General features: G+C 44.6%; 5 protein-coding genes across 7 annotated transcripts in view; 1 reads left to right on the forward strand and 4 right to left on the reverse strand.

Moving 5' to 3' along the window:
- Positions 1–1163: 1163 nt before the first annotated feature.
- parvg (parvin, gamma) lies at positions 1164–23941 on the reverse strand. 2 transcript variants are annotated; one of them, XM_055650208.1, is made up of 13 exons: positions 23618–23941; positions 21354–21447; positions 20785–20849; positions 18713–18815; positions 16168–16311; positions 14210–14325; positions 13345–13400; positions 12355–12380; positions 10948–11009; positions 10772–10840; positions 9925–10026; positions 7504–7576; positions 1164–1359 (listed from the first exon to the last, which is right to left on the reverse strand). In XM_055650208.1, the coding sequence occupies exons 2-13, from the start codon at positions 21430–21432 to the stop codon at positions 1286–1288; spliced, it is 969 nt and encodes a 322-aa protein (XP_055506183.1). In that variant the 5' UTR covers positions 21433–21447; positions 23618–23941; the 3' UTR covers positions 1164–1285. The 2 variants fall into 2 exon arrangements, with proteins under 2 accessions (XP_055506183.1, XP_055506184.1); XM_055650209.1 differs by having other exon boundaries at positions 21354–21494.
- A 5182-nt stretch (positions 23942–29123) lies between these two features.
- parvb (parvin, beta) lies at positions 29124–71082 on the reverse strand. 2 transcript variants are annotated; one of them, XM_055650210.1, is made up of 13 exons: positions 70933–71082; positions 56962–57054; positions 56441–56511; positions 54570–54672; positions 53824–53964; positions 52221–52336; positions 49202–49260; positions 47360–47379; positions 45261–45322; positions 42548–42616; positions 40761–40862; positions 37818–37890; positions 29124–36132 (listed from the first exon to the last, which is right to left on the reverse strand). In XM_055650210.1, the coding sequence occupies exons 1-13, from the start codon at positions 71048–71050 to the stop codon at positions 36056–36058; spliced, it is 1104 nt and encodes a 367-aa protein (XP_055506185.1). In that variant the 5' UTR covers positions 71051–71082; the 3' UTR covers positions 29124–36055. The 2 variants fall into 2 exon arrangements, with proteins under 2 accessions (XP_055506185.1, XP_055506186.1); XM_055650211.1 differs by lacking the exon at positions 70933–71082 and adding an exon at positions 60006–60529.
- Positions 71083–72410: 1328 nt separating this feature from the next.
- Positions 72411–86897, reverse strand: LOC129706169 (sorting and assembly machinery component 50 homolog B). The gene is made up of 15 exons (XM_055650212.1): positions 86718–86897; positions 84994–85104; positions 84389–84490; positions 83181–83268; positions 82161–82267; positions 81938–82068; positions 81491–81578; positions 79680–79808; positions 78629–78700; positions 77729–77815; positions 76861–76931; positions 76708–76775; positions 74955–75101; positions 73780–73921; positions 72411–72537 (listed from the first exon to the last, which is right to left on the reverse strand). Exons 1-15 carry the CDS (start codon positions 86736–86738, stop codon positions 72492–72494), a joined length of 1410 nt encoding a protein of 469 aa, XP_055506187.1. The 5' UTR covers positions 86739–86897; the 3' UTR covers positions 72411–72491.
- A 2506-nt stretch (positions 86898–89403) lies between these two features.
- pnpla3 (patatin-like phospholipase domain containing 3) lies at positions 89404–111722 on the reverse strand. The gene is made up of 9 exons (XM_055650213.1): positions 111189–111722; positions 103923–104155; positions 102693–102758; positions 100636–100845; positions 99986–100046; positions 97542–97796; positions 95176–95308; positions 90532–90654; positions 89404–90132 (listed from the first exon to the last, which is right to left on the reverse strand). The coding sequence occupies exons 1-9, from the start codon at positions 111373–111375 to the stop codon at positions 89886–89888; spliced, it is 1515 nt and encodes a 504-aa protein (XP_055506188.1). The 5' UTR covers positions 111376–111722; the 3' UTR covers positions 89404–89885.
- An 8164-nt stretch (positions 111723–119886) lies between these two features.
- The window catches only part of sult4a1 (sulfotransferase family 4A, member 1), a 32652-nt gene continuing 8359 nt past the window's right edge, over positions 119887–144179 (forward strand). Inside the window, exons 1-4 of the mRNA XM_055650214.1 lie at positions 119887–120191; positions 136555–136685; positions 138749–138829; positions 140777–140903. Coding sequence (XP_055506189.1) covers positions 120005–120191; positions 136555–136685; positions 138749–138829; positions 140777–140903 — 526 coding nt within the window. The 5' untranslated portion in view covers positions 119887–120004. The remainder of the gene's footprint in view (positions 120192–136554; positions 136686–138748; positions 138830–140776; positions 140904–144179) is intronic.

Below are 144179 nucleotides of genomic sequence, written 5' to 3' on the forward strand. Positions count from 1 at the left end.
CGACCTGCTGAGTTACTCCGGCTTTATGAGTCCATCTTCAGCCTACGAACCCGTCTTCGGTTTAAACCAGCATCTGCAGTTCCTTCCTACATAGGTTGGGAGGCTAATCAGCTTCTTGTCTCTTGTCCTCATAGCAACAAAATGGGAATTAAATAAAAAACATATCCAATTTAACAATATTAGTCCTGCACAATTAAACACAGATCTCTGCCTCAGAGGGCGGTGGGGTCAGGTTATCTGGATGCTTTCAGGAGAGAGCTAGATAGGGCTCTTAAAAATAGTGGAGTCAGGGGATATGGGGAGAAGGCAGGAACGGGGTACTGATTGGGGATGATCAGCCATGATCGCATTGAATGGCGGTGCTGGCTCGAAGGGCCGAATGGCATCCTCCTCCACCAATTGTCTATTATCTCCGTCTTGCTTGTTCCTTTTGGACTTCACACAGAGGGAATAATCTGCCAGGCAGGATGAGAGATTAATTACAAAGCAGCAATGTGAAGCTTGTGTAATGAATGTTGATCAGCACACTAGATACCAACAAAGACAAGATAACAATGCAGGAAACATGAATGTTCAGCACTCCTTCACAAGGCTACATATTTCTGTACAAGATCTCAGAACAGGATTTCCACGCTGCCATTGTATGCCATCCCAGGGAGGATATTAACACCGACAATTTATTAACCATCACAAGTTACTGCAGTACTTGGTTGCAATGGTTTGCCATTTGGAATATTGACTCATTACAGGGTCAACTTCAACTGCGCCGAAAGCCACCTTAAAACAACTGATTGTGCCCCTCAAAACGCATCGTCATTTATCCCTGGTTTCGGTGGTCACCAAACCAGTTGCAAGCAGTGTCATGGTGTCATAGAGTTTTACAGCGTGGAAACAGGCCCTTCGGCCCAACTTGCCCACACCGGCCAACATGTCCCAGCTACACTCGTCCCACCTGCCTGCATTTGGTCCACATGTTTCTTAAACAGTTTCTTAAACACTGCCTCAACTACCTCCTCTGGCAGCTTGCTCCATAAGGTCGGCGTGGACTCAGTGGGCTGAAGGGCCAGTTTCCGCGCTGTATCTCTAAACTAAACTAAAGCAAAAGATATGCTGCTGTTAATGTCAGCAAATTGTGCAAAGATAGGTAGACACTTGTTTGAATATTTGATGCAGAGCCACAAAGATGTTTATAGTATGTTACAAGAGAATTCCCTTTGGTTTCTGCCTCAGTCTGGTGACCTGGCTGCAGTTTTCATCGGTGCTGTCTGCAATCCTCTGCTGTCCGTCATTGGTCCTTGTACTTCGTAAACAAGCAATGCAAGATGCGGACGGTGGCTTTGAGGTCGACATTAACCACGTCTGTGGGGAGAAGGGACAACAGAGATCAGAGGCACAAACACAGACTCTGACCAATCCCATCCTCGGTTATCAGATCAATGAGAATCCCCCACTCAACAAACCAGCCCACATGGCTGAGAGACACACAAAATGCTGGAGATAAGACACAAAATGGAGGAAGAGCACCTCATATTTCGCTTGGGCAGCTTCCACGCCAGCGGTATGAACATTGACTTCTCTAACTTCAAGTAACCCTGCATCTCCATCCCTCCGCCCCTTCCCAGTTCTCGGACCAGTCCGACTGTCCTCGATGACATTCTAACTGTCTGCTTTGTTGTCACCTTCTCAAGATTCAAGATTCAAGAGAGTTCATTGTCATGTGTCCCAGATAGGACAATGACATTATCTATGGAGTGAAGGAAATAGGCAACGTTTCTGGACGAAACGTTGCCTATTTCCACTCCATAGATGCTGCTGCACCTGCTGAGTTTCTCCAGCATTTTTGTGTACCTTCGATTTTCCAGCATCTGCAGTTCCTTCTTAAACACAAAGGACAATAACATTCTTGCTTTGCTTCAGCACAACAGAATATTGCAGGGATAAATAAATAAAGAACAGATCAGTGTGTCCATCTACCATTGAATATATATATACACACACACACACATAAATAAGCATATAAAGTGCAATAGGCTTAAAGTTCAGATTTTTGTTCGAGTTGAGTTTAATAGCCTGATGGCTGTGGGGAAGCAGCTATTTCCTGAACCTGGATATTGCAGATTTCATGCTCCTGTACCTTCTACCTGAAGGCAGCGGGGAGATGAGTGTGTGGCCAGGATGGTGTGGGTCCTTGATGATGTTGGCAGCCTTTTTGAAGCTCCGAGCTAACAATGACCTATTCTACATTTTTGTTCTTACTATCTAACTTATCCAGGCCTTCCTAATTTTGTGTGCATAGAAACATAGATGCAGGAGGCGGCCATTCGGCCCTTCGAGCCAGCACCGCCATTTATTGTGATCATGGCTGATCGTCCCCAATCAATAACCCGTGCCTGCCTTCTCCCCATATCCCTTGATTCCACTAGCCCCTAGAGCTCTATCTACCTCTCTCTTAAATCCATCCAGTGACTTGGTCTCCACTGCCCTCTGTGGCAGGGAATTCCACAAATTCACAACTCTCTGGGTGAAAAAGTTTGTTCTCACCTCAGTCTTAAATGGCCTCCCCTTTATTCTAAGTCTGTGGCCCTATCGGGTCTTCCCTCATCCTTCAATGTTCCAAAGAAAACTACCCACGTTTGTCCTCCTCTTTATAGCGAATACACTCCGATCCAGGCCATCTACTCACAAGGTCGGAGTAATGGGCAAGTTGAGCCGAAGGGCCTGTTGCCACACGGCATTACTCTATGACTCTTAATTCCTCTGATATACATCTAACTAATGTCCTCCTATACATGCCACAGCCTGGTGACTGTCCTCTCCACCCTCTGACATCCATCCCATACCCTGGTGGCCACAACGTCACACAACACGTTGTTTAATAAAGAACTGCAGATGCTGGAACAATCGAAGGTAGATGGAAAATGCTGGTGAAAGTCAGCGGGTGGGGCTTCAGACTGAAGAAGGGTCTCGACCCGAAACTTTGCCTTTTCAGCGGGTGAGGCAGCATCTATCTTCCACTAAATATTATTCCCTTCATCCTGTACCTGCTCACTGCGGACAGCTTGATTGTAATCATGTGAAGTCTTTTCACCGACTTGATTGCACCCAACAAAAAGGCTTCTCACTGTACATCAGTACACGTGACAATAAAACAAAACTGTTTTGAGATGAAGGGAATACTGAGGAAACTGCCTGGAAACTGCAAAGTCCCGATGATGATGTTCCTCAAAGGAGACAAGATGATGCAATGATGCAGACAACTGCAAGGTAACTCTGAACAGAACTGTTCATGATGAACAGCACATCTGTTTGCTCGTGGAACTAGCAAATGCGCAATAATTTTTAAGAAGCTGAAACTGGCTCAAGTCAAGATATAATCAGAGATACCGGGTCATTCACACACAGGCCACATAAGTTCATAAGTGATATGGGCAGGATTAGGCCATTCGGCCCATCAAGTCGACTCCACCATTCAATCATGGCTGATCTATCTCTGTCTCTCCTAACCCCATTCTCCTGCCTTCTCCCCATAACCTCTGCCACCCGTACTAATCAAGAATCTACCCATCTCTGCCTTAAAAGTATCAGATTCAGATTCAAATTTATTGTCATTGTGCAGTGTACAGTACAGAGACAATGAAATGCAGTTAGCATCTCCCTAGAAGAGTGACATAGAATATGAGCAATAACTTGGCCTCCACAGCCTTCTGTGGCAATGAATTCCACAGATTCACCAACCCTCTGACTAAAGAAATTCCTCCCCATCTCCTTCCTAAAGGAAAGTCCTTTAATTCTGAGGCTGTGAACCTCTAGTCCTCGACTCTCCCACTAGTGGAAACATCCTCTCCACATCCACTCTACCCAAGCCTTGGCATGGCATCTTCTCCAGGCCTTTCACTATTCGGTAAATTTCAATGCGGGGTCCCCTCATCCTTCTAAACTCCAGCGAGTAGAGGTCACACGTCACCCGAATTATCATCTGGGTGACTTTAACCTTGAGGTACTTTGTTGTTCCATCTGACTGACTCCCTTGAAGAGTGCTCATTGAAGTGGAACTATGGATAGGTTGCCATGGCTGTCACTAATCCCTCCAGAATATGTCAATGCTGTAGACACAAATTGCTGGAGTAACTCAGTGTGACAGGGAGCATTTCTGGAGAGAAGGAATGGGCGACGTTTCGAGTCGGGACCCTCATATTAATTCTGCGCTGATTTGTGTCACGTACCGACCGAGCGCATATCTTGAAGCTACGGAGAGGGAATTACTAAATCAGTAAACAGGGCCAGGAATTGGTCAACATAGCCAACCCGAGGTGACATTGCAAGGTCGTTAGATTAATAGTTCACTCAAAATCTCTACGTTTGTAATGAATTGGTTGCATAGATCTGACATTGTCATCACAGTCCATCAGTGGCCATTAAAAAACACTGAAAGAGGATTAAAATGAACTGTATTTTATAAAATAAACCTTCCCCTGTCCGATATTCCATATTTAGTTGTTTAGTTTATGGATGCAGCGCGGAAACAGGCCCTTTGGCCCACCAAGTCCGCGCCGACCAGCACATTAACACTATCCTACACATCAGGGACAATTTACAATCTTTACCCAAGCCAATTAACCTACAAACCTGCACATCTTTGGAGTGTGGGAGGAAACTGGAGCACCCGGAGAAAACCCACGCGGTCACGGGGAAAGTGTGCAAACTCCATAGAGCCAGAGGCAGGTTCGGACTCGGGTCTCTGGTGCTGTAAGGCAGCAACTCTAACGCTGAGCCACTGTGCCACGTTGGGTTGTAAGCTCCCCCAGCAAAATATGAGGTGCTGTTCCTCCAGCTTGCATGTAACCTCACACTGGCAATGGAGGAGGCCCTGGACAGCAAGGCCGGTTTGGGAATGGGAAGAGGAGTTAGCGGTTTTTGGAGGAACAGCACCTCATATTTTGCTTGGGCAGCTGACAACCCAAACGTCACCCATTCCTTCTCTCCAGCGATGCTGCCTGTCCCACTGAGTTACTCCAGCAGTGTGTGTCCAACGTGGATGGCAACCGGATGATCCAGCCGGCCTCGGCTGACTTAGCGCAAGTGCTCGGCGAAACGATGGCCTAGTCTACGCATGGTCTTATCGATGACTGTGAAGTTAAATCTTCATAATGACACGGTAAGGGGCAGGATATGCAAAAATACAGAAAGCATTGGAACCACCAAGAATGATCAAGGTTTACAAGAATGATTCCAGGGATACATAGATATGGGGAGAAGGCAGGCACGGGTTATTGATTGGGGACGATCAACCATGATCACAATGAATGGAGGTGTTGGCTCGAAGGGCCGAATGGCCTCCTCGGCACCTATTTTCTATAAGTGGGTTAACCTATGATGAGCGTGTGACGGCACTGGGCCTGTACTCGCTGGAGTTTAGAAAAATGAGGGGGGGGGGGGGGCTCATTGAAACATACAGAATAGTGAAGGGTTTAGATAGAATGGATGTGGAGAGCTTGGAGAGTCTAGGACTAGAGGTTATAGCCTCAGAATTAAAGGATGTTCTTTTAGGAAGGAAATGAGGAGGAATTTCTTTAGTCAGAGGATGGTGAATTCTCTGTGGAATTCTTTGCCACAGAAGGCTGTGGAGGCCGTTAGTGGATATTTTTTAAGGCAGAGATAGATAGATTCTTGATTAGTATGGGGGTCAAGAGGTTATGGGGAGAAGGCAGGAGAATGGGGTTAGGAGGGAGAGATAGATCAGCCTTGATTGAATGGCGGAGAAGACTTGATGGGCCGAATGGCCGAATTCTTCTCCCATCACATGATCCTACGACTTATGAACCATTATAATTGGCAATGTTTCAAGAGAACTTATTTAATTACGGGCTAATAACGGGAAAATGGCTTATACTCAAATTCTGGAAAAACGCTCCTATACCAACAATAAATATGTGGATTTCAAATATGTTCGAAACACTACACCTGGAAGATGTAGTGTAGATGTACACCTGGAACACTACACGTGGAAAAGCTTTTCCCACTGAGAGTAGGGAAGATTCAAACAAGGGGACATGACATGAGAATTAATGGACTGAAGTTTAGGGGTAACATGAGGGGGAACTTCTTTACTCAGAGAGTGGTGGCTGTGTGGAATGAGCTTCCAGTGAAGGTGGTGGAGGCAGGTTCGTTTTTTATCATTTTAAAAATAAATTGGATAGTTATATGGATGATGGGAAGGGAATGGAGGGTTATGGTCTGAGCGCAGGTATATGGGACTAGGGGAGATTATGTGTTCGGCACGGACTAGAAGGGTCGAGATGGCCTGTTTCCGTGCTGTAATTGTTATATGGTTATATGGTTATGTGAGACTCCTCCTTGCAGGCAAAGCAGGCCACTTCCAAAAGACGTGGTCTGCATTTAATGATTTACTACAAGTATAAGGTGCAACAGTAATTTAAAAAATAAACGGTGCCAGGATCTGGTAATGGGGGGGGATGAAAGATATGAAGTTGGTATATCCCTTTTTGCGTGGTTTTTTATAATAGGGCGATTGTTTCTCTTTTCTAGGGTCTATTTCTTAACTTTCTTCTCTAACTCTAACTCTTTCTCTAATGGGCTTTTTTATTTCAACACTCTCGCACTATCACGACTCTTTCTCACTTTCTTCACTTCCTTTATTTCTATATTTCTTGAAGCTCAAAAAATGAAGGGGTGCAACAAATGTAATAAGATATATGTGGTGTGTATTACTGCAACTTATTGTACTTTTAATAAATAAAAAAAAAAAAAAATAAATAATAATAATAATTGGCAATGTAATAATATTAATACTGAACATAGCATTGCACGATCAGGCTCAAAAGAGTGAAAACGCCCATCCTTCTTTTCTCAATGTGAGTATAGAAGTTGGGATGTAATGTTAAAATTGTACAAGGCATTGGTGAGGCCAATTCTGGAGTATGGTGTACAATTTTGGTCGCCTAATTATAGGAAGGATGTCAACAAAATAGAGAGAGTACAGAGGAGATTTACTAGAATGTTGCCTGGGTTTCAGCAACTAAGTTACAGAGAAAGGTTGAACAAGTTAGGGCTTTATTCTTTGGAGCGCAGAAGGTTAAGGGGGGACTTGATAGAGGTTTTTTAAAATGATGAGAGGGATAGACAGAGTTGACGTGGAAAAGCTTTTCCCACTGAGAGTAGGGAAGATTCAAACAAGGGGACATGACATGAGACTTAAGGGACTGAAGTTTAGGGGTAACATGAGGGGGAACTTCTTTACTCAGAGAGTGGTAGCTGTGTGGAATGAGCTTCCAGTGAAGGTGGTGGGGGCAGGTTCGTTTTTATCATTTAAAAATAAATTGGATAGTTGTATGGATGGGAAGGGAATGGAGGGTTATGGTCTGAGCGCAGGTATATGGGACTAGGGGAGATTATGTGTTCGGCACGGACTAGAAGGGTCGAGATGGCCTCTTTCCGTGCTGTAATTGTTATATGGTTATATTATATGGTTTAATCGCCACTGACCTTGGGCATTGATGGGATAATTCAACAGTCCTCTGTCTTTAAGAAGCTCCAGCATGAAAGATACGTTGTGAAGCTGCGTTGAAGGAGAACAGATAATTAAAAAAACCCCGAGTACAAACACGCAGATGCCGGAAGTCCGAAACTAAATCAGGAGACGCTGGAGACACTCAGTGGGTCAGGCAGCATCCGCGGTGAGCGGAGCAGAGTGGCAATCAAAAGCAGGGCTCTTCCTGCTTTTGTTTAAACACAGGGGAGGGAAAGCTGCCAAGATTTCATTCAGGAGTTGCCGGAATAATTAATAGAGTTCAGCTTGAAACATTTGGATTGAATCCTGGCTGTTACACTGAGAGTTTTCGCAGAATTCATGAATAGTTTAATCACCCTGAATTCAATTCAGCCCAAGCAACTGAAGATCTGGGATTTGAGAGGCTCGTGAGGTAAGCAATTGTGAATCTAGATACCAAGAAACACATATACTTCACGCTGACGGAACACAAAAATGCTGGAGAAACTCAGCGGGTGCAGCAGCATCTATGGAGTGGAGGAAATAGGCAACGTTTCAGCCCGAATCCCGGAAGCAAATAGGCAACGTTTCAGCCCGAAACCCGGAAGGAAATAGGCAACGTTTCGGGCTGAAACCCGGAAGGGTTTCGGCCCGAAACGTTGCCTATTTCCTTCGCTCCATAGATGCTGCTGCATTTCTCCAGCATTTTTGTCTACCTTCGATTTTCCAGCATCTGCAGTTCCTTCTTAAATACTTCACACTGACTTTTAGTTTAGTTTCACAGTCTGAAGAAGGAACTCGACCCGAAACGTCATCCGTTCCTTCTCTCCAGAGATGATGTCTGACTCGCTGAGTTGCTTTTTGATGACCAACTTCCGTTTAAACCAGCATCTGCAGTTCCTTCCTACACATTTAGTTTAGTTTAGCGATACAGCGCGGAAACAGGCCCTTCGGCCCACCGAGTCTGCGCCGACCAGCGATCCCCGCACACTAACACTATCCTACACACGCTGGGGACAATTTACAATTATACCAAGCCAATCTACAAACATGTACATCTTTGCAGTGACTTCTTTGAAACCTTTATGCCATTGAAATGCAGGTAAGGTGGAGGGGTCACATTCAAACAAGCACCTACAATGAGTAAATTGGTAATGAGATTATGTTCACTCTGGGTGGTTGCAATAGGGTAGAGCTGCTGCCTCACAGTGCCTGAGACCCGGATTCGATCCTGACCTCGGGTGCTGTCCTTGTGGAGTTTGCATGTCCTCCCTGTGGGTTTACTCTGGGTGCCCCACTTTCCTCCCACATCCCAAGGACGTGCGGGTTTGTAGGTAAATTTGGCTGCTGCAAGTTCACAGGTACATGGATAGGACAGGTTTGGAGGGATATGGGCCAAACGTGGGCAGGTGGGGCTAGTGTTGATGGGACACGTCGGTCGGCGTGGGCAAGTTGGGCCTGTTTTCACACTGTAAGATTCTCTGACTCTAATCAAACATGGCTTGTGTATGCATCAGCCTCTGATTGGATAGTTATTGGATAGTTATATGGATGGGAAGGGAATGGAGGGTTATGGTCTGAGTGCAGGTATATGGGACTAGGGGAGAATATGTGTTCGGCACGGACTAGAAGGGTCGAGATGGCCTGTTTCCGTGCTGTAATTGTTATATGGTTATATGGTTATATGAGGGGGAACGTCTTTACTCAGAGAGTGGTGGCTGTGTGGAATGAGCTTCCAATGAAGGTGGTGGAGGCAGGTTCGTTTTTATCATTTAAAAATAAATTGGATAGTTATATGGACGAGAAAGGAATGGAGGGTTATGGTCTGAGTGCAGGTATATGGGACTAGGGGAGAATACGTGTTCGGCACGGACTAGAAGGGTCGAGATGGCCTGTTTCCGTGCTGTAATTGTTATATGGTTATATATGGTTGAGGAAGCTGCACTTCTATCCCTCACCACAAGGTGTCTGGTTGCAGAGATGAGCAGAAGGACAATGGCCTCCCCCCCCCCCCCCCACCCCACCAGACTGGGTTTGGAAGCTGACCATGTGTTTGGGAAGGAACTGCAGATGCTGGTTCAAACCGAATTCAGACACAAAATGCTGGAGTAACTCAGCGGGACAGGCAGCATCTCCGGAGAGTAGGAATGGGTGATGTTCCGGGTCCCGAAACGTCACCCATTCCTTCCCTCCGGAGACGCTGCCTGTCCCGCTGAGTTACTCCAGCATTTTGTGTCTGGCTGGGAAAACTGTCCAAGTGAATTATTCCATATGGAACCCCCTCATCGGGAGACCAGCGCAAAAACGGACAAACGATGAGGTTGTTCCTTCCATCTGGGCCGTTAAGTATTGAGACAGAAAGTCTCAAAGGACCATGGGCAGAGAGAGGGTGAGAGGGGCGATTGTTGTCAGCTCACCTTTTCTTTCTCGTCGGAGGGCCGTAAATAATATTCACTCAGATGAATGAAATATCCTTCCAGCTGTCCAATTAATAGAATCATTATCACTCCATTAGAGAACTGGCAAAAAATAAAGGCAGAAATAATTAAATTAGGACAGATCAAGTACTTTATTTTTAGATAATAAATCAATGATTCAGATGTGACAAAATTCTACTTGGATAGATATGAGCAAGCTGTGGAATCTCAAGGATATTAAGCAGTTTAGTTTGGAGGTACAACATAGAAACAAAGAAACATAGAAAATAGGTGCAGGAGTAGGCCATTCGGCCCTTCGAGCCTGCGCAGCCATTCAATATGATCATGGCTGATCATCCAACTCAGTATCCCGTACCTGCCTTCTCTCCATACCCCCTGATCCCTTTAGCCACAAGGGCCACATCTAACTCCCTCTTAAATATAGCCAATGACCTGGCCTCAACTACCTTCTGTGGCAGAGAGTTCCACAGATTCACCACTCTCTGTGTGAAAAATGTTTTTCTCATCTCAGTCCTAAAAGATTTCCCCCTTATCCTTAAACTGTGACCCCTTGTTCTGGACTTCCCCAACATCGGGAACAATCTTCCTGCATCTAGCCTGTCCAACCCTTTAAGAATTTTGTAAGTTTCCATAAGATCCCCCCTCAATCTTCTAAATTCTAGCGAGCACAAACCGAGTCTATTCCTCAGATTCCTCAGTCTAGATTCCTCAGATTGTCCCGAGTATGTGAATGTTAGGAGTTAATGAGTGGGGATCGCTGGTCGGCGCGGACTCGGCGGGCCTGTTTCCACGCTGTACCCCGAAACTAAAAACGAGACGTACAGACCTGAGCGCTAAAATCATTTACGGTCACACCAAGCTTCAGCAGATGCCTGTTGACAAAGTGAAGCAACGCCTAAAAGGGAAAACAAAAATGCAGTTCAACTCTGGACCAACTTTGGTTCGGCCAGTTCACCTGTCCCTCTCAAATCTGAAAACATAACAAAAGTGGAAACATAGTACCTGTTGCACCACCTTTACTTTGTCTGGGCCGAGTTTAAAGAGTTCATTAATGGTGTCCGCTTCTAAAAATTATAAAAGTAACTTTCAGAATAATAACACCACACCACATAAGTTCTTATTGCAAGAATTCTTATTGCCTCTTATGTGCAAAGTTTAGCTTTAAAAGTTCATTGAGTTTATTGTCACGTGTATCGAGGTACAGTGAAAAGCTTTGTGTTGCGTGCTATCCAGTCAGCGGAAAGAGTTTTGGAGATTCAGCGGGGATTCAGCGTGGAAACAGGCCCTTCGGCCCACCGAGTCCATGCCAACCCATTCACACTAGTTCTGTGTTATCCCATTTTTGCACAATTCACAGAGGACCAATTAACCTACAAACCCCTCGTGTCTATGGGATGTGGGCGAACGTGCACACAACACAAGTTCTTACTGCAAGATAATTCATATCGTTCAGATTTTGCTTTATCAGCATCGAAGCTACTTATTTGCAAAGCTTAGTTTAGTTTTGGAGATACAGCATGGAAACAGGCCCTTCGGCCCACCGAGTCCATGTCACCCATACTAATCAATTCATTTTAAAAATATGAACTAACTGATACTAAAACTGAATATTGAAGAATAATCCCGACAACAATGTACATTGATTTGTTTTCTTACCATCATAGAGTTTTAAGGTGAAGGGGAGAAGATTTAATAGGAATCTGAGGGGTAACCTTTTCGCACAAAGGGGGGTGGGTGTATTAACAAGCTGCCGGAGGAGGTTTGTGTGTTATCACATCTTCGAAAAAACAACGCAATAACAATAATGTTTTTACATACTCCGGTTGACATTTTTCCCCTCGTCCAAAATCTACTTACCTCTCTCTCCCCTATGTTTTTTATGTATTTTTTGTTTTATTTTTGTGGGTGTGTGTGTGGGGGGTTGGGGTGGGGAGTGGGAGGGGGGGAAAATTTAAAATCCTCCCTCACTCTCTCTCTGCCTCCCCTTCTCTCTTTCTCTCTCTGCCTTTCTCTCTTTCTCTGTCTGCCCCTCCCTATCTCTCTCTTTGGCCTCTCTCTCTCTACCCCCCCCCCCCCCCCCCCAGCCATGCCTGCGAGTTGGGGGCTATGTGTGAGTGGATAGGGGGGGGATGGGGTAAAAGGAGCAAATGAATAATATTAATATAATATCAAGCGGGGGTGTGGTTAGTGTGTGTGTGTGTGTGTAGTGTGTGGGGGGGGTTTCCGGTTAGTGTGTGTGTGTGTGTGTGTGTGGGGGGGGGGGGGGGGGATGATTGTGTGTGTGTGTGTGTGACGCCGCAGGCCTCCCCCCCCCCCCGCAACTGCCCGTTGAGGGGACGAGACCCAACGGGTCCCACTTGGTCTAGTATACCTCTAAACGTCAGAGTCAGTGAAATGTTCATATCTTACCTGATGCTTCATTTTGTTCTTCATTCCTATTCCAAAACAAAGTTTACAAATTAAAATCCAATTCAAGTTATTTCTGGTTTATGAACAAGACATAATTATTTTCAATCATTCTGGAGAGCAGTCATGCGCAGAATACACAACACCTGATACCTGTCCATACACCTGGAGTCATGTACAAAACATGTCCTGAAATATCCATGGAGGTTTAGTTAAGTTTAGTTTCGAGATACAGCGCAGAAACAGGGCCCTTCGGCCCACTAAGTCCGTGCCAACCAGGGATCCCCGTACACTAGCACTATCCTACACACACTAGGAACAATTGACTCATTTGCACCAAGCCAATTAGCCTGCAAACCTGTACGTCTTTGGAGTGTGGGAGGAAACCGGAGCATCCGGAGAAACCTCACGCAGGTCACGGGGAGAACGTACAAACTCCGTACAGACAGTCTGAAGAAGGGTCCCGACCCAAAAAGCCATCTGTTCATTTCCCTCCACATATGCTGCCTGACCTACTGAGTTCCTCCAGCACTTCGTTTTTAGCTGAAGCCCAACACAGATTCACTTTCACCTGTGGTGGCAAAATGTCACAGATTCACTTGTTACAAATAGATTGGTTTACACCCAGAGAAGAAATGATTCAAATCTCAAAACTCAAAGCGGAGGCAGGTCGATTTAAAAGCACCGACATGAACATAGATAATGGTGAAAACACTCAGTAGGTCAGACAGCGCCCATGTGGAGAGGAGAATTAACTCTGCAGACAAATGAACTTTTTTTACACTCGGGTTTGTCATTTCTCACTTCGAACATCCACATATTTATCCACACAAGTCTCGACCTGAAACCTCACCCACTCCTTCTCTCCGGAGATGCTGCCTGTCCCGCTGAGTTACTCCAGCATTTTGTGTCTATCTTCAAATATTTATAAGATTCTTCCCACATTAATGAAGCGGTATGATACCAAACAGAGCTTTTTTTTTTTTTTTTTACCTTTTCCCAGTGATACATTCCAAGTGTTTGGATGTTTTTATTCCTGTTTTGTCAACCTGGGAAACCAAGATTTAACAAACTTAAAATTTGAAGGAAAATAAAGTTGAATTGTTGTGGATCTGATTATTCATTTATTTTTAATTTATTAGAAGCAAATGTACAAAAATAGAACCAACGGCATATGAAACAATACAGTTATTGTACTGCTTTAACTTTAACTTTTTTTTTAGCTATTTTAACTTTTTAGCTTTAGTTGGATGAAAAGAAAGGAGAAAAAGCAAGAAAGAGAAAAAGTGAAATCGAATCCCTGGACTACCTAAGTGGTGTAAGCCAAAGAGTGCGTAAATGAAAGAAAGAAAGAGAGGAATAGAAGAAGAAAAAAAAGAAAAATAAAGGGACAAAAAGAAAAGAAAAAAAAGAAAAAAATGGTGATATACCAGCCTCGCATCCCTCCCCGACCCACCTCACCCAACCCGTAATTAGATTTAAATCCAAAATTGTGTTGTACCATATTATCCTTGTAATAAATCAATGATTGATGTCCATAACTTCGAAAAATGATCTGTTTTTTCTTGTGGATTTATACGTACGTTTCAAAATGCCTCCCTCCCACGGGAAAGAAATGAGCATCGGATAACATAGAAACATAGAAACATAGAAATTAGGTGCAGGAGTAGGCCATTCGGCCCTTCGAGCCTGCACCGCCATTCAATATGATCATGGCTGATCATCCAACTCAGTATCCCGTACCTGCCTTCTCTCCATACCCCCTGATCCCCTTGGCCACAAGGGCCACATCTAACTCCCTCTTAAATATAGCCAATGAATAAGCGATTAACTCAGTCTGTTTGGTTGCAATAGTTACCTCAAGAATTAGGGTTTCCAGGCACACGTTTTCTGGAAGGGGAATATTGGGTCTGAAATGCGTTGTGATGGCAACCAAGAGGTGTAACGTGGCTATCAGATCCTTGCTGTGGATCACTGAAAGTCAAAGAAAACAAAAAGAAGTTACCATAGAGAAAACCGGCAACCTTTAGTTGCAAGAGAACATTGTCTATGAATGTGTCAACAAGCCCCATGGCGTCTATCCATAGAAGTGTGAAGACAGCACATCTCCAGATTCAGTGACATTTCCTTCCCAAGATAGACACAAAAAGCTGGAATAACTCAGCGGGACAGGCAGCATCTCTGGAGAGAAGGAAGGGGTGTCGTTTCGGGTTGAGAACCTTCTTCGGAGGGCCAGTTTGACCCAAAACGTCACCCATTCCTTCTCTCCAGAGATGCTGCCTGTCCCGCTGAGTTACTCCAGCTTTTCCTGTCAATCTTTGGTCTAAACCGGCATCTGCAGTTCCTTTCCACACAGTATCTTCCCGGCTGCTATCAGGTAACTGAACCATCCTACCAACAACTAGAGAGCAGTAATGAACTACTATCTACCCCACTGGAGACCCTCGCACTATCTTTGATCGGACTTTATTGGCTTTATCTTGCATTAAACGTTATTCATGACATTCCCTTTATCGTTTCGCCGAACACCTCCCCTCAGTCCGCATTAACCAACCTGATCTCCCTGTGGCTCAGCACTTCAACTCCCCCTCCCATTCCGAATCCGACCTTTCTGTCCTGGGCCTCCTCCATTGCCAGAGTGAGCACCACCGGAAACTGGAGGAGCAGCACCTCATATTCCGCTTGGGCAGTCTGCATCCCGGTGGCCTGAACATTGACTTCTCCAGTTTCCGGTAGCCCTTGCTGTCTCCTCCCTTTCTCAGCTCTCCCACAGCCCTTTGGTTCCTCCTCTTCCTTTCTTCTTCCCGCCCCCATCCTGCATCAGTCTGAAGAAGGGTTTCGGCCCTGTCCCGCTGAGTTACTCCAGCATTTTGTGTCAATCTTCAATTTAAAATATATCGGTCTCAAATTTATTGTTTTCCTACCTAATTTACAAGCTATTGATCGCGATATAGATTTGAGACGAAGATTTTGTCGGATTGACTTGGTAATATTTTAATATCCTATCCATTGTCACTGTTTATGAATTTCCTTTTTGTGTGGCTTATCATCGTGAAAAATCTCGGTTCTGCGGCAAAACTTTCATTTGCATTTCACCTGGTTACGTTCAAACCCATTGTATTCAGGACTAGAGGGTGCGAGCTGCAGGGAGAGGATGAGCAGGCTGGGACTCTATTCCTTGGAGCGCAGGAGGACGAGGGGTGATCTTGCAGAGGTGTAAAAAATCACGAAAGGAATAAATCGGGTAAATACACAGAGTAGACAAAAGTGCTGGAGGAACTCAGCGGGTGCAGCAGCATCTATGGAGCGAAGGAAAAAGGCACCGTTTCTGAACTGAAGCCCGGAAGGAAATAGGCAACGTTTCGGGCCGAAACCCTTCCGGGTTTCGGCCCGAAACGTTGCCTTTTTCCTTCGCTCCATAGATGCTGCTGCACCCGCTGTGTTTCTCCAGCTTTTTTGTGTACCTGGGAAGAAACTGTCCCTGAATCCGGAGGTGTGCGTTTTCACACTTCTGTACTTCCTGCCTGATGGGAGAGGGGAGAGGGGAGAGTGACCAGGGGGTGTGACAGGTCCTTTGATTTTGCTGCTGGCCTTGCCGAGGCAGCATGAGGTGTAGGACGGAAGGAAGGTCGGATTGCTTGACGGATATTGTCCAAGTTGGGAAGTGGCGTCAATCTCACTGGGAAAGCAAGGGACCGCCATTAAGCATTGGACTTGGCATTATGTTCGGGCACGGGCGTTGTGGACAGTATGGCCCGTTCCTGTGCTGTACTCTTCTATGTTCTAATGGTCAGCATCTTCCCGCAATGCACATACGGTCTATGTTCCAGTTCCGATTGCCGTCCTCTGTAACTTGGAGAAGCTGGTTCACTCGACCCAACACAGCACCCAGCTTCTTTTTCTGTGCGTTGGCAGACAGAGCAATCTCTTCTACATCCAGCTTGACTTCACCCAAATGCACTAAAGGGGAGAGAAAAGAGCCTTTAGTAAAACAGCCAAAAGGGGCCACATAATCCAAATTTGATCTGAATCTGAAGAAGGGTTTCGGACCGAAACGTCGCCCATTTCCTTCGCTCCGTAGATGCTGCTGCACCCGCTGAGTTTCTCCAGCTTTTTTGTGTACCACCAAATTTTCATTCTGAGTTTGTTTGGGGTCAAGATTTAAAGTAAATCTTTGCCCAAAACAAAATCTTACATATTTACTGGAACAATAATAATAATAATAATAATAATAATAATAATCTTATTTATATAGCACATTTTTAGTCAACTTGCATTGACCCCAAAGTGCTTCACATAATTACATTACATTTACACACAGGCAAAGGTGGGTGAAGTGTCTTGCCTCAAGGACACAACGACAGTATGCACTCCAATTCGAACCGGCTACCTTCCGGTCGCCGGCCGAACACTTAGCCCATTGTGCCATCTGTCGTCCCACCATAAAAAAATTGCAGGGGTTAGTTTTGAAATGCAAGGTGGAAACAGGCGGCCCTTTGGCCCATCGCGTCCCTGCCGACCAGCAATCACCCAGACACTCGTTCTACCCTACACACTAGAGACAATTTACAGAAGCCAATTAACCTACAAACCTGTACGTCTTTGGAGTGTGGGAGGAAACCGGAGCACCCGGGGAATACCCACGCGGCCACAGGGAGACCGTACAAACCCCGTACAGACAGCACCCGTAGTCAGGATTGAACCCGGGTCTCTGGGGCCGAATGGCAGCAACTCTACCGCTGCGCCCGACGCTGGGATTACAAAACACAAATGAAGGCAGGAAACCCTGTGGTAAAAGGGAAACTATCAGGTAAGAAAAACCCTAGGTACACAAAATTGCTGGAGAAACTCAGCGGGTGCAGCAGCATCTATGGAGCGAAGGAAATAGGCAACGTTTCGGGCCGAAACCCTTCTTCAGACTGAAGAAAAACCCTGCCCTCTTCCCTCTTCTCATTATCCAGGCACCGATGCAGTGCTTACAGGTGAAACAGTGTTTCACTTGCACTACCTTCATCTCTGGTGTAATGCAATGAGCACTGACGTTGTGGTGTGCTCGACACTGCATGGAACGATTTGAGACCGGGTGGCCACTCTGCGGAGCGCCTTCGCCTCAATCCACACAGGCGGCCGTGAGCTTCTAGTCTCTCCGGCCCACTCCCACTCTGACCTCTCCCTCCTTGACCTTCTACATTGCTCCGATATCAGCCCAAGGAACAGCATTGCTTCCAGCCAGCACATTGTCAGCTTCCGGACTTCATACTTTATTTAATAATGTCAGCTAACCTCACCCTTTATTCCCTCTTTCTGCACTGATATGACTGTACTTTTCTCTCTTACTCTAAAAGCTGGGGGGGGGGGGGGAGGGGGGGGGGGGATTTAAGCAATCGATAACCTTGACAATTTAACTTCTGTCGCAGCCATTCCCTCTGTTCTCTCCACCCATTGCCCTACTTACTATGTGCCTGTGTTCTCTAGATTCCCATTCCGATGACACTAAACATTGACCAATTCCCTCTCCTCTCCAACTCACCTTCATAGAGTCTCCAGCATTCCCCCTTCATCTCAAACTTTGAATTCTTCTACTTAGCGCACTAATAACCTCAAATGACAAGTTAAAAGATATATTATTCCAGAAGGACAGTGATTTACACCGTGCAAAACACCTTGTATGATTCAGTAGTTTCAGTGTGGGTGGATGTCTTTCTAAAGCTACAAGACTTAATTGCTCTGCTTTCCTCAAATCAATGCTTGTTTACTTCTATCACGCCAGCATAACTTGTTCTTTACAAATGTTTATAGCTCCAGATTTCAATGTAGGGTAAACAGAGACTGAGGTGAATCAGAATTTAATCGTTGAATGGGTCACAAAGTACAAAACGGTTGGAAATTGCTGTTAATTTCAGAAAGATGGTATTGAACCTTTGGCCCTTCTCAAGATTAAATAGGTCAATGGAAGCTTGAGTGAGAGACAGACAGACAGACAGACAGACAGGCAGACAGACAGACAGACAGACAGACAGACACAGCCACAGACACACTTAATTTGAGATCATTTAAAGATGGAGAGAGAAAGCAATGGCTATCGAAAGTTAGAGAACTCAATGTCCATACCGCTGGGGTGCAAGCTACCCAGGTGAAATAGGAGGTGCAGATCCTCCAATTTGCGCTAGGCCTCACTCTGGCAATGGAGGAGGCCCAGGACAGAAAGGTCAGATTGAGCTGGGCCTCACTCAGTCCAATTTGCACTGGGCCTCACTCTGATATAATCCAGCCTGGCTTAAACCAGCAATCCACACAACTCTTGCAGGGATTAGCAGAACACAGTACATCATAACTTCAAATACAGGCTATTGGTGTTTACCTAACAGATGGTGCAGCACTAGTCCATCGTACAGGTCTTCCTCCAGCGACTGAACAACAATGTGGTCTTGCTTCAGTGTGGCATTGATCCAATCAATGAGAAACTGAGGAAAACATTGACAATTGGCACATGATCAAATCTATTGCATCTTTTAATTACATGATACAGTATCTGTCCCAACAAACTACAAATCACATCTCCACATAGTTAGTTAGAGTCACACAGCATGGATTCAAGCCCTTCAGCCCAACATACCCACACTGACCAACATGTCCCATCTACATTAGTCCCACCTGCCTGTGTTTTGCCCATATCCCTCTAAACCTGTCCTATCCATGTACCTGTCTCAATGTTTCTTAAACGTTGTGATAGTCCCTGCCTCAATTGCCTCCTCCGGCAGCTCGTTCCCTACATCCACCACCCTTTGACAATAATAAATAAATAAACAATAAACAATAGGTGCAGGAGTAGGCCATTCGGCCCTTCGAGCCAGCACCGCCATTCAATGGGATCATGGCTGATCATCCCCAATCAGTACCCCGTTCCTGCCTTCCCCCCATATCCCCTGACTCCGCTATCTTTAAGAGCACCATCTAGCTCTATCTATCCAGAGAACCGGCCTCCACTGCCCTCTGCGGCAGAGAATTCCACAGACTCACAACTCTCTGTGAGAAAAAGTGTTTCCTCGTCTCCGTTCTAAATGGCTTACCCCTTATTCTTAAACTGATTTAAGAATTAAGTCCTGGTTCTGGACTTCCCCAACATCGATAGCATGTTTCCTGCCTCTAGCGTGTCCAAACCCTAATAGGCCTTTTTCACGGGGCGACTTGACGCAAGATGTAGCCAGAGTGAAGTGGTCGTGGTCTAGCACGATGAAGTGGTCGTGGTCTAGCACGACCACTTTGTGCAAAAAATGTCACGCCTCAGGTTTGCATTAAACCTTGACCTCGCTCACCTTAAACCTTTGCCCTCTTGTTCTTGATCTTCCATTAATTATCTCCACTAGACTTCATCAAGCTAACCCGCCTATAAGGTTGTGATCATTTTATCCTGTACCTTCTTCTTCCTACTCAACATGGAGCTGAAAATGGCTGCAATTCGTTGCATCTCAAGCATTTAATGGAAACACAACTTAAGATTTTAGACAAGGGTGAAGATCAATTGGCGGCTCAAGTTAGGAGGTGTGGGCACATTGGGCAAAGGCCTGTTGGCCAGGCAAAAGGGGTGTAAGCTATGGTTTGCGCATGGTCGGGGGATGATTATAGCAGCAATCAAGGAGCTCGCAGTCTCGGGTAAGTGACTGACGTCTGGAGGCGCCAAAAGCCGCACGATATTCAACTAGCAGTGAGGAATGTGGAGGAGTCACTGTGGTGGATGTTTATGTTAAAATGCATTTTGTGTGTTCTGTTGCTTTTTATTGGTATGACTACCAGGCAACAGCCTCGCAGCAGCAACATTTTTGTGTTCGAGGACTAAACGTGTGTGTATAACTAACCTATAATGCCTGAATAAAGAAACAGTTTATTCACGATGTTTGGCGCCTCAACAACTTTAAAACTTTTTATAGAAGATTGCATTGGGTATCACTGTCATGCTCTAGTTTGGTATAGTTTAGAGATATAGTGCAGAATCAGGCCCTTCGGCCCATCGAGTCAGCGCCGACCAGCGATCCCTGTCACACCAGCATGCAATTACACACTAGGGAATATTTACAATTTTTACCGAGGCCAATTAACCTACAAACCTGTACGTACGTCTCTGGAATGTGGGAGGAAACCGGAGATCCCGGAGAAAACCCACGCAGGTGACGGGGAGAACGTACAAACTCCGTACAGACAGCGCCCGTGATCAGGATCAATCCCGGGGTTTCTGCCGCTGTGAGGCAGCAACTCTACCACTGCGTCACTGTGCCAACCAGGATTAGATGGATTGCTGACATTTCAAAAGAGAAACAGCATCCTTTAATTAAGTGTCAAACTATCTGGGTCAAATCAAAAGGGAGGCGGGAATGTGATTTTCAGCAGTTGCAACCATTAGACAACGGAGACGCAAGTAAGGATTTAAGTTTCCACCGTCATTAATTCTTCCAACTGTTGGCTCTTCAGCGAGGAAGGCTGTATAACCTTTCTTCTTTCACCTGTAAAAATCAAAAGAAAAATATGTGATAGGAGTAGAATAAGGCCATTCGGCCCATCAAGTCGACTCCACCATTCAATCATGGCTGATCTATCTCTTCCTCCTAACCCCATTCTCCTGCCTTCTTCCCATAACCTCTGACACCCATACTAATCAAGAATCTATCTATCCCTGCCATAAAAATATCCGCTGACTTGGCCTCCACAGCCTTCTGTGGCAAAGAATTCCACAGATTCACCACCCACTGACTAAAGAAATTTCTCCTCATCTCCTTCCCTCAAGAACGTCCTTTGAAATAAAATATAAAAAACGTCCAATATAAAGGTAAATGTGTACAAAATCATGAGAGGAATAGATTGGGTAGATGCACAGACTTTCTTGCACAGAGTAGGGGAATTGTGGACCAGAGGACATAGGTTTGAGGTGAAGGGGAAAAGATTTAGTAGGAATCTGAGGGGTAACTTTATTGTACCGGGGGGAAGAATATTGCAAAAGCAGTACCAACCGAGAGGAATTTCAATTTTGGTAGACTCTTTGGTAAATTCTTCAATGTCAGCAACAAGGTTCGGAAGCGCGGAATCCATATTACCGGGCTCCACCTGCAGGCACAAGTATATCAATGAAGCTTTGGACCAGAGAAGGTTTTCTAGATCAAAGGGAGATGAGAGAAAATTGGTTCAGTTGTTCTGACAGCGAGTCTCTGCACGCAAGTCAAACACAGATTCACAGCTCAATTCTGATGAAAGATTATTGATGTCAGATGTTAACACCCTCCCCTCAGATGCTGCTTGGCCTGCTGAGAGCGATCGGCATTTTGTTTTCATAAGTGGTTAGACTCAGTTGATATCCAACATGACAAAAACGCTGAAGATAGACGCAAAATGCTGGAGTAACTCAGCGGGAGTGGCAGCATCTCCGGAGAAAAGGAATAAGTGACGTTTCGGGTCGAGGCCCTTCCTCAGACCAAAATGCCTCCATTTGAACTTGCTTTTACATTTTCTGTGTTATTGCATGCAAGATTTGAAAAGGTATCTTTACTTGATGATTCAATTGGACTTCATTGTCTCATGTACCTAGATACAGTGAAATTATTCGCCAAGAGCATCGCCAAGGACTGCTCTCACCCCAACCATGGACTGTTTACCCTCCTACCATCCGGGAGGCGCTACAGGTCTCTCCGTTGCCGAACCAGCAGGTCGAGGAACAGCTTCTTCCCGGCGGCTGTCACTCTACTCAACAACGTACCTCGGTGACTGCCAATCACCACCCCCCCCGGACACTTATTATTATTTATTCAAATCATTTGCTATGTTGCTCTTCCAGGGAGATGCTAAATGCATTTTGTTGTCTCTGTACTGTACACTGACAATGACAATTAAAATTGAATCTGAATCTGAATTCTTGTGTACCTTCTGGTAAAACTCATACAGCAGAATTCACCTGGGCAATACACAAAGAGTCGCCATGTTTCTGGATACAATTCAGGTTCAGGTTCATAATGAATAAAGTCTTGTTTATTTACATGTGGTCCTCCTTGGGCGATGACATGCTGGATGGAAGGATGGGTGGCCGGACGCTGGCGTGGCCTTTGCTTTGGTGAGGGGCGTCTCAAATCAAGGATCACAGCTATAAAAACATTGGGTCAGCTATTCAACACTGGAGGTGAGAAGAAATGTCCGCAGCCAAGCGGTGGCGATTCTTTGGACTTCACTCTCTGCAGATATTTGTGGAGGTTGCAAGTCGCTCATTCAAGGCATAGATCGACAGGTTTTTGGATATTGAGGAATTATAGGCTTTGACATTAGTGCAGGAATATTGCATTGAGATAAAGGAGGGCCTAGCGTGGGATACTTTGTAACGTTGTTGGCGCCCTTTATGTGGCCACTCTTTGCATACCTTGACTCGTCACGTGCCAATAAAGTATCGTTGATTCATTCATTCATTCATTCATTCATTCATTCAGGGTGATTTTATCGAAAGGGGAGCAGTGTAAAAGGGCAGATACAAAACCTGGAGAGATGATAGCTTATAAAACATTATAAACATAGGCATCTTTTCCTAATAGTTCTTTTATTGCACTGTTCCCAGTATTATGCAGAAAATGTAAGGTGCATTAGTTTTGTGGTTTTTGGACCTCTGTAAATAAACTTCAGAGACCTGTTGGAGGGACAGATTCACGTTGTTGAACATTGCATGATTTCGTTACACAAAGTACTTAACAAAAGGGCTTCGAAAACTGCAATTAGTTTAGAGATATAGAGTAGAAACAGGCCCTTTGGATGCTGAGTTCACACTGTCTCTGGAGTGTGGGAGTAAACCGGAGCACCCGGAGAAAACCCCCCCACCGCGGTCACAAGGAGAAGGTGAAAAACTCCACAAGGACAGCACCTGTGGTCGGGATCGAACTGGGGCCTCTGGCGCTGTGAGGCAGCAATTCTACCACTGCGCCACCGTGCCACCCCAAGACACTTACCAAAGCCATTTTCCTTCTTGCGTATGGCGTGCACAGCCGAAAGTTGTAGGACAACTTGTTCTATTTGATCTTACTTGATTGAGCACACTGGGTTGATTGCATTCGTCGAAACAGGGCGGACCACGTGAAGGTTGCAACTTCCACCCCACCAAAGCCGTTGATGATAGTGTATAGAAAAGTTGGTGCTAATACAAGGGCACAAACCTAAGACCAATCTTAAAAGCTTTTAATATAAAAATAATGCGCCATGCGTTGTTGAGCACACATGCATAACACACAGTATTGCTAAAACTTACCGTTGATGTTGTCTAGCTATTTGGAGTTCCGATCGTTTTCAGGGGAGCTGCTCCTTAGAATTCTGCACCATCAGAAACAACTGGCCGCCTTCCTCACTGAAAACCGCCTCGTCCCTGTACATAAAGGGGAAATGAACTTTGTGGTAATAAAATATTTAACCTTGTCCTTTTAATTCTTGCAGAGAACTTTAAGAGGCTGATGGTCACAAGTCTAGTCGCACACCGTATAAAGTGATGAATAAAGATGAGCAAAGAAAATTATTATTTTTTTTGATATCTTTGCAATTTCTTCTTTGTTCTTTGTGGGTTTAAACTGGAAGTCGCACAGAGATCTGTGTAACGGAAATGATATCATGGCTGTTCATGGCACTGGGCACCTACTGTTGCAAAAGAACTTGCGAAGAGGAGAGGGGAAGTAGCTGAATGACTAAGCAACTGAAAAGTTTCATTTATGATCGCATAAAATGTCTCAGAGGGAAAGATTAAAAGTTGAAGTGCACAAAAATGTGCATGTTGACTAATATTACAGTGAAGGTAATTCTTGATGATGTCAATTTAGCCGTGCTGGAGCTACTTGCAAATTGAAGAGTTTTGCCATCTAAATTGGATACACCCACTCCCTTCTAATCAAATCTATCAGCTGCCAGCGGAGTTGGTTTCATCCGGTGTGGTGACGTCTGCAGATAAGTTGATTCTGAACGTTACTACTTTTTATGGGTTTTTTTAAATCGTGGGGAAAACAATCTTGCTTCGTAGTTTAGTACGGTTTAGAGATACAGTGTGGAAACAGGCCCCTTGGCCCACCGAGTCCACGCCGACCAATGATCTCTGTGCACTAGCACTATCCTACGCACACTAGAGACAATTTACAATCTTTGCCGAAGCCAATTAACCTACAAACCTGTACGTCTTTGGAGTAAGTGTGGGAAGAAACCAGAGCAAACCCACGCCGGTCACACGGGAGAATGTACAAACTCCATACAGACAGCGCCCGAGGTCAGGATCGAACCCGGGTCTTGGCGCTGTGAGGCAGCAACTCTACCGCAGCGCCACCGTGCCCCCCTCAGTACCAAAGGAATTTACAGTACCTGGGGACAGATGTGTTTTTACTTTTAGCAGCCAATCTCAAAGCTAAGTGTTAAATGTCAATTTAGTCAGTTTAGCTCAAGTTGAGCTCTTTCTGTTTGACTTGTCTTCATACCTATAACTAGTGTAGTTGGTAGTTAGAAAACACTCACATTCCTTCAACCATTCTTGAATCAAACCAAAATGCACTGATTGAACCCAATTTCAGTTTCCTTTTAATAGTCCCCAATGATTTAGAGTTTGTTCATGGGATACATGTTTGCAGCATATTAATGGCAAAAAGCAAATCTAAATTTGGTGGGAATACATTAAAGAATCCACCAAATGGTTTGTGTTCTGGAAAACTGTGGCTGAAAAGACACTCCATAATCTATTTAGATTTTTTTTCTTTCTACTCATTTGTAGTGACTGTTAGATGCAAGAACTTTATATAAAGCTGCCTCTGACAGCACCTACGGTAGACAAAAATGCTGGAGGAACTCAGCGGGTGAGGCAGCATCTATGGAGCAAAGGAAATAGTCTGACAGCACCTAAATTAGCACGATTGGTGGGTGGAGGAAACAGGAAGACTCAAGCATGTGAAAGTACTCGATGACAATAGACAATAGGTGCAGGAGTAGGCTATTCGGCCCTTCGAGCCAGCACTGCCATTCAATGTGATCATAGCTGATCATGAAAGAGGGAAAGGTTTTAAAGTGAGCTTCACACTCTTTATTTAACAATCTTTAGTTTCTTTTAAATAAGGAGATACAAAAACGATGAAAATTAAGTTAGGCAGGTTAGGTTGGTTTCTTAAATATTTATTTCACAGTGTACCAACGAAGATTTAGGAGGAACATGGATTTATTTCTGTGTAGGAAGAAACTGCAGATGCTGGTTTAAACCAAAGATAGACACTAAAAGCTGGAGTAACTCAGCGGGACAGGCAGTATCTCTGGAGAAAATGAATAGGTGACGTTTCGAGTCGAGGCCTTTCTTCAGTCTTCAGACTGCCTGAAGAGGGGTCTCGACCCGAATCATTGCCTATTCCTTTTCTGCATTAATGCATTTTTGATCTCCTGTCTTTTAAGCATATCTCACTTACTGTGGTTTCCTAAAATATCTACCTTTATGAAATATAAAAAATATTGAAAATTCTTACCATTCACCGGTACTAACCTCCTTCACTTTGGACGGAATTGTAAGCAAAATGAAAATATTGCTGTTGAGTTGTGTTACTCTGCATTGACGGATTTAGTTTTTACATCCTTCCTCTTTCTGCAGCTGTTAAAAGGCAAGCCTTAGCGGGCCCATCTCCACCACCACGTTGCAGCAGTTTCTACAAGCTTCCTGTAAACCTTATAAACCATGTTATAGGACAAGAAGATGGACGCAAAAAGGTGGAGTAACTCAGCGGGACAGGCAGCATCTCTGGAGAGAAGGTATGGGTTGATTCTTCGGGTCGAAGCTCCTTCTTTGGACTGGTTAGGGATATAGATGATGATGTAGAGAGATAAAGAACAAGGAATAAAAGATATGCAAAATAATAACATAAATAACAAATTTGTAAAACGTTTTTGCCTGTCTTTCATTCATTGTTCTTTATCTCGCCACATCATGGTCTATATCTCTTGTTTCCCTTATCTCTGACCAGTCTGAAGAAGGGTCTCGACCCAAAACGTCACCTATTCTTTGTCTCCAGAGATGCAGTTACTCCGGATTTTTGTGTCTATCTTCGGTTTCAACCAGCATCTGCAGTTCCTTCCTGCACATGTTATAGGACAATTCTGCTTCTTTGCAAAGTGTGCCTTTTCCCTTTGCATTAAGGGTCTGTCCCACTGTACGAGGTAATTCAAGAGTTCTCCCAAGTTTTCCCCCGATTCGAACTCGGAGAATGTCCGTAGCGGGTCCGTCGCAGTTCGTAGATGTCTCGTAGCGGCTCGTACGAGTAGCGGTAGGTACTCGGGGAATCCGGTAAACTCGTGACGTTTTTTTTCAACACTGTGAAAAATGTCCACGAGTAAAAAAAACTCTTGATGAAAAAAATGGTTACGTTTTACTCGTACGAGCCGCTACGAGACGTACAAGAACTCCTACAGTTTTAATTACCTCGTACAGTGGGACAGGCCCTTCAGTCTTCCTGCCTACATAGCAGATTGTATGACTTGACACCACTCCCAGAGTTGTTTTTTACGATGAGTTAGCAAAGTATTTGCAGAAATAATTAAAAAACTAAGCCTTAAAAGTCATTTGTCAGTGTCCAATCTGGAACTGGTACTTTCTCAGTCACTGAATCTCGCCTTTTTTGACAAATCTCCGCGGTTCAATGCACTATAGAATTCATTAAGATCGTTTAAGGACACTAAAATTCTAGTTTCAATTTAGTCTACCTGTCATTTTTAAAATTTTAAATTTTGGATAGACAAAAAATCCTGGAGTAACTCGGTGGGCCAAGCAGCATCACTGGAAAGAGAAGGAATGGGTAACGTTTCGGGTCGAGACCCTTCATCAGACTAGTTTTATTTGACCAAGGGTCTCACAAAACTAATGTCAAAGATAGACATTAGGTAATATCCTTTACCTTATGTCACAATGTAATCTGTTGCCACAGACGGCTGTGGAGGCCAAGTCAATGGATATTTTTAAGATGGAGATTGATAGATTCTTGATTGGTAGTACGGGTGTCAGATGTGATGGGGAGAAAGCAGGAGAATGGGGCTGAGAGGGAAAAATACATCAGCCATGGTGGAGTAGACGATGGGCCGAATGGCCTCATTCTTCCCCTAGAACTTATAATTACTGACTAACCTTATAATCAACATAAGATGCTTGTTTGAAGGCATCATTGTGGCACCAAGAATTTGTTAGCCATTACATCTTTATCTGCTTCCTTTAATAACTTTCTCTCATTCGTACTGGCACGATTCTCTGCCGAGTTTATTCATAAGTTTTCAGATAATGAAGCCACACGTGTAACATCACGGATGGATTAGGGTGGCATTCAAGTCTAGCATAATTAGTAACAGGAAAATATTCATTTTGAATAAGAGGAAGTTCTAACCTTGAATGCCACCACTATCAATTAACATTTTAGAAGCCACACTGACCAGAACCTTTAGTGGATGCGCTATACTAACATGGTTCATACTCTGGCAATCTGCCACAAGAATCTCCTGGCAGTCTCTACATTATCTTGGCCGCTTCAGTCTCTAGTAGTAACAAGTGGTAGTTCATTCCACAAACCTATACTTTACCAAGTTTTTTTATAAAACAGAAGATGCGTAGTCAATTTTTAAAATATTTCTTCAATCATATCCCAACAAAAGTTAAAAAAAAAAACATGGATGTAGATATGATCTCAAAAAAATGTCTCGTTTACCTCAGGTTTTTGGTATCCAAACTTCTAAAATAACTAGCTTAATAAAATGAACATGTGGAATTGGTTTGATTAGTTTGACTTCGTCATTTCCTATCTTTTGATATTTTCTTATAAATTCATGCAATTTTGGTCTAAAATAAAACCACTTGCTCATAAAAACTGGACACTTTTTCAGATTCTGGAAGAAAATGATACCAGTGAAGTAGCACAAATATACATACACATATATATAGCGTGTGTGTGTAGGTAGGTATATGTATATGTACACTACCTTTTTTTCTTGTTTATTAAATTGTTCAGAGTACTATGTGTACATATTCTGGTGAGCTACTGCAAGTAAGAATTGCATTGTTCTGTCTGGGACATGACAATAAAACATTCTTGACATTCGGGTCATCCATTTGAATTCATAAAAAATGTCTGTCAGTCTTAGTGAGAAGGATTGCATTATTAAAAGGCTTTAGTGCATATAAATGAAAGCTGGAGGAAACTGGTTGTGACAACTGAGTTCAGTAAAGGCACAGATTGGATGTGTTGAAGGGGATAGTATTTCTCTCTTGAAATCAAAATAAACTCAAACCCTTAAAGTTTAAATAATTAGTAAAGGTCAGAGAGCCTGATGATTGTCGGTGTTTTGTTAATCCATTTTTTTTCACTATGAAACGCAAATCTTAGTGAAGTGAAGCACAAAGCTTAGATGTGTTGGAAGGAACGGCAGATGCTGGTTTATAGCGAAGATAGACACAAAAAGCTGGAGTGACTCAGCGGGTCAGGCAGCAACTCTGGAGGAAAGGAATAGGTGATGTTTCGGGTTGAGACCCTTCTTCAGGGAGAGTTGGGGGAAAGGGAGACGAGGGATATAGACGGTGATAGAGAGAGATATCACAGAGGGGAGGCAGCAAGAGAGGCTGTTGCAGAACTCTCGTTGGAGAGAGGAGAAGAACGTCTACAATGCATGGACACATTGAGATGTCGCAGTGGAGCAGACAAAATGTGAAGGAAGGAGCTCTTCCTAACTGGTAAAGTGCAAGGCCAGTAGGGCTTTAATAATCAAACAGCATATGGTCACTAGTAAACATTTATTAGAATAACTTAATCTTTGACAAACCATGCATACATCAATTTCCTTTCACAAGATCAGTATCTTTTGCTCCCCATTTTTCGTCCATACCCTTGCAAACACATACTCGTTTTATACATATGGCTGTAACATCTTGGAGACAAAAGTGAACAAGTGATTTTAAACAACATGACAACTCATTTACATTGAGAATAGTGAAATTAAATTAAGTTCTTAACTGTTAAAATGAATGAGATTAAAATTAATAAAAACATTCTTATTTTTCGATTAACAGGCAAACACTTCCCTAGGATAGTTCAATGCAAAATAGAAATACTTCCAAAAGAAAAATGCCATTATATAGTATTCTAGCAATGTCGCTCGCTTCACTTCAACGGCTAAAATTGTGTGGTTTCCTCAGGAATGGGGAAGGAAAAGTACTTCCATTTTGTTCCAGTGTCATCACAAATTGAGAGCTGAATCACAGGTTAGTTGTAGAACAAAGTTAGCAGAAGATAGACACAAAAAGCCAGAGTAACTCAGTGGGACAGGCAGCATCTCCGGAATGAAGGAATGAGTGACGTTTCAGGTCGACACGAAACATCACCCATTGCTTCTCTCCAAAGATGCTGCCTGCCCAGCGAGTTTCTTCAGCGTTTTGTGTCGATCTTCGCTTTAAACCAGCATCTGCAGTTCTTTCCTACAAAGTTAGCAAAAGCCTGTATTTAATCCGAACAGCAGCGCAAAGGTCTCTGGTATCAATGCCTGCAATTGAAACTGATGACATTTTGCAAGTTACATTCTGTGGATTTTATATTCGATAGATTTATTGTTATTTCGAACTATTTCGCACTAAATCCATGTAAACCCAGTGGGACCAAATTTAAATGGAGACATAACGAGACACAGACGTTAAAACGAACCACATTTAAAACAGGTAAAAGAGCTGCTTAACGGACCAACATAATACATTTCAACATTTACACACACACACAAAGAATATAGAATACTTCAGAATTTTAATTTATTTGAAGGAATATACTACTCGTCAGATTTACCATCTCAGGTTGCAAATAAAGATTTGAATTTAATTGATTAAAGCATTTACGTGTACTGTCTAAAATGACTGTGAGGCATCATTGTGACTTTTGACATCTAAGTTAAAATGCTATGGATGCTAAAGTGAGTGGTTTTTCAAGGGTACCCCCCAATCACTCTATCTCGGGGAAAGATACATTTTGGCCTTGTTTATTCCCATTCCTATGCCAAAGGACATTGCCTGAAAAACAGTCCTATCATCTGACCATCTCCATGCTAATCGTTAGCTAGTGACTACCAGTATGCATGGAAATAATGAGAATGGGAACATTAGATGAATGCAATGAAGACTCTGCACAGCCAAGTTTCTCGTGGACACCATAGTTACAGGGATGACAAAAGTTGTGGCCAAACATTAACACCACCACTCCTCCAAATTCTGAACAATAAACTCAAATTACTGTTGCAATTAATACCATGCAGTTAATTACAAAGTTTACATAGAAAGGTGGACTTGCGTTAGTTTAACTTTGAAAATTATATTGCAACATGATATTATAGTATTTCACTATCATCAGAACACTCCAGTAAAGTTCTTATGGTTATTGCACTGAAATTCATCCAGCAAAAAGCAATTTGAATAGAATATAATTCTGAACCAAAAACTATTTTAATTTCTCAATTCATTGACATTTTGTACACACTTCACCTTACAACTTGACATAAAATTGGCAACCCACACCATTTATCTATAAAATCCACTTGCTCAGTTAAGAAGGTGTCCATTCATACGCTGCTCGATTGAAAGCACTCATCACTTTGCAACTGAGTGAACAATAGCCAGCTATCTGCAAACTCTTGATATTTGTTAGTACAGGTACCTACGTACCGCTCAGCTACTGGTATCTAAATGTACTATTGGTATCTGAATGAATGTCTCAGAAGATTTATAACATATGACCTTTATAAACTAAATTGCTAAGATGCTACAGGAGACACAAGTTGACGTTAGCAAGCCATGTCAAATCAAGATTCCTACTTCAGTTCTTTTAAATCTAATCTCAATCATGCTATCTTGAGGACAGATAAAATTTGGCCTTGTTAATCCCATTCCTGTGCCAAATAAATTCAGCTTGAATTCAAACAAATCTTAAATTTAATTAACCATAAATACCATGTACGTAACATCTAAGGAATCAACTTTAGACTATTAGACTTACCAAATACCCAGTATGATGAAGCATATAAAAATTATTTAAATTGCTCTTCTAACTTCAAAGAGTGTTTTTTTATCGCTAACCAATTGTTAAACATTTTAATTGTGTTCTAGAACATCATTTTGTTGGTGTTCTTCATCAGCCACTTCTTGCAGCTAAAAATATTCTTGATACCTTAACCTTTTAAGCTTTGTGTCAAAGTGATTCAAATGCGTGTTTTGAAAGAGAGTCCGATGAAAGAATCGGATGCTGTTGGAAACAGAGGTACAGAGGGTAACGTACTGCTACGTCAACCTACAGCAGAACGGAATAATTGATCATTTACCTGTCTGTTCTGAACACTTTCTTTACACTCCCAAAGAATCAGTTCTCAAGATAAAGAAACATGCAGAAAAATGAGCAAAGGAATGATGAATGAGTTGGATTGGATGCAGTGCAGGATAGAAAATTATGGAATAGGAACGAAGAACTGCAGATGCTGGTTTGTACCAACGATTGACACAAAGTGTTGGAGTAACTCAGCAGGTCAGGCAGCATCTCTGGAGAAAAAGGATAGGTGACTTTTCAGGTCTTGATCCGAAACATTACCCATTCTTTTCCTCCAGAGATGCTGCCTGACCCGCTGAGTTCCTGCAGCACTGAGTTCCTTTAGAAAATTATGACGTACAGAATAGTGAAAGGCTTGGATAGAGTGGATGTGGAGAGGATATTTCCACTAGTAGGAGAATCTAGGACTCGAGGTCATAGCCTCAGAATTAAAGGACATTATTTTAGGAAGGATATGAGGAGAAATTTCTTTAGTCAGAAGGTGGTGAATCTGTAGTATTCTTTGCCACATAAAGCTGTAGAGGCCGTCAGTGGATATTTTTACGGCAGAGAGAGATAGATTTGTTCTTAGTACAGGTTCAGAGGTTATGGGGAGATGACAGGAGAACGGGGTTGGGAGGGAGAGATAGATCAGCATGATTGAATGGCGGAGTAGACTAGATGGGCCAAATGGCCTAATTCTACTCCTATCACTTATGACATTGAAATTCAGGAACAATGAGGTATCAGCAGAAGGGCGATTTCAAATAAAAACAGAAAAGGTAGGAAACACAATAGGTTAGAAAACATCCGTGGAAAGAAAAACAGAGCTAACAGTTCGGGCTGGAGATATTTCATGAGAATTAGTTTGCAAATAGCATAATTTTTGGAAAGATCTCAAGGTGACTAGACATACACTCCGAAGAAATTTACTTCACATGCTGAAATAATTTAAAATTATTAAGTTAGGAGAAAAAAAACATCACTAATCTTTCTACTGAGTTAATACAGTTCAATATCTGAAAGGGGGACCTACAGTCCTAACGTACAAACTTCAAGTAATATGCAATTGTCCAGTGACTATAACTTAGTAAAATTAGCTACATCAGCTACATTCAAAATTATCATTTTCTTCAAAACGTACTTCAAGTAAATTATTGCTTATCACTGCAAGTTAGCCGTCCAGTTAATTAGTAACTTCCAACTGGCACCTTACGTGGCAATATCATGCAATGATAACAATTTATTGCAATTGATAAAGTATATAATTTATAAATTTAAGGCTGTAAAATATTTTCTGCCACTCGTCCTTCACGTTATTAAATTTAGCCACAACTGCAAGCAATATCTTTTTCTCCAATGCTCAAATATCATTTTCATGTGATTATTTTACAGTCAGTCTATTTGTATTGATTTTTTTTTTTACTTCCCTTCAATTATAAACGTATAAAGAGTTTACAATGCAATCATAGAGAAGCATTTGCAGGAAAATAGAAATATTAATATCTAATAACACACTTTCTGCACACAACGGAAGTTTTGTTCGGGTCCTAGGTTCACAAAAAGGCTTTTAATTTTTTTTAGTTTAGTTTTGAGACATAGTGCGGAAACAGGCCCTTCAGCCCACCGGGTCCTCACCCATCAGCTATCCCCGCACATTGACACTACCCTACACACACACACACACTAGGGACAATTTTTACATTTACACCAAGCCAATTAACGTACAAACGTACGTCTTTGGAGTGGGGAGGAAACTGAAAGATCGTGGAGAAAGCCCACGCAGGTCACGGGGAGAACGTACAGACAAGCACCTGTAGTCAGGATCAAACCCAGGTCTCCGGCACTGTTAGTCAGTAGCTCTAGCGCTATGCCACCGTGGCTTACGAGTAATTAATTTCATTATCTCCAACGATACTCTGGAAGAATCAATCAGCAGGCTCATAAAAAAAGCACTAAAACTGAGCTCAGTCCAGATTGCTGAGTCCCCTCTGGATTATGACATTAAAGGGAACAGGATGCAGATTGGAGACCTATACAAGTGTGCTTCTTGTAAAGCCTTAACACCACCCATCAGCCAGTGCTTAATGTATGTGACCCTATATGCAGGCGAAATTCTTCCTGTCAACGAGGAGGAGATTTCTACAAGTTGAGCAATGCATTCTTACTTTGTATTCTTTCTATCAACAATATCGAGGGGAAGATTTTGACTCTTAATAAATATTTCATACAGTTGCATAAATCCATGTCAAAGTACTTCTGACACGAGAGTTCATGCTGATCACCCAAAGAGCAGGTGGTTTTCTGCAGTGTCAAATGTCTTTGAAGACATAATTGTAGTTTGCAGTCTGCTTGTGCTGCAGTGCCACCAATTGGTTGCAGAACACATTAATACTTCAGTTTCCCCTGCAGTCATTATTTTCATTCCCTTTCACTACATTTCACAGCACTAGACGGTCAATAAAATACATCGATATACTGAAATGATTAAGTTCCTTTTAAATTTAGTCTTTTGACCCTGTACTTATTACTATTCTCAAAACACAACTCGTTGGTGCATTAAATTAGGATCTGTGAAACTGGGATCACTGTAGCAACCATGTGCTTCTCAAGCTCAATATCCAGCTCGGATGTGCGATATTTGAAGAGGAATTTAATGCATTTGGGTGAGAACTTTATCTTCATTGCATTAATTGTTTGTCGTTGCATTTAACATTGACAATTGATCACAGATCGCTATTTGTCATTCATAGTTTAGTTTAGTTTAGAGATGCAGCGCGGAAACAGGGCCTTCCGCCCACTGAGTTTGCACTGCCAAGGATCCCTGCAGATGAACAGTATCCTATACAAACTCAGGACAAGTTACACTTATACCAAGCCCAACCCTTCTTCTACAATACGTTCGCTTATCCTAGCTTTAAGGAACGCGCACATGCTCCTTAGAATTGGGTAGAATGTACAAGTGGAATTTCCGATCTTGTGCAATACCCCACTGCAAATAATGACACAAGTATTTTGTGTTTACATTAATAAGAATAATGAGTTGCATTGGTGCAGTGATCAGGGACCTCTGCTTACAGTAATGCTGCAGTAATGACACAAGTATCATTTGATTACACTAATAATAATAATAATAATAACAAGTTGCATTGGTGCTGTGATAAGGGATCTCTGCTCACAGTAATGCAGTAGCGACATACAGGAGGCTGCATCTTCAAAGTTCTACGTCTCACCTGCACAGTTGTAGAGATACCTGATTCGGGAAAGGAGCCGTTTATCACACAATGCCTTAATTCTAGCTTGAAAGGATGTCTGCTCACCCCTTCAGCTGTAAGGCCTGGAGCAAAGGACTGTGCAAGTTGACAGCACAGTACAGGAACAAAGCCCAAGGTAGACAAAAGTGCTGGAGAAACTCAGCAGGTGCAGCAGCATCTATGGAGCGAAGGAAATAGGCAACGTTTCGTTCCGAAACGTTGCCTATTTCCTTCGCTCCATAGATGCTGCTGCACCCGCTGAGTTTCTCCAGCACTTTTGTCTACCTTCGATTTTCCAGCATCTGCAGTTCCTTCTTAAACACAGGAACAAAGCCCACTGTCTGACTGTCTAATATTAATTTCAACCATCCTTGGGGTTAACTGATAGGCGAGCAGACCCAAAAGAAAAACATTCATATTTCATGACAACTATATCTAGTTAAAAATAGCAACTTTGTTCACAAAGTTTGCTTGGAGTTTGGGGGCGGAGGACCACTCCTGCGTTAAATTTCTACCCATCATTTGTGTATGGATTCCTCCAACTGTAATCAATAGCAACATTCAAGGAAGATGGACACAAAGTGCTGGAGTAACTCGGCGGGTCAGGCAGAATCTCTGGAGAAAAAAGATGCCCGGCGTTTTCGGGTCGGAATCCTTCTTCCTTTGAAGACGATGTTTTAGGCCAATGAAGGAAGTCTGTGTTCTGTTAGACTGCCTAGTCCTCGGAAAGTTACACATGTGGAGCTTTTACATTCTATCACAATTAAAACAGGCCGGAGAATGGCCCAATACTCTGCATAGTGAAGCTGCGTCTGACAGTGGAGACTCACTTCATAATGAAGGGTGAAAGATAGAGAAGGAGCCAAGTTCCAGTGGTGGTGCAATAATATCATGCTCGAGGCCTCTGGGGAAGGCAGAATGGTTTCGGAGGAGGAAATGTACCCAGAGAGAGGGAAAACACTGCTCGTTTAAGAAATCACAAAATGGCATCTTCCAATTACAAAAAAAACCAAGAAAGTGATACTAATATAAACTTGGTAAGGCACATGTACTTAGGAATCAGTCCCGGTAATTAACTGGTAATATTTCTGTCTGAGCACATCGTGGTTATGTTGGCCGTCACTCCACGTTCTTGTATTTTGTGAACAGATTGTAAAGCACTCTGAGCGTTGACTTCAGATCCAAATTTACCACATCTGATGAAAGAATGTACATCTCAGTTATTGTGAAAATGATAACAAGATTTAAAATAATCTAGGGGGGGGGGGGGGGGGGGGGGGGGGGGGGGGGGGGGGGTGGAGAAAGAGCAAAGAAAATCACAGCTGCGTTACAATATTGCAGTACTCGGCAATGTGAACCAAGGGGATTTCAGGACGCAGGCAGTTTCTTTGCACTCGTGCGTTCCAATTATCTGGTTCCGTCTTAAGGGGTAAACTGTGAACTGACCACGGAGGGCAAGAATTTGTGGGGGTGTTACTGTCACACACAGTATTGATGGTTGAATGCCAACCAGCACAAGCAACGGGCATCATAGTGCGACGTACATATATAAACCAGTGGGGTGTTTCTCCGTGGTGGGCATTGGACCGGTTTCACCGCAGTTCCCGACTGTCGCACTTGGTCAAGCACTGCCCCGATAACGAGGGCAGTCGCTCTCATCCCATCTCCCGAGGTTGAGCTCATTCACGCCACGCCTGGACCGAGGCTGCGACGAGTCTCGAGCCCAGTGGTTCTCACAAAACCTTAAGACACAAACAGCTGGAGTAACTCAGCGGGACAGGCGGCATCTCTGGAGAGAAGGAATGGGTAACGTTTCCAAGGGTCTCGACCCGCCAGAGATGCTGCCTGACCCGCTGAGTTACTCCAGCTTTTTCTGTCTATCTTCGGTTTAAACCAGCATCTGCAGTTCCTTCTCACAAAACTTAAACCAGGCATGGAATGAGCAGGTTATGGGCGAATAAGTGCCACTTGATAATGCTGTCGGGGTGGGAGATTGCAACCTTCACATGGTCCACCCTGTTTCGACTAATGCAATCAACCTGACGTGCGCAAACAAGATCAAATGGAACAAGTCGACCTACAACTTTAGGCTGTGCACGCCATAGGCAAGAAGATAACACTGTCAATACTACTTTGACTGAGTGGTACTTGCGTGGACAGGGTTTGACCTGAAAGATCGGCCAACTGTCCACACTGTTGGGTGGTTGTCTCTACTGCAACTATACTGGAACATCTTGGCTGGAGCTACAGGTATTTCAGGTAAGTGCGGGAATTCAATGAAACTCCTGGGATGTTATCTAGTCCCAGAGCCGATCATGTGAAGTGAATCAATTAGTCTGAGGACTAGCTCCTGACATGGTGGGTGGTTCAGAAGAAAGCTATATTGTACCACCCACTCAGCATTTAAGTTCACAAGTTCTAGGAGCAGAATTCGGCCATTTGGCCAATCGAGTCTTGTCAACTCCGCCATTCAACCATGCCTGGTCTATCTTTCCTTCTCAACCCTTCTCTTGACTTCTCGACAAAACCCCTGACACCCGTATCAAGAATCTATCTATCTCTCCTGCAAAAAAAAAAAAAATCTATTGACTTGGCCTCCACAGCTATCTGTGGCAATGGAATTTAAGAGCAAGAAAGGCAGCAAATGAATACCAAACTGATCTTATCTTGAACAAGTCCTATTTCATTGGCAATAAAACACTCGACTATTGACTAGTGTTCTGGAACCTGTCACTAGCATTGTGCCTAAAAAACTTTTACTTATTTTTGAATGTAATGTTGCTGATACCCTTGCTTCTTGTAGATATGGAAAATTGAGTTAATGATGTGAGATCTAAGCTTCCGTTGTACAGATGATAGTTTTGCTTAAAATGAATTGTACCTTCTGGTCGAGCTTTTGGTTTCTTAATTCCTCCATCTTGCATGAGCTCAAAGGAAAACGATACATTATGGACCTAAACAAAACAAAATACGTTTTTGTTAGTTCAAGTGTGATATTACTTGAAAGTAAAATAAAAATGAAACAAAGGTAATTTCGTTAAGTCGTCATTCTCAATGTGCGGCACGGTGGCGCAACGGTAGAGTTGCTGCCTTATAGCACTTGTGCCACAGACCCGGGTTCGATCCTGACTACGGGTGCTGTCTGTGCGGAGTTTGTATGTTCTCCCTGTGACCGCGTGGGTTTTCGCCGAGATCTTCGGTTTCCCCCCACACTCCAGGTTTGTAGGTTAATTGGCTCAGGTATAACTGTTAAATTGTCCCTAGTGTGTGCAGTAGGGTAGTGTTGATGTGCGGGGATTGCTGGTTGGCGCGGACTGGGTGGGCCATAGGGCCTGTTTCCGCGCTGTATCTATCTCCAAACTAAACCTGGCTTCACTCAAGAAGCCAAAACAGAATGAATTCCTTGAAAATGAGAATTTATTTTGATGTCAATCCAGGGCTTAAGAGTCTAACCACACCATACAGATTTAGTAAGGGAAATAAACAGAAAATGCAGCAGACCAACTGTGGATGTTTATATTGACAAGCTGCCAGATAAACACCTGAAATTTTAATTTATCATTAACAAATATAGAACCTGTGCAGTTGCATCACCGCTTCATGACAGATCATATTTATAGCTCTCATAAAGGTCAAGTGAATCAAAAATTGCGTGTTTACGGAACTAAAGATTTGAAAAACTAAAGAAGTGTAAAACTTAATCAGAGTAGAAGCCTAATTTTTAATGAGCACATTTCACATGCATGCAGCATCTGTAAAATAAGCCGTGCGCAATTCTTCATTAGATCTTATTTACTCGCACATTAAAATAAAAAGTTTCTTGTCAAATTCTGGATAATAGATTCATGTTCACCTCCACAATCAGCCTGTTCAGTGCCACCCCCATATATATTCATCCATAGTCAATCAATCAATCAATCAATCAATCAACCTTTATTGCCATCTTGCAAGCAACAGTTGTACAGTGCAAAATGAAAAGACGTTTCCCAGGGAATACCGGAGCATCGCACATGAAATTTAAAACATTTCACACATAATAACACTAAAAACAATCCAGTCCCTGATGAACAGTATAAATAGTTAAAAGCAGGTAAAACAACAACGTTAAATTACAGTAAAACCAATCATAAAAATGTCCGGGGCAGCTGATTTGAGTGGCCAGTGCCAGTTATTAAAGTGTCCGTGCCAAGCCGCAGAATCAGGTGACTGTGAGTACAGAGTGACTGTTTAGCAGCCTCACAGCCTGTGGCAGGAAGCTGTTTAGCAGTCTTGTAGTCCGGGCTTTGATGCTGCGATATCTCTTGCCTGATGGCAGGAGATCCAGGTGTGTGTGGAGGGGGTGCAGTTTGTCCTTAGCAATTCTCTGAGCTTTTTTCAGACAGAGGCTCTGGAACAGTTCTTGTACCGAGGGTAGGGAGACGCCAATGATCCTCTCTGCCCCCCTCACTACCCTCTGCAGAGCCTTCCTGTCCGAGCAGTAGCAGGTGGAGTACCACGTATTTATGCAGTACGTGAGTACAGACTCCACCGTACCCCTGTAGAAAGTCCTGAGGATGTTGGTGGGGAGTGAGACCTGTTTTAGTTTCCTCAGGAAGTGCAGTCGCTGATGGGCCCGTTTAACGGTCCCAGTGGTGTTCCTGGACCAGGTGAGGTTGTCTGTAATTTGAACACTGAGGAACTTTATGCTCTCCACTCTCTCCACTGTGGTGCCAAAGTGATACAGTGTGGAAACAGGCCCTTCGGCCCAACATGTCCCAACTACATTAGTCCCACCTGCTCGCATTTGGTCCATATCCCTCCAAATGTGTCCTATCCATGTGCCTGACTAACTGTTTCTTAAATGCTGGGATAGTCTCTGCCTCAACTACCTCCTCTGGCAGCTTGTTCCATACACCCACCACCGTTTGTGTGAAAAAATTACGCCTCAGATTCCTATTAAATCTGTTCCCCTTCACCATAAACCTACGTCCTCTGTTCCTCGATTCACCTACTCTGGGCAAGATTCATTCATTCATTCATCATCGTTGAAAACATTAGCGACGCAGTGGTGCTGGTTTCCAACGGGAACGGCGACGGACGCACCACACATCTCTGTCCTCCAGTTCCTGCGGACTTCCGCTGCTGGAAGTATAGGATTTTGGTGTGTGTGCTTTATCATCATTCCTTACAATGCCATGTACGACAGTGATCACAGCTTCTACTGAAGTGTGGATGGCCTTTGGCACGCTAGGGGCTCATCCGCCCTTTGGCAGGTCCTGTTTTTGGTCCTGCTGGGGGTCCACAGCCCCCTCCTCACCTGGAAAACCAGGTGGGGGAGACTCGTTAGTCGCCGACTATCCGACCATGGGGCAGGTAGCACGGGATTACATGGTACCCGTGGCGGGGGATACTCTGTGCATCTACCCGATCTATTCCTCTCATGATCTTATACACCCCTATAAGATCACCTCTCATCCTCCTGCGCTCCAAGGAATAGAGTAGCAGTCTGCTCAACGTCTGCCTGCAGCTCACACCCTCTAGTCCTGGCAACATCCTCGCAAAGTGAAAACAAAATCTTGGCAGTGAACAGGTTAAATCCAGCACAGCATGAGGGACCATAATAATGCCCCTGTCCCACTTAGGAAACCTGAACGGAAACCTCTGGAGACTTTGCGCCCCACCCAAGGTTTCCGTGCAGTTTCCGGAGGTTCCCGGAGGATTTTAAATCAGTCTCCCTACCTGCTTCCACTACTTGCAACCTCCGGCAACCACCCGCAACCTCTGGGAACCGTTAATCCCATGGGCTTTTGATTTAATAATGCTTCGATGCAGTTGGAATACTAACCTTCTGTTCAAAACTTTCTGGTGTCAGATAAAAATTGTAGAGAGGAACAAAATAATCTTCAAGAAGACCCATAAGTAACACCAGGTACACACCATCTGCAAACTGACATCAGGTAAAGATGTTAGAACAACTGCTTTGGTTCAACAAAGCAAGCAACTCAATCCATATTACTCACAATTGATAATGGCGTCACAGGTCGACAGGGCATTTGGCACATTGGCCTTCATCAGTCAGAGGACTGAGTATAGAAGTTGGGAGGTCGTGCTGCAGTTATATAAGATGTTGGTGAGGCCACACTTTGTGTATTGTGTTCCGTTTTGGTCACCATGTAATAGGAACGACGTTATCAAGCTGGAAAGGGTGCAGAGAAGATTTGAGGTTGTTGCCAGGACTTGAGGGCCTGCGCTATATGGAGAGGTTGAGCAGACTAAGACTTTATTCCTTGGAGCGCAGGAGGATGAAGAGGGTAAACTTATAGAGGCGTACAAAATCATGCGAGGAATAGATTGGGTAAACAAAGTCTTTTGCCTAGAGTAGGGGAATCGAGAACCTGAGGACCTAGGTTTAAGGTGAAGGGGGAAAGATTTAATAGGAACCCGAGGGGTAAAAAATGTTACACATAGGGTGCTGGCTGTATGGAAGAAGCTGCCAGAGGAGGTCGTTGAGGCAAGTACTATCACGTTTAAACAGGTACATGGATAGGATAGGTTTAGAGGGATATGGGCCAAACAGAGGCAGGTGGAATTAGTGTAGATGGGGCACATTGGTCGGTGTGGGCAAGTTGAGCTGATGGGACTGCATCCCCACTGTATGACTCTATGAAATACTAGCAATTTATTCTACTTCGCCAACACAATCACCAGAGAGAGCATCAAGATTTTAGGTACAACTATGGATTTTGTAAAGTTCTTCTCAAGTGATTCTTGCAGATTGCATATTGGGGATCTGGGCATACGCACTTATTTCCCCGTATGTTGGGTGTCCTCAGTGTGAAAATGGGCTTATTTTTCGATGGGACTGTGTGATGGTCATTTCTACAAATGCGATCACATTTGTCTGTTGCACAGATAACAGAGGGTGGGTCACATAGGTCCATCTTTGAAGCCACAAGATGATGGAATGTGGAGCACAAAATAAACTGCTGGAATGTTTTTTGCTGATGATGGTTCTCTTAATGCTTGCCTTAGAACTAGTGTGGCACTTCAGTCCTTGGGCACCCGAAAAGCCTGTGGTGGTGCAACCAAGTCATCCTTGGTGATGAATACTGAAGCCCTGTGCTGTTCCAACATGGAGGAACACGATTCATCAGTGGCGCAGCGGTAGAGTTGCTGCCTTACAGCACCAGAGACCCAGGTTCGATACTGACGAAAGGGGCTCTGTCTGTACGGAGTGTGTACATTTTCCCCGTGACCCGCGTGGGTTTTCTCCTGGGTCGCCGGTTTCCTCCCACACTCCAAAGACGTACAGGTTTGTTCGGCTTGGTATAATTGGAAATTGTCCCTAGTATGTGTAGGGTAGTGTTAGTGTGCGGGGATCGCTGGTGAGCACGGGCTTGGTCCAGCCGAGGGGCCTGTTTCCGTGCTGTATCTCTAAACTAAACAGGTGAGAGTTTGAAGTATAAATAGATATGAACCATAAATAGAACCAGTGTCTATTATTGAAGGAACTAATCATAAAGCGTTCTTTATCAAAGGTGAGGGTGTTTGGAATATTTTATCAAGCAATCAGTCACTCTGTTTGAACAGCTTACTGAAAAACAATTAGAAACCATTCTCAAACATTTCTACCTGTGTCTCCAGTTCTGTCACCTCCAAGTTGAGTTTGTTCAAATGTTTATTCACAAAGGTGATAAGCGACTGGCAAAACAAAATAATAACAAACAAAATCTTATAGCTTTATCCATTTTCAAATCAAGATAGCCTGTAGCAAATAGAACATTTGTGGAAGTCCTCCACAAGTTGGGCAACATTTGCGGAGAAAGAATCAGAATTAGGATTTAATCTCAATGCCCTTTAATTAGAACTGGAAAAGAAAGACGTAAAAACACATTTTAAGTTGCAAAGAAGAGATGGGGAGGGAGAGCGGTGGAGTGGGGGGGGGGGGGGAGAGGTTAGCAGAGAGAAGAAAGGGAAAAACATTCTGTAGGGTAAGGAAAAGGTGTGGCTTAATGACACAAAGCTGAAAATTGGACCATCTCACCTGGAGAAGAGTAAATAGGAGATGACAAGTGCGATTACCAAGAGGGATAAAAGCTAGAAATGGTGCAATAGGTGGTCATAAACCCAGGCCAACAAAGGGCCAACATCCTTTACATCGATGTTGCCAGGGGCTGAAGGGCCTGAACTATAGGGTGGAGCAGGCTAGGATTGTATTCCGTGAAGCGCAGGAGGAGGAAGGTAATTTTATAGAGGTGTATAAAATCATGAGAGGAATAGATCACAGTCTTTTGCCCAGAGCAGGGGAACCAAGAACCAGAGGACATGGGTTCAAGGTGAGGGGGGAACCTGAGGGGTGACTTTTTTTTTTTTACATAAAGGTGGTGGGTGTATGGAATGAGCTGCCAGAGGAGGTAGTTGAGGCAGGTACTATCGCAATGTTTAAGCAATATTTAGACAGGTACATGGATAGGATAGGTTTAGAGGGATATGGGCCAAATGCAGGCAGGCGGGAACGTGTAGATGGGGCACGTTGGTCGGTGTGGGCAAGTTGGGCTGCAGGGCCTATGCCCACACTGTAGGACCCCATGACTCTATATCAGAAATTACAGAGGATCCTGTTGAACGTTAGATCGATGGTGTGGAAAGTGGGAACAAAGGGAGGAGGGAATGAGTGAAATACAGGATATGAATCATGATGTCACAGAGATATACAACAATGAAACAGTAAATACAATTCTGGCACCATACCATCGTACCACGGCATTGCTCATTGCTGGTGATGAGAGAACATTGGACAAACAATATAATGAACTGTAAAATAACTCAATAGGACTAGTTTATGCTGCAGATGAATGTCAACCAGGGTTGGATCAAGTGTAAGGTAATATTTACACAAACCTTACATTTTAAAAGTTTGCTTCCAGTAAATCACTTTAAAATAGGTGGTTTTGATACTAGATTAGCAAGGTGGATGGTTTCTATTTAGATCTCATAGCTTACCCACTTATTTTGATTAACTCAGTGGGTCAGGCAGCATCTCTCGAGAAAAGGAATAGGTGACGTTTCTTCAGACGTCTGAAGGATCTCGACTCAAAACGTCACCTAGCCATTTCTCCAGAGATGCTGTCTGACCCACTGGAGTTACTCCAGCTTTCTGTGTCTATCTTTGGTATAAACCAGCATCTACAGCTCCTTCCTACATATTTCGATTGACTGGAGTTTTGAGAAGTTTTAAGAAGTAGTGAATTCGTCAGGAAGTAGAGATTGAGTACAAGAATAATGGATATTATCATCATTGCTGCCCACACAATGGGTTCTCAGAACACAGAGCATTTGCAAGAAGCTGGAAACACTGACATACATCGAAGGGACGAAGGGAAGTATTTGAAAAGGAAGAATAAAAAATGATGCAGCAGAGAAAGGAAAAGTTAAAAGGAGTACAGTTAAAAAGATTGTTAAGGGTTTGGACACGCTAGAGGCAGGAAACATGTTCCCGATGTTGGGGGGAGTCCAGAACCAGGGGCCACAGTTTAAGAATAAGGAGTAAGCCATTTAGAACGGAGACGAGGAAACACTTTTTCCTCACAGAGAGTGGTGAGTCTGTGGAATTCTCTGTCTCAGAGGGCGGTGGAGGCAGGTTCTTTGGATGCTTTCAAGAGAACTAGATAGGGCTCTTAAAAATTGCAGTCAGGGGATATGGGGAGAAGGCAGGAACGGGGTACTGATTGGGGATGATCAGCCATGATCACATTGAATGGCGGTGCTGGCTCGAAGGGCCAAATGGCCTACTCCTGCACCTATTGTCCATTGAGTATAGTGGTTGGCTCAGGTTGAAAACCTCCAGCATTGGCACCGGATAGCATATTATCCTTCTGTGCATGGAATAGTTTAGTTTAGTTTAGAGATACAGCTTGGAAACTGGCCCTTCGGCCCACCAAGTCCACATTGACCAGCAATCCCTGCCCATTAACACTGCCCTGCACACACTGGGGACAATTTATATTTCCACCAAGCCACTTAACTAACCTACAAAACCTGGAAGTCTTTGGATTGTGGGAGGAAACCGAAGATCTCGGTGAAAACCCACGCAGGTCACGGGGAGAATATGCAAACTCCGTACGGACAGCACCCGTAGTCAGGATGGAACCCGGGTCTCTGGCGCCGTAAGGCGGTAGCTCTACTGCTGCACCACCATGCTGCCCATATTACTTGACCTGAAGTATGATACATTTTCACTTCACTTCAGAAATCATGAATCATTACATTTTGTTCAATCTATAGGTTGCATAGTATAAAAAAATTATTCCAGAATTAACATTTCAAAACTCGATTGGGAATTTACCTTTTTAACAACACTGAGTTTATCAGGCGCATGGTCGAATAGTGTATCAAATGCATCTCGTTCTGAAATCATAAATGAGAATACAATTCAGGTACTGTGGTAATAACTCACAAACCTAAACTGAATTTCCTCAGCATTTACTCCTTCAAATGGGAGTGTGAAGTCAGCAATGGCACCTTTCTGGTACCTTGTTCCTCATTACATATTACTATACAGCAAACTTTAATAATGTTTGCTGTATAGTAATATGTAATGAGGAACTGCGGATGCTGGTTTACACTGAAGATAGACACAAAATGCTGGTGTAACTCAGCGGGTCAGGCAGCATCCCTGGAGAAAAGGAGTAGGTGACATGTTGTGTCTGCAAAAGGTTCTCGACCCAAAACGTCAGCTATTCCTTTTCTCCAGAGATGCTGCCTGACCTGCTGAGTTACTCCAGACATGGTCTTGGCATCATGTTCAGCACAGAAGTTGTGGGCCGAAGGGCCTGTTCTTGTGCTGTACTGTTCTATGTTCAGATATATCTTTACTGGCAAATGGCATGGACATATAATTCAGAAGGAAGAAGAGAGAATCACAGATAGGCACAACAAGCTGGAGTAACTCAATAGGACAGGCAGCATCTCTGGAGAGAAGGAATAGGTGACATTATGGGTCAAGACCCTTCTTCAATGTTGAGAGTTCTCGACCCGAAACGTCACCTGAAGCAGTAAAAGTAAATAAAGAAAAGTCGGAAACTTCTGAAATTTCTGTTCCAGCAAAATTCCACTCTTTGAACTCTAGATAAGACACAAATTGCTGGAGTAAATCAGCGGGTCACTAAGGAATAGGTAACATTTCGGGTCAAAACGTTTCGGGTTCCAACCCGATACATCACCTATCCATTTTCTCTAGAGATGTTGCCTGTCCCGCCGATTTACTCCAGCATTTTGTGTCTATCTTCGGTATAAACCAGCATCTGCAGTTCCTTCCTGAATCATTTTGACTGTGGCAGGTCCAGAAGATTTTCCAGACTATTGGATGCAACTTTTAATAAAACCCCGAGTAAGTGTAAGTGCACTTAAAAAAAAATGTATTGTACAGTAATTCAGAAGTAATAGGAGCAGAATTAGGCCATTCGGCCCATCAAGTCTACTCCGCCATTCAATCATGGCTGAGCTATCCCTCCCTCCTAACCCCATTCTGCTGCCTTTTCCCCAATAACTCCTGACACCCGTACTAATCAATCGTTTAATACATTTTTCAGTGAACTTAAAGGAAGGGAAAAAGATATGAGCACTCCAGACCCCTGTTCCAGCAGCAAACCTTCCCACATTCCTAACCTCTGATGGTTCGGGACCCCAAACCTAGCTCTGGTTGCCCACCCTACACTGGACCCCAGGCTCACCCTTCAAACTCATAAGTGTGCCAGATGCTGAACTATTAGGGTTTCTGAAAAATTGGATGTCAGTTAATCAGTTTCCCTCCCGTTAACAATTGCATACATATCGTGGTGTTCCATGGAGTAAAATTCCCCCACATCATTGTATTTTGGCTTGCAATTAGCTTGTGATGCAATGTTATGCCTTATCTGTATCTGTTTTAAGAATTACCATGACACTACTTTGGTGAGGCTTGCTCGGACATCAAGAAATGCAGTCTGAAGAGGGTTCCCACCCAAAACGTCACCTATTCTTTCTCTCCAGTCACGCTGCATGACCCGCAGAGTTATTTCAGCATATGTTGTCCATCAGGCAATGAATGATGGTTTAAAAATTCCGTCCATTAAACTGGTGAAGATTCCTTACATTCTGCTCCTGATATAGATGGTACTGTACTCCCCATCTTAAACCTCAAAGATATTTCAAAGGAACATTGTTTCATAGGGGCAATATCACTATGTACTAACAAACAAATAAACATTATATATGTAGGAAGGAACTGCAGCTGCTGATTTACACTGAAGATAGACACAAAATGCTGCAGGAACTTAGCAGGACAGGCAATGGGTGAAGTTTCTGGTCGAGAAGCTTCTTCAGACTGAGAGTCAGGGGCCAATAATATACTTCTTTTACATTATTGGTGCAACAATGATTGAGTTTGTTCTGTTATTTACTTACCAAACCTTCCCATCATCATCCTGCAACACAAAAAAACAACAAACTCGTTGAGAATTACACCCAACAACTCACACTTATGTCATCTATGCGCGTTATCGGAAATAAGGCACAGACTTTGTGAAATTCCTGAGAATTTGTTTTACACTGACAAGCGACGTGATGTTTTATCTGACAATAACATGACAAGCGCAATGGCAACACACTGAAAGAGTTCAGATCCCGCTATTCGCGAAATGAAAGAAAAATTACACGTGCTGCCATGCAAATCAAATATGAATTTTATAGTGTTTAAGAGGGAACTGCAGATGCTGGAGAATCGAAGGTTACACAAAAAAGCTGGAGAAACTCAGCGGGTGCAGCAGCATCTATGGAGCAAAGGAAATAGGCAACGTTTCGGGCCGAAACCCTTTGGGTTTCGGCCCGAAACTTTGCCTATTTCCTTCGCTCCATAGATGAATTTTATAGTAACTGGAAGCATCTTGCTTACAAATATCTGGAATTTTTTTAAATACCTGGTTACAACCAGGGGTTGAGAGAGAAGCAGAGGGTTGAGCAGATGAGTGAGTGCAAGGGTTTCACTGTGAAAATTATATTCAAGGAAGAAAGTGAAAATGAGGGGGGGAGGTGGGGGAGGGGACAGATTTAATAGGAACCTGAGAGGCAGCCTTTTCACACAAAGGGTGGCGGGTATATGGAACACACTGACAGAAGATGTAGTTGAGGCAGGTACTATCACAACTTGTAAGAAACATTTGGACAGGTGCATGGATAGGATAAGTTTAGAGGGATATGTGCCAAACACAGGCAAGTGGGACTAATATAGACGAGGCATGTTGGCTGGCGTGGGCAAAATGGGCCGAAGGGCCTGTTTTGTTTTCACGCAGTATGGCTCTCTATGACTCTATGAATTCCATGAAATCTAATGAATTTTCACAACCATCTACGTAACCTGGCCACCTGCAGAAATAATGCATCTGTAATTATTTCTTGCACATCCCATAGTTGAATCCAGCGATGAACGATGAAAGGTGTCAGGTGTGATTATTTCAATTCCTAACAAGCCCAGGACCATCGGACACACACAAGGACCAGCTGCGATCAGCAGTGGAACAAACGACACTAAATCTGGGCAAGGAAACGTTAAAGGTCAAAGGGGAAAGGCGTATGGTATTTGCTGCATCCAATAAACACTTCAGCAGCTTACTCATTGAAAGAATGTTGCCACCCAAATGACTTCATGTTAGATCACATTTTGGTGACAGAATCTGGGCCAGTTTGTGGAAATGATATATTTATAGGGTATGTGAAACAGAAAACCACACCCTTCCAAAATATGACTTATTCGGCACGGTGTCACAGTGGTAGAGTTGCTGCCTCACAGCGCCAGAGACCCGGGTCAGATACTGAACTACTCCAGTACACTTAGGCGGCATGGCGGTACAGCGGTAGAGTTGTTACCTTTCAGCGCTTACAATGCCAGAGACCCAGGTTCGATCCTGATTACGGGTGCTGTCTGTACGGAGTTTGTACGTTCTCCCCGTGGTCTGGGTGGCTTTTCTCCAGGGAGCTCCAGTTTCCTCCCACACTCCAAAGACACACAGTTTTGTAGGCTAATTGGCTTGGTAGAAATGTAAACTGACCCCAGTGTGTGTAGGAAAGTGTTAGTGTGCGGGAATCGGTGGGCAGAAGGGCCTGTTTCCACGCTGGATCTTTAAACTAAACAGGATGTTTTCACTGATAGAAAGTGGATCTGTCATAAAAATCGGGTAGTAATAATAATAGGGCAGATTGATGTATCTTTCTTCAACAGTGGCTCATAGTTGTAATAAAAGCCCAACTTACTCTGTAGTGCTGGTAAACTCCTCTGTAACATGTGATGTTTGAAGGATCCCTTCTCGCTTCTGCAACCATACAAAAAAAAATCCAACTATGCAGAAGCAAAAACAACAACCATTTTTAGAACTACACCACGTGGCTATAATATGATCAATGATGTTACATGTGTGCAGATGAATAACTATGGGGCAGGCTGGTGACACATACTGAGCCAAGGGGGTCATGACTGTCTGTGTGTCATTCAGGTCAGGAATTAAAAATATTATATCTTTGTCCCTGATCAAAGGAGGCCAATCCTTTATAAATAACATATGCAGTACCGTGGGATGCAAGAAGGCTGACTATCTGCAAAAATATCTAGGAGAGAACAGATTGCAAAGTAAACTGTGTAGGAAAGAACTGCAGATGCCGGTTTAAATCACAAAATGCTGGAGTAACTCAGCGGGACAGGCAGCATTTTTGGAGAGAAGGAATGGGTGACGTTTCGGGTCGAGACCCTTGGTCAGACTGATGTCAGGGGAGTGGGCGGTACAGAGATAGAATGTAGCTGGAGACAGTAAGACTGGTGGGAGAACTGGGAAGGGGGAGGGGGTGGAGAGAGTGAGAAAGCAAGGGGTGTCTGAAGTTAGAGAAGTCAATGTTGATACCGCTGGGGTGTAAACTACCCAAGCGAAATATGAGGTGCTGTTCCTCCAATTTGCACTGGGCCTCACTCTGACAATGGAAGAGGCCCAGGACAGAAATGTCAGGTTGAGAATGGGAGGGGGAGTTGAAGTGCTGAGTCACCAGGAGATCAGGTAGGTTAAGGTGAGCGGAGGTGTTCCGCAAAACGATCGCCGAGCCTGAGCTTGGTCTCGCCGATGTACAGAAGTTGACACCTGGAACAGCGGATACAGTAGATGAGGTTGGAGGAGATGCAAGTGAACCTCTGCCTCACCTGAAAACACTGCCGGGGTCCTTGGATGGAGTCAAGGGGGTAGGTAAAGGGACAGGTGTTGCATCTCCTGCGGTTGTAGGGAAAAATACCTGGAGAGGGGGTGGTTTGGGTGGGAAGGGACGGGTTGACCAGGGAGTTGCGGAGGAAACGGTCTCTGCAGAAAGAGGTGGAGATGGGAAGAAGTGGCCAGTAGGTGGCGAAAATCTTGGAGGATTATATGCTGTATGTGACAACTGATGTAGTGGAAGGTGAAGACAAGTGGGGGGGGGGGGGGGGGAAGAAGAAGAGCATGAGCAGAGTTACGTGATAACGAGTGAGAGCCAAAGTGAACTGAATACACTACACTAGCAAAGTAAACGGTTCCATTTCTCAAAGTACAGATTCATTTTGGAGCTGGAGCACCTGACCCAAACCAGAAAGGATCCAAGTATACGCGTCTAGTTCAGATCGCATCAATTACAGGCACCTCCCATTTAATTTATGCGTTTTTGGAAGAGGTTTAGTTTAGTTTATTGTCACGTGTCCCGAGGTACAGTGAAAAGCTTTTGTTGCATGCTATCCAGTCAACGGAAAGATAATACCAGATTTATAAAAGTGTCATCCACAGAGTAGAGATACACTGTAACATGTACAATGACAGACAATAACATGTTTCTTCACCTAATTTACACACTCTTATTAATAGAATAACGTGCTCAAATTTACAGCTAGCATTGTAGCCTCGTAGATGTTTAATTGACGCTTGTTTGAATTAAGCACTGCTTTTCAAGAAAGTAACCCCAGTGTAGCATGTGAGGTACCTGCATATAAAATATATTGTCCTCGGGTTCAGAACATGTTGTAATTGACTGCACACAGTTTGGATTGGCTTTTCATTTTAAGAATGACGAAACAATTATTGTTTTCAGAATAATTTTTTTTCCGAAGCATTTGTTGACATCTTTCATTGAAGGTAGGCATGCAGGTGCAGCAGGCAGTAAAGAAAGCGAATGGTATGTTAGCTTTCATTGCAAAAGGATTTGAGTATCGGAGCAGGAGGTTCTACTGCACTGTACATGTACAATGGTCTTGGTGACCACACCTGGAGTATTGCGTACAGTTTTGGTCTCCAAATCTGAGGAAGGACATTATTGCCATAGAGGGAGTGCAGAGACGGTTCACCAGACTGATTCCTGGGATGTCAGGACTGTCTTATGAAGAAAGACTGGATAGACTTGGGTTTAGCTCTCGAGAATTTAGGAGATTGAGAGGGGATCTTATAGAAACTTACAAAATTCTTAAGGGGTTGGACAGGCTAGATGCAGGAAGATTGTTCCCGATGTTAGGGAAGTCCAGGACAAGGGGTCACAGCTTAAGGATAAGGGGAAGGGGGAAATCCTTTAAAAAACCGAGATGAGAAGAACTTTTTTCACACAGAGAGTGGTGAATCTCTGGAACTCTCTGTTGCAGAGGGTAGTTGAGGCCAGTTCATTGGCTATATTTAAGAGGGAGTTAGATGTGGCCCTTGTGGCTAAGGGGATCAGGGGGTATGGAGAGAAGGCAGGTACGGGATACTGAGTTGGATGATCAGCCATGATCATATTGAATGGCGGTGCAGGCTCGAAGGGCTGAATGGCCTACTCCTGCACCTAATTTCTATGTTTCTATGTTTCTCCCCAACTGTTTTCTATCAACAATCCTCAAGTCAAGTCAAGCAGCTAAATATCAGAATGTACACTTCATACGTTCATGTCATGGGAACCAAATTAGGCCATTCAGCCCATTGAGTTTACTCTACCCATTCATTCACGGCTGATCCATCTTTTCTTTCAACCCCATTCTCCTGCCTTGTCCCCGTAACCCTTGACACACTTACTAACGAAGAACCTATCAATTACCGCTTTGAAAATACCCAATGACTTGGAGTCCACTGCTGTCTGTGGCAATGAAGTCCACAGATTCGCCACCCTCTGGCTAAAGAAATTCCTCCTCATCTCCTTTCTAAAGGTATGCCCTATCATTCTGAGGCTATGCCCTCTGGTCCAAGACTCTCGCACTAGTGGAAACATCACTTACCGAACAGCGTCTAAAAGCCATAGGTTCACTTACCCTCACAACTACCATCTGCACGGAGACATGTTCTGGCAATCTAACAGGGGCTCGAAAATGCATGGCCAAAGCCACGAGAAGGTGAAGAATAGCCACAGTTTTTTTCGCATGGATTGCTAAAAAATGAATGAAAATATCAATAAATTTACAACTGTTAATTCCAAATCAAATATTTTTAGTGTACATTAGATTACAATGGAGACATTGGTCGCTTGGCACAAATGGATATTCCACCATGTCACTTAATCTATTCTTACCGATACCGTGATAGATTCCAAGGTATCGGCAACTCGGGGGGAGGAGGAAGAGGCGGCGGTGGAGGGGGAAGCGGACAGAGTGACGGCCCACTGGTGGAAGTGGCAGCTGGTGAGAGGGGAGGGGGCCCCTTGGTGACTGAGCATGTCCTGTTGGTGGTGGCGGCCTGACGAAAGAAAGCGCTGTCGGCCAGGGGCTACAACGTGAACCGCAACAACAGCCGTGTCAACCAGACGGTGTGGCAGCTGGGGAAGAAGGGCTCGCTGGTGCACCTTGTGCAAGATGCCAGGGCACCCACCTCCCTCGTCTTCACAGTGTTCGGCTGACAGGGGCAGACTGGAAAAGCAGCGACGCGGGTGAGGCTTTTATATCTATGAAGTGGACGGGAAGCCCTCACCACCCCCCCGTTGCAATAACGTAGGTCATTCAGTAAACGGGACCACCTATTGTGAACTGCTTACATGCGTGCGAGTTTACTTAACTCAGCTATTACGCAAGTCATGGAGTGCCTATATAGTAATCGATATATATAGGCACGGTACTAGCATTTTCAAATGAAATATTTACACATGTTCATCAAGTATCATAGGTTTAGGGTGAAGGAGAAAAGATTTAATAGGAATCTGAGGGGTAACCTTTTTTACACTAAGGGAGGTGGCTGTATGGAACAAGCTGCCAGAAGAGACAGTTGAGGCTGGGACTATCCCAACGTTTAAGAAATAGTTAGGCAGGTAGATTGGATAGGACAGGTTTGGAGGGATATGGACCAAATGCGGGCAGGTGGGACTAATGTAGCTTGGACATGTTTGCCGGTGTGGGCAAGTTGGGCTGAAGGGCCTGTTTCCACGCTGTATCACTCTATGTCTCTAAGTACTATACCTTAAAATGGAACAGGTTCTCTAATTGACTGACACCAAAGAAGTAACTTTGAGGCTAAAGACTAAATTAGTCATCAATTACAGTAATTACAATTACTTAAAAACGGTAAATTTTGGATTTAATTTTGCTTCTTGTGCTTATTTTAATATTTCACAATGTCATTAATTGTTAGAAAGAAAGAAACTTTGCGGGCATAAAGATATTTAAAACTTTTCCTTTTCACGGAAGATGTTAGTGAATTCCAATTTTAGCTATAATTATGCAAGAAATATGAAGTATGCAGAATTTCATTTTCTTTGTTACAAAACAATAATTTTAATCTCAACGTTTATCCACCTCAAATGTAATGTGAGAAGAAAATAAATCAGCCACAGCGGAAAATTTATGAGTCTAGAACTGCATCAGCGATCAAAGTTGCTAAAAGGTTTTATACAGACAGCTAGGGCAGATTTAGCATCTTCATACTCACAATCAATGCTCCATTTGATTGCCCACCCTTGAGGTCGAAGTAGGTTGTTTACGGATTCCAATACGGTCTGAAGCTTCTGTTTCTGGCCTATTTCAGACTGAGTCACTTCAGCAACATTCAGTTTTCGACCTGCAAGTTTCTCTGCGGAAAGGAAGAAAAATAAACCAGGATACTTTCAATTAAAGTGTTCAAGAAGGAACTGCAGATGCTGGAAGATCTTGATAGACACAAAATGCTGGAGTGACTCAGTGGGTCAGGCAACATCTCTGGAGAAAAGGAATAGGTGACGTTTTGGGCTGAGGCACTTCATCATAAGTCTGAGGACCCAAAACATTGCCTATTCCTCTTCTCCAGAGAGGCTGCCTGACCCGCTGAGTTACTCCTGCATTTTGTGTCTACCTTCAGTGTAAACAAGCATCTGCCGTTCCATCTTATGCCCCTCTACCACTTAGGCCCATTTACTCAAAATAAATTAAATTGCATGCATTGACTTAAATTACAACCAACATACAGTACCTATATACATTATAGTTGAACAATGGAAAGAATGGAGATGGATATGGGGCATATTATGCACGAGTGTTCAAGATAATTATTTGTATCTCTGAAAAGAAAGTCAAGGACAGATAGGTCCGGACGATGGGCAAGTAGTAAACTGACAACAAAAACCCAACAGGATTGTTTAACTTAGTGCTCATCCCATCATGTACTGTAAAGTCTTTTTACGTAAAGGTCTCTGTTCTTACCGAGCAACTTCTGCAGAACCTGACCATCATACAGATCTTCCTCAAGTGACTTCACTATTATTCTTTCTTCAACAAGGACATCGTTAATCCAGTCAATTAGAACCTTTAAGAAAGATGAAATAATTATAGTGTAAATTAAACTATTTATAAAGTAATAAAATAAAACACTACCTGCCTACTGCCACAATTGAGGGCTGTTAAACTGTGCCTCAACTTTGTAGTCTCAATGCGAGTCCGTCTTAGCATCATTAAAACCATCCTCCGATGAAGATACCATATGTAACAGCAGCAGTCTTCACCAAAAAACAATGACATTATTATTTTTGTCCCAGATAGGACAAATTGTCACATATTCTGTTGTACTGCAGTAAGAATTTAATTTGGGACATATGACAGTAAAAACACTCTTGACTCAGTCTCGACTCTTGATCATCTCAGAAGTAGAATTCTTCACCAGGTTACGAAGGCCTAATTTATGTGCAGCCTGGACATAGGAACGTGTGTTTGGGAGACTTGGGGGGTGAATAAGCTGGCATTTGCAGGCATCTTCTACTATGTGGGTTCATGGCAATACGTGAATGCTTGCATTAAGCATCCTGCCTTAACGCCACGTTGCTCTTGGATGGCTTATGTTTTTATTTACACAAATTCCTGGGCGGCTTCATTTCAGTGTTTGGGTTACGAACAGTTCTCAAGCTCAGAACCCTTGGATAACAGAGTCATAGAGTCTTACAGCGTGAAAACAGGCCCTTCGGCCCAACTTGCCCACACCGGCCAACATGTCCCATCTACACTACTCCCACCTACCTGCTTTTGGCCTAAATATCCCTCCAAACCTGTCCTATCCATGTACCTGTCTAAATGTTTCTTAACGTTGCGATAGTACCTGCCCCAATTATCTCCTCTGGCAGCTCGTTCTATACACCTACCAGCCTTTGCGTGAAAAAGTGACCCCTCAGATTCTTTCCCCCCTCGCCGCCTTAAACCTATGTCCTCTGAAGTCCCTGGATACCACAATATCATTTGCTTTGTTTAGATCAATGAAACATTGATCACGGACGAGAAACAATGTGCAATTTCATGTCAAAGTCTCCCTGCCACCTTGAAACCTTGCGTGGGGTAAGGATGTGCACTGATATTCCACCATGATACCACAATCTCCATTCGGTCTTTTATTAATTCTCGTCAAGATTCAGATCCCCCATCTCCATTTTATATCAACAGCAATGTTCTTGATGCGTTCATTCAAATTACCCGTAATGATTGAAGAACCAATTGCAAACATTGACTTCACTTGACTCTACTTGAAATCAATCCTCGCTGATAATCCTGAACCTACAAGACCATTAATTATCGCCCGCTTTTAAAAAAATCCATCCCAACATCTATCCTCTGATTGCAGAGGCATGCAAATTCATCAAAATGCTGCAAACTTTTCCAAAGCCTACTGAAAATTCAAGTGCTCATGTTGACCCAGCTTTCTTTGAACCACACTTGCACCCCTCCCCACAACAAACTCAATCGGATGGAATATGTTCTTTTCCAGATGCATTTTACATTCATTACCAAAGCAATTTTCAAATGTAGGCAAGAATATTGATGATTGATCGGGATAAGCTGATGTTGGCTAAAACTGATAAAATCTATCAATGCAGAATAATAACTTTCTCAAACAACAAATGGATGAAATCGGTTATGCAAAGTGCTGTAATGATGCCATATTACAGAAAATTTGCGGCATTGTACTCTTTCTTATATTTTGTAGCTTTGCAGGGCAAAACAGAATGAATGCATAATAACCAAACTAAGACAAGACAATGCAGTTTTTGATTGTAACTTATTGGAGGTTACATTTCATTCTGGAACTTTACCTTTACTAGTTCTTTATACTTTGCTTCTTCCTTGGAATATTGCTCAATCATAGTACGTTCTTCATTCTCGTCTATAAATTGAAGGCAGTTGAATATAAATAATTGCACTACTATGACTGTATGCACGTAAATATATTTATTTATTGTTCATATTCTATGTCGCTCTTCTAGGGAGATGCTAACTGCATTTCGTTGTCTCTGTACTGTACACTGCACAATGACAATGAAGTTTGAATCTGAATCTGAAATCTGAAATAAGTGTTAGAAGGTAAAAGGGGCAGTGTTTGCAGTTATAGTTTCCATTGTGGTTATGTTCAAAGACAAAGAAAATGGCAACCAAGAAGGAAAGTGAATAGAAAGGAAACCTACAATTTTACGTTACCAGAAATGTGGACATAAATGATACTAGTGATACGGAATTAATGCTATCAAACACCATTCAAATTTAAGAAATTCCCTCACAAACATATTTACAAACAGTGGGGGATAGAAAAAGATTAAGTTAAATGTATTCATCATACCTAGCAATGTGTCCTCTGGATGAATAATATCTGTTGGTATTGGAGATAGGGGAGCGTTGATGGCATTTTTACCTTCTTCTTGTAGGTCACTCACTAAAGAGAAGGAAAACAAAGTGTCCCACTGAGGTTAAATATTGCCAGCAGTCAATTAAACCAGGCCAGTCAATAATTCTAAAGTGTAGCTATTAACGATGAACTATTTTTAAAATTACTGAGCAAATTAATGCACAACTCCCACTATTGCCCTAAGTTACTTTAGATTTAACTACAAATTGATATTTTGTTTCCTTATCCGTTTACCTTTCGTAAAATCTATCGCAGAAAGCCGACTTATTTTGTAATATTCACAGACAAAGGTGACGTTCGTGCTTATCAAATGTAAAACCTTCACGCCTAAGGAAATACGTGAACTATAAGCTTTCTGTGGCTGTACCACGCTTCTTAGCCAGTTCTTCACCACAAAATACTTTCCCATCAATGATTTTAAAAGATTCTAAAAAGTCTTTAACGTGTACAAAAATAGCCAGTACAGGAACTAGCCAAATGTTGCTTCTTGCATTAGAACATAAGAAGCTAGGAGGTGGAATAGGCCACCTGGTGCTTCAACCATGCGTCGCCATTCAATCTGATTACGGCTAACCTGCCCCAGGCCTCGCCTCTCTTTGTTGCCATTTTTACATAGGCTTCAATTACCTGATCTTTCAAAAATTCATCTACCTCCTCCTTAAATACTTCCAACAATCTAGCCTCAATAGAAATAACTCATGTTTTGTGTCACGATTGGATAGCTCTGATGCAGTTGTCAACCTGCATTTTAAACTCGATTTTTCTCGCATTGCAGGTGCCAATTGATCTGCTGAGTTGCCTCGCATTCACACCAAATGCTGGAGTAACTCAGCGGAACAGGCAACATCTCTGGATAGAAAGAACGGGCCATGTTTCTGGGCGAGACGTCTGAAGAAGGGTCTCAAGCCGAAACATTACCCATTCCTTCTCTCCAGAGATGCTGCCTGTCTTGCTGAGTTACTCCACATTTTGTGTCCATCTTCAGTGTAACCAGCATCTACAGTTCCTTCCTACACACACACACACACACACACAGTATTCTAGCATTCTCTTTTATTTTGGGTATCCAAATAATTCCTTCAGGTGAACCAGCAATGCATCTCACGATTACAATTTTTTTTTCTCTCTTCTGTCTTCACTCAACTCAATTTACTGCTCAGTCAGACAGATCAGCTATAATGAACAAGCTTTCACTACTCTCATTTAGATAGTGCCAACAGCAGTTACATTATCCATCCGTCTTCCCTAGGTTTCTGCTCTGATGCATACAATTCCCCCTATTCTCTCCACCCTTCCCCCTCTGCAACTTGCCTTGACATTTTCTAGAAGATAGACACAAAAAGCTGGAGTAACTCAGTGGGACAGGCAGCATCTCTGGAGAGAAGGAATGTGTGATGTTTTGGGTCGAGACCCTTCTTCAGACATAAAAGTCTGTTCACTGTGTTAATTTGGATTCGCTTTTTCCAAAGGTAGAAACCTTAAAGAACCAAAGGTGGAAATTCAAAGACTAGACGGCATAGCTTTAAGATGAGAGAGGCACAATTCGAAGATATTTTTGGCACTGAGTATGGTGGGTGCCTGGGACACGCTGCTAGGAATGGTTTAGTTTAGAGATACAGCGCGGAGACAGGTCCTTCGGCGCACCGGGTCCGGTCCGAACAGCGATCCCCGCACATTAACACTATCCTACACACAGTCTGGACATTTTTTACATTTAACAAGCCAATTAACCTACAAACCTGTACGTCTTTGGAACATGGGAGGAAACCGAAGATCTCGGAGAAAACCCACGCAGGTCACGAGAAGAACGTACATGCAGCACCCGTAGTCAGGATGGAACCCGGGTTTCTGGCGCTGCATTCGCTGTAAGGCAGCAACTCTACCGCTGTGCCACTGTGACCGTGGTGGTGGAGGCAGATACAATAGTAGCATATAAGAGGCTTTCAGATGGGCGCATGGAAATGCAGGGAATGGATGGATTATGGATTTTGTGCAGGCAGAGATTAGTGTAACCTGGTTATTGACACAAAATGCTGGAGTAACTCAGCAGGATAGGCAGCATCTCTGGATAGAAGGAATGGGTGTCGTTTCGGGTCGAGACCCTTCATCAGACTAACCTGGCATCATGTTCGGAGCGGACATTGTGGGCCAAAGCCCCTGCTCCTGTGCTGTACTGTTCTATTTTCACTCTCCAGAGATCCTTGCAAATCTGCTGAGTCTTTCTGCCTTTATATTTGAATTGCATTAAAGCTGTTATTGCTGAACAAACAGCCTCTCTAATACTGAAAATCTAATTCTGTGAGCGGACTGTATTCCCACAGAATATTACTTGCTTCATAATAATATATATGCTGTATCAATGAATTCAAAATGTTTTTTTTTTAAATCGTGATGGAGAGACACAGCTCGGATTATCATCTAATTCATCAAAACACGATCACAGCCATAGGGAGGCAAATGTGTACAGGCAGCTCGCGTTTTACACAGAGGTTACATGCTTGAAAAGCTTTGCGTAATTCAAAAACGTGTAAATTAAACAGATACGTGACGACGCTGTCAGCAGTAAATTGAGCGCATTATTCCAAAAATACGAGAAGGTAAATCAAGTTTGGGTATTGAAGGAATAAGTGTGTTATTTAAAAAACCCATAAATCAAACAGACATAAAGCATGAGGTGCCTGTATTACATTCTCAATGATTAAAGCAGTCATGCTGATCATTGACATTTACTAGGCTTCTTAGAATTTAAGATTGTCAGAATTTTATCGAGAAACTTTACTGTGGCTGCTAACGACAACATCTAATGAAATGAGTGTGACGTCTCAGGCGAGGTTTGCCTCTGCTAGAGGGCACAAGGTACAACTTTACTCTAACCAGAGTCTTTGATCCATCGAGAGCAACAACTGCTTTCTCTGTTTGGTACTTCATATCCAGGCATTGAAGAACAAGCATTGAATAAGCAGGAATTGTCGTCTTACCTTTGCTTCTGCTCTTTTTTGTTCCACACAAGAGCCCTGCCATGTTTTCATTAGCAGACAGTCACACAACTGAGCAGTGGAGCGTGCCAGCCCAGCTGCAGAGGGAGAGGTGCAACTGGGCCAAGCATGCGATGCGTAACCATGCACCACATGTCGTTCATGTCACTTTGACAGGAAAGAAAGCACTAAGGAGGTAGGATGAGACACGTGCACCAATCATGGTGTTCTCAGCAAGCCGAGCACAACACTCTCACACACAACCTTCTCAGCAACCTCATTTCTTTTTACCCCTACGGAATGAATAGTGAAGCAGCAGTTTCAAGGTACACAGCACATTATTTAGTAGATGCAGTAACGATGTACAGAATAGAAAAATAATTACTGATGGAATCTGGACTGATAATTGTGAATTATTCAACATTTTTAATGCTAGCAGCCTACTACAGCAAACACAAGTTTGTAACGTCTGTCTCCAATGCTGCATGGATGAGTTTTAGTAGAATTTTGTTGGTGCATCTGACGACATTTAAAGTGAAACTGATCATAATTTGTTTTATTGAGGTCTTACTGAGTACCAAACGATCCTCATTCTACTTAGATATTTGTTTGGGGTGGGGAGGACGCTGAAATAATTAATGGGAGTGGGCATCTACCTCAACAACACAGCTGTAAAATAGGCTGAAAAGTTCAACTTGTCAACACCGCTGAATCTAGACTAAAGTTAACAAGATTCCAAAATCGGGATTTAAAAAAAAAATATAATGGCGAATTTTAATCTTGAAAACTCGACGTGCACAAACGGAAGATCAAATAGAACAAGTTGTCCAACAACTTTAGGCTGTGCACGCCACACAAAAGAAGAACAAAGCTTGGAATAGACTATATGATTCAAGAACCTGGTGCTGGCCACACAAATGTTTACCATAGCTGACTGTAAATAACCACTATTGGGGCCGTTGGCCTGTGAGAGGGATTGTTGATTGCCCTTATCATAAACTTTGACTAGTGCGGGTGTCAGGGGTTATGGGGCGAAGGCAGGAGAATGGGGTAAAGTGGGAAAGGTAGACCAGCCATGACTGAATGGCGGAGTAGACCTGATGGGCCGCAAGGCCTAATTCTGCTCTTTCAATTATGAACTTGCCAGACGTTGTGGAGACATTGTTGCTGGTGCTTTCCAGTGCTTGAGATGTCTGCCGTAGATATATTTCAGTTCCCAAAAGCATGTCAATGGGGAGAGGTAGAAATACAAAAAACAGGTGCAGGAGGAGGCCATTGGGCCCCTCGAGCCTGCACCGTCATTCATGGCTGATCATCCACAATCAGTAACCCATGCCTGCCTTCTCCGCATATCCCTCGATTCTGCTAGCCCCTTGAGCTCTAGAGATCACAGCTAACTGCTTAACCGTGAGTTTTATGTCAAGCCTGAAGTCTTGACCTTCAAATACTTTTTTTTTTCAATCAACCAAAGTCTGCACTGGTGTATAAATAGAGGCGAGGATGAGATGAAACATTAAAACATGTTCACACAGAAAAAGACGAGTCGTGGTTACTGCTAAACCATTGTTTACGTGCAAGTTTTATTGGTCCGTGTTATTTCGCTGGTCCATAAATATAACTGCTGTACTTAAATACCATGAAACCAAACCCTGCGCTGCACTGTTCTATGGGCTAAAACAAATCTAATGCCTTTAGATCATGACGCATTGGTAACGTTTGGCATTCCAAACATAAACAGTATTTCATTACAAAGATGAAAGCCTTTCACTTAGAGGGTGGTGGGTACTTGGATTGAGCTGCCGGAGGAGGTAGTTGAGGCAGGTACTGTGAAAACATGAGAAAAGCATTTAGACAGGTGCATGGATAGGACAGGTTTAGAGGGATATGGGCCAAGCACAGGCAGGTGGGACTAGTGTCGATGGGGCATCTTGGTGGGCACGGGGAAGCTGGGCTGAAGGGCTGTGTGACTCCATCTAACAAAGAAGATTGCCAAAAAAATGGATCACCAAGGGAGGGATTGCGTGTTGAATGAATCTAATTCCAGGGGTTGTAAAGTAGCACAAAAGGATGATGAGAATCATTCCTGGACACCATGTGCAGCGAGTTGACCACCAATATTTGGTTCCCATGTTTCCATCTTGACTTAGTAGAACGTCACAAAAGTAACAGTTTAGACACCAGCCAGCATCAAATTCCAAGTACAAAAATTAAATACACTGGAAAATATAGCCCCTGTCCCACTCTCCCGAGTTACTCGCGAATTCTCCTGAGTTTTCCCCTTGATTCAAACTCGGAGAATGTCCGTAGCATGTCCGTAGATTTTTGTAGCGGCTCGTAATGCCAGCCGTAGATACTCGGGGCATCTGGCAAGTCGGGATGTTGATAAATGGCCACGAGTAAAAAAAATAACCCCGAGTACCTACGGCTGGTATCTCTGAGTTTGAATCAAGGGGAAAACCCGGGAGAATTTGTGAGTAACTCAGGAAAGTGGGACGGGCTTAACCAAGTTTCTAATCTTGGACTTGCAACTAATTTGGAAAAAGATCGTTCCTCACTCACAGAAATCAAGTAGTAAACTTTGAATGACCGCAGGGCTGTCCGTACAGTCATAGCGACATTAATAAAAAGGCATAGGGCAAGGTTTTTGTCCTCGGAAAACAGAGCGCAGAAATGAGAAATCTAAAAATATTGCACATACTTCAATGCATCTCAACTCCACTGAAGTGAAAAGCAGAGCAGCGTGGTCATAGGGTTTAGAAAGTGAATCAAGAAAATGATATGACATTTTTAAGCTGCACCATATAAGATGTACATTGGAGTGAGCCGTTTCATTTTAATGGTGAATAGCACCATTAAAGGTGGAGTTGAAACTTGTACAGCTCCCACAGCAAGATGACCACTAGTGAAACGTTCCAAGACACTGAGCAGTTTAACATTCTCAATTACAGTGCATAGGATATGGCACGCCACAAAGTCTGCTCCAACAATCTCGCTCCAACAGTTCAGGGGTCAGCAGCAGTAAAAGCAGAAAACAAACCGGTATCAAGTGGAGACAGGGGGAAATAAATGACCAGCAGCCAGTTGTATATTAAATTTAGTTTTGCAGGAATTCAAGTCAAAACCCACAGTTGGTGGCATTTTGACATCAGGTTTGGGGGATGGCACCTCAGGCCAGGATGTCAACAGAACAAGGTTTCGTCCTTTTTATTTTTAGTCTTGCTTGTGCTTTTGGCGTTGAAAGAAAAATGACGAACAACAGCACACAAAAGACGTGCCAGCATTTTGTACCGGCAAACATTCTCCATGAGCGCAGTGGAAACTGTGTGGAGTGTGTGGATGAGCAAGATCTTAAATTAGCATGATGGAAACAAACGGACAACAGACAAAGAGGCAGCGTTTGATGAAGTGCACAGATCAAGTTGGGTTAAAGTTAGTCTCAAGTTTACTTTCTTGTGAGTCCTTAACAGAAAACATCAACAGGTTAGACCAATATTAAGAGTCAACTATTCCCCCCCCCCCCCCCCCGATCAAAATTGTAGAGAGGACGTCAAAATCATAAGAGACAAAGAGCTGGAGTAGCTCAGCGGGTCAGGCTGCATCTCTGGAGAGAAGGAAAGGGTGATGTTTCGGGTCGAGACCCTTCTTCAGACTGGGAGTCAGGGGAGAGGGAAACTTTGCCCTCTTCTTTGAAATGGAAGAGCGAAGACGACTGAGGTTAGTGGTGGAGTGGAGAGTGGATGCAAAGTGCATCTTCAATCTCATGGCTTCTCGCAATAGTTTCCACTAGTGGGAGAGTCGAGGACCAGAGGTCACAGTCGTATAATAAAATGCCGTTCCTTTAGGAAGGAGATGGGGTAGAATTTATTTAGTCAGAGAATGGGTAATCAGTGGGCTTCAGTGCCACAGAAGGCTGCGGAGGCCAAGTCAGTGGATATTTTTACGGCAGAGATAGATTCTTGATTAGTAAGGGTGTCAGAAGGCAGGAGAATGGAATAGAGAGGAGAAGCCATGATTGAATGGCATAGACTTGATAGACCGAATGGCCTGATTCTGCTCTGATCACCTATGAACTTATGAATATGTTTGGCTTTCAAACGAGAACCAAGTTGAAACTCCTCATATGAAATTCTCCCCTCTCGTAATCTCAAGCTTGAAGCAGCGCAGTTACTGTGTAATGAATGACACATGGTCCTGTTATCCACCATGAAGGATGAATTGCTCTAGAAATCCGTTAAAGTTTATGTAAGCCACAGATGTTCATTTTTAATTGAGCCTGTGATGGGTTGCGACAGATTCACACATTCAACACTTGAAATGAGCACAACGCATGGGAGAACTACCAAGAAAACTAACGCTCAGCTGTGCAACACAGGCAAGACATTACATGTGATCTGCTCATCTCTATGTCCAAAACTGTGTTGTGAGTGCAGATTTTGTATTGCTTAGACAGATTAGAGAAGCAATAGGAGGGAACCGAGGACCAGGGGACATAGCTTTAAGGTGATGGGGAAAAGATCTAATAGGAATCTAAGGGGTAACATTTTCACACAAAGGGTGGCGGATGTATGGAACAAGCTGCCATGGAGGTAGTTGAGGCTGGGACTATCCCAACGTTTAAGAAACAGTCAGACAGGTACATGGATAGGACAGGTTTGGAGGGATATGGACCAAGCGCAGGAAGGTGGGACTAGTGTAGTTGGTACATGTGTGGGCAAGTTGGTTCGAAGGGCCCGTTTCCACACTGTATCACTCGATGACTCTATGAAACGCTACTTTTAATTCCTACAACACATTACGAGTATTTTCGCTGGTCGTCGTGCAAAAAGGCTTTTGTTTCGGCCTCTGATACGAAACGAGGGAGCATCAAGTCTAACTAGAATGCACATATTAGAAGTACTGTTAGCATATTTGTTTACAGTAAATATTGTATAGCATCTATCTCATTCAACATAATGAATCAAGATACTACTCCTATTGCACTGTGGTCAGGGTCTCTTGGGAAATAGAATGATAAAACATTTAAGATGCAATTCTGATGTTTAAGAGGCTTTTAGATTGGCACATGAAAGTGCAAGGAATAGAGGGATATGGATCTTGTACAGGCAAATTCAATCAGTTTAACTTAGCTTCGTGTTTGGCACAAACATGTGGGCCGAAGGGCCTGTTCCTGTGCTATTCTGTTCTATATATACATAAATATGGAAGAAAGCATATAAGTTACTGTGCAAGTTGGAATATACTAAAGACATATTCTATTTACGAGTCATTCTTGTGATTAAACATACAAATAATTCAGTTTTATACCTGATTACAAGCTTTTGAATTAAATATCCCACTGCCAAAACTATAACAAAATCTTCTGTGCTTTGGAGTTTAAGGTTGGAACTGTTAAAACCGATTGGAAAAGTAAATTACTCACGTGAATAATTACTTAAATTATGCCAGAGACCAGCAAACTTAGTTTTAAATAGTATTTTCTTCTGTAAATAAGATGTTGTCAGATAATTTACATCATTCTATTTTTGCTAACGAAGTAGATTTGTTTTGGATGTGTCTTGTGTCTACTTTCACTGCCTTCTAAGGCAGCACACTCTCTGATATAGAATGGTAGCTTAAGATATCCAAAGATAGTTTCCACTTTATTTCCTGGCCATGTTTTGTTGAGAAACATCAAATCATATAAAAGAATAAGGATGCAGGAAACAAAAATCAGCTTTAAATGTAATAATTTGCTGGGCTGAAAACAGATGTGGATTAGTAGATAGCAGTAAAGTTAGAGTCATTGCGTTCTGTTTGATGTAACAACTCCTGTAGATCCCTTCGTCAGTGGGGAGGTCAGCATCCATGATGGACCTGACGATATCTACCACTACCTACAGTCTCCTTCGTTCCTTAGATTTCCTGACAGATGCTATAAGTGTAAATTTGTGTGTGTGTGTGTGTGTGTGTGTGTGTGTGTGTGTGTGTGTGTGTGTGTGTGTGTGTGTGTGTGTGTGTGTGTGTGTGTGTGTGTGTGTGTGTGTGTGTGTGTGTGTGTGTGTGTGTGTGTGTGTGTGTGTGTGATAGTGTTAGCATGCGGGGATCGCTGGTCTGTGCAGACCCGGTGGTCTGAAGGGCCTGTTTCCGCGCTGTATCTCTAAACTAAACTAAATTGTTATCATGTCTTTCTTGTATTTTCTCGCTATATTTTGAGTACAGCATTAGTACTTTCATGTAATTTTCCAGTAAAGTGCCATCTACAGGACAATCATGACAACATCAATGAACATCAAACCTTGCAGTGGATGTATGATGCATTACCTTGCACTAAATGTGTACCTCGGTACACGTGACAATAAACTAAACTGAACTTTACAGGCCTTGATCAGTCAGGTTTCAAAACAGCCCCATTACTTCAATTTGTTATGACAATTGCAGCATTGAACATGCGATAAGAGCAGGGAAAAGATGCCCCAAATTGGAACAATGTACCTTCATTCCATAGCATCCAATCCCACCCATGATCACAAGATTTACTCATATAAAAGGACTAGATGGAGGCATTTGGGATGACTCAGAAATGTCTTTACTGTGATGAGCACAGGTTGTTGCGCCTTCCGTGAGGGGTTGAAAAGGTAAAACCTGAAACAAGTCAAGATTGCAAACGGACTTTTACGTTGTCGACACAGAGATGATGGTGCCCAGGCCAGAATTTGGGGCAATAAATACAAAATAAAAATAGAATATTGGAATTAATGAACAGACTAGCCTGGGATGAAACAGTGGATCGGTGACCAACAGCAAAAATGGAACCAGCCTATGTTTCCACTTTTTACCACATTTTATCGCGATGCATCACAGCATGGTTTGGGAACAGCTCCATCCAAGACCACAAGAAATTGCAGAGAACTGTGGACGCAGCCCAGACCATCACACAGAATTCTATGACTCCATGTATACCTCATGCTGTCTCTGCAAGGCCAGCAGCATAATCAAGGACGTCGTACCCCGGTCTCTACGTCTTCTCGCGTCCCACATTGGGCAAAAGGTATAGAAATGGGTAAACACACACCACCAGATTCAGGGACAGTTTCTTCCCAGCTGTTATCAAGCAACTGAATCATCCTACCACAACTAGAGAGCAGCCCGGAGCTACTATCTACCTCATTGGTGACCTTCGGATTATCTTTGATCACCGGATGGCTCGATTGTGGACCTGGAGAAAACCATTTGGTCCCTTGATCCGGCTCCAACATTCAATAACTGGCTGACCTGACAAACGCAACTTCACATTCATGTCTACGCCCAGTAAACCTGGATGATTCTATGATGCTGACTGCTTAAACCAAAACATTAAATATAGCCTGAAACACCCCCCCCCCCCCCCCCCCCCACCACACCCTCCCCACACCACCCAGCAGAAAAAAAGAATCCTGCAAACGTAATTTCAAAGTCATACAAGAAGTTCACTTTTTTCTCTAGATAGCATAAACAAGAGCAAGCTGCTAAAGCTGATCAATTTGATTCCTGGTTCACTCACTTTTGTTTAAGGGTCTGTCTTCAACAGTCAGTGCCAACAGTGGAGCTGTTCAATTCTAGGGCATTAACAAGCTCCCGTTTCTTCCCCTCGCTGCCGTTCAATGAATAAAACTACGCATTGCCATCCGGCTTTGAACAAGTGGCATGGCAAAAAATATATATTCCGTTCCATTTATGGACAAATCAGGAAGTTTACCAAAATTAGTGGAAGAAACTTGTCAGTGAGATAAATGAATCTGCATAAAATAAGGAAGACTGCTCCAGTGATAGATATGGAAATTTGCCTTAAATTGCCTCTCAAGGAAATAGATTATCTTTAATATGTTAGTTTAGTTATATGTGAATCATTATAACTTCATCTCCTTGCTCTTCTGAAAGGAAATCCAAAAACAGCCTTACCATGTACAGAAATTGTGTAAAATTAGCTTCAACGGCTATCAGTGATGTGCACGCTCTTTGTACATAAACTTCATGCTAATATCAGCAAAGAACCACAACACACTGGCCATCTCTCATCTGTTACCATTGAGAAGGCGTTGGAGCCTGGCAACCATTAACCTCTAGGCTCAAGAACAGCTTCTTCCCATCCACACACAGGCTCTTGAAGCACACTGTCCAACCCCCACACTCAATCCTACCTCAGTACGGAACCACTTTGCACAAGGCTTGCACTATATACTTAAGTTTGCACTATTATTACATCGTTACCTAGTATAACTTCTAATTTATTACATTGTTTATTGTACATTCATTTGTTGAGCTGTTAAAGTCCCTGTGAAAAGCTACATGTCATTGTTCTATTTGCAGTGCATATGACACTTAAAAACTTTTGGCCGAAATGTGACCTTAATCAGTTCCACATGAAGTGAAACATGGACTTCCCACTCACTACGAAAATTAGTGAATCTTTTGTATTGCAACAACAACAAAAAGGCACTATTGTAACGCTTGATCCCGACAGCATATACAGCACACTTCAGTTCAAATGAAATGCCAGCGAACAAAACCATTCACTCTTTCTGCCGAAGGTAGACACAAAATGCTGGGGTAACTCAGCAGGACAGGTAGCATCTCTGGAGAGAAGAAATGGGTGATGTTTCGCGTCGAGACCCTTCTTCAGCATTTTGTGTCTGTCTTTGGTATAAACCATAATCTGCAGTTCCTTCCTACACAACTCTTTCTGTCTCCAGAGATAACAGCAGACCCACAGAATATTTCCAGCAATTTTTGTTTAGGTTTGGGATAAAATGTCTACAGAAGAGTGCCAGATCCTATCTCAAAAAGGCAGTGATTACAAATATATTTAAGTGGACAAATATGAAATACAATTTGAATGGATTTTAAATTGGATGACAACTAATAGACACTTAAAAAAACATTGGTTTGGTTAACTTTGGTTAAATGCAGGTGCAACTTTGCTTATTTACTATCCGTCAATAAATATTAATATAAGAAAATATACTTGGATTCCCTCGTTTGGAACATGACATTATTGAAACAGTACTACATTTCTATACTATGACTTTATAGTAGAGTTAAAAAAAATAGGGGCAAACGCATAATTGGGAATTAAAATAGTGTAAAAACAGAAAATACTGGAATTTCTCAGTTGATTGGGAATCGGGCAGATTTGGGGAAGTAAACATAGTGAAAGGTCGTGGACCTAAAATGTTAACTCTGATATGTTCTTCTATCTCTACAGATGTCCAGACCTGCTGACACAAAATGCTGAACGGGTGAGGCAGCATCTCTGGAGAGAAGGAAAGGGTGACCTTTTGGGTCAAGACCCTTCTTCAGACTGATGTCAGGGAGGGGGCGGGACAACGATAGAATGTAGTCGGAGACTTCAAACAAACTATGAACTATAACAGCCTATTGCACTTTATCTGTGTATTTATGTGTGTGTATATATATATATACACACCCCCATATATATATATATTCTATGGTATATGGTCAAACTGATCTGATATGTATTTATGCTTAAAATAATCTGTCATGCTGCAGCAAGCAAGAATTTCATTGTCCTATCTGGGACACACGACAATAAAATCTCTTGACTTGACTTGACAGTAAGACTAGTGGGAGAACTGGGATGGGGAAGGGGATGGAGAGAGAAAGCAAGAGCTATCTGAAGTTAGAGAAGTCCATGTTCATACCGCTGGGGTGTTAACTACCCAAACGAAATATGAGGTGCTGTTCCTCCAATTTGCGCTGGGCCTCACTCTGACAATGGAGGGAGCCCAGGACAGAAAGGTCAGATTGGGAATGGGAGGGTGAGTTGAAGTGCTGAACAACCGGGAGATCAGGTAGGTTAAGACGGACTGAGCGGAGGTGTTCAGTGAAATGATCGCCGTGCTGAGTTGTGCTGGTATTTATTGTATTTTGGTTTTATTATATTATCTATGAGTACAGTGAGTTACAGACCTGTAATAGTGCTACAAGTGATCATTTATTTGTTCCATTGTCGGTACATATGCCAATTAAACACTCTCGACTCTGCCATTCCCTCAACCTTATGGTGGTACAGAGACTACACCCCCTCTTGATCTCCATCCTACCAACACCCCCCACCTCCATCCCCAACCAACGCGGCCCCCACCACAAACCACCCCTTACACCCTCCACCCCGACCAAAACTCCCCACCTCCACCCCTCCCCAACACAAACTACCCACAAACTCCACACCACCCCTTACACCCTCCCGACCACCAGCCCACACCTTCATCCAACCCTGCCCACCGCAAATCCCCTTCTACCCCTACACATCACACCCCCACCCACCCCTCATTGGCATGCAACCTTCATCCCACCCTACACTCTCCACCCCTCCCAACCACCATCCCTCATTTCCCACCCCACCTTCAAACACTCTATCCCACAACCCCAAATCACTCAGCCCCAAACTCCATCTGGCCCCTACCCCACCCACTCCCCCCCCCCCCAAAGTCAATCCCCCCCTACCCCCCCATTCCTCAAGTCAATCCCACTTCCTACAATTCCACCCCCCATTTCTCATATCCCATCCACCCCATCCCACACTCCCCCCCTAGTCCCCATCCCCCTGCACACCCCTACACCCATAACCCACACCCCCCCCCCACCCACACCCCCCCTACACTACCCCCACCCACCCCCCACTATGCCCACACGTTATCCTCATTCACCCATAACTCCCAATACCTGAGCGGCGTGGTGGCCATCCATCTTCCCCCCCACTCCAATTCCCTCTCCCCTCCTACCCCCCCCCCATCCCCTCCTGCACACCCCCCCACCCCTTCTAGTAGAAGTTCTACCCCTACACATCCCCCCCACACCCTCCCCTCCCCCACCCATCCCCCCCCCCTCACACCCACCCCATCCCCAACTCCACCCATGTCTATGTCTGTCTCTGTCCCCTCAGCTTCCTCACCTTCCTTGGCCTTCTTCTTCCTCGCCAACGTGCCGCCCAGCTTCCCCAGGAACGACTCGTCCTTCCTCATCCTGCTGGTCTGCTGGTTGCTGGGCGATCTGACCGGCGTGGTGGCCATGATGATGCGTCCCGCTGGCCGTCACTCCACCCCTCCCCCTCCCTCCGCCCCGCAGCGCCCCCCACAGGACAGGATGTGGTGAACCACCCTCTCCCCGCAGCGCCGCCCACAGGACAGGATGTGGTGAACCACCCTCTCCCCGCAGCGCCCCCCACAGGACGGGATGTGGTGAACCACACTCCACCTGCAGCGCCCCCCGCAGGACGGGCCCCTGCTGGGCAACTTCTTCCACTCAAGAGCAAAGATCCTACAGCGCAGCTCCGCTCTAGGATCTTTGCTCAAGAGTGTATGGGGAATATGGAAGGTGTTAGGGCAACTATTTTTATGGAGGGAGTGACTGAGGGTACGGGAAAGGAGAGGGATGGAGAGGGAAAAGATCCTGGGGAGGTGAGGAGAGAGAGGAGGGGATAGGGAGGGAGAGTGGGGGAGGTGAGGAGGGAGTGGGGAATATAGGGAGAGGAGGGCAGTGGGGGAGGGATAGGGGGAGGTGAGGAGTGGGTGATAGAAGGATTGGAGGGGGCGTAGGGAGGGCAGGAGTTATGGAGGGAATGACTGAGGGTAAGGGATAGGAGAGGCGAGGGGGGATTGGGGGAGGGGAGGAGGAGAGGGAGTGTTGGGGAGATGAGGGGAAATGAGCCGTGCCTGCGCAGTTGGGGGCTATGGGTGAGTGGTGGAATATTGCATTGGGGGAACGGGTGAGTGGTGGAATATTATGTTGGGGGAGCAGACCAATGGGTCTGCACTTAGTCTAGTAACCTTTAAAAACAGGCTATTGAAGTGGATGGTAGGGCGGGTGGTGGGATGAAATGTTTAATCATAAAAAAATGGTGATAGAATGTGAAACTCCCGCCTGCAGAAAACCTTAGATGGTTTAAATCCAAGATGAATAGATTTTTGCAAGGCAAGGACGTAAGAGTTTGCAAATTCAGGGCAAGTAGACGGAATTAAGATGCACATCGGCAAGGATCTCTAAATTAAGCAGTAGCTTGAGAGGCTGGCAGGGTACGATACCATTTATTTTGTTCCAAGCCTTTTTGTTCAGCATGTGCAGCAACAAAACAGGCCCTTCGGCCCACCCACTCCACTTCAACCATCGTTCACCCTGTACACCAGTTCTATTCTACACAACGGCAATTTACAAAAGTCTACAAACCTACAAACCTGTATGTCTTCGGAGAGTGGTAGGGAACCGGAGCACCCGGAGAAAACCTGTGCAGCCACAGGGAGAACGTATAAACTCTGTTCAGACAGCACCCGTGGTCAGAATGGAACCGCAAGGCAGCTACTCGACCGCTGCGCCACTGTGCCGTCCAGCATTTTAGCTTTTGAAAGTATGTAGTGCAAATATATAGAGCCCGTATCAAGTTAGAAATAGCTTTATTATAATTTTAATTAAGTACTGGATAGCCTTACAGGCATACATTGCAGCTTCCCGATGGAATCACAGAAACCTTATTCCTGCCCCAAACTGGACACCATCGCATATTCTGCACAAGGTAGAGAGAAACAAAAAGATTATTACATTTAAAAATTCATCCTGAGTATGCCCAACATAAAAATGTTGAAAACAAGAAGTCATGGCCAATGTGAAGTTGTCATTTTTCAGACACTGATGAAGCCAGCAGTTTTTTGTTCCTTTTTAATTTCATACATCAGCACACATGCTTTTTTTCTGCATCTCAAATCAGATTGAAATCAGCACCATAGATTGCCCAACATATAAGCGATCATTCCAAATGCCATTATGATAATGAGGAATGTTCCGACCCGGATCATCATCTATTCCTTTTTCTCCAGGGATGCTGCCTGAGCTGTTCAGTTACTCCAGCACTTTGTGGCTATCTTTGCCATTATAACTCTTTGAGTTCAGTGAAACTCCTTCAGGAATTAAACTACTAATGCTCTTCCTGTTCTACAAGATGAGTTGTGAGAGTATTATGACAAAATGATGACCTTTCTCAAAGTCTTCAATTTCCACGAGGTGCAGACGCATCAAATCATACAGAACACATTTGAAAAGACAATTTCCAGAATAATTGGATCATTTTAGCATCTTTCTCCTGTTGTAAAGTAGTGCTAAAATAAATTTTTACTTAATAGGGACAACCACCTCATCAAATTCTTCCATTTAACAAATCTGTATACCATCTTTATACCAAAATCTGTATACCAAAAACAAACCATTTATCAAGAATGAACACAAAATACTGGAGTAACTTAGTTGGTCAGGCAGCATCCATGGAGAACATGGATAGATGACAGTTCAGGTCTTTATCTGCAGCCTCGAATCAACACCCCCCCCCCCTAAATTAAGGTTATTATTATCCCAGAGTACTGCTAATTAACAAAACAAGACACAAAGTGCTGGAGCAACTCAGCGAGTCAGGCAGCATCTCTGGAGAATATAGAAAGGCAATGTTCTGGGTCAGGACCATTCTTCGAGCTCTGAAGAAGGATCCCGACATGCAACGTCACCTATCCTTGACCCCCAGAGATGCTGCTTTAGCTGCTGAATTGCTCTAGCACTTTATGCTTTAATTCATATGCCAATACCCTGTGGGATCGATCCTTTTTTTCCCCATATGGACCTACATCAACTGATCAACTGCACACAGCTTAAGCAACTACATGCAGAGAGCTTAAATAGAGAGTTTACCAATGAGTAACTAGTTTTTTTATTAAACAAAACATTTGACCAGCAGGACTGAAGAAGTGCAAGCAGTACTTGCCTATCGCCACTCTGCACTCCCATGGGAATACAATAGTTGAGCTCCAGTCTAGCGATGTTCCCCAGTCTCAGAACAATGCCAGCTCCATACGACCACCGAATAGATTCTACCAGCCTCTGTAGATGTGCATTGGGACCATCACCTGTATAAAACGTCCAAAGAAACAACAACAAAAAAAGTGGCTCCAAAGGCTATTTTTTTCAAAACAATGCAAAGGGTCAGTATTGTGCAAAGTTATTCCGATGTGTGGAATATTCCATTCCATGTCCTTGGAACCCATTGAAATCCCAACAGTAACTTTTATTTAGGGGTATTGCAGAAAAATGAAAAAATCCTGATCACAAGTAATGTGCCTCAAAGTGATACAGTTAAGGCCCAAATCCTGAAGTCATACATTAGAATAAAACATCTGGTTTATTATAAATAAACAATAATAAATAAACAGAATCATAAAGTACCAAAACAGATCCTTCCGCCCAACCTGCCAAATGCCAACCAACATGCCCCATCTACACTAGACTACCTGCTTGCGTTTGGCCCATATACCTTTAAACCTTTCCTATCCATGTAACTATCCAAATGTCTTTCAAATGTTCATGCCACAACCTCCTCCTCTGGCAGCTCGTTCCATATATCCACCACTCTGTGTGTGAAAAGGTTGCCCTTCAGGCCCCTATTAAATGTTTCCCCTATCTCCCATGTCTTCTGGTTCTTGATTCCCCTACTCTGGACACAAATGTCTGTACATTCACCCTATCTATTCTTCTCATGAACTTATACATCTTTAGAAGGTCACACCTCATCCCACTGCACTCCAAGGAATAAAGTTCAAGTCTGCCTAAACTCTCCCTATAGCTCAGGCCCTCAGATCCTGGCAACATCCTCGTAAATCTTCTCTACACTCCTTCCAGCTGCAATCTGCAATCTTCCCCAGGAAAACAGAAATCTACATTCCAATATTTATATATATATTTTTACTGATCCTATATTTGCGATACTAGGGTATTTCCTTCCTCAGAAACATATACAACTGTACATTTCACATGTCACTACATCACTTGCATACAAGGGAGAGGGTTATCCAACTGCTCGGCAGTTTGACCTAATCAGGTTGTGTAAATCAGTGTTCAACTTAACAAGAGCAGGGACCTGTGGAGCAGATTTGTCTGACATACCATAGTTGAGGTTACAAAGATTGCCAGCATTCAAAAAGAAGTGCGTTCTAAAGAGGTCTCCAAATCCTCCGTGGCCCGGACGGAATGGCAGAGGGGTGTACAGGTGCACGCCTCCAGCCCAGTATGTTTCACCTCCAAGGTAGTCTCCTAGAGAAACAGAGGGAGGGCAAAGCAGAGAAAAATAAACTAATTACATAATCTATAATACTACACAATTAAAATATAATTCAACTCCAGATTAGATATAGATATGCCATTTATTGTCACTATACATGTACAGTGTATATATGATCTTCCCATTAGTGTCTACACAAATCTGTGACATACAAGGATCGCTTTTATTTTGAAACACAAACATAAAGTATTATTTTAATAATCAATTATAATTATTATTTATTCAATAAAAGTTTGCACTTGTGATATAGAAGATAGATAGGCAAGAATAACTTTGCAATTATTTCCCTGCAATTTTTCCATTACAGTCAGAACACACTGCGTTATTACTAGTAATTATTTCAAGGGCACTCTTAACATCTGACATTTAAACATCACAATGTTTCCTCCAGTGTCCAATGGCAATGCTTTCCCTGCAGCATTTAAAAAAACTATAAATAGGTAAAAACATTATATGAAACTGTTTTCAACAGAATGAAAAAGTCTTTTTTATTATCTTTCTTTGCTGCAGAGAAGTTTGTTGAGCTGATTTTGCAATGACTCAAGGACAGTGACACTGTTGTTCATGGTCACTTTTGCTTTAAATAATTGGGAAAGAAAAATCAGAATTGAAAAATTCAACGCAACTTGCAAAGTGATCACACAGTGAGTTTGTTATAGGGTTAGGGTACGTGATTTAGGAGGAATATAGTTGAAAAGATTAGCCCACTGAATAGAATAACACAGAAGCCATCAGTACAGAATCGCCTTTCCAATTAGAGAAAGTAGAAAGTTGAACTTTATTAGATTAGTAGCAGGCACTGTGCTGTTCAAACGTTGGGTTAATGATCTGAACTAAATAACTGGACAACAAAGTTGGTAGTTGACACCGTCATATAATTCATAACGGGGGGGGGGGGGGGGGGAGGGAAGGGGGGGGGGAGGGAGAGATTGTCAAAGCAAAATTCTAAGTCGATAAGAAAACCTGCTGACCATACAATTTAATGAGAGGGAGATGATGGATTTTGTGGGAAAATCAAAAACTTCAACTAAACCTTAGAATTTAAGAGCAAAACACAAAGTGCTGGAGGAACTCAGTGGGTCAGGCAGCACCTGTCGAGGGAATGGACAGGCGATGTTTCAAGTCAGGATTCCTTGTTGGACTGATTGTGCTGCTCTTGCAAGTAATAATGTAATTGTTCCATTGTCAGTATAAAAAATAAACACTTGATTCTTGACCCTTGACATGCAGCGGCAGTAAAAGATTCTGGGATAGACACAAAATGCTAGAGTAACTCAGTGATATTTGCAAAGACTCTTGCACCAAACGTGTTTGCATGCACAAGTAAATGTAACATTGCTGCACACAAAACCTTACGCATAACTTAGAAGACACAGAGCACTGGAACAACTCAGCAGGTCAGGCGGCATCCAAGGAGAACATGGAATGATGTTTCGGGTCTTCTTTCTGACATAGGGTTCCAACCCGAATCATCGCCTCTCCATGTTCTCCTGAGATGCTGCCTGACCTGCTGAGCTACTCCAGTGTCTTCTTTTGTAAGCCAGCATCCGCAAAGGCTTGCTTACACCGTACACGTACCTTCACTCTGTGGTCCAATACTGTACATGCTGAAACCACGGACAGTTGTTGGTCCTCCAAGGTAAAACCTGGACACATAAAGTGACACGATGAAGCCAGTACATCAACCACCTTACCACAATCTTGCCTTTTTACCGTGCATGTGTCACTCACCTATCGGCAATAGAGGACGGCTTGTTTCCAATTGGTACTAGAAGGCCACCCCACAAAGAAGCTGAGAGAACCTACTCAGTAAACACAAATACAAAGCTACTTCACTGTACAATGTGCCTACACTGTTACATGTACATTATTAACAAAAACAGCAGCAAAATAATGATGTTCTCCACATTCAAATTAGTTATGGAGCGTGGAAACAGGCCCTTCGGCCAAACACCCATGCTGACCAACACACCCATCTACACTAGTACCATCTGCCTGCGTTTAGTCCATATCCTACTAAACCTATCCTATCCATGTACCTGACCAAACGTTTTTTTAAATTGAGGGAACTTTTCATATTTTTCAACGATGGCTAACATGGGAAAATTTGTTTTTAAAATTACTGTTATAGCTTTGAATTATTTTTAAGCCTAGCTGGAGTTATTCTAACCATTAGTGAGAAACTGTAAGTACAGATGACAGTGTATATCTGTTGTTAATCAAGATGTTCAGGAATTAAAAGCAAAAAAAAGTTGTTTTTAAGTTACAAATCTGTGATTAATGACTTCTAACAGCAAGTGCAGCAATATTGAACATAAGATGTAAAGATATTACTGTTGAAGCTTGTTGCATTGAAATGACTTTGTTTAGGGAATGACTATTTCCATCTCCTCACACTCCCCACCCACCTCTCAGTAAAACCTCAATCACCAAAGCTATTCCCAACACTAAATACTACATCTTCCCAAATTAACTGTAGGCTGCAAAGTACAGATGTTTCCACCTCCAGTTCACAACAATCCTGATCTGAGTTTAACAATGCTGGGCAAATTGGTTATTTGTTAAATGTAATGCACAAATGATTGAAGTGAATCCTCACACAATCCCAGAGAAGGCTCTTGTTGAATTGCAGCTCAAGATCCTCCTTCAGAAATCTCACATCACCTCCTGTGTAACCCGCCAGTTCCTAATCAAAATAAGCAAACGGTGAGTCATGGCAAAAACGTATTTTAGCCAGGCACAAATAATATGGGTTGCAATTCAAATACTGGACAGAGACATTGCTAATATCTCTAAAGAGATTTTTTAATTCACGCTTTGAGTTATTGAGACTCATAGTCATACAGCATGGAAACAGGCCCTTCAGTCCAACTTGCCCATTCTGACCAAGGTCTGGCCATTTGCCCTAGTATCTCCTTAAACGGTTCAGAATCAAGTATCACTTGTTAACACGTGTGCGGACTTTAATACAGTTTATTATCATGGAAACAGGCCCTTCGGCCCACCACGTCTGCACCGACCAGCGATCCCCGCACATTAATACTACCTTACACACACTAGGGATAATTTACACTGACACAAAGCCAATTAACTTACGAACTTTCACGGAAGCTACGGAAGGAAACCGAAGATCTCGGAGAAAACCCACACGGTAACGGGGAGAACGTACAAACTCCGTACAGACAGCACCCACAGTTGGGATCAAACCCAGGTTTCCGGCACTGCAAGCACTGTAAGGCAGCAACTCTACCGCTAAGCCACCGCCTTTGTGCGACTTGTCACTTAGGAATAATAAATTGCCAAATGATTGGAAGTTGTTGTTAATGCTGTTAATAATCAAACAGCACAGACTGATGTTTAATGGACAATCTAATTGTTGTAGATTCCACAGTTATAAAAGAAAGTCACATTTTCCAAATGACCTGTTTCAAATTAACCAAAGCTATAACAAATAATTATTTCAATAGTGTGTAATCATTCTCAAATTTACATGCTTTACCTGGTTTATTTTAAGTAAAGCTCCACGTTTGGGAATGATTGCAGAGTTCCGGGTGTCAATGGACATAGAGTGCTGCGAAGACATAACACAAACATGTAACATGACATTAACATCCAGAACTTTTATGTTTACCACGAACATGAGTGTAATCGTCATTTTGTACCGAGATAACATAACACGAATAGGTTACAATATATAAGAAATACGTTCATAAGTTGTAGGAGCAGAATTAGCCCATTCGGCCCAACAAGTCTACTCCGCCATTCAATCATGGCTCTTCTATATCTTTTCCTCTCAACCCCATTCTCCTGCCTTCCCCCCATAACCTCTGACACCTGCACTAATCTAGAATCTATCAATCTCCACTGTAAAAATATCCATTAACGGCCTCCAAGGCCTTCTGTGGCAATGAATTGCACAGATTCACCACCCTCTGATTAAAGAATATAACATTATAGTCTTTATATAACATTAATAACCAGATGTTCTATGTTACCATGAAGTGAGAACTATACTCCTCAAAGCCAAATCAGTCAGAACTGCATATGGTGGCCGTGGACTTCAACACCACGCCAGTCAACAGACAGATGCAGTCACCAGAGAGTCACCACAGAAGTAACTCAGTATGCCGTGATTTGAAATGCTTTAATGACACAAGATGTTTTCTGAAAAACCTCTTGATTTTTTTTTTAACAATTAAAGACACGTTGATTTGATCAGTTTTAATGTACAGTTGACTACGTGAGTCAATTCTAAAAAGACTGCAATAAACATGACAGTGTTTCAATTGAAAAATCTTCTGAATACGCCACCAGAAATATATTTAAAATTTCTCTGCAGAAACCAAATTCTGAATAACGCCTGTTCGATTTCTGATTGCGATACAGGTTTTAAGATAACAAGCTGAACTGTTAACATTAGAAAATGAGAAACCATTTAGCAGGGAAACTAAAATTTAAAATATATATATATTTTTCAATAAAGCTGGTTAATTCATGAAACGGCATCTGGCCGTTAAAAATAACAACGTTAGAAGTAATTGAAGATTTACCGAAATCGATGATTTGAGAGAATGACCACTTTCTTCCCGAACACAAAACGATGCTGTGCGAGACAGGGAGCCCAGCTCCCTCCATACTCCTTCCCATTTCAAAGTATGATGGGTCTTCCACAGAGGAAACTATGAGGGAATTATCATTGTTTAGATAAATAAATCAGAAATACCACATTAGTAGAGTAGTACAATTATCCTGCATTGCACTGGTTTTCAAAATCTTCTCAAGTGTGCCAACGATATATGTTGTCAAAGATAGTCCGAGGGTCTCCAATGAGGTAGACAGTCCTGAGCTACTATCTATCTCATTGGAGATCCTCTTTGATCAGACTTTACTGGCTTTATCTTGCATTAAATGTTATTCACGATATTCCCGTTATCATGTATCTGCACACTGTGGACGGCTCGATTGTAATCATGTACAGGTGCACAACCTTTTATCCGAAATTCCAGAAACCGGAAAGCTCCGAAAACCGGACATTTTTTTCCAGGATGTCGTCTGCACACTAAAGCTCGCATTTGGCACCAAACTTGACCCGAAACGACCCACGGTCAACCCAGGTCTGTACTACTGTAGCGGCTGCCTCCTCTCTGGAGACCGGGGAAACACTTAAACATCTGTAAATCATTGCTTAAATTGTTAGTCAGTTAGTTTGGAGGGCTTTTATGTGGTGAAGGGGGGTGAAGGGGGAAACTTTAATTCTTAGTCCCTACCTGGTCGGAGAGGCGCGGAGCGGGCAATGCCTTGCCGGGTCGCCGTGCGGTAAGCTCCGGAGCGCTGTGGCCACCGACTCCCAACATCGCGGAGCTGGGGCTGCGGGCGTCCGGCGCCGGTTGTAGTTCGGACCCCGGCAACTCTACCCCTGGGCTGCGCGGCGCTCCAAATCCAGCGCCGTCCGCAGCCCCAGATCCGCGATGTTGGGAGTCGGCGGCCACAGCGCTCCGGAGCTTATTGCACAGCGACCCGGTAAGGCATTGCCCACCCCCAACTGGTATCCCAGTGCTGCGCCGCCGCCGCCGACTCCCAACATCGCGGAGCTGGGTCTGTGGGCGTCCGGCCGCGGGCCGCGCTGGATGTAGAGCGCCGCGGGGCCAGGGATCGATTTTGCCGGGGTCCGAGCTCCAACCGGCGCCGCCCGCAGCCCCAGCTCCGCGATGTTGGGAGTCGGCGGCCACAGCGCTCCGGAGCTTACGGCACGGCGACCCGGTAAGGCATTGCCTGCTCCCCGCCTCTCAGACTTCACCACCCCCCCCCCCCCCTTCACCACATAAAAGCCCTCCAAACTAACTGACTAACATTTAAGCAATGATTTACAATGATACAATGGGAGGAGGCAACCGCTCCAGACTTTCCAAGCCGCCCGCTACCTACCTAATCTACGCTAAAAATCTTCCATACCGACATCCGAAAAATTTCGAAATCCGAGAATTGTCTGGTCCGAAAGCTTTCGGACAAAAGGTTGTGCACCTGTATTGTCTTTCTGTTGACTGGTTAGCACGCAACAAACGCTTTATACTGTACCTTGGTACACGTGACAATAAACATTGTTTGGCCATACTGCAGTAAAAGATGTCTCTTCATGGAAGATTTCATCACAAACATTTAAATGTGCCACATTTAAGACACGTATCATTAATATTTCTGATGGTTCAATCACACCATTACTTTCTCAAATATCACTTGAAACTTAATGGACTATGGCATATACATACTGTAATAGTAAACATATTTCTTTACCAATACACAGTGTTGTCACTCTATGTCGAGTAACTTTGCTGACATTAACAAAATAGTGTCTCATCCTTACATTGTATTCTGTTGAGATTCCTCTATCAGTCTCACGAAGTGAACTCCAGGGAAACTGCCCCGTCACCTTATACAAGTTAACAGAATAACTGAAGAAGAAGTATATGTTTTAATTGATGATCCACTTTTCATTTACTATTATTTCATGTACTATTCGCTCACTTAATTTTAAGTAGCTACAATTAAATTTAAACTTGGCCTTATAGATCCATGGACATAAATGCAAAGGTAAGTTCGCAGCTAAACATTACAACCAATTCTACCACGATAGTTTTATTTTAAGCTCAATTATATAAAAATGAAACATTACTTTCTTCTTTGGGCTCCAAATTCTTTTTTTTTTTACCACTGACGCAAACACGAGCCAAACACCCGCAAAAGCAAAAAGATCATAATTTTCTGGGTTTGTTTAATAAACAAGCACAAAAAGAATGTATAACAGCATTACTTCCTGTCAAAGTTGCCTGGCTCTGGTTTAAAGTACGATATGCCATAGGAAGTCTCCTTTGTTCCATACGAAAACTGGAAAGTTATCTTTTCTGCCCGGCCGAACAGATTGGGTAGCTTCAAACCCAAAACCTATAAAGAAAAATATTACTTTTAGAAATCTACGGGGAACAATTGTAATTGCCTTGGCTGCAGTTAATACTTTATAATGGAGATCACCTTACCATGCTTCCTTCATTGTTCCCAACCATGGTGTTGTAACTCCCAGTTAAGCGCCTCATTTCCTTCACCTCAAAGATCACATCCAATCCATCCGCCAACGCCTCCTCACCTTTAGAACCAACAAAACCCATCAAAAAAAAGAACGAGAAGGGGTGGAGTATTCTCTTGCATTGTTCCCTAATATGCATACTGAGAGAGGTTTAGTTTAGAGATACAGTGCGGAAACGGGCCCTTCGGTCCACCGAGTCTGCACCGACCAGCGATCCCCACACATTAACGCTATCCTACAGTAGGAATAATTTTTACATACATACCAAGCCAATTAACCTACAAATCTGTATGTCCTTGGAGTATGGGAGGAAATCAAAGTTCTCAGAGAAATCCCACGCAGTCACGGGAAGACTCCGTACAAACAAGCACCCGTAGCCAGGATCGAACCTGGGTCACTGGTGCTGTAAGCGCTGTAAGGCAGCAACTCTACCGCTGCGCCACCATGCCGCCCTCATAAGTCAAAGCAAAACTTTTTTTTTAAATACACTGATTTTCTGAATGCAACCATTTTAACGGCTATTATTTTAGATTATATGTATTACATGTAAACATCAAGGTGATAGAAAAGATATATGTAAATAAATGATAATGTTGGTAAAGGATTGATTATGTGTTTGTTTGATAAGGATTGGGCAATAGTAATTGGGTAAAAGTAATTCATCAACTCCAAACATTTTGTGACAATCACATTGAAAGAGCACACAGGGGAGTCGGTCACACACATTACTTGGCTTCCAGTGTGCAAGTTGACTATCTGAAATGTTGTCAATACTACATAACAAAATGTAAAGTAACAAAGGCTGGCCACTTCACTTTTGTAAATGCTCACTGATAAATTTCTGTGGTCACAATCTATTTCACTTGACACTATTAGGAAAGGTGTTTGGTTGTGCTGACAGCCAAGTCCCCAGAGAGTCACAACAGATCAACACTGGGCAACAGAAGGCAAGAACAAGAACATTTTCAGTTACCCTGGGCAGTGTCAATGAGGACTTCGACGTTTCTGAAAATTCCCAGCCGCAGCAACCGCTCACGAGCTTCATGAGATTTCTTCATCACCTTTTTGTTTTTGAGGGGAAAAAATGGTCCAGTTATTTTGTCAAAATACACCGGTGAAGAAAATCTGAACTTTTGTGAAACAACTCCTGCACATCACCTACTGGACAAAAACGTAATAACTTTAATTTGTTTTGCAATCGCTGAATGGGTTGAATTTGAGGGGACAACAGAGTGAGTATTGTAGATGGTGGAGAAGAAAGGATCGGTTGTATTGAGAATGATACAAAGAATTGTTTTGGCCCTGAAGAGACTGTTAACTACTTGTCTGTGTGAAAAATCAAAAAGATAGATAATGTTATATTGGCAGGTCAATTGATGATATGAGCTAAAATAGGGGAAGATTGACAGGTAAAACAGTAAGATGTTGCACAGGTAGACACAAAAAACTGGAGTAACACAGCAGGACAGGCAGCATCTCTGGAAAGTTATCAATTTATTTCTCCAAATAGCGCTTGCTTTCCCTCTCCCTCTGTCCCTTCACCCTAGTTCTCCGACTAGTTTCACTGCCCCACTGACTAATTTTACTGATTGTATGCCTCATTGTCCCCTTCCCCACGGCTAACAATGAACCATTCTACATTTCCTTGATATCCCGCGTTGAACTATCGTTTTCACACCTCACCCTTCCATACCTCTAGACTCCCTCTCCCCTGACTCCCAGTCTAAAGAAGGATCTCGACCCTAAATGTCACCCATTCCTTCTCTCCAGAGAAGCTGCCTGACCCGCTGAGTTACTTCAGCTTTTTCAGTGTGAACCAGCATCTGTGGTTCCCTCCTACACAAGGTGTTGCAGGGAGATTAGTCTCCCCAATCATCTTAATGTAATAATTTGTATGAGTAATAGTTCCCTTGATTCAAAGCATAAATTGAAATAGGAGCCATTAAGTTAGAAAATAATTGGAGCTGTATGCATAAAGTAAAATTGTACTCATTACAGACCATTTTAATTTCCAGGCATCAGCTAGTCAAGGTATACCATCCAGAGGGATAAAGGTTTCTCTCCACAATTTCTATCAGTTCCCCTTAGTACCTCCAATCTATTTAATCCATTAACTTGTATGTTTCAAAAATGCAACCTTACTTGAGCAATACAATTTTAGAACTTGTTTGAAATACTTACATCGATGAGGTTTTTAGCTTTGAATACATCAGCTATTTCATATACTAAAAGATCATCTTTAGTTCTGCTGATTCCATCAACATGCACATGCTGAACGACCACCTGGAATTGGAGAGAGAGATGATTATATGTCAATACATTATCGAGGAGATTCTTCTCACCAGCGACTTCATCTTATTGCAACTGGTCATGTGGACAAAATTTGGCTGTCCATGTTCCTCAGAGGTGGCAATAGCACTCACAAAATTCCAACAAAGAAACTTAAGTGGTACCTCCAAAAATACCCATCTAAGAGAGCAGCTGTAGAGTTGCTGCCTTGCACGCTAAAAGAACCGGGTTCGAACCTGACTACAGCTGTTTTCTGTCCGGAGTTTATAAGTTCTACCCGTGACCTGCAAAGGTTTTTTCCGGGTGCTCCGGTTTCCTCCCACACTCCAAAGATGTACAAGTTTGTCAACGAATTGGTTTCGTATAATTATAAATTTTCCCTAGTGCGTTCAGGATAGTGTAAGTGTGCAGGGATCGCTGGTCGGCGTGGACTCGGGTGTGGGCCGAAGGGCATGTTTCCGCACTGTATCTGTAAACTACACTAAATAAATAATCACCTGTTTATTTTCCAGCACCTCCTGTTTGGTTTCAGGCTCCACTTCAACTGTTTCGGCTTCATCCAATGGAGGTGATAAATTTGAACCAGTCACAGGGAGGGGCTCCAAGCTCTGAAAAATGGTGTTATATTTTTTTTAATGTGTTGCATTACATTTGCAAAGAGACACATTTACCAAATGCCAACATACAGGCAGAAATCAAATTGATCCCTTTATGCAACGTTTGAACAGCTCTCCTCCTGTCCCCAGGCTCAGCTTTTCATCAAAACATGCTCAGCTTTTTATCAAATAGTCTGATGAGTTCAGGCACAAAGTGGTTGATTTAACTTGAGTTTTCAAAAATGTATGTGTGGAAACAGATACAAAGGTATGTGTAAGAAGGAACTGCAGACGCTGGTTTAAACTGAAGATGGAAACAAAAAGCTGGAGTAACTCAGCGGGACATGCAGCATCTCTGGAGAGAAGGAATGGGTGACGTTTCAGACTGCAAAGGGTTTCGGCCCGAAACGTCGCCCATTCCTTCTCTCCAGAGATGCTGCCTGTCCCCCTGAGTTACTGCAGCTTTTTGTGTCTATCTAAGATATAACAGTATAATCATTTATGCAAATGTAGAATATGCCTGGTTGCTCCAAGCTGACCAAAGCTGCTCAAAAGAACTGACTGGGATTGCATTAATATGAGTCATGAGAGGCAAAATCATTGCATCTGGACAACTGTAGATGCAACAAACAATAAGCAAAATGTTACTGAACATCGAGTTAATTACTGATTGCCATCTAGATTAGCTAGACTGCCATCTATGCCCCGCACTCAACACCAGTTTCATCCAATTCTGCAGACACAATGCACCGATCTACACATGCCGCGACATTGATTTACAAATAAATTGCTTCAACACCTCCCCGACCGACCACTATTTTAACTGAGATGAATAATAAGGTGGATGGGGAGTTTGGGACGGGGGGGGATGGAGGAGGGGGGGGGGGGGGGGGGGGGGGGGGTAGTGGCGGGGATAGTGAGGTGATGGATGGAGGAGGGGGGGGAAGTGGGGGGGTGGGGAGGGGGGAGGAATAGTGGGGTATGATGGAGGGGAGTGGAGGGGGAAGGGGGGATGGGGGAATGGGGGGGGAAGGGGAAGTGGGGGACTGGGGGAGAGGAAGAGTGGGGGATGGGGGGAGTGGAGGGGGATGGGGGATGGAGGAAGGGGGGGGGGGGAGTGGGGGGGAGGAATAGATGGGGTGGGGGGGAGGGGGGAGGGGGAATGGGGGGGGGTGGGGGTGGGGGGGAGAATGGTGGGGGATTGGGGGGAGGGGGATGGATGGGGAGGGGTAGTGGGGGTAGTGGGTGGGGGGAGGGGAGTGGGATGGAGGGGGTGGGTGAGAGTGGGGGGGGGGAGTGAAGGGGGGGGGGGGGGGGGGGGGGAGTGGGAGGGGGGAGGGGTGGGGGGGTGGGGAGGAATGGGGGGAGGGGGAAGGGTGGGGGGAGGGGGGGGGGAGGAATAGTGGGGGTATGGGGGGTGGGGTGGAGGGGGAGTGGGATGGAGGAATGGGAAGGGGGGGGTGGGGGGGAGTGAGGAGGAATGGGGAGTGGGTGGGGAGGGGGAGTGGAGTGGGGGGGGGGGGAGGGGGGGAGTGGGGAGGGGCAGGATGGGGGGGGGGGGGGAGGGGGGGGGACGCGGGCTGGGCGCTTGTTACTGGGCCTCGGGCCCCAGGGTCACGGCTTACCCGCGCGTGTACCGTGCCCATGTTTCCGCGGCTCGGCGCCGCCCGGGCTGCGGGCTCTGTGTGTGTGTGTGTGTGGGCGCGGTGGCGGCGGCTTCCAGCAGCTTCCAGAAGGTTCCGCGGGCAGGGGAGGGCTGGGCTGCGCGCGGGTCAACCTCTCGGCGGCCGCTGCACGGGCGCCGCCATGACACCTCACGTGACCGCCGGAGGGGGCGGGGCCAAGAGCCAGCCTGGACCTGGAGGTGGAGCCTGTCAATCAGCCGCTGCCCACAGCCTGCAGATCAAAGATCATGGAGCTCTGCTGTATCTTTGCTGCAGATGCCTCCTGATTCTGACTCTCTCTCTCTCTCTCTCTCTGATTCACACACACACACACACACTCTCTCTGTGACTCTGCATGCTATGCAGTGATGGGTGTTGCTTCATCACTGGTGTGTGTCATAGAAACATACATACATACAAACATAGGTGCAGGTCATTCGGCCCTTCATGCCAGCACCGCCATTCAACATGACCATGGCTGATCATCCACCATTAGCAGTACCTCGTTCCTGCTTTCTCCCCATATCCCTTGAGTCTGTTAGTCCTAACTAAATCTACCTCTCTCTTGAAAACATCCTGTGACTTGGCCTCCATTGCCTTTTGGGGCAGAGAATTCCACTGAATTTATTACTTTATGATTAAACATTTGCAAACATTTTTGAATTTCAAGGAGATTTAATAAAAGACTACAATTTTCCACAGCCTTAGCCCCCTGACAGACCCTACTGTTGTGTTCATGCTGCAAAGTTCAGTCTGAAGAAGGATGTCAACCTGAAACAACACCCATTCCTTCTCTCCGGAGATGGTGCCAGTCCCACTGAGTTACTCCAGCTTTTATGTCTATATAATGTAAACCAGCATCCGCAGTTCCTCCCTACTCAGACCTGTTAACCTGTGCTATCTTATTCCCTAGTTTGGATTGAGTCTGATACTTGCACTATCCTACACACGTTAGGGACAATTTACAATCTTTACCAAAGCCCATTACAAACCTGTACGTGTTTGGAGCGTGGGATGAAACCGGAGAAAATCCACGCAAGCCACAGGGAAAATGTGCAAACTGCACCCATAGGCAGGATTGACCCCAGGTCACTGGCGCTCATATGCGGCACTGAATTAAATATGTTCTTCCGCTTGCCTTAGGAAAGGATAGCTCAGGAAAGCAGACTTATCTAAATGGTGGCCGACTAGGAAAAGGGGAGATGCAATGAGACCTGGATGTCATGGTACACCAGTCATTGAAAGCAGGCATGCAGGTGCAGCAGGCAGTGAAGAAAGCGAATGGTATGTTAGCTTTCATAGCAAAAGGATTTGAGTATAGGATTAGGGAGGTTCTACTGCAGTTGTACAGGGTCTTGGTGAGACCACACCTGGAGTATTGCGTACAGTTTTGGTCTCCAAATCTGAGGAAGGACATTATTGCCATAGAGGGAGTGCAGAGAAGGTTCACCCGACTGATTCCTGGGATGTCAGGACTGTATAATGAAGAAAGACTGGATAGACTTGGTTTATACTCTCTAGAATTTAGGAGATTGAGAGGGGATCTTATAGAAACTTACAAAATTCTTAAGGGATTGGACAGGCTAGATGCAGGAAGATTGCTCCCGATGTTGGGGAAGTCCAGGACAAGGGGTCACAGCTTAAGGATAAAGGGGGAAAATCCTTTAAAACCGAGATGAGAAGAACTTTTCACACAGAGAGTGGTGAATCTCTGGAACTCTCTGCTGCAGAGGGTAGTTGAGGCCAGTTCATTGGCTATATTTAAGAGGAAGTTAGATGTGGCCCTTGTGGCTAAGGGGATCAGAGGGTATGGAGAGAAGGTAGGTACGGGATACTGGTTTGGATGATCAGCCATGATCATATTGAATGGCGGTGCAGGCTCGAAGGGCCGAATGGCCTACTCCTGCACCAAATTTCTATGTTTCTATGTTTAAGTGGCATAAAAAAAATTCCTGTTATCCTGTTAAGTTTTCTTTTTGGTTCAGTTCAGTTTATTGTCTCGTGTGCCAAGGCACAGTGCAAAGCTTTTGTTGCCTGTTATCCAGTCAGTGGAAAGACAATACATGATTACGATCGAGCCATTTACAGTGTATAGAAAGGGAATAATGTTTAGTGCAAGGTAAAGTCCACGAAGTCCAATCAAGAATAGTCCAAAGGTCACCAACGAGGTAGATAGTACACAGCCAAAATGCTGCAGTAACTCAGCAGGACAGGCAGCATCTCTGGATAGAAGGAATGGGTGAGGTTTTGGGTCGAGACCCTTCTTCAGACTGAGAGTAGCTATATAGTAGTTCAGGATTGGTGGTAGTATGGTTCAGTTGCCTCATAACAGCAGGGAAGAATCTGTCCCCGATTCTGAAGGTGTGCGTTTTCACACTTCTGAAGTGGGACATTGGACATTAATAATGACTGGACCTCCAAAGTCAACATTCTAACATCCCAGCAGGTAAAACAATCAAAATACTTTATTTTACAGGTATTAATTGCTTACATTTAAAAAAAGATAAAAATGATTCAAACAAATTCCAAATCAAAGACAAGTCACATTAACATACAAAAACTCCATATTTGCCATTATAAAGAGATCTTTGATTAATAAATACAAATTAGATTTACATATAGGCATATATATATATATATAATATATATATAAGAGGAATACATTGGAGCGTCGGTCACATTACGTCTTCCTCCTTGAACAGACAGGATCAACTTTGAATGACTAGGTTCGACAATACAAATAATTTAGACAGCACAAAAATATAAATGCTTTTTAAAAACTGATAGATATCAATCTGGGTCAACATCCATAGTTCAGAACTGACCAATGATTCTGTGGAAAATAAAATTAGTTTAACTATTAGCTGGATTTCAACACAAGTCTGTCTTGCATAAAAGGTTCCCCCAGCCTTAAGAACTGCATTAAGATTCTCAAGTCAGTTCATTAGTGTGCAAAATGAGCTGTGTAATTATGATCACTAAAGGCTTTAATAATTAGAGAGAAAACAAACGAGGTTTCCCGTGGCTGAGTAAAGATCTCTCAGTGTAAAAGGCAGCACCTGTACAGTTTTTTTTTTACATCTCAGTGTTCCACGAGGCATCTTTGCAGCATTAACCCCGAAGTCTGAGCTAAACAGCATGAACATCTGGGGAATTATCCGAGCCGGGGAAGAAATGCACATTGTTGCCGGGAGTCACCAGAGTCGGCTCTGGTAAAACAGTGGGCTCTTCTGACATTGTTGCTGAAGAACCAGAGAATCTGCAGCTCCAGGAGCCGAGGTCCACCGATGAGGTACAAGGAGGGAGGTAGGCCTGGTATTGGTCCGTGTGAGATGGAAGGCTGCAGCATTTCCTCAGTGGCACACTTGGTTGGGCACTGGAAAGCAAAAACAAACAAGAACAAATTCAGCTCACTCCAGAGAACCAGAGAGCATGCAGAGGCGTGGTTTGGGGACAGAACTCTTCTTCAGACTGGGTGTCGTGGAGATACAAGGAACCGCAGATGCTGGTTGACCAAAAAAAAGTCACAAAGTGCTGGAGCAACTCAGCAGGTCAGGCAGCGTCTCTGGAGAAGATGGATAGGTGATGTTTTGGGTTGGGATCCTTTTTCAGACTGAATGTGGTGGGGAGAGGGGGGGGTGGGGGAAGGAGGGGGGAGGTAAAGTGATCTGGGCTGGTTCTCTCGCATATTTCAAGCAGAATTTCCAATCAGTAGGAAACATGCAACATGCTGCCAAAGAAACACAAGCTAGGTGTTATAAATTAAACTTCATACCTACAGTGACGTTGCAGTCTAAACCGTTTTGTTGCTCGATGATAAATTACACCACCGATAATGCCCAATTGTTCACGCATCCAACATACATCTTCCGGGACATCAGGAAGCCACTCCAGCAATCTATACATTGTCAAAGACAATGATTCAAACAGGGAAAACACAGCATCATGTTCAATTGCCTCTCTGCAATCAATTCTGCATCTGCCGAGATCACACACATCTTCGACAACTCTAAGCATCTCTCCAAACCAACACTGGTGTAAAGTGACAGTCAATCTGGCAACTCGACAGAATTGACTCCGTTTATTCCACATTCTTAGGAGCAGTGGTTAATAAAAAAAAATCAAAATAAAATCAATGCTTTCTATAATCAACTGGATTCCTTTTGATCAGGAAGATTCGCAATAACACAACACACCTCTGATGCTTGGTTGTATGGACCAAGGCTGAGTATTCTGAAAGGCAGAGAACAAAGGTCAAAGCACGGCAACGTAGCTGGTAGAGCTGCTGTCTCACAGCGCCAAAGATCCAGGTTCGATCCTGACCTCAGGTGCAATCTATTTATAATCTCCAAGTTCTTCCTGTGACCACGTGCGTTCCCCCCCCCCCCCCCCCCGTGCTCTGGTTTCCTTCCACATCCCCAGGACTTGCAGCTTGGAGGTAAAATGGTGTCTGTAAATTCCCCCCAGTGTAAGGAGTAGGGGAATCAAGAACCAGAGGACATAGGTGCAAGGTGAAGGGGGAAAAGATTTTATAGGAACCCGAGGGGTAGCTTTTTTATTTTATTTTTATACATACAAAGGGTGATTGGTGCTTGGAACAAGCTGTCGGAGGTAGTCGAGGCAGGTTTTATCGCAACATTTAAGAAACATTTAGACAGATACGTGGATAGGACAGGTTTAGAGTGATGTGGGCCAAATGCAGGCAAGTGGGACATGTTGGACGGCATGGGCAAGTTGGGCCGAAGGGCCCGTTTCCACACTGTGTGACCATGATCCCGAGTGGATGCGAAGGTGGAATAACATAGAACCAGTGTGAGTGGGTGATCGGGTGGACTCTGAACAGAGCGACCAGTTTCGATGCTGTATCTTTCACCCAATCAAAACAAAAGGGTAACCATCCTATATCTTTACATGACTGTTTAGGGGCCATGGAAATATTCCGTCAGATTTTATGCACCACACCTTCAAGATGGTGGCCTTGATGTGGGTGCAGGTTATTTTCTATGGTACTACAAAAAGGTCCAAGTGTGGAATTGTCGTGGTGGAGAAGCTTGTGTGGACCTGAGAGCGATGCCGTCTGGAGCTACGCTCCTGCTAGGGCCACCCATGGCGGTAAGGTCGAGGGGGAGGTCCCGGACAAAAAGCAATCCAACCAAGACCTCAATGGTGGAACAGGCGGAGGACGATGGCTGACTTTAGTGGAGAGTCACAACGGCTGGGAAGGCGGATGAAGGTTGCGGCAGAAAAGGGTCTCCGGTCGTCTTGGACTCCATGCCACTGGATCCTGACCAGATCTGTCAAGGACCATGTGGTGGCTGTCTGTGCACCAGTCTCCCCACGTTAAACAAAGTCACGCACAGGCGTCCTCCACAGTGACCACCAATGATGGAGATAACCTGTTGATCAGTCCCCTTATTCCCAAACCACCAATTTAAACTTTCCCACTTAAAATGCAAAAATGCTTTCAAGCATTTACCGGACTGTTTCATTTTGGGAAACAGTGTGGAAACAGGCCCTTCAGCCCACGCTGAACTGCGATCGCAATGCACTCGCACTTTCTTACAAACTAGGGACAATCTACTATCTGTTTTTTACTGAAGCCAATTTACCTACAAACCTGTACGTCTTTGGAGTGTGGGAGGAAACCGGAGCACACGGAGAAAATCAGATTCAGATTCAGATTCAATTTTAATTGTCATTGTCAGTGTACAGTACAGAGACAACGAAATGCAATCCATGCAGTCACGAGAAGAACATACGAACTCTGTACAAACAAGCACCTGTAGTAAGGATTGAACCTGGGTCTCTGGCGTTGTAAGGCAGCAACTCTACCGCTGTGCCACCGTGCCACCCATATGACACGTATTCACACGCATCAATATACCTACACATGCATATATTTGACCACCAGGTGGCGCCGTGAGAGCTGCCTATCTGTCTTGGCCCTTTCTCCTTTGTTGTTTTATTAGTATTAGGTGGGGGATTGGTGGAAAATATTTTAAATCTCTTCCCCGGACGGAGATGAGACTTTTTCCGTATCGTATCTCCGTCCGCACTGTGGCCGAACATCATGGAGCCGGCGGTCCCTTTATTAGGGATCGATATCGGGAGCTCCAGGAGCTTCGACCTCCCCGATCGCAGGAGCATCAATCGCCGACTACGGGAGCCTTGTTTGCCCCATTGCGGGAGCTTCGATCGGCCCGACCGCGGGAGAAAAGGAGGAAGAAGGTAAAGGTTATTCGCCTTCCATCACCGTGAGGAACGCGAGGTAACCGAAAATCAAGATGGATGCTGCCTGTGCTGGTGGGGACTCGGAGGGATTGCCGCGAGTGCGGTGGTCTCGGTGTTGCGGGACGTCGTGCCACGGGAGCGTCCTGGAGCCTGGTGCGAGTGCGGAAGGCTTTCTGACTGTTCGGGCAGACAGGAACTGAGACAGCGACAAGCGGTCGGTACAACTCTGGTCACATCACGTGAAGGAGCGTGTGTGTGGGGCCCGGACATTGGCTGTGGGTCTCCGCTTATGCTGTGTGCCCTGGGTATTCCCACACGCCACTGTAGTGGCTGTTTATGTTTAGTCATTTTTATGTCATTTTGTATCTCGTTGCATTTTTCAGTATGACTGTAGGTAAAATCAAATCTCACTGAACTCAGGGTGCACGTGACAATAAAGTTCCATTGAACTATTGAACTATTTCTGTGCTTGTCGTAAACAGTTTTCCATTGCGATTGCATGGTCATTTCAGGGTGCGAACTCATTAATTGGCCTGATAAGGGATGGCAGCATAACAGCCAATTACTGGATTAGTATTCATACTCAGTGACACAAGCCTGAAGTTCGCTATGACAGCAGGTTAATTATGTTTCAGGTACTAAAGTCCCCATTAAACAAGTATCTGTGATGATCAGGCAACCAGATTGTAGAAAGAGAGAAAGAGACAGAGAGAGAGAGAGAAAGGAAAAACCTCACCTAACATGATTGCCCACTCAGTCTGGCCTTTGTGACGACACTAAACTGGGTGATATACTCAAAACAAGAAAAGGTCGGGTTCCCGACCCTTAAAAGTTACTCCCTCCCTCCCTCCCACCCCACCCCCCCCCCCCACACACACACCCCAACAAAAAATAACAAAAACTACATAAAAACATGAAGGGAAATACAAGGTGGTACAGCGGGTCTGCAGTTGCTGCTGACTTGCAGCCGCCAAAAGAGACCTTCTATTTGAAGGGGAAATACAGGTGGTGCAGCGGTAGAGTTGCTGTCTTGCAGCGCCAGAGACCCAGGTTCGATCCTAACCACGGATGCTCTCTGTACAGAGTTTGTACATTCTCCCAGTGACCGTTTTCTCCGGGTTCCTCCGGTTTCCCCCCTACCATATTCCGCAGATGTTCAAGTTTGCAAGTTAATTGGCTTCGGTAAAAATCACCCCTATAGTGTAAGATAGAACTGGTGCACGGGTGATCATTGGTAGGCGTAGATTCGATGGGCCGAAGGGCCAGTTTCCAAACCCATCTAGTGAGCGTTGCCAGCACAACCCATATTCCACAGTGCAAAACAAAATCAATTGCTGCTACTGTACTTGAGGAAGCAAAACAGCAAGTGGGTTGGGGCAATCCTCAATGTCGGTGCAATATTACAAATAACTTGGTTCCAGAAATTGTTAATATGTGGTAAACCAGGCAAACAAACATGTTTTAGCACTGGAGAATAAGGACCCGAAAGAAAAGAAAATGCTATCGCCTGCATTCACACCACCGTCACTAGATTTCACTTAGAGCGCTGGGGTAAAGGTGAACGATGAGGTGCATGCGTGCCTGCATCTCCCACCATCGGGGAAGATAAAGTCCACAATACTCAGCATGTCGGGCAGCCTCTCCGGAGAAAAGGAATAGGTGACGTTTTGGGCCGAGACATTGGGTCTAAAGTAGGGTTTCAACCCGAAAGGTCACGCACTCCCTTCTCTCCAGAGATGCTGCCCATCCCACTGCGTTACCCCAGCGTTTAGAGTCTATCTTTGGTGTAAACTGGCATCCGTAGTTCCTTCCAGCCCAATGTAAAGTCTACGGACTATTTGTACAGGTGAATGACAAATTGCAGCCTCGACTTTGCAGAACGTAGAGAGGGACGGGGTTGTTCCAAAGAAGACGATGAAAAAGGAAAGCAAAGAGAAAAAACAAGGAGAAAATTAAAGAAACAAACATTTGTCACAAGTCGACCACACATGGTTAATAAGGTTTCTGCTGGCATTTAATATATTTTTTTAATGAATCTCCCTCTCACTGTAAAGCCAGTAGAATCAATTAGTTCAGGACACATACATATGGGTAGGTGGGACTAGTGTAGTTGGGACGTGTTGGCCAGTGTGGGCAAGTTGGGCCAAAGGGCCAGTCTCAACACTATCACTACGACTCTAAGACATACCTGCGGCCAAAAGAATAAGCAGACTCCAACGGTAGTGTGTATGGTAGCATTGCATAGGATGCCATTCTAACCAGCAAGAGGTTACTAAGCTGTGAATAGAGTCCACTTTTCTCTTTACAGGCTTCATACAATGCTGTGCAGATAAAGAAAGCAGAGTTTATCTGTTATTCAATCGTAAGGAATAGGAGTAGAATTAGGTCATTTGGCCCATCAGGTCCACTTCAATCATGGCTGATCTATCTCTCCCTCCTAACCCCATTTTCCTGGTACCATAGATGAGGCTCTCACCAGGGTCTCTTCATACCCCCACTGCTCTCTCTCCTCCATCCCCCCCCCCCCCCCCCCCCCCTCGGAACAGGGGCAGAGTTCCCCCTCCTCTCCCACCCCCTAGCCGTCCATAAACAAACAGGCCTCCATCAGTTCCCCTCCGAGTCCTCACGCTTGCCACATCTTCACATCTTCCCCCTCACCCCCCCCCAGGCCTCCTCCCCTCCTCCCCCATCTGCTTTTGGCAAAGACCCCACCGCTCGCCACTCCCTGGTCCCATCTTCCCTTCACTCCCCCTACCCCCCTCCTCGGGCACCTTCCCTTGCAACCACAAGAGATGCTACACTTGTCGCTTTACCTCCCCCCTCAACTCCATTCAAGGACCCAAGCAGTCATTCCAGGTGCGACAGAGGTTTACCTGCATCCCCTCCAACCTCCCCGCTGGGTTTCTCCAGCAATTTTGTCTACCTTCGATTCTCCAGCATCTGCAGTTCCTTCTTGAACCCCATTCTCCTGCCTTCTCTTGACTTCAACTACACTTTGTCACCTCTTCCTCATAAATCATAAATCCACCTTTTCCCAAGTAACAGTTCCGTCTCAACCTTCAGCATCCACAGGTCTCTGAAGTAAACCTGCCAACCTGGAAATTATCCATTTAGCCCAATTCTCATCTGTCTTAGTCAGCTAATCCTTTATCCATGCTAACATATTACACGCAACACCACTAGAACTTGCATTGCGCTGTAATCCTGTGTTTCTTTTGGAAATCCATGGATTTTTTTTGTTTCTTTTCATTTAAACTATTATTGTTTAATATGTTTCTTTCAAAAACCCCCTTGACCCCATAGTCACAAAGTGCTGGAGTAATTCAGCGGGTCTGAAGAAGGTTCCCGTCCCAAAACGTCACCCATCCTTTGTCCTCCAGAGATGCTGCGTGACCTGCTGCACTTTGTGTCTATCTTTGGCATAAACCAGCATTTGTAGTTAGAGTCAGAAGGTAATACTGTGTGGAAACTTGCCCACACCAGCCAACATGTCCCAGCTACACTAATCCCACCTGCCTGCATATTTGGTCCATATTTGTTACTACTCATTGACTTGGATTGTATATTCATTTTCTAAATGTTCTAATGTTACTTAGTAATAGATTCCAATATATTCCTACAGTCACATCAGAACATCAGTCTAAAGAAGAGTATTGACCCGAAATGTCGCCTATTCAAGATACAAGATACATTTATTTGTCACATGTGCCAGTTGGCACAGTGAAATGTGATCATCATACAATAAAAATACAGAACACAACACACTTCTTTCCATAGATGGTGCCTCACCCGCTGAGTTTCTCCAGCATTTTTTCTCCACTTTAGAAACATAGAACTTGTTCTCCTAATCTGAGGAAAGACATTCTTGCCATAGAGACAGTACAGAGAAGATTCACCAGACTGATTCCTGGGATGTCAGGACTTTCATTCGAAGAAAGACTGGATAGACTCGGTTTGTACTCACTAGAATTTAGAAGATTGAGGGGGGGGATCTTATAGAAACTTACAAAATTCTTAAGGGGTTGGACAGGCTAGATGCAGGAAGATTGTTCCCGATGTTGGGGAAGTCCAGAGCAAGGGGTCACAGTTTAAGGATAAGGGGGGAATCTTTCAGGACCGAGATGAGGAAAACATTTTTCACACAGAGAGTGGTGAATCTATGGAATTCTCTGCCACAGAAGGTAGTTGAGGCCAGTTCATTGGCTATATTTAGAGGGAGTTAGATGTGGCCCTTGTAGCTAAAGTGATCAGGGGGTATGGAGAGAAGGCAGGTACAGGGTACGGAGTTGGATGATCAGCCATGATCATATTGAATGGCGGTGCAGGCTCGAAGGGCCGAATGGCCTACTCCTGCACCTATTTTCTATGTTTCTATGTTCTATGTGATGCTGGAGTAACTCAGTGGGACAGGCAGCATCTCTGGAGAGAAGCAATGGATGACCTTTCGGGTTGAGACCCTTCTTCCTTGTCGAGTACCCCATACTCTATACCACTATACTTAATTAGTTACTTCAATTATCAATTTTGTACCCGACATTTGTCTGTGCGCAATACCGTTACAAATTCTTGGAGGGAGGTTTTCCAGGATTCTCTCATCCAATGCTGAAGACCAATGCTTTCTTCGCAGAGTTCGGCCGCAAGGTGTGGAGTCGACTTCTGTAGATTTGTCCACAACCGTCACCGCCTTGTCCAGTGACAACGGGATCCCACTTTTACACGAGTCCAAATTCTCAGAGATCGGTGCGTCCACCACTCTCGATGAAGCGACAGGGGTCAAGCTATCCAGAAGGATTGGCACGTTATGTAGATCTAAGAAGCAACCAAGACACAGTTGACGATCACATGAGAGATCGGAGAAGATTATCGTGTCACCTCCAACTACATTGTGGAGCCCAATAAACAAATTAATAAGCACTCGGATAGACAAGAAAAACGTGTTTAATGCCAATCGAGACCTCTGTTCATTGCCATGTTTTGTTTTGTAATGCTTTAGATTTTAGAGAAACAGTGCGGCAAAAGGCCCATCGGCCCACCAGGTCCGCGTAGACCAGCGATCACCCCATGCACGAACACTATCCTCTACACTAGGGTCATTTTACAAGTTTACCAAAGCCCATCAACCTACAAACCTGAACATCATTGGAGTGTGGAATGAAACCGGAGCACCCGAAGGAAACACACGCGGCCAAAGGGAGAACGTACAAACTCCGTGCAGACAGCGCCCATAGTCGGAATCAACCCTGGGTCTCTGGCGCTGTAAGGCAGCAACTCTACCAATGCACCACCCTACCACTCCCCTAGCTTTTATGGAATGCGTTGCTGTACGAAATCTCTTTGCGGTGATTTAGAGAATTGTGTTCGGTATTTAGAGTATTGTGTTCAGTTCGAGGAAAGATGTTGTCCAGATGGAAAGGTTACAGAGAAGATTTACGGGGATGTTGCCAGGACTAGAAGGTCTGAGCTATAGGGCGAGGTTGAGCAGGCTGGGACTATTCCCTCGAGCACAGGAGGACGAGGGGCGAGGATGGAGTTTAGAAGGATGAGAGGAAGTCTTATAGAAACATATAACATTCTTAGCGAATTGGACAGGCTAGATGCAGCAAAATGTTTCGAATGCTGGGGGAGTCCAGATCTAGGGGTCACAGTTTAAGAATAAGGGATAGGCCATTTAGGACTGAGATGAGGAAAAACCTTTTCACCCAGACAGTTGTGAATCTGTGGAATTCTCTGCCACAGAAGGTAGTGGAGGCCAATTCATTGGATGTTTTCAAGAAAGAGTTAGATTTAGGTCTTAGGGCTAATGGAATCACAGGATATGGGGAGTAGGCAGGGACAGGGTACTTATTTAGGATGATCAGCCATGATCATATTGAATGGCGGTGCTGGCTTGAAGGGCAGAATGACCTACTCCTGCACATATTTTCTATGTTTCTATGTTAGAGGTATACAAAATCATGAGAGGAATAGAGTCTCTTGCCCAGAGTAGGGGAATCGAGGACCAGAGGACATCGGTTTAAGGTGAAGGGGAAAATATTTAACAGTAATCTGAGGGGTAACTTTTTCCACAGAAAGGGTGGTGGGTGTATGGAACAAACTGCCAGATGCAAGTTGGGCCGCAGGGCCCGTTTCTACACTGTATCACTCTATGACTATTTCAAGTTGCAGGCAAGCATTTAACAAACCAACAAAAATGTTAATTACAATCTGTTCCTGATGTTTCAAATGCTTCTTCAAAATAATTTGATCATGCTGATCATGTGTGATTTAGCCTTTCATACCAAGCTGCTTGTGTGTTCTATGCCACCTGCCAGTACCAGGTTTACAAGAATAATCCCCGGAATGAGTAGGTTAAGTTAATGCGTTTGTCGGCACTGGGCCTGTACTCGCTGGAGTTTAGAAGAATGGGGGGGGGAAGATCATTGAAACATACAAAATAGTGAAAGGCTTGGAAAGAGGATGTGGAGAGGATGTTCCCATTAGTGGGAGAGTCTAGGACTAGAGGTCACAGCCTCAGAATTAAAGGACACTCTTTTAGGAAGGAGATGAGGAGAAATGTATTGTTCAGAGGGTGGTGACTGTGGAATTCTTGGCCACAGAATGCTGTGGAGGCCAAGTCAGTGGATATTTGTAAGGCAGAGATCTAAATAATGTTTTGATTAGTACAGGTGTCGGGGGTTATGTGGAGTAAAAACAAAGACTTTCACTGTACCTAGGTACACGTGACAATAAAGTATCATTGTGGCAATGTAGTATCAATGACACTTTGGCATTGCTGGTGAGCAGAACTAATACAAATGCAATAAAAACTACATCTTCAATTGGTTATACCGAATGATTATATCTTTAACCTTAGGATTCATGGGGAATATAGAAGAGTTAATAGCGGCTGACAATGCTTCCCAAATCCCCGTTTAGCACAATCCTGAATGCGGATAGGATGACAAGATGCTTAACGAGAGAAATGACATCTAATCTAAGCCGAGAACGTCAAGACTTACTATTTCTCCTGAGGAATCGCAGCGCGTCTCGATAACCTCCGTGACACATTTCTCCAAGCACCTGAAAATTAGTTACACCAAGATTATTCTTTTCATAAATCGAGATACAATGTCCAGGAAAAGCACGAAGTTTGCAATTCAGCTGCATTTCGAATAAGCAGACATGCACAATGCAATCGACCATAACGGTAGTATAATCAATAACAGCTGACAAGATTCAGTTACAGTGGCTGCTGGTCTATTCAACACGCATCTTAATAGAAGCTGTTCTGTGCGTTATGCCCCTGTCCCACTTAGGAAACCTGAACGGAAACCTCTGGGAGACTTTGCATCCCACCCAAGTTTTCCGTGCGGTTCCCGGAGGAAGCAGGTAGTGGAAGCAGGTAGTGGAAGCAGGTAGTGGAAGCAGGTAGTGGAAGCAGGTAGTGGAAGCAGGTAGTGAGACTGACAAAAACCTCCAGGAACTGCACAGAAACCTTGGGTGGGGCACAAACTCTCCAGAGGTTTCCGTTCAGGTTTCCTAAGTGGGACAGGGGCATCAGAGTGCAGGGATCGTTGGTCGGGGCAGACTCGGTGGCCAAAAGGCATGTTTCCGCACTGTATCTCTGAAACCAAAAACCAAATCCATTCATTCATCCATCCATCCATACCTTGGGTTCAGGGGGGAAAAGAGCTCGACTCAGACGGTACAGGTTGGCCGAGCTGAACTGGATGCTGGTGTTAGTGACCCGCAGTTCGTGGAAGTTGCTGGTGTTATCTCGAGGACAGATATCACTCTCTCCAGAGAATGGAGACACCGTTATTGTATTCTTCAACTCACATCGAGGCAGGTTGTTGCTGATCCCTCCATCTACATAGCGCTAATTTAAAATATAGAAACAATAGATATATTATTACATTCAGAGCAGAGTTTCAGTAGCTTTCAGTTTCCTCCATATAGATACCCAAGTGTTGCCTTTGAAACAAATTCATAAGATCATGTGATAGGAATAGAATTAGGGCATTCGGCCCATCTAGTCTACTCTGCCACTCAATCATATTGATCTATCTCTCCCTCCTAACCCCATTCTCCTGCCTTCTCCCCATAACCCCCGACACCCGTACTAATCAAGAATCTATCTATCTCTGCCTTAAATATATTCACCGACTTTGCTCCTACAGCCTTCTGTGGCAAAGAATTCCACAGATTCACCACCAATTCCAAAGAGATTTAACTCAGGCAATCTCGCCTTGTTTTGTTTTTTTTTTGTTAAAAACATCTGCAATTCTTGATACATCACCACGACAGTTGACAGATAATCTTTGAGACAATTTTGCCTCCACTTGCGATAACATTTAAAAAGAAAATTGTAGTTATATAATCATCAGGTTCAGAAGCCCATTAGTGGGTTGTTCGACAAAAAACACTTTTCAATACTAATTCTTTGCACAGTGGCAGCACGGTGGCGCAGCGGAAGAGTTGCTGCCTTCCAGCGCCAGAGACCCAGGTTCGACCCCGACTACGGGCGCTGTCTGTACATAGTTTGTACGTTCTCCCCGTGATGGGGGTATGGAGAGAAGGCAGGTACAGGATACCGAGTTGGATGATCAGCCATGATCATATTGAATGGCGATGCAGGCTCGAAGGGCCGAATGGCCTACTCCTGCATCTATTTTCTATGTTTCTATGTGACCTGCGTGGGTTTTCTCCGGGTACTTCGGTTCCTTCCCACACCCCAAACACATGCAGGTTTGCAGGTTAATTGGCTTGGTATAAATGCAAATCGCCCCCAGTGTGTGTAGGACAGTGTTTGTGTGCGGGGATCGCTGGTCGGTGCGGACTCGGTGGGCTGAAGGGCATCAGTTTCCGCGCTGTATCTCTAAACTAAAACAGATCATCTTGGAGATAATTTTGTCTCCACTTAACTACAATTTTTTTTTTTTGAAAAGTTATGTAATCATAGAAGATCGAGTTAGCGAGTTATTTATCTTTTAAAAAATATATATAAATCGACTGCAAAGTGTACCCAAAGGCTCCAGCTGAAGTGGGAACAGTTTATCCTTAGCCACATCCAACCTTGTATCTTTCTTCCTCAGCTTTGACCATCATTTTTTTGGACGCCAATGAAAAGACAGTTTATCTTACGATTGAAAACCATATAACAATTACAGCATGGAAACAGGCCATCTCGACCCTTCTAGTCCGTGCCGAACACGTATTCTCCCCTAGTCCCATATACCTGCGCTCAGACCATAACCCTCCATTCCTTTCCCGTCCATATAACTATCCAATTTATTTTTAAATTATAAAAACGAACCTGCCTCCACCACCTTCACTGGAAGCTCATTCCACACAGCCGCCACTCTCCGAGTAAAGAAGTTCCCCCTCATGTTACCCCTAAACTTCTGTCCCTTAATTCTCAAGTCATGTCCCCTTGTTTGAATCTTCCCTACTCTCAATGGGAAAAGCTTATCCACGTCAACTCTGTCTATCCCTCTCATCATTTTAAAGACCTCTATCAAGTTCCCCCTTAACCTTCTGCGTTCCAAAGAATAAAGCCCTAACTTGTTCAACCTTTCTCTGTAACTTAGTTGCTGAAACCCAGGCAACATTCTAGTAAATCTCCTCTGTACTCTCTCTATTTTGTTGACATCCTTCCTATAATTACCGACCAAAATTGTACACCATACTCCAGAAAAGGCACAAAACCTCGTCTTGAAGGCTTACCACTCCTCGAAAAGACGGTGGGATGAGTCCACAATAAAGCGGAACAAATGCACTGCAGATCAGAGCCTGCAGGGAATAAATAAATCAAAGCATTAGAGGGGACCAGATGCACTGGAATAAAACTCATGCATTTAAACAGATCATGAAATGATCCTCAACTGTGCGGCATGAAGCTAAGTTGGTTGCAAAAATAGATGGGCTTCAGAGAGAGAGAAAATGACAAGGTAATCCATTCACATTAGGTCACATGCATTGAGTTGACTATCTGGACAGCACAGTGGTGCAGCGGTTGCAGCACCAGTGACCCGGGTTCGATCCTGACTACAGCTGCTGCCTGTACAGAGTTTGTACATTTTCCCTGTGACTGCGTGCGTTTTGCTCCTGCTTCCTCCCACACTCCAAAGACATAGAATCATAGAAAAATAGGTGCAAGAGTAGGCCATTCAGCCCTTCGAGCTAGCCCGTTCCTGCTTTCCCCCCCCATATCCCTTGATTCCTTTAGTCCTAAGAGCTAAATCTAACTCTCTTGAAAGACATACAGTTTTGTAGGTTAATTGACTTTGGTAAGAATTGTAAATTGTCCCGAGGGTGTAGGATAGTGCTGGTGTACTGGGAGTGCTGGCTTGCCCAGACTAGATGGGCTGAAGGGCCCCATTTCTACACTGTATCTCCAAACTGAAACTAAACACCAAATCCTCAGGATACATTTGGCCTGATATTTCCAAAAAATGCTGTTGGGTTGGGGTCGGAGTTTGAGGGTGGTCACGTGGTTGATGATTCACATAGTTATCAGACCCAAAGGCTCAGGCTTCAATCAAACAAACAACTTTGTGGAAGGGAGATACAGCGAATAACCATGTCTGCTCCGACCAACAACCCACGCACATTAACACTATCCCATACACGAGGGACAATTTACAATGTTACAGAAGACAATTAACCCACAAACCTGTACATCTTTGGAGTGTGGGAAGAAAACCGGAGCACCTGGAGAAAACCCACGCAGGTCACAGGGTGAACATGCAAACTCTGTACAGACAGCACCCGAGGTCAACCCTGTCACAAGCCAATTCAAGAGATTTAGATAGACCTCTTAAAGACAGCAGAGTCAGGGGATATGGGGAGAAGGCAGGAACGGGGTACTGATTGTGGATGATCAGCCATGATCACAGTGAATGGTGGTGCTGGCTCGAAGGGCCGAATGGCCTACTACTGCATCTGTGGCCGTACCTGGATGAGCTCTTCCTTGGAGTTGAAGTCTGACACGAGCACATTCTCACCGTCAGATACCCGCGTCAGAGAAATACAGAGCCTGCCCGAGACTAAATGGTGCGCATTTTCCGGAAGGTTCCTGAAGAGTCCATTCCTTATTATTTTCACTAGGTTGAAGGATGGGTGCAGAGGTCCCAGGTTTCTTTTCCTGGCTTCTTTAGCTACTTCCAGAACAGCAGCACAACATTCATCTTGGAAGAAATTTAAACAGAAAACATTCATAAATAACAGGTCATCAAGACACAGTGGATGTTTATCACGTCCACACCCATTCTTGACTTCATAAGTGATAGGAGGAGAATTAGGCCATTCGGCCCATCAAGTCGACTCCGCCATTCAATCATGGCTGATCTCTCCCTCCTAACCCCGTTCTCCTGCCTTCTCCCCAAATATAACCTCCGGTCCTAGACTCTCCCACTAGTGGAAACATCCTCTCCACATCCACTATCCAAACCCTTCAGTACTCACAATGAGGTCCCCTCCTCATCCTTCTAAACTCCAGCGAGTACAGGCCCAGTGCTGTCAAAAGCTCATCATATGTTAACCCACTCAATCCTGGGATCATTCTTGTAAACCTCCTCTGGAACCTCTCCAGAGCCAGCACATCCTTCCTCAGATAGGGAGCCCAAAATTGCTCACAATACTCCAAATGCTGTCTGACCAGCGCCCGATAAAGCCTCAGCATTACACCCCTGTGTTTATACACAAACCCTCTCAAAATAAATGCTAGCAGAAAGTTCTCTTGTTCAATAAATTGCCACTATTTTCCAAAGTTTTCCGTAGAACTATACATGACTGAATGTTGGAGCCTTCCCTCACAGTGGGCAACTATGATTCCACTGTGTGGGGATGTCTGTGTTAAAGTCTATCGTGTTCTGTGCTCTTTATTAGAAGTATGGTGACCACACATTTCATGGTACCAATTGGTACATATGACAAATAAATGCATCTTGATCTTGATCATAATCAAGCCCTCCATGCTACACAGATACATGATAAAGAGAATAATGTTTATTGCAATACAATGTCCAGGAAAGTCCGATTAAAAATATTCCAAGGGTCTTCAATGAGGCAGATGGTAGCTCAGGGCCGCTCTCTACTTGTTGATAGGATGGCCCAGATGCTGGATAACAGCTGGGAAGAAACTGTCCCTGAATCTGGAGGTGTGCAGGGGTTGGCTAACCAGAGGAGATTGGTCAAATAACCAACTGTTATAGGTTTAAGATGAAAAGGGAAAGATTTAATAGGAATCCAAAGAGCAACATATTTCACACAGAGGGTGGCGGGTATATGGAACAAGCTGCCAAAAGGCTGTTGAGCCAGGTACAATAAAAACCATTTAGTTTGGAGATACAGCTCGGAAACAGGCCCTTCGGCCCACCGAGTCCACACCGACACCGACCAGCAATCCCCACACATTAACGCTATCCTACACTCAATTTACATTTATACCAAGCCATTTAAGCTACAAATCAGCACGTCTTTGGAGTGTGGGAGGAAGACAAAGAGCTCGGAGAAAACCCACGCAGGTCGCGGGGAGAACAGTACAAACTCCGTACAGACAGCACCTGTAGTCGGGATCGAACCCGGGTCTCTGGCGCCGCAAGGCAACAACTCTACCGCTGCGCCACCGTGCTGCCCTTTTGAAAAAATATTTGGCCAGTTACGTGGATAGAAAAAGTTGAGTGATATGGGCCAAACGCAGGTAGGCGAGATTAGTATGGATGGAAGAGGTCCAACCACGGGGCCTGTGGACTTTAACACCGTGAAGCCGCGGTCTCCGGTAAGAAGTGGCCGACTCGGGAGCTCCACATCGTTTCCGTTCCGACGCCGGAGTCTCCATCATCCCGACGAGAGGGCTTTAACATCGGGCCATCGGCCGAGGCAGTGCTGAGTGTTCAAGGCCCCGTCCACCACGGGTGATCAAAGGAGGAAGATGACTGAACTGTATGGCCTTCCATCACAGTGCAGAATGTTGATTCCACTGTGGTGGATGTTTATGTTAAAATTATTGTGTATCGCGTTCTTCTTTTACTTGCATGGCAACTCAAATATCGCTGTACCTTAATTGGTGCACGTGACAATAAATGGGGCATCTTGGTTGGCATGGGCAAGATGGAGCGAAGGGCCTGTTTCCACTGCAAGGCTCTGTGACTCGGGCACTGTCACTTTAGACACAGCAACTTGTCACTGTCAACGTACGAGGATGTAATTGGATTCCAACATAGCCACTGCCTTTTTGCCAAAATTGTTCACATTTCTAATCAGCTTCTGATACCAGAACTGCAACTATAGGCAGTCGGAGTCAGCTACATTATTATCGTGCATGTGTGATTTCTGCAAGCTCAGCACCATGTATAACAAGGGACGTGACCTTGAGGAGCAGATCATGCTGATGACTTCTAAACACAAGTTATGAACCAAAATATTAACACAGGAATCAAAATCCTTCACGAGTGGCCTGTGCAACATGTCCTTTCTCCAGCACCCCTCATCGTGTGACTGTAATTTTTTGTTTTTTGGCCAGTTTGGTTCCAAACCTTTCCTTAGATTCCAAAATAATTTGGAAAAACTAATGGAGAAGCGGAATGGTGGCGCAGCAGTGGAGTTGCTGCCTTACAGCATCAGAGACCTGGGTTCGATCCCGACTGTAGGTGCTGTCTGTACGGAGTTTGCACGTTCTCCCCTTGACCACATGGGTTTTCTCAGAGATTTTCGGTTTCCTCCCACACACCAATGACGTAGGTTAATTAGCTTGGTGTAAATGTAAATTGTCTTCAATGTGTGCAGGATAGTATTAGTGTGCGGGGTTCACTGGTCAGTATGGACACGCTGGGCCGAAGGGCCTGTTTCCGTGCTGCATCTCCAAAAAGTAAAGTACAATTAAATAAACTGGAAGATTCAGAGCAGGAGCTCATTAGCTGGCAATTAATCACTGGACAAAATGCTGACTTGTCTGAAAAGGACATTGATGATAAGTATCTTGGCAGAAGTTTCGATGTCAGGCATAGAAAGCAGAAAAGCAGCAAGAAAACTGTTGTATTTGCAACCCAATAAACCTGGAGTTGGAACAGTGATGGGGCTGATAATTTTAATGTTTCACTCAAGCTCAAGTTAACATTTTAATTTCAGTCTTGTAGCATTTCGCCAGGACAAAAGGGGAAAGCAATTTCAGATAAACTCTTGTTTAAGAAGGAACTGCAGATGCTGGAAAATCGAAGGTAGACAAAACTTCTGGAGAAACTCAGCGGGTGAGGCAGCATCTATCGAGCGAAGGAAATAGGCGACGTTTCGGGCCGAAACCCTTCTTTCCTCCGATAAACTCTTAAAAGTTGCAGAGGAGATTTACCAGAAATGTTTCCTGGATTAGTGGCCATTAGTTTGTAAGGAGGGGTTGTACAGACTGGGATTGTTCTCTGTAGCATTGGAGACTGATGGGGATAGAAGTATATAGTGTGAATGGGAGGGGGGGTGGGAAATCAATGGTCAGTGTGGACTCAGTGGGCTGAAGGGCTGTATTTCTAATCTCAACTGTATCAAATGCAAACCAATCAGAACTTAAAATATTTTTGATAGACACAAAATGCTCGAGTAACTCAGCGGGATGGGACAGCATCTCTGGAGACACATTTCAGGTCCAGACCTCTCTGCACTGAAAATGGGTCTCGACCCAAAACATCACCGATTCCTTTTCTCCAGAGATGCTGTCCGACAGGTTGGGTTATTCCAGCATTTTGCATCTATCTTCGGTTTAAACCAGCATCTGCAGTTCCTTCCTACATTCCTGGCTTTAGATTGAGTGGCAATAGAACACTATCTTTTAAGAATGTGTTTAGATTGTGATGAAACATTTACCTTCGTACAACGATAAGACTGACTGAACTCTTGGATTGTATCGGATTCTTCCACGTTACAAAGGGCACCACATTAACATTTAAGAAGGAACTGCGGATGCTGGAAAAATCGAAAGTAGACAAAAAATGCTGGAGAAACTCAGCGGATGAGGCAGCACCTTTGGCAGAAAAGGACTAAGAAGAGTCTCGACCCAAAAAGTCACCTACTCCTTTTCTCCATAGATGCTGCCTCACCCGCTGAGTTTCTCCAGCATTTTTTGTCTACATTAACATTTCAAATTCTTAAGTGATAATAGTTTGCCATCCAATAAAGCTAGCAACTTGCACACACATATAACAAAGTAAACTATATTATGAAATAAAATCTCGCAGCAGCAAAACAGAATACATAAACACCAAGTAATATAATACAGCTTTTCACTGTACCTACTAGTGCAAAATGACAAAACCATTGCCCCCAAGTCAATGTGTAGGAAGGAACTGCAGATGCTGGTTTGAACCAAAGGTAGACATAAAAAGCTGGAGTAGCCCAGCGGGACAGGCAGCATCTCTGGAGAGAAGGAATGGGTGCTGAAGAAGAGTGTTGACCTGAAACAGCATAATTTCCTTCTCTCCAGAGATGCTGCCTGGCCCGCTGAGTTACTCCAGCTTTGTGTCCACCCTGGCCCCCCAAGTCCATGTAGTTCCGAGCTTGCAGTGTTTAATAGCCTGATGGCTGTAGGGAGGAAGCTGCTCTTGAACCTGGACGTTACAGATTTCAGGCTCCTGTACCTTATTCCCGAAATGATACAACTTTCATCCCCCTCTCCTCAATCTCCTGCAGGGGAAGTCTTACAAAGAGAATGTGTCGATTCAGGTTTAAAACCCCACCCCCCAAAATGACAGCGGTTTTGTTGCGTGCGAACTGCACGTCGCTATTTGAAAATCAACATCAAAAGTTTCGAACTAAACCCAACTCCTTTATGTGCTTTCATGCGAGATGGGCTGGCTGGCAAAGTAGATGAATGTTGAGGCTTTGGCTTAAAGCAGAGGCGTTGGCGGTGCGTTGGCTCAGGCAGCCCAGAGGGCTGGAGTGCAGTGACCGCCAGTAACCCCGCTCCCCACGCTGGAGCACAGCCGCCCCGCCCCGCAGACTCACACCACCAGCCGCTGCCAATAAGACCCGGGCGCTGCAACTCAGCCGCCGACCGTCCGAGTCACGGAGGAGTTGTCTAACATTCAGAGTTAGTCACAAACCAAATAACGCCACTTCCCTGCAGCTATTCATCTCATATATATTATATACAAACACAAATATACACATGTGCACACGTGTGTGTATATATTAACCATATAACAATGAACTATATACAGTACGTGTACACACATATATACACACATACATACGCATATATTCATACATATACACACATATATACATACACACATATATATATAGTATGTGTACACGTATGTGTATATATACGCATATATATACACACACATATACTTGTACAAACACACAATACACATATACACACACGTGTATGTATGTGTACATACATGTGTGAATGTATAGACATACACACATGTACATGTGTGCGTATGTTTATTTAAAAATATAGGAGGTGACCTAGACCTAGATTTTCATTTCCAAAAATCTGATTAGATCTTTGATTAGAAAGATAGATTCTTGATCAGTTGGTCAGAAGTTACGTGGAGAAGGCAGGAGGGAGAGATAGATCAACCATGATTGAATGGCGGAGGAGACTTAATGGGCCGAATGGTCTAATTCTACTCCCATCACTTACGAACTTAACTACAGGACGTAAGAGCAGAATTGGGCCATTCGACCCATCGAGTCTAGTGCATCATTCGGATGTGGCTGATTGAATAATTCCCCTCTCAATGAGTCAATCCCATTCTCCTCGGAACCTTTAAACAAGATTCCTAATTAACCTCTTATACAAAACAAGTGTGGCGCATTAAGGGCTTCAGATAGTCTCGTGTGTTCATTTTATTGTCATATTCAGTAGTGTTGGCGACTATCCTGAAACCAAACATCCTTGTGGCCTCTTGGCCTGATACCCCTTGAGCCCGCAGATGGGGAAGCAGCAAGCACTCTAGTAGCAACCGGAGCTATTTGAGAGAGAGACACACACACACACAAATCGTTGGAGTCGTCCACTGAGTTACTCCAGCACTTGTTTAAGAAAGAACTGCAGTTGCTGGGAAAATCGAAGGTTTACAAAAATGTCTGAAGAAGAGTCTCGACCCGAAACGTCATCTATTCCTTCGCTGCCTCACTCGCTGAGTTACTCCAGCACTTTGTCTTTTTATTTGTTGTAAACCAGCACCTGCAGTTCCTCGTTTCTAGGAGATAATGGTCTTAATCATTCCAAGCCCAACTGGTAAACAACACGATTGGGGGCCCCTGTTAGCAGCTGTTGCAAAATACAAGAGAGACGGGAGGAGGAACTGCAACTTAGTAACCAGACGCCTCCAGTTCCCGTCTCGTTACCTGAACATTGGTCCAAAATTCAGTCAGTGTGGATAAAGTTTAGCTAACTTCTCAAGTACTCTTGCAATTAGAATCCATGCAACGTCTCAACATCAACCCAGAGTGTGGGGATTACAAGTGTTTTGTAAATCTGCACCATGCTGAACTTTAAAAAAAACCCAAACAAATTAGTTAAATAAGCGAATTGTACCTAGTTTAGAATTCTCTCGGCATTGCAACAGAGCGCGATTTCCAAGAATGTTTTATCGTAATGTGTCCCGAAACGGAACAATGACATTCTTACTTGTAGCAGCAACAACATATGTAAACACACTACTCTGTAAAACCCAAAATAAACAGCAAAAAGTTCAGTATATACACACAAAAGACAAATATATAGGCAGACGAGTCAATAATAGTGCAAAGATCCATTCTTTCCAAATGCAATGAAGGAGAAAGTATCCAATAGCTACTCAAACTTAATTTAAGTCAATATTACGCTACTTTTTATTCAGTAAGACAGCACGAAATAGGCCATTCGGCCCATTCCCATTATTCTATCACTTCGTATTTCATTGGAGTTTGGACACATTGTGAAGATTAGACACATTGTGGAGTAACTCAGTGGGTCAGGCAGCATCTCTGGAGAACATAGATAGAGTACAAAATGCTGGAGTAACTCAGTGACAGGCACATGGTGCACAAGGTGCTGGAGTAACTCAGTGACAGGCACAAGGTGCTGGAGTAACTCGGTGGGTCAGGCAGCATATCTGGAGAAAATAATAATAATAATAGTGGACATTTCGGGTCGGGACGCTTCTTCAGACCTTGTGTTAGATGCCCCAAAGCTCCTACCAGCCCCAATTCCATTCACCCATTTCAGCCTCTCACCTAGCGGCGCCCCGCAAGCGACCACGGCGGCGATGAGCGCTCCGGCCGATGCGCCGTAGATCCTGCCTGCGTTGCGGATCAGGTGAGGAGCCCGCTCCTGGATACAGCTCGCCACGCCGAAGTGGTACACGCCGAGGAAGCCGCAGCCGGCGAAAGAGATGTTCCAGCCGCCCTCCGGGTCAAACATCTCGCACGGTTAACACAGGGTGCTTGCTTGGTCCAGAGACAGAGATGTAGGGGGAAAACCGCCAGCGAGGAGTTTGCAGCCTCCTTGGCTGCTGCAATGTGAACAGCGCTCAGGTCAATTCAGACTCTTGTAGGTCTCTCTAACAGCGTGGTTAAAGGCACACACACACACACTTGTAACACGACACCGCCACCACCAATCAGCTGGAAAACCGCTCAAGGGGGGCGTTGAGGTTTTTTTTTATTTCACTTTGCCCCATTCACCAGGAAATCAACACCAATCCACTCGCATCACCTCGCGTGGAAACAAAGAACTGCAGATACTGGTTAATACAGAAGAGGGCACAGAGTGCTGGAGTAACTCAACAGGTCTCTGGAGAACATAGACTACTGTCGCTGAGTTACTCCAGCTTTTTGTGTCTATCTTTTGCTTGAATTTCATGTTGAATTGCTAGTAAGAATTTTATTGGGGGTTTATGGGACATATAACAATAAAACACTCCTGACTCTTGAGAACAGTCATGCAAAGAGATAACCTGAACAGTAAAGTATAGAGGGGAACACCCTGCAGGTCAGGCAGCATCTCAGGAGAACATGGATAAGTGATGTTTCAGATGGGGACACATCTTCGAAGTAATAACATGTACATTGATTGTTCAAGAAGGAACTGCAGATGCTGGAAGATCGAAGGTACACAAAAATGCTGGAGAAACTCAGCGGGTGCAGCAGCATCTATGTAGCGAAGGAAATAGGTGACGTTTCGGGCTGAAACCCTTCTTCAGACTGATGGGGGGTGGGGGGGAGAAGGAGCCCGAGGGCGGGGGGATGGGAGGAGACAGTTCGAGGGTTAAGGAAGGGGAGGAGACAGCAAGGGCTAGCAAAACAGGGAGAATTCAACGTTCATGCCATCCGGACGCAAGCAACCCAGGCGGAATATGAGGTGCTGTTCCTCCAATTTCCGGTGTTGCTCACTCTGGCAATGGAGGAGACCCAGCACAGAGAGGTCGGATTGGGAATGGGAGGGGGAGTTGAAGTGCTGAGCTACTGGGAGTTCAGGTAGGTTATTGCGGACTGAGCGGAGGTGTTCGGCGAAACGAGCGAAATGTACATTGATAACTTCCATGGAGCTGAATTTCAGTAAAACTGCTCAAAGCCCACACACTGCCGGCAACAGAATTGGAATTTCTCTCCCACCATCCGGGTGCAGGTGCTTTTTCCCAGTTAACTGGCAACATACTTGGGAATAGCTCAAGCCAAGGCTTCGATTAATGTTCCTCGACGCAAGGGGACAGCCTCTTAGTTTTCTCATGATGCAACGTTTAAGGAACATTTAGACGGGTACAATTTGTGTAGGAAGGGACTGCAGATGCTGGTTTACACCAAAGATACACACCAAATGCCCGAGTAACTCAGTGGGTGAGGCGGCATCTCTGGAGAAAAAGGAGAACAGGTGACGTTTCCGGGCGGGACCCTTCAGTCTGAAGAAGGGTCCCAACCCGAAAAGACACCCATCCGTTTTCTCCAGAGATGATGCCTGACCCACTGCGTTACTCCAGCACTTTATCTCTATCTTCTGTTATTGTTACATGTTGGTCTGTCGATCTCTTTGTATAAAAATGCTGGATCAATCTCAGCTAACTTTGTGCCATGCTATTGACCTACTAGCTAGAATTTAGAAGATTGAGGGGGGATCTTATAGAAACCTACAAAATTCTTAAGGGGTTGGACAGGCTAGATGCAGGAAGATTGTTCCCGATGTTGGGGAAGTCCAGGACAAGGGGTCACAGTTTGAGGATAAGGGGGAAATCCTTTCGGACCGAGATGAGAAAAAAAATTTTTCACACAGAAAGTGGTGAATCTCTGGAACTCTCTGCCACAGAAGGTAGTTGAGGCCAGTTCATTGGCTATATTTAAGAGGGAGTTAGATGTGGCCCTTGTGGCCAGAGGGATCAGGGGGTATGGAGAGAAGGCAGCTACAGGATACTGAGTTGGATGATCATTCAATGTGATCATGGCAGATCATCCACAATCAGTACCCCGTTCCTGCCTTCTCCCCATATCCCCTGACTCCGCTATTTTTTAAGAGCCCTATCTAGCTCTCTCTTGAAAGCATCCAGAGAACCTGCCTTCACCGCCCTCTGAGGCAGAGAATTCCACAGACTCACCACTCTCTGTGAGAAAAACTGTTTCCTCGTCTCCATTCTAAATGGCTTACTCCCTATTCTTAAACTGTGGCCCCTGGTTCTGGACTCCCCCAACATCGATAACATGTTTCCTGCCTCTAGCGTGTCCAAGTCCTTAACAATCTTTACATGTTTCAATGAGATAACCCTCTCATCCTTCTAAACTCCAGAGCGTACAAGCCCAGCTGTTCCATTCTCTCAGCATATGACAGACCCGCCATCCCGGGAATTAACCTTGTAAACCTACGCTGCACTCCCTCAATAGCAAGAATGTCCTTCCGCAAATTAGGGGACCAAAACTGCACACAATACTCCAGGTGTGGTCTCACTAGGGCTCTGTACAACTGCAGAAGGACCTTTTGCTCCTATATTGGATTCCTCTTGTTATAAAGGCCAACATGCCATTCGCTATCTTCACTGCCTGCTGAATTAGGCCATTCGGTCCATAAAGACTACTCTGCCATTCAATCATGGCTGATCTATCTTCCCCTCTCACCCCCATTCGCCTGCCTTCTCCCTGTAACATTTGTTCCTTGTATATGAATGAATGAATGAATACATTTATTGGCCAAGTATTCACATACAAGTAATTAGCCTTGGTGCTCCGCCCGCAAGTGACAACATGACATTCGGCTTGTACTCGCTAGAATTTAGAAGATTGAGGGGGGATCTTATAGAAACTTACAAAATTCTTAAGGGGTTGGACAGGCTTGATGCAGGAAGATTGTTCCCGATGTTGGGGAAGTACAGAACCAGGGGTCACAGTTTAAGGATAAGAGGGAAGTCTTTTAGGACCGAGATGAGAAAAACATTTTTTACACAGAGAGTGGTGAATCTGTGGAATTCTCTGCCACAGAAGGTAGTTGAGGCCAGTTCATTGGCTATATTTAAGAGGGAGTTAGATGTGGCCCTTGTGGCTAAAGAGATCAGGGGGTATGGAGAGAAGGCAGGTACAGGATACTGAGTTGGATGATCAGCCATGATCATATCGAATGGCGGTGCTGGTTCGAAGGGCCGAATGGCCTACTCCTGCACCTATTTTCTATGTTTTCTATGTTTCTATACTGAGACAGTTAGGAATGACACATAAAACATTAAACATTAATAATAAAACATTATCAATTAAACTTGTGGATTACATAAAATACCAGAGGAAAATTACATTTTCCTTGGACATAAAATGCTGGAGTAACTCAGCGGGCGAAGCAGTATCTCTGGAGATGCTGCCTCACCCACTGAGTTACTCCAGCAATTTGTGTCCACCTTTGATTTAAACCAGCATCTGCACTTCTTTCTTTCACTTCTTTCATACACTTTCCTTGTACGTAATCCTTGTACATGTGATCGCCCCATGGTTTACGTGGCAGATCGACCAAAATTCAAAGTATGAAACAGCAACATATCGATGTTTTTATTCTGACAACGCAGATTCAGGAGATTAGCAGTGCAATAGGTCATGACTGTCAGCTACCGTGGCAGTTTAATGCTTTTATAACGTGTGAATATTCAACAGTGCGTGACAGTTTCGACAAGATTGTACTGCCTTCTTAATCTAGTACTGTCATATGTTGTTGATACATATAAACCCACAGGGTCTGGGCCCGCTTCAGCTTCAGAAATGCTTTCTGTATTTATTCACCTTGCGAATAGTGTCAAAGTCTTTTTCTTCATGTGTGCATTTTATGGCTTTGAACTCTGGGTTTGGTTGATGTGAATGGTTTATTAAACCTCCAATCCTTCCGACCGGGTTTTTTTTTAAATCAAGTCTACTAATTCCTATTAAAAAAAAAAGCAGGTTTAATTTAAATTTAAATTTAAAATGAGCACCTTAAATTGTGCTCATTTAAGTTCATAAGTAAGTGACAGCAGCAGAATTAGGCCATTCAGCCCATCAAGTCTACCCCACCTTTCAATCATGGCTGATCTATCTCTCTCTCTCTCTGAGCCCCATTCTCCTGCCTTCTCCCCATAACCCCTGACACCCGACTATCTATCCATCTCTGCCTTAAAAATATCCGCTGACTTGGCCCCCACAGCTTTCTGTGGCAACGAATTCCATAGATTCCCCATCCTCTGACTATAGAAATTCCTCCTCATCTCCTTCATAAAAGAACATCCTTTAATTCTGAGGCTATGACCTCTAGTCCTAGACTCTCCCACTCGTGAAAACATCCTCTCCACATCCACTCTATCCAGGCCTTTCATTATTCTGTATGTTTCAATGAGGTCCCCCCTCATTCAATCATGGCTGATCTATCTCTCTCTCCTAACCCCATTCTTCTGCCTTCTCCCCATAACCCCTGACACCCGTACTAATCAATATAGTATATATGTGGCAATCCTCCCAGAACCCCAGTCAGATTCCCGCAGGACAAGAAGGCTCTGCAGAGGGTAGTGCGTTCGGCCGAACGCACTATGGGAACTTCACTCACCCCCCTGCAGGAACTATACAACCGGAGGTGCAACTCCAGAGCAAACAAAATCATGGGAGACCTCTTCCACCCCTGCAACGGACTGTTCCAGCTGCTACGGTCAGGCAAACGCCTCCGTTGCCATGCGGTGAGAACGGCGAGGTTGAGAAGGAGTTTCTTCCCAGAGGCAATTCGGACTGTAAACGCCTATTTTACCAGGGACTAACTCTACAGAACGTTTTTCCTTCCATTATTTATTATGAATAAGAATATGTGTGTTATGATTGTGTTTATAATTTGTTTGGTTGTTTTGTTGTTTGTCTTTTGCACAAACGTCCGCGAGCATTGCCACTTTCATTTCACTGCACATCTCGTATGTGTATGTGACAAATAAACTTGACTTGACTTGACTTGAATCAATAGATGAATTCACCCCTGAGTTTGTGCATTAGAGTGACACAATGCAGAGTTTTTTTAATCTTTTCACCACCTGTTCTATTCGTGTGCGCCTAGATTGTACTCATGTATAGTATGATTTGATTTAATTATATAGCATGCAAACAAAAGCTTTTCAGTGTATTTTGTTACGTTTTATGATATTAAACCAATTCCAATCCAATCCCTTACTTAGACTTAGTTCCTCCCACACCGTTGAGTGCATTGGGCAGCAAGCTTTCGCCATTCTGTTCAGTTATGTGCAACGTCTGCCACCCTCGACAGGTTTGTGTCCCGGGCTTCCAAATCCTTCAGGAATGTTCGCCTCCATGTGCGTTTTGGTTGGAGTCTTTACCTTCTTCCATCAGGTTGACATGTCATTGCTGTCTAGATGCATGTTCTGGTGACATTCTGAGTACAGAATCCAATACCAATAATCAAGTTGAAGCTACAGTGTTGGCTGTCATGCTTGGTTTAGAGACACATTGTGGAAACAGGCCCTTTGACTCACTGAGTCAGCGCCGACCAGCGATCACCCTGCATACTAGAGACAATTTACAAAAGGCAATTAATCAACAAACTGTCACGTCTTTGGAATGTGGCAGGAAATCGGAGCCTGGAGGAAACCCACACGGTCACGGGGAGAACGTACAAACTACATACAGACAGCACCCGCAGTCAGGATCAAACCCGGGTCTCTGGCGCTGTAAGGCAGCAACTCTACCGCTGCGCCACTGAGCCACTCCATTGCGCTACAGAGTCAATGGCCAGTACAGGATCAATTTGAAGAAGGGCCCCAACCCAACAACGTTGCCTATCCATGTTCTCCTGAGATGCTGCCTGACCTGCTAGGCTTGGTGGTTATTGGTATGCTTATCACAAAAAAGGTTATAACAAGGAACGGAGAATGCAGGTTCGTTCCAATGATTTACACAAAACGCTGGAATAACTTAGTGCGTCAGGTAACATCTCTGGAGAACATAGATAGGTGAGTCTGAAGAAGTTGTCCCCACCTGAAACATCACTTGTCCATGTCTGCAGAGATGCTGCCTGACCCGTTGAGTTACTCCGGTATGGTGTGTCTATCTTTTTTGCAAAACAAATACCTTATTTAAAATAAACCAAAGCTTGCAGGGCCGTATACTTCTTACTGTTACTTTTTCCACAGAGGCAGACAACTCCTGGCAAGATCCTCACAAGCAACGTTAAAATAATACAGAGGTAGGTTCAGGAGCAGCTTCTTCCCTGTAGCAATTAGGCTATTAAACACAGCAACCTGCAAATAAGCTCTGACCTACGGAGTCTTGGGGCCATTGGCTTTATCTTTTTGCACTATTATTGTTTGTTTGTTTGTTTTGTGTGTGTCTGTATCTATCTGTGTGTGTGCCTGTATCTGTCTGTATGTGTGTGAGTGTGTGTATATATATATGTATAATGTGTATGTGTGTATATGTCAGTATGTGTATATATACACACTAAATTTTCATTTCTTGTTTATTATATTGTTTACAGTGTACTACGTTTACATATTCTGTTGTGCTGCTGCAAATAAGAATTTTGTTGTTCTATCTGGGGCATATGACAGTAAAACACTCTTGATTGTTGACGTTACAATGTTTAGAGTGATACCAAGCCACAAATGTTACAAAAAAGGATTGTTTCGTCACAATAAGAAAGGAAGGCTTTATCTCAAACCAATGATCTGCAATCTCCAGAGATATTGATACAGTAGATGAGGTTGGAGGAGGTGCAAGTGAACCTCTGCATCACCTGGAAAGACTGTTTAGGTCCTTGGATGGAGAGGGAAGGTAAAGGGACAGGTGTTGCATCTCCTGCGGTTGCAGGTGAAAGTACCTGGGGAAGGGGTGGTTTGGGTGGGATGGGATGAGTTGACCAGGGAGACTTGCCTGATACATTGTTGTACATTTACAAGAACATAGCTCTGCAATTGTATATGGTTCAAACTCCACTAGATTCGGGGATAGTTTCTTCCCAGCAGTTATCAGACAGCTATTACAACCAGAGAGCAGTGCTGAACTACTATCTATCTCATTGGTGACCCTCGGACTACCCTTGATCAGTCTTTGCTGGCTTTGCCTTGCACTGAACATGATTCCCATTATCATGTATCTCTATACACTCCGGATGACACGATTGTAATCATGTATTGCCTTTCCTCCGACTGGTTAGCACGCAACAAAAAGTGTTCAACACTGCACCTCGGTACACGTGACAATAAACTAAACTGGACTAAAGATAGACAAAAAAATGCTGGAGTAACTCAGTGGGACAGGCAGCATCTCTGGAGAAAAGGAATGGGTGACGTTTCGGGTCGAGACCCTTCTTCAGACTTCAGGGTCTTCTTCAGAACCAATCCGGTTTAAACCAGGATCTGCAGTTCCTTCTGACACATTCCGAAACTAAGATAACTCGGGTGCAATAGATGGAGGGGGAAAAAAAAGGGGGGGGAGATTGCTGAGCGATGGAGGATGAGAAGGGCAGTGATGGAGATGGGGATGAGGGCTGTGTTGGGGGATGAGTGGGAAGTGATGGTGACGGAGGCAGTGCTTGTCTGAAGAAGGGTCTCGACCCGAAATGTCACCCATTCCTTCTCTCCAGTGATGCTGCCTGACCCGATGAGTTACTCCAGCACTTTGTGTCTATCTTCGGTTTAAACCAGCATCTGCAGTTCCTTCCCACACATTCCTAGACTAAACTAACCTTAATAGATACACAGAGAGTGGTGAATCTATGGAATTCTCTGCCACAGAAGGTAGTTGAGGCCAATTCATTGGCTATATTTAAGAGGGAGTTAGATGTGGCCCTTGTGGCTAAAGGGATCAGGGGGTATGGAGAGAAGGCAAGGATGGGATACTGAGTTGGATGATCAGCCATGATCATATCGAATGGCGGTGCAGGCTCGAAGGGCTGAATGGCACCTATTTTCTACGTTTCTATGTTTCTATAGATGGAGGGGGAAAAGGTGGGGGGTGAGGGTGAGGGTGTGAGGAAGGGGGAGATTGCAGAGCGCTGGAGGATGAGAGGGCAGTGATGGAGGATGAGAGGGAAGTGATGGGGATGGAGGAAGGTGCTTGTCTGAAGCAGGGTCTCATTTTCACACCTTACCCCTCCTTATCTCTGTGCCCCCCCCCCCCCCCCCCTCCTCTCCCCTGACTCTCCCTGAAGAAGGGTCGCCGCCATCCCTTGTCTGTATATTTCTAGATGTGGCCCCTTGTGGCTAAGGGGAAGGGTGGAGAGAAGGCGTACGGGATACTGAGTTGGATGATCAGCCCATATTTGGCTGTCGAAGGGCCGAATGGAGCACCTAATTTCGCTATGTTTCTGTCCGGAGCCGCTGCCTGTCCCGCTGAGTTACTCCAGCGTTGCTGCGTCTATTGTCGGCGTGAAGCAGCATCTGCAGTTCCTCCCTGCGCGCTGGGATTTATTTGTCGGTGGAGGGGGGGGCAGCGCCTTTAAGCTGCTGGTGCTGATGCTGCGGATGAGCAGCGGCTACTGGGGCGGGCGGAGCCGGCACTAGGTGCACCGTGAGCCCGCTGCAGCCTCCACCCTCGCCCCCTCCAGCCCCAGCCCCGGTCCCGGGATGGCCGAGAGCCCGGCAGGCACCCCCTGCACACCCTGCACACCCTGCACTCCCGGCGAGTTCGACAGCAAGTACTTCGAGTACAATGGCGTGCGGCTGCCACCCTTCTGCAGGGGCAAGATGGAAGATATCGCTGCCTTCCCGGTCAGGAAAAGCGACATCTGGATCGTCACCTACCCCAAGTCCGGTAGGAACTCTGCCCCCTCCCTATCCCACCCTCCCCCCCTCCCCCCTCTACCCCCCCCCCCCCCCCCCCCTCTCCCCCTCTCCCCCCTTCCCCCCTCTCTCTCTCCCCCCTCTCTCTCCCCCTCTCTCTCCCTCTCTCTCCCCCTCTCTCTCCCCCCCTCTCTCCCCCCCCTCTCTCCTCCCCTTCTCTCCCCCTTCTCTCCCCCCTTCTTCTCTCCCCCCTTCTCTCCCCCCTCTCCCCCCTCCCCCTTCTCTCTCCCCCTTCTCTCTCCCCTTCTCTCTCCTCCCTCTCCCCCTCCACCCCCCCCTCTCCTTCTCTTCCCCTCTCCCCCTCTCCCCCTCTCCCCCTCTCCTTCTCTCCCCTTCTCTCTCCCCTTCTCTCTCCCCTTCTCTCTCCCCCCTTCTCTCTCCCCTTCTCTCCTCCTTCTCTCTCCTTCTCTTCTCCCCTCTCTCTCTCTCTCTCTCTCTCCCCTTCTCTCTCTCCCCTCTCTCTCCTTCTCTCTCTCCCCTTCTCTCTCCCCTTCTCTCTCCCCTTCTCTCTCTCCCCTCTCTCTCTCCCCTTCTCTCTCTCCCCTCCCTCCTCCCTCCCCTACCTCCCCCTCTCATTCCACATCCCTCACCCCCCCTCATTCCAGCTCTGTATCGCTCCTCTGCATCCCCATCCATCTCCTACCCTCCCTCCTCTCCACCCTCACCCTTCCACTCCTCCCCTCCCCGCATTCTCTACCCTCCCCCTCCCCTAATCTCCACCCCTCCTCATCCACCATTCCCCTCCCCTCCCTCCTCTCCACCCCCCACCCATCTCCAACCTTGCCCTCCCTTCCTCTACCCTTCTCCACCCCATCCTATCCCTTCTCCCCCAGCCCCCCCCCCCCCCACTCTACCCTTCCCCTTTCCTCACCCACCACCCATCCCCTCCCTTCACCACCCCGTCACCTTCTGTACCTGTGACCCTTTCTCCTCCCCCCTTCTGAGACCTTTCACCACCCTCTCACCCCTCCCCCTGCCCCCTCCTCCTCCCCCCCCCCCCCCCCCCCCCCCCCCCCCCCGCCTCCCTCTCCATCCTCCTCCTCATCCTTAGTTCTCGATTCTAACAGGCAATATTCTAGTAGGCTTCATTCCCTCAGTATATAAAATGCTGGTGGGATCATTCCACTTACCTGGCTGAGCCTGACCAATCTGCGCTCTCAAAGGCAGCAAAGCTGCAGGTAGGACACAAAATGCCGGAGTAACTCAGCGGGACAGGCAGCATCTCTGGAGAGAAGGAATGGGTGACATTTACCGGTCGAGACCGTTCTCCCGAAACTTCACCTGTTCCTTCTCTCTGGAGATGCTGCCCGTCCCACTGAGTTACTCCAGCATTCTGTGTCTGTCTTTAGTGTAAACCAGCATCTGCAGTTCCTTCCGACACAAGGCTCCAATGGATACTTGTTCTGATGAAGACCAAGGTGTGACTTGCCCACCACCAATCCCAGTCTGTACATTTGGAGCCTCCTCTGGACCCCGTCCACATGTACGGAGAATGATACCAGTGTGATAGAGTGGACACTGCATCATGAAGCTTGTTTACATGGGGTTTATGCAGCTGCACCATAGTAGGTGCGTGAGCAGAGGCCAAATTAAAAATATGTCACAATCATTTTAGTTCTGATGGGTTTGCGTTTGATACAGTGTACTTTAGATTAGAGATACAGCATGGAAACGGGCCCTTTGGCCGACCGAGTCCAGACACGGTCGTGCCCCAAACTTGAGCAAGACCAGAATGATTGTGTAGTTTCCCTGGTGGCAGAATGATTGAGACCCTCGTAGATCTTTGCTGCTGGATCATGCCCAGCTCTGCTGCAGTCGCTGCTGCTGATCAAATCAATGTGAATATTGAACAGCGTCTTCAGATACCTATTCCAGGTCAAGGCATGGTTTACCGGTATAGCTATGAATGTAAAGATCCATCACAGCCAGAATAATATATATACTCCTGAGGTTTACGCCGCTCCCGAGGATGGCACGGTGGCGCAGCGGTAGAGTTGCTGCCTTACAGCACCAGTGACCCGGGTTCGATCCTGACTACGGGAGCTGTCCTTTGTACGTTTGTGGCTGCATGGGCTTTCTCCAGATGCTCCAGTTTCCTCCCACACTCCAAAGACGTACATGTGTGCAGATTAATTGGCTTTGGTAAAAATTGTAAATTGTCCCTAGTCTGTCGGATAGTGTACGGCGGGCACTCGCTGGTCGGCACGGACTCGTTGGGCCGAAGGGCCTGTTGCCACACTGTGTATCTAAAGTATAAAGTGGTTGAAAAATAGAAACAAGGACTGCAGATGCTGGTTTACCAAGGAAAGGCACAAAATGCTGGAGTAACTCAGCAGTTCAGGCAGCATCCCTGAAGACTGTGGATAGATGCATTTTTGGATTGGGAAATGGGTCTGAAACAAAGAAACATAGAAATTCGGTGCAGGAGTAGGCCATTCGGCCCTTCGAGCCTGCACCGCCATTCAATATGATCATGGCTGATCATCCAACTCAGTATCCCGTACCTGCCTTCTCTCCATACCCTCTGATCCCCTTAGCCACAAGGGCCACATCTAACTCCCTCTTAAATATAGCCAATGAACTGGCCTCGACTACCCTCTGTGGCAGAGAATTCCAGAGATTCACCACTCTCTGTGTGAAAAAAGTTCTTCTCATCTCGGTTTTAAAGGATTTCCCCCTTATCCTTAAACTGTGGCCCCTTGTCCTGGACTTCCCCAACATCGGGAACAATCTTCCTGCATCTAGCCTGTCCAACCCCTTAAGAATTTTGTAAGTTTCTACAGGAAGAAGGGTCCCGAACCGAAACTTCACCTACCCCTGTTCGACAGGCATGCTGCCTGACCTGCCGAGTTAGTTTCCTCAGTTGGAACGACTGATTGGTGCTGATGTGATGTGATTTTTGCCGACTGCCATCTCTCACGTTAGTTTCAACATTAGTTCAAGTTAAAAAAAATTCGAATACAGTGACTTTGACGATAAATTTCAGCTTGAGTGGAGAATTCGATAATTCACCTCAGTGGCCATAACTCTTCTCCTATGCTTCACTGCATAATCCTTTTGGCTTTCAGTAACGTCTCCAGTATAAGATTTCCTGTAATGGATTCGGCACAAGTTATAAATAACAACAACACATTCGATAAAGTAGGAGAAATGTGGAACAAACAGAGAAAGAAAAATGATGAGGTTATTGATGATTGTATGAAACATTAAAAAAATATATATATTGATAGTGTCACAGTGAAATAATCTATTGAGCTCTTAGGCATCACTGAAACAGGCCCTTCAGCCCTTCTTGCCCATGCTGACAAGGGCCCCATCTAAATGAGTCCCATTTGCTCCTGTTTGGCCTATATCATTCTGAACCTTTTCTATACCTATGTTATATTAGAGATATTGGGGATAATGTCAGTACACAATATCTGCACCATTTTACCTGTAACTTTGGCATTTTTAATATTAATCTTGGTGACCTTTGGCTTTGTTAAAACTGTCTGGATTCTATTTCTAACTTTAAATTCCTCTCCAAAAACTTAAACACGTAACTCTCAACATTACTTTTCAGTACAATACCGAGGGGATGCTGTGCAGACAGTAGTATCATATTTTATGAATGAAGTTTTCAACTAAGGCCTAGCCTGCTCTCTGAAGTGGATTGTAGGGGATCCGTGGCATTATTTTGAAGAAGGGTTTAGAACAGATTTCCTGTGTTCTAGCCTTGAACCACTGTCACAACCTGCCCGATACATCCAAAGACGGGCACAAAAAGCCGGGGTAACTCAGCGGGTCAGACAGCATCTCTGGAGAAAAGGGATGTGACATTTCGGGTCGAGACCCTTCTTCAGACTGAGAGTCGGGGGAAAGGGAAACGAGAGATATAGACGGTGATGTAGAGAGATATAGAACAAATGAATGAAAGATATGCAGAAAGGTAACGATGATAAATTTCCTTCCCACACGACAGAGTGAGTTCTGCAGCTGCCTTATTCTTTGTGTTGTCCTTGCTTGCCGTGACCCCTTCTTGCAGTTTGCATCTTTCCACGCTGCTATTTCTTCCGTCCGCGGGTAGTTGCGTTTTTTTACGATGCCTTGTGAGGCTCCGAGTCTCATTTCTCCCCGTCATTTGCTGAGGCCCTCGGCCTGCACTGAAAGATGCAGCAGCCTAGCAACTAGCCGGCGGGCTCAGTGTGTACAAACCAAGCAGTTTATCGGGGTATTGGCGCTGATGAAATGACAGAATGAAAAATTTTGATATAATAACCTTCAGCCAGCGGCAGTTTCCGCCGGCTTACAACATTGAAAACGTCATAGAGTCATAGCATCTTACAGGGTGGAAACAGGCCCTTCAGCCTAACTCTCTCACACCAGCCAACATGTCCCAGCTACACTAGTCCCACCTGCCTGCTTGTGCCCATATCCCTCCAAACCTGTCCTATCCATGTACCTTAAACATCGCGATAGTCCCAGCCTCAACTACCTCCACCGGCAGCTCGTTCCATACACCCACCACCCTTTGCCTGAAAAAGTTACCCCTCGGGTTCCTATTAAATCTTTCCCCCCTCACCTTAAACCTATGTCCTCTGGTTCTCGATTCCCTTGCTCTTGGCAACAGACCCTACTTTGATCTACTCCTCTCGTTAGTTTGTACACATCTATAATGTGGTGCTTTTTATATTTCATTAAGCAAATGTCTCAACCACGAAATGAAAAGAAGCATACCAGTGTCTCCATACCAGCAGCACACAATGATGCTGGTGATTTAACACAGTGCTGAACATAAACATTTCTTTGAGCCACTGTTTGTTAATTTAAAGTGAAGGTCTATCTAAGATTCTTTCTCCGGGAGGAGAAAGCATGTGCATGATTTTCTCCACATATCATCCTCTGTTTCCTCTTTTCAAACCAGTATTAATCTAGTTTGCTTAAGAAGGAACTGCAGATGCTGGAAAATCGAAGGTAGACAAAAGTGCTGGAGAAACTCAGCGGGTGCAGCAGCATCAATGGAGCGAAGGAAATAGGCAACGTTTCGGCCCGAATCCCTTCTTCAGACTTAATCTAGTTTGCTCCCTTTCCATTCAGATTTGTTTGTTGTCACCTTTGTGAAAAGCCTTTGTCGCCTGTTATCCAGTCAGCGCAAAGACAATACATGATTACAATCGAGCCATTACAGTGTATAGACACATGATAAGACAATAACATTTAGTGCAAGGTTAAACCAGCAACGTCTGAGCAAGGATAATCCGAGGGTCACCAATAAGGTAGATAGTAGTTTGCTTCCCGTTTAATTATTTCCGGTTCATCTACTTGCCACTGGTTCGTGGAAAATTGTTGTATACAACACCAGCTGTGTTTGTTCACCACCTGCCATATCCTTCAGCTCCCTCAGGGCACGCTTCAAGATTGTCCTCCAGATCTTTACTTCTGAAATCGGTGATTCCTGGTCTTTATTATTTTTATTTTACTAGCTCGAAAATACTCCAGGAAAAAAAAAAATCCATTTAATTAGCTCTAATTATGAATATGTGCTGGCTATTTCAAGCCTCAGTTTGCAAATTTAGTTTGATTTATTGTCGCGTGTACCGAGGGACAGTGAAAAGCTTTTTTTGTGCACTAACCAGTCGGGGGAAAGACAATACATGATTACAATCGAGCCATTTACAGTGGACAGATATGTGTTAAGGGAATAACGTTTAGTGCAACATAGAGCCAGCAAAGTCCATTCAAGGATAATCCGAGGGTCACTAATGAGGTAGATAGTAGTTCAGGACTGCACTCTGGTTGTGGTGGGATGGTTCAGCTGCCTGATAATAGCCCTGACTGTTAAGATCAGATGTCCCAGACTGTTGAGATGAATAAACCCAGAGCCTCGCCAAAAATAAATGCATCGCATTTATGTAGAAGGTTGTAATTGGCAAAATAGTCACTGATCCCATTAAATTTGGAAAGCAATATCTCGTTCAGTTTCTAGACAGAACTTCCTGATTTATAACAACTAACATGTCTCCTTGAGCAGGAATTATAGTCATAAAGAAGGTTTTGGCATGACTCATGATTAGAATTAAGATTACATTGAATTCAGAAACTTTCACCATATTTTATGATGTTATGTATTGCATTTCATGCTAATTGCAGAAATGAACAATAATAATGGTAAAAACATTATTCAGCATGTTGCCATATCCCAATTTCAGCTGCATTTTTCTGCCGATCTAACAACCATTAGTTTAGTTTGTTTAGAGATACACCGCGGAAACAGGCCCTTCGGCTCAGCGAGTCCGTGCCGACCAGCGATCCCCACACAGTGGTACTATCCCACACACACTAGGGACAATTTCCAATTTCGTACAAACCTGTACGTCTTTGTGGTGTGGGAGGAAACCAGAGCTCCTGGAGAAAACCCACGTGGTCACGGGGAGAAGGTACAAACTCCGTACAGACACAACCCGCGGTCGGGTTCGAAAGCAGGTCTCTGGCGCCATAAGGCAGCAACTCTACCGCTAACCGTAATCTTTCCATCAATTCCTTCAATCTCCTCAATCTTCTTGTGCTGCCAGGGGCGGTGGTAAAGGCAGATATGGTAGAGGCTTTTGGAACAGCCCGTGGATATGCATGAAATTGAGGGATATGGATCGTGTACAAGCAGAGGTGATTAGTTTAACCTGGCATCATGTTCAACATGTACCTTGTGGGCCAAATGGCCTGTTCCTGCGCTGTACTGTTCTGTATTCTGAACCATGGGGCGCATGGTGTAGCAATGTTACAAGATTTTGAGATTTTAAAAATCAAGTCTGCAATTTATCCCATCAGATAAAGCATAACAATAAGTTTAATTTGACACCAAATTCACTTTCATATCTCAAGTATTAAAAAAGTTATGGCCATTTTCATACTCGGAAATTAGCATCTTGTTCCCTATTGATTTTCAATGGACATTACAAAAAAGCTGTGATCTTGGATAGTCAAAAGCCCATTTCTTAAGGAAAGATTAACATTTTTAAATAGCCTAAGTGTCCAAAGATTATTCACAAATAATTCACAATATAACATGATTTTTATATCTAATTTACATTAATTTATAGGCCAAATGGAAGGAATTTAGTATTCAATTGCTGTAAATAAATGCCCATTTAAATCGGCTTTCTAGTGGGTTCATGTGGAACGCGCTGGTTTAGAACGTTCACATCGCGCTGGATTAGTGCCCTCAAATGCCGAGAAAAATACTGCGGGATATAAAAAGCCCAAAATGAACTACTCGCTATAGATAACTTGATATATAGGGTTATATATATGCCCCATTTAATGTCAAAATAAGGTACATACCTTTAATAGTTTGCTTTATAAAACCCTGGGGCTGCGAGAGGTTGCGGAGTGAACGAGAGCTGTTAAAACTATTATATCTATTATTCGAGGCCTATAAAACTAATAATAGCTTTTGCGACCGGGTCTTGCAGCGATTCTCCGTTAATGATTTACTAGGCTGAACATCTGCGATTGGAACAGCCTAGTAAAAATCGCGTTTTAAACCCGCCCCCTCCAAACAGCGCCAAAATCACACACAAGGGGTGGGGCAGATGCTCAGCCACGATTCAGGTAGGGTTTGTAACATACCTACATGGTGTCACAGTGGTAGAGTTCCTGCCTTAGGGCACCCGAGACCCGGGCTCGATCCTGACTACGGGTGCTTGTCTGTGTGGAGTTTGTACATTCTCCCCGTCACCTGTGTGGGTTTTCCCCGGGTGCTCCGGTTTCCTCCCAAACTCCAATTTGTCGGTTAATTGCCTTCGTAAAATAATTATAAATTGCCCCTAGTGTGTGTAGGATAGTGTTAATGTGCGGAGATCGCTGGACGGCCCGGACTCAGTGGCCTGAATGGCCTGTTTCCACGCTGTGTCTCTACACTAAACTAGACTAAACTAAAAACACTCCCTTGAGCTGGACCAGGCCATGTTTAAAAACTCAATCTCAGGGTGAACCCCTTATTTAATTTCCTCTTCATTAAATCTCTCTCTCTCTTTCTCTCTCTGCACTGTTACCCTTCAGTGCCATCTGCCAATGCAAAAAATATCAAAACCTATATCACCACCAGTCTCCTACAGTCGACTCACTAGGAGCAGAATTAGGCCATTCGGCCCATCAAGTCTACTTCTCCATTCAATCATGGCTGATCTATCTTTGCCTCCTAATCCCATTCTCCTGCCTTCTCCCCATAACCCCTGACACCCATACTAATCAAGAATCCATCTATCTCCGCCTGGAAAATATCCACTGACTGGACCTCCACAGCCTCCTGTAGCAAAGAATTCCACAGATTCACCACCCTCTGACTAAAGAGATTCCTCCTCATCTCCTTCCTAAAAGAGCATCCTTTAATTCAGAGGCAATGTCCTAGACTCTCCCACTAGTGGAAACATCCTCTCCACATCCACTCTATCCAGGCCTTTCACTATTCGCTAAGTCAGTCACTATTTCCTCACCAAATATTCAGAGTCTTCTGCCTAAATACTGAGACAACTCGCCCTCCTGACCATCAACCTTAAATTCAATTATTTCATGATAGGGTTTAAATCTTTGAGTCCAGTCTCTGGAATCTACACTACTACAACATTTCTTCATTCTTTTGATTTATATTTTCTCCTCTGTCCATGGTCCTGAACTCTGAGTTGCGTCAGCCTTTTCTGTAATGTTCAAGTTCAAGTTCAAGTGAGTTTATTGTCATGTGTCCCTGTATAGGACAATGAAATTCTTGCTTTGCTTCAGCACACAGAACATAGTAGGCATTTACTACAAAACAGATCAGTGTGTCCATATACCATAATATAAATATATACACACATGAATAAATAAACTGATAAAGTGCAAATAACAGATAATGGGTTATTAATAATCAGAGTTTTGTCCGAGCCAGGTTTAATAGCCTGATGGCTGTGGGGAAGTAGCTATTCCTGAACCTGGTCGTTGCAATCTTCAGGCTCCTGTACCTTCTACCTGAAGGTAGCAGGGAGATGAGTGTGTGGCCAGGATGGTGTGGGTCTCTCTTGACCTTGCACTCTCTTGAAACTTTTTCACACTGTTTCATCTTTTCCTCCTTCAGAATCCTCAGTCAAGCCTTTCTCTTTGATGGCCTCTCCTAATATATTCTTGTTTTGGCGTCTGGCTCTTTGATCCTGTCGCCGAGAAGCGTTTTCTCTGTATTTTTTGCAATTTATAACTGCAGTGAACCCCTGTTATCATGGACCGCTCTCTGCATTACGGATGTTTGGTTTCAGCTGATGGATAGACTGACCTTCTCCGCCAGGCTGGGCTGCCATTGCCGCCACCACCCCCGGCCGCATCCAGACCACGCCCGCCACCGTCACCATCCGCCTTTCCCCACTCTCCGGCTGCGACCATCGACTCCGCCGATCCTCGCCTCTCTCCCAGCCGCCAGAGGACCGGGGCCATCAACCTGCCTGGAACTTTCCAAGCCCAGTTGCAAACCGAGAGCCTGAAGAAGGGCCTCGACCCAAAACGCCACCTATCCACGTTCTCCCGAGACGCTGCTTGAGCTGCTGAGTTACTCCAACATTTTGTAACCTGCATCTGTATTCAAGAGAGAGTTATAGACATAGCTCTTAGGGCTAATGGAATCAAGGGGTATGGGGAGAAAGCAGGAACGGGGTACTGATTTTTGATGATCAGCCATGATCGTATTGAACGGCGGTGCTGACTCGAAGGGCTAAATGGCCTACTCCTAGTTTCTTCATCATTATTGAATATTCTACATTTGGCAAAACGGAAAAAATGTGGCCGTTTATTTGAAATAAAGATGTACAATGTTTATTTGAAATAATGATATAGTACAATGATGCTCTGTTACTCAGTTAATCCTTGACTAGGCCACAGCGGACTATCAGATTCAGATTCAGATTCAATTTTAATTGTCATTGTCAGTGTACAGTACAGAAACAACAAAATGCATTTAGCATCTCCCTTGAAGAGCGACATAGCAAACGGTTTGAATAAATAATAATAAGTGTCCGGTGTGGGGGGGGGGGGGGGGGGGGGGGGGGGGGGGTGATTGGCAGTCACTGAGGTACGTTGTTTAGTAGAGTGACAGCCGCCGGAAAGAAGCTGTTCCTCGACCTGCAATCACAGGCACCATTTCGCCCCCTTTATGGTCCGTTATAACGAATATTTACTGTACTACACGCAATACAATTCAAGTCATCTCATTCCTTCTGTCAGAGCTATTAAGCTCTACACATCTGTATGTCTTTGGAGTGTGGGAGGGAACTGGGGCACCCGGAGAAAACCCACGCGGTCACGGGGAGAATGTACAAACTCTCTGTAATTCCTTGGTGAGACCACTGAGTTCAAGAGAGTTTTATTGTCATGTGTCCCTGATAGGACAATGAAATTCTTGCTTTGCTTTAGCACACCAGAACATAGTTACTACAAAACAGATCAGTGTGTCTAAATATATACACACATGAATAATTAAACTGATAAAGTGCAAATAAACAGATTATTGGCTAATAATGTTCAGCGTTTTGACCGAGCCAGGTTTAATAGCCTGATGGCTGTGGGGAAGTAACTATTCCTGAACCTGGTTGTTGCAGTCTTCAGGCTCCTGTACCTTCTACCTGAAGGTAGCAGGGAGATGAGTGTGTGGCCAGGATGATGTGGGTCCTTGATGATACTGCCAGCCTTTTTAAGGCAGCGACTGCGATAAATCCCCTCGATGGAAGGAAGGTCAGAGCCGATGATGGACTGGGCAGTGTTTACCACTTTTTGTAGTCTTTTCTGCTCTTGGACGCTCAAGTTGCCGAACCAAGCCACGATGCAACCGGTCAGCATGCTCTCTACTGTGCACCTGTAGAAGTTAGAGAGAGTCTTCCTTGACAAACCGACTCTCCGTAATCTTTCCAGGAAGTAGAGGCGCTGATGTGCTGCTAGAGTATTGCGTGCAATTTTGGTCTCCTAATTTGAGGATGGAAATTCTTGCGTATGCTATCTTTAGCATACTCATTAATCCTTTCACATTCAACTGCTATGTACAGTTTTTGCAGGGTCATCAACCCATTTATTTTATAGATCTATTTATAACAGCATTAAAGAATGCAGTGTTGAGGGATCCTAATCCTTTAGAGTAAAATGAACCGAGCTGAATCCAGTTCCATAGTTAAAGCTTGTTTATACTTCTGACACCCTGAATTAAAACCCAAATGAGGGCCTGTCCCACTTAGGCAATGTTTTAGACCATTACAGCCGACTAGGCTGTCACCACACGGTCGCCAAGTTGTCGCCTGTACGGTCGTGAGTCGTCTCTTCAGTCGTCCAAAGAATCGCTGCGTTTTTTTGGTCGCCGCTGGATTTTGAAATGTTCAAAACTTTTCGGCAACCGTCACCGACTGTGGGCTTGTCGTAGCTTGTCTTCTCCTGACGTAGGTTGTCATAGGTTGTCGCCGGGATGGCGTAGGTTGTCGCCAGGTGACATAGGTTGTCGCCGGTATTGACTTTGGTGAATTCCATCGCCGTAGTCACCAGCAGTCACCTACAAAAATCACCTAAGTGGGACAGCCCCATTAGTCCAGTCGCCGTTTTTTCGGCAACCTGCTAAGACCATGACCGTCACTGGCAGTCGCCTAAAAAATCGCTTAGTGGAACAGGCCCTTTAAGCTCTGTGCAGGAATGAACGGCAGATGCTGGATTTAATGGATTAAATGGAAGATAGACACAAAATACTGGAGTAACTCAGCGGGCCAGGCAGCATCTCTGGGGAGAAGGAATGGGCGATGTTTCGGGTCGAGACCCTTCTTCACCCATTCCTTCTCTCCAGAGATGCTGCCTGTCTGCGCTGAGTTACTCCAGCGTTTTGTGTCTATCTTGAGTTCAGCTCTACCTGAAAGCACTGACAGAGGACAATCAAATCAAGGACCAGGATCGAACCTGTGTCACTGGCGCTGTGAGGCAGCACTGTGCCACCATGCCGCCCCTATGCTTGCCACCATGCTGCCTTTACGCTTTCAGTTCATATATGTTTATGAAGGTAATGTGTCAAGGAAAAGGGTTAATTCATTTTTAGAATTGGTTCTGCTTCAGGAATAAACTGGGTTCTGGCAAAAGAACCACACGGGCTGAAGGTGCAGAATTTATTATCCACTAGAATATCCACTGGTGGCAAACATGCCTCTGGGGGAAATCCATCTCTGTCCTATTTACAGAACGGGGAGAAGAATACTTTGCACATTATACTACATTTTGATTTCATTTCAAATTAATTTTAGAAAATGAGCCCCGTTCCACATCTTGCTTGTGAATTGTAATATTTTCTGCAGCATCTCTTCTCTCTGTCCCCTTTAAATAACCAGTGTTGGTTGGTTCCGTGAGGTGATGTAATGCTTTTGGCTAATGGACCTCCTGCGGTAAAGTAATCTCCCTGATCTTGTTATTTATATCTTTGATCTAACAACAGCCCTGTTCTAAATTCCATCTTTCTGCTGCAAATGCAGTTTGGGGGAAATGTCTGAAGCTAGCAATATCTCCTCGGAGCTGGGGCACAATTAATAATCGCATAAGCACAGGGGTAATAGATTATGCCAAATGCATTATCTGTGTAAATAAGATGGGTAGCATTCTATTCCTAGGTCTCACACAGGGGACAGACACAGACATGAGAATTTCCTGGATCAGATATATCAAGATTTAGGCAATAGACAATAGGTGCAGGAGTGGGCCATTTGGCCCTTCGAGCCAGCACCGCCATTCAATGTGATCATGGCTGATCATCCCCAATCAGTACCCCGTTCCTGCCTTTTCCCCATATCCCCTGATTCTGCTATTTTTAAGAGCCCTATCTAGCTCTCTCTTGAAAGCATCCAGAGAACCGGCCTCCACTGCCCTCTGAGGCCGAGAATTCCACAGACTTGCCACTCTCTGTGAGAAAAAGTGTTTCCTCGTCTCCGTTCTAATTTCTCTGTGTAATTCTTCCTACCTTTTACCTCCCAGACCGAATGTTATTCTATTCCCAGTACAAACACTTCAGCTGATTGGAATATTGTTCCTCAAGGCACTTCAACCCTCGTCTAAGGTAGACAAAAATGCTGGAGAAACTCAGTGGGTGAAGCAGCATCTATGGAGAGAAGGAATAGGTGACGTTTCGGGTCGAGACCCTTCTTCAGATCCGAAACGTCGCCTATTGCAGTGACTAGTGGGGGTACCGCAAGGCTCAGTGCTGGGACCCCAGCTATTTACAATATATATTAATGATCTGGATGAGGGAATTGAAGGCAATATCTCCAAGTTTGCGGATGACACTAAACTGGGGGGCAGTGTTAGCTGTGAGGAGGATGCTAGGAGACTGCAAGGTGACTTGGATAGGCTGGGTGAGTGGGCAAATGTTTGGCAGATGCAGTATAATGTGGATAAATGTGAGGTTATCCATTTTGGTGGCAAAAACAGGAAAGCAGACTATTATCTAAATGGTGGGCGATTGGGTAAGGGGAGATGCAGCGAGACCTGGGTGTCATGGTACACCAGTCATTGAAGGTAGGCATGCAGGTGCAGCAGGCAGTAAAGAAAGCGAATGGTATGTTAGCTTTCATTGCAAAAGGATTTGAGTATAGGAGCAGGGAGGTTCTACTGCAGTTGTACAGGGTCTTGGTGAGACCACACCTGGAGTATTGCGTACAGTTTTGGTCTCCAAATCTGAGGAAGGACAATATTGCCATAGAGAGAGTGCAGAGACGGTTCACCAGACTGATTCCTGGGATGTCAGGACTGTCTTATGAAGAAAGACTGGATAGACTTGGTTTATATTCTCTAGAATTTAGGAGATTGAGAGGGGATCTTATAGAAACTTACAAATTTCTTAAGGGGTTGGACAGGCTAGATGCAGGAAGATTGTTCCCGATGTTAGGGAAGTCCAGGACAAGGGGTCACAGCTTAAGGATAAGGGGGAAATCCTTTAAAACCAAGATGAGAAGAACTTTTTTCACACAGAGAGTGGTGAATCTCTGGAACTCTCTGCCACAGAGGGTAGTTGAGGCCAGTTCATTGGCTATATTTAAGAGGGAGTTAGATGTGGCCCTGTGGCTAAGGGGATCAGGGGGTATGGAGAGAAGGCAGGTACGGGATACTGAGTTGGATGATCAGCCATGATCATATTGAATGGTGGTGCAGGCTCGAATGGCCGAATGGCCTACTCCTGCACCTAATTTCTATGTTTCTATTCCTTCTCTCCATAGATGCTGCCTCACCTGCTAAGCTTCTCCAGCATTTTTGTCCACCTTCGATTTTTCCAGCACCTGCAGTTCTTTTTAATTCTAATAGTCATCTAATTTATTTTTAAGATCCACAGTAAAATCAGCTTCCAGGCAACATGTCCGTGACCTTGGCTGCTTGTGTGGATTGTTTTTATCCTCGTGTGACTGACAGTTTAGTTTAGAGATACAGCGTTGAAATGTCCGCACACTAACAGTATCCCACACACACGAGGGACAATTTTACATTCATACCAAACCAAATTAACCTACACATCTGTACGTCTTTGGAGTGTGGAAGGAAACTGAAGATCTCGGAGAAAACCCATGCAGGTCACGGGGAGAACGTGCAAACTCCGTACAGACAGCACACTTAATTTGAGAGTTAAGGGACAAACGTTTAGGGGTAACATGAGGGGGAACTTCTTTACTCAGAGAGTGGTAGCTGTGTGGAATGACCTTCCAGTGGAAGTGGCGGAGGCAGGTTCGATTTTATCATTTAAAAATAAATTGGATAGGTATATGGACGGGAAAGGAATGGAGGGTTATGGGCTGAGTGTAGGTAGATGGGACTAGGGGAGAATACGTGTTCGGCACGGCCTAGAAGGGCTGAGATGGCCTGTTTCTGTGCTGTAATTGTTATATGGTTATATGGTTATAGTCGGGATCAAATCCTGGTCCCTGGCGCTGTAAAACAGCAACTCTACCTCTAAGCCAACGTGCCGCCCCTTATGTAATGATACTCTTATTAAACTATGTAACAAACACCCTTTAGTATTTTCAGATTACAGTAACAAAAGTATATATTTTTGGCTGTTAAAAATAATTTTGCATTAGTTTTGTGGATCGGAGCGAATCCCTTACTCATTTCCAGAGGACAATCAGCGATATCGGATGCTATTTCATCCCCATGGCCCATAATCTGAGGGTTTTCGATAATGGCAGCTATTTGCTTTGATAGAATTATCTAGTTATTTGTGTCACATGCCTGTCCCCTGTAATAATGGCATGCCGACTGAGAAATGATTCACTACTCGGATACCAGCAGGGACTAAACTGGCTTGTGTCAAACATCAGCAGGTGGTCATCTTTGTAGCGTCTGCTTCGTGTGCTTCCTTCTCTGTGTGGCGCATGTGTTAATTTCAATTTGTACAAAATGTTCTCTCGGTGTAATTAAGAATATTCTCAAACGAACTTCAGCTCTTTAGAGTGCTGTCAAAGAGCCAACACTGGCGTAATTTGGTTTAGTTTTAGAGATACAGCGTGGAAACAGGCCCCGCGGCTCACCGAGTCTGCGCCAACCAGCGATCACCCCGTACACTAGTTCCCACACACTCGGGACAATTTACAATCACTACCGAAGCCAATTAGTAAACAAACCTGTACGTCTTTGGAGTGTGGGAGGAAAACCGGAGCTCCCGGTGAAAACCCACGTGGTCACAGAGAAACACTGAAGCAAAGTACACCAGCTCCAACTTATCAAGCGGAACTGTGAATGATAGAGATTCCCATTCATAACCTTTTGTTTTTTTAGGTTGGAGATAGAGCACAGAAACATGCCCTTTGCCCCACCGTGTCCGCACCGACCAGCGATGACCTGTACACTAGTTCTATCTTACACACTGGGGACAATTTCCAGAAGTCTGAAGAAGGGTTTTGGCCCGAAACGTTGCCTATTTCCTTCGCTCCATAGATGCTGCCGCACTCGCTGAGTTTCTCCAGCATTTTTGTCTACCTACAATTTCCAGAAGCCAATTAACCTACAAATCTGCACGTCTTTTGGATGTGGGAGAAAACCGGAGCACAAAACCCACGTGGTCACGGGGAGAACGTACAAACTCTGTACAGACAGCACACGTGGTCAGGATTGAACCCGGCTCTCTGGTGCTGTGAGGCAGCAACTCTGCTGCCGTGCCACCCAAATTAAGTAATTAATTAGGATGCATGAAGAAGGCTTATCTCAGAATAGCCAGGAACAAAAGCAGCCGACACATCTGAACATCAGTCAGCACAAATTTCACCTGGTGCATGTGACAATAAATGTCTCTTGTCTCTTGTCTTGTCTCTTGATGTTAATGTGCTATGTTTTGGTGGCAGGGACCAGTCTCCTCCAGGAGCTGGTGTATTTGGTGAATCAGGATGCTGATCCAGATGAGATTGGGATAATGAACATCGATGAGCAGTTACCAGTCCTGGAATATCCTCAACCTGGCATGGATATCATTAAGGTGAGAGTCATTCATTTAAACTCCTCGTTGTTCTTCTTGACATGTTTGAAACTCGGGATTATCAAAGTCAATATCTCCAGTTCCAATTACCTTGGAAGAGGTATTTGCTTCATAGGTTCACGAGTGATAGGAGCAGAATTAGGCCATTCGGCCCATCAAGTCTACTCCGCCATTCAATCATGGCTGATCTATCTCTCCAACCTAACCACATTCTCCAAGGAGCCTTCTCCCCATAACCTCTGACCCCCCTACTAATCAGAATCGATCTATCTGTGCCTTAAATATATCCACTGACTTTTCCTCCACAGCCTTCTGTGGCAAAGATTTCCACAGATTCACCACCCTGGGCCTGGCCTGGCGGCAGAGGTAGGGCGGGCTGGGACTTTATACCTTGGAGCGCAGGGGGATGATCTCAGCATGGTGTACAAGATCATGAGGGTTATAGATAAGGTGAAAGCACAGACTCTTTTACCCAGAATAGAAAAAACATGAACCAGAGGACATTGTTTTAAGGCGAGAGGGGGAATATGTTTAGGAACCTGAGGGGCAACTTTTTTTTTCACACAGGGTGGCGGGTATATGCAACAAGCTGCCAGAGGAGGTAGTTGAGGCAGGTACTATAACAACGTATATAAAAAAAACATTATGATGGGTACATGGATGGGACAGGATTAGAGGGGTATGGACCAAATGCAGGCAGGTGGGACTAGTGCAGATGGGGCTTGTTGGTCGGCGTGGGCAAGTTGAGTCGAAGGGCCTGATTCTGTGTTGTGTGACTCTGTGGTTCTGTGGCTAACCATCTGAAACAGATTGTTCCTGAAAGAGTCCTTGTTTGCATTTGTTGCCATGTTTCTCCACCGAGAACCCAGGGGGAAGGGGGGAGGAGGAGATCGAGGGAGGAGGGCAGAGGAGTGGGGGGGGGGGGGGGGGGGGGGGGGGGGGGAGGGAGGGGGGAGAGAGGGGAATGAAGGGGGGATCCTGTAGTTGGGGGGGGGGGGGGGTGTTGACATCTGTGTACTGCCTCAATGATGGACACCAAATGCTGGAGTAACTCAGCGGGACAGGCAGCATCTCTGGATAGAAGGAATGGGTGACGTTTTGTGTCGAGACCCTTCTTCATACCCTTAAGCATTTCAACCCGAAACATCACCCATTCCTTCTCTCCACTGATGCTGCCTGTCCCCTCTGAGTTAATCCAGCATTTTGTGTCTCTCTCCAGTTTATAACCAACATCGGCAGTTCCTTCCTACAACATGCGGCCTGGGTGAAGTCTACTGTGTGACAGATTTTATCGGTTTGCATGCAAAACAAAGCATTTCACTCTACATCGGTACGTGTGACAATGAAGTATCATCGAATTGAATCATTGATACACTTTGGATCAAGAAGTAGAATCCTACAAAAAGTTATTTTAGAAGTAAAGGGCCTGTCCCACTTGCGCGATTTTTTTGGTGACTTGCTGGCACCCATCATGGTCACAGCGGGTTGTCGAAAATTTTCAAGGTGGTGAAAATCCAGCGGCGATCGGAAAAAGGTACGACTGTTTGAGCAACTACTCACGACCAAACTTAGACGTAGACTTAGATCCTTTATTTGTCGTTGCCTGCAGACATACATGTAATGATAAACAACAAAACGCACAATAAACACAAATTAACATCCACCACAGTGAGTTCACCAGGCACCTCCTCACTGTGATGGAGGCAAAAATCTTAGGGTTACTGTCTCTTCCCTCCTCTTCTCCCTCTGCGCTGAGGCGATATCCCACCGGGCGATGGTAAGTCAGCCCCGCGGCTCACCGAGCTCCGCGAATGGGCCGGTTCAAGCTCCGCGGCCCAGGGGTGGTCGAAGCTGCCGCCCTCCAGTCCAGCGGACAGCGGACAGGCGTCACCCCGCGACATGGTTGGCCGCCCAAAGACTCGTACCTTTTTCTGGTCGCCGTCCGATTTTCAACATTTCGAGAATTTTCGGCAACCTTCTGCGACTAAGACGGGTGCTGGCAAGTCGCGTAGGTGGGACAGGCCCTTGGGTTTACCGCTGCCTAATAATGTCTTTATCTTTAGGAGTTGACGTCCCCTCGCCTTATAAAGAGTCACCTGCCATATCGTTTCCTACCAAGAGATTTGCACAATGGACAGTCAAAGGTAACATTCTGTCATGTTCTAAATAAATATTTAATTATTTTTAATATTGAAGGCTTTTTAAAAAAAGAAAAGTTTTTGTGGATCAAATTCTTCGACGTTCTTCAATTTCCAGTTAGAATTATTATTTAGAGATTACTTTTACATTTCTGCGGGTATTTCTTTCCTCTGCAGACCTCGATAGATTATTGTGGACATTGGTCCTCCTACTGGGATAAAGATACCGGAAATTTAAGATGGCACTTCCAGCCTTCTTGCCCAGCAGAATTGAACGACTGTAGAGACAAGGAACTGCAGATGCTGCTTGTACACAAAAGGACACAAAGTGCTGGAATAAGATAGGGGCTCAGGCATCGTCGCTGGAGAACATGGACAGGTGACGTTTTGGGTCTGAGGAAGGGTCCCAACCCAAAATGTCACCCATCCATGTTCTCCAGAGATGCTACTGACAAACAGAGTTACTCCAGCACTTTGTGTCCAAAAGTGACCTACTCGCTCACGTTGTACGTTTCAGTTTAATTTTGGTGAGCCTAGTTCACTGTCACGTGTACCGAGTTACAGTCTTTCACAAGTTACACGAGTAGAATTAGAACATTCAGCCCATCGAGTCTACTCCGCCATTCAATCATGGCTGATCTCGGCCTCCTAATCCCATTTTCCTGCCTTCTCCCCATAACCCTTGACACCCGTTCTAATCAAGAATTTGTATATCTCCGCCTTAAAAATATCCACTGACTTGGCCTCTACAGCCCTCTGTGACAATGAGTTCCACAGATTCACCACCCTCTGACAAAAGAAGTTCTTTCTCGTCTCCTCTCTAAAAGAGTGCCCTTTAATTCTGCGGCTATGACCTCTGGTCCTGGACTCTCCCACCAGTGGAAACATCCTCTCCACATCCACTCTATCTGTGCCTTTCATTTATTCTGTATGTTTCAATGAGATCCCCCCCCCCCCCCCCCCTCAACCTTTTAAACTCCAGCGCGTACAGGCCCAGTGCTGTCAAAGGCATTTATGGTGTGCTAACCAGTTAGCGGAAAGAGAATACATGCTTACAATCGAGCTGCCCACAGTGTGCAGATACATAATAAGGGAATAAGGTTTAGTGCAAGGTTAAGCCAGTAAAGTCCGAGCCGGGGGGATTCAGCCCCACATTCTCATTGCAGGTATCTGACCCACTTGATCCATTTCCTTCCTTCATATGGTCCCAAACATTGATTTCCATTTGCAATAAAAATGCTCCTTTTTAGAATTGATCCCTATGTTAATAAAATCCACATTCCCCCTTTGCCTGTGCGGGTTTTCCCTTGGGTGTTCCCGTTTCCTCCAAACATCCCAATGACGTGTGTGTTTGTAGGTGTAATTGACCTCTGTAAATTGCCCCCTAGTGCGCAGAGAGTGGACGTGGAAGTGGGATAACAGAGAACTAATGTGAACGGGTGATCGATGGTCAACGTGGAACTGGTGGGCTGAAGCAAAGATCATATAGCGGAGCTAAAGTCTTTGGGCTGAAGGGCCAGTTTCCACACTGAATCTCTAATTAAAGTAAAACTAAAAATAGGACAATGCTGGTGTGGTGGAAGGTTGTAAGTTATTTTAAGCCTATTTTAAGTGGCACAACGGTAGAGTCGCTGCCCTACCACCCCGGAGACCTGGGTTCGATCCCGACTACGGGTACTTTCTGTACGGAGTTTGTACGTTCTCCCCGTGACCAAGTGGGTTTTCTCCGGGATCTCCGGTTTCCTCCCACATTTGAAAGACGTACAGGTTTGTAGGTCAATTGGCTTGGTGTAATTGTAAATTGTCCCCTCGTGTGTGTGTGTGTAGGGTAGCCGTTAGTGTGCGGGGATCGCTGGTCGGTGCGGACTCGGTGGGCCGAAGGGCCTGTTTCCGCTCTGAATCTCTAAACTAAACTAAACTTTTCTTCCTTGTTCCAAATCTTTCTTCCTGTAGGTCATATGCATGGCCAGAAACCCCAAAGACTTGGTGGTGTCATACTATCAGTTTCACCGTTCTTTACGAACCATGAGCTACAGGGGGACGTTTCAGGAATTCTGCAGGCGATTTATGAATGATAAGTGTAAGTGGCACTTCCTTTGACAAATCGCCTTGTTTATTCTGAATATAGAAGTTGGGAGGTCATGTTGCAGTTGTATTAGACGTTGGGGAGACCGCATTTAGAGTCTTGTGCTCAGTTCTGGGCTGCTTGCTATAGGAAAGATGCCGCCAAGCTGGAAAGGGTACAGAGATGATTTATGAAGATGTTGCCAAGACTTGGGGGTCTGAGCCATTGGGAGAGGTTGAGCAGGCTGGAACTCTATTCCCTGGAGCACAGGAGGATGAGGGGTGATCTTATAAAGGTGTATAAAATCATGAGAGGAATAGATCAGGTACAAGCACTGAGTCTCTTGCCCAGAGTTGGTGAATCGAGGACCACAGGACATAGGTTTAAGATGAAGGGGAAAAGATTTAACAGGAATCTGAAGGATAACTTTATCACACAAAGGGAGGTGGGTGTATGGAAAAACCAGCCAGAGGAGGTATTTGAGGCAGGGTCTATCCCAACGTTTAAGAAGCAGTTAGACAGGTACATGGATAACAGATTTGGAGGGATATGGACCACGCACAGGCAGGAGCGACTAGTGTAGCTGGGACATGTTGGCAGGTGTGGGCATGTTGGGCCGAAGGGCCTGTTTCCACACTAGGTCACTCTATGACTCCGACTCTATATTTGATTTTCCTTTATCCTGTACAAGAAAGAGAAAATAGTTGAAAGAATCTTGAATTCGCCAGCTGCACATTGTGTTAATAAAATAACTATTCGTAATCCATAGAAATAATAGATTTTCTGATCAGTTCAATCTGATTCTGGAGGAAAGAGTAGCCAGTGTAATGAGGAAATAAGTTGAGTTTCAGCGTTTGGACTCTTATTTATTTCTGCACGAAATTCGGGTCTGAAGAAGGGTTCCACAAAAACTCACTTGTTCCTTTTCTCCAGAGATGCTGCCTGACTCGTTGAGTTACTACCTATCTATTTCTGACTCTCACCTTGAAAATATAATTTGTCAATGAAGGGTTGCCTGTTTGACCCTAACTTAAAGTCCCACTTCTAAATCATCCTAGTAACTATCTGACTCTTCAAGGCTATAAGTTTGTGTATTGGAGAGGTGTTTAAGAATCTGTGAGGGTTATGTACTTTAAACTATTTTAAACTTTTAAACATGGGGGAACCAGTGTGAGGGAAGAGAGGGGGGAGAATACTGAACCAATTTACTGTTGTGTCTTTTTAAATTGCTGTTTTTTATCTTTTTTTTCCTCCCACAAATATGTAATACAGGTGCACAACCTTTTATCTGAAAGCCTTGGGACCAGACACCTTTCGTAATTCAGAATTTGTCGGTCTTCGGAATGGAAAATGTTTTGCGTAGATTTTAATGGCTGGCTCAGTGGTAGAGTGCTCGGCTCATATCCGCAAGGTCGCGAGTTTGCGCCTTGATCCCGGCAGAAGAAGTTGGAGCGGGGCTGGGCTGCTGCTGGCTGTGGGTCTCTGGGATCTCTGTGCTTGCAGTGGGCCTGGTGGTCGACGTCCAATTGGTCCTGACGTTTCCGGTGACTGCACTGACCTGCAGCCATCGCCGACGTGAAGACAGTACAAAGCCCCCGCGCCGGTGCAATGAGCGGGGAGCTGGAGAGGGGAGGGAAGGGGTCACACACATGGCCGGGAAGCAGAGGGGTGTAGGTGAGGTGAAATTGAAGGGAGCGACAATCTGCTGCTGCCTGCACGCTGAGTTTAAAAGTTCCCACGCAAGACTCACGATACACTGTGTATCGTGTCTACCGTGGGAACTTTTAAACTCAGCGGGCAGGTAGCAGCATATTGTCAATTATTAACCCTCCCGCGCAATATACTCTCACCTTCTCTTTTATGAATGTAGATTTAGTTCCCCTTTCTTCGAGGACCAACCGGAGGTTCCGCTGTCACCTCTGCGGGCCGCCCTCGGTGAACGTCCTGTCTCCCTGTCCCTGGGATAGTAGGGGGCGATCAAACAGCACAATACCCCCCTCCCCCTCCAACTCCAGAGGAATCCACTCCCCGATGGGCCGCTACGGCGACAAGTGGCAGTTCGCCCACAGCCCAAGCTGCGCCACCCCAAGAACAAGAAGTACCTTCAACACTATCAGTTTCTGCCCATACACTGCGTGTTCCTCTGGAGTTGGAACGGGGCGGGGCTGGGCTGGAGTTGCTGATCTGGGATCTCCGTGCTGGCAGTGGGCCTGGGGGTCGGTGTCCCGATGAGAGGGCGCAGCTCGGGCTGTGGGCGAACTGCCACTTGTCGCCGTAGCGGCCCATCGGGAAGCGGCTTCTGGTGGTCCTGACGTCTCCGGCCAGTTTGCAGTTTTCCTCTGGAGTTGGAACGGGGCTGGGTTGCTGCTGGCTGTGGGTCTCTGGGTTCTCCGTGCTTGCAGTGGGCCTGGGGGTCGGTGTCCCGTTGGTCCTGACGTTTCCGGTGACTGCACTGCGCTGCTAGAATCGCCGACGTGAAGACAGTACAAAGCCCCCGCGCCGGTGCAATGAGCGGGGAGCTGGAGAGGGGAGGGAAGGGGTCACACACATGGCCGGGAAGCAGAGGGGTGTAGGTGGGGTGAAACTGAAGGGAGCGACAATCTGCTGCTCCCTGCCCGCTGAGTTTAAAAGTTCCCACGCAAGGCTCACGATACACTGTGTATCGTGTCTACCGTGGGAACTTTTTAACCCAGCGGGAAGGCAGCGGCATATTGTCAATTATTAACCCTCCCGCGCAATATACCCTCACCTCTTTTATGAATGGGGATTTAGTTCCCTTTTCTTCGAGGACCGACCGGAGGTTCCGCTGTCACCTCTGCGGGCCGCCCTCCGTGAACATTTTCAAGGACCTTTCTTCAAGGACCGAAAAAATGGCCGCTATTCGGAGCTTTTCGTTATTTGGATCGTCGGATAAAAGGTTGTGCACCTGTATGTGATTCTGTTCCATTCTGTTGTAGTTTGTGTTTTGCACAATCCGCAAGCATTGCCACTTTTCATTTCACTGCACATCTCGTGTGTGTATGGGACGAATAAACCTGACTTGACTTGATAAAGGAGACCCAAGGGTGGGGGATCTGGGAGGGGGGGGGGGAGAAGAATAAAGACGGACCCAGCACGGGATACTTTGTAACGTTGTCTACGCCCTTTATGTGGTGCCTCTTTACATACCTTATGTATTCAAAACAAAGAATATCACTGTGACTTGTCACAGGTGGCAATAAAGTATCATTAATTAATTAATCAATCAACCAGTAAATTAATTTAATTGATTGATTGATGCATTCATTCATT

Source organism: Leucoraja erinacea, chromosome 19 (assembly GCF_028641065.1).
Source record: "Leucoraja erinacea ecotype New England chromosome 19, Leri_hhj_1, whole genome shotgun sequence".
Lineage (NCBI taxonomy): Eukaryota > Metazoa > Chordata > Chondrichthyes > Rajiformes > Rajidae > Leucoraja > Leucoraja erinaceus.

Bases quoted from the DNA above. Each gene is read 5' to 3' on its own strand.
- parvg (XM_055650208.1), bottom strand. From the start codon at position 21,432: ATGGATTCCGCGCTTCCGAACCTTGTTGCTGACATTGAAGAATTTACC. The intron at 16,312-18,712 runs GTAAACACCAAT...TCTCCCCTTTAG, and splicing joins AGTGCTGCACCATCTGTTAG to TGCATTTGGGTGAAGTCAAG. The intron at 1,360-7,503 runs GTCAGTGGCGAT...TTCTCCCCACAG, and splicing joins TTATCCCATCAATGCCCAAG to ACGTGGTTAATGTCGACCTC.
- LOC129706169 (XM_055650212.1), bottom strand. From the start codon at position 86,738: ATGGGCACGGTACACGCGCGG. The intron at 82,069-82,160 runs GTAAGGTGATCT...TTTTCTTTATAG, and splicing joins GGAACAATGAAGGAAGCATG to GTTTTGGGTTTGAAGCTACC. The intron at 79,809-81,490 runs GTAAGGATGAGA...ATTCCCTCATAG, and splicing joins GAATCTCAACAGAATACAAT to TTTCCTCTGTGGAAGACCCA.
- pnpla3 (XM_055650213.1), bottom strand. From the start codon at position 111,375: ATGTTTGACCCGGAGGGCGGCTGGAACATCTCTTTCGCCGGCTGCGGC. The intron at 100,047-100,635 runs GTATGGATGGAT...ACTAATTTTCAG, and splicing joins TTTTCCCCCCTGAACCCAAG to GTGCTTGGAGAAATGTGTCA. The intron at 97,797-99,985 runs GTAAGTCTTGAC...GTTGCTTCTTAG, and splicing joins GCGATTCCTCAGGAGAAATA to ATCTACATAACGTGCCAATC.
- parvb (XM_055650210.1), bottom strand. From the start codon at position 71,050: ATGGCCACCACGCCGGTCAGATCGCCCAGCAACCAGCAGACCAGCAGG. The intron at 57,055-70,932 runs GTGAGGAAGCTG...CCTTCTCTTTAG, and splicing joins GAAGAAGAAGGCCAAGGAAG to TGAGTGACCTACAAGAAGAA. The intron at 42,617-45,260 runs GTAAATTCCCAA...TTGTTTTGCCAG, and splicing joins AACTCAGTGTTGTTAAAAAG to TCGCTTATCACCTTTGTGAA.